Raw genomic sequence first — 129,552 nt, forward strand, 5'->3', positions numbered from 1 at the left:
ATAGTGAAAGGTTAAGTATCCCTAGTTAACTATAGGATGCTTGTTATTCAATGGAAATGAAAAGTTCAGTTTCTTGGGATTGTATGTTCAGCAAAGTTTTTAACATTGAAACTTTAGTCTAGAATGAGAAAGTCTGAACTTGTAACTGTCAATACTTGTTTGCTAAATATTGATATATGAGCTCCATGTTACTCTTTAGCAACATGGGAATATTACCACCCAATTTAATACCTAAATAGGTTATGCTGGTGTTTTCTTTAAGACGGAGGAGCGTACTTCATTTACGGAGTACACATATAATGTATATTAGTTACATCATTGTGCTGAAATGCCAGAAAATTAAGCAAGCCAATAACTTTGAGTAGGCTGTTTCCTGTACTAGAATTCTAGACTATAAGATATTCATCTTCAAACTAGTCTAGCAGTTAGTATTACTGGATTTGAATCTTTTCTTGAATAAAATTAACCTATGTATAGTGCTTAATGATACACCTACACAGGCTCGCCCTTTCAAACTACCTAGTACATTTAACCCACTTCTTCACCATTCCCTTGCTGTTTTTCACAGAATGTGTAAAATACATTTGAGAAAAATATTGGAAGGACATGTCCACCATGGTAAACTGAATGTTACTAAGGGCAAGTTGGATTTAATTCATTTCCTTACTAAGCAGAACATAAGAATTATGACCACGGATAAGGGAGGGGGAATGGTGTTAATGGATACATTTGATTACAATAGAGTGTATAATATGTTGCAAGGCCGGGCCTATAAAATGGTCAGTAGGAATGAACTTAATATTGCCTACCACAGGATCTACATACATATTTGGGAATTTTTTATTGAAGGACTGGTGGATATCACTGTATATAATTTTTTGAAAAATTTTTCCCCTCAAATCCCTCAAATTTTTGGTATACCTAAAATACACAAGTATTTAAAAAACACTCCAATGCAGCCCATTATTGATGATAGGAATTCTATTACCAGTGATTGTGCACAGTTTCTGGATTGGAAGATAAAATATTTATTACAGGAGGAGACATCTTTATATAGGGATTCTTGGCACTTTTATAGAAAATCAATGAATGTGTATTTAATAAGAATGACATATTTGTCACAGTTGATGTAAGGGTTTTATGCAAAGTTATCCCCCATGATGTAGGCTTGGCCTGGTTTGTGAATTACTTGAGAAGAAAAGGGGTTGCTCAAGCTGAAATAAATTTGTATGAAGAGATTATGGAAATTATCCTGAAGAATAATTAATATATTTTGATAATAATCTCTATTTACAGAAGGAGGGTGTAGAAATGAGATCACCTTGCAGCTTCCGGTTTGCAAATATTGTGATGTTGGAATGGGAATATTTATTTATCCATAATTCTGGATTTAGTAACACTTTTGGTTGATATATGTGTTACCTGGATGATATTTTTATTGTATGGAGAGAGAAAAGAGAAGGAATTGTTGAATTTATTGAGTATATTAATAGTTCTACTAACTTTCTTTCTTTTACATATGAGAGAAATGAGACAAGCTTGGTTTACCTGGATGTTTTGCTATTAAAAGACAGGACTAATGGGGGTATACCTCCCATATTTTCAGGAAGCTTAAGTATTCTAACACTCTCCTGCACTTTTCTAGCTCTCACCCACTCACACAGAAACAGTAAGTTGTCAAAAAACAATTTCTAATGGCAGCAAGGATGACCATGTTAACGGGGCAATTTGATGAGGAATGTAATTTATTAAAATCCATGTTTCTTAACAGAGGTTACCCAGAAGAGCTGATAAATGAGGTGATACTCAAAGTTAAGCATAAAAGATCTAAATGATCCTTTACACATATTCTTAACAATTTGAGTAGTTTTAATTGGAGATAGGGGGATCACAAGAGAATATAAGGGGAATATTGAAAAAGTAGGTAAATATAGAAATAAATATAGAAAATCTTTTATTACTTGAAAGCAGCATAATCAAGTCACTCCTTAATAAAAATTGGGAAATATTACTGGAAGATAGGGATATTAGAGATAGGGTAGGGACATATCCCATAATTGTGTATAGAAAAGGGGTATGCCTTAAGAATATTTTTGAATTTAAAAAGAAAGGTTATTTTAGCAACCCAGGGATAACCAAATGTGGTAGATGCAACTATTGGAAGCATATACTTGAAGGGCTGAGTTTCGTTATTAGGGATACATGCTTTTTTCATAAGAGGTGTAATTGTGGGGGCATAGGTGTGATTTATGCTGCTTTATTTCAAGCATGTAACTGCTTTTATCTCTGCAAAATGGAAAGAAAAGTCTGTGAGTGTATTTATGAGCATCTATATGATATCAGGAAGCATAGGAATACTAATGCTTTGTATAGGCATATCAAGGAATTTCCAAATCTCTCCTTTAAGTTTAATGTAGTGGAGAAATGTAAACATGACCCGGGGGGGGGGGGGGTTGGTGTACACTTTTGGAAACCAGGGAGATTTACTGGTGGGATTATTGTACATTGCATATTTGGCCAGGACTAAACAAACAGGCTACCATTTTACCTTTAAACTAAGAGAAAAACTGCACCAAAGCTAACACACTACACATTTATTGAAAAATAAAGAAAAAGGTTAGCGCTTTCACGACCACACTCGTCGCTTCATCAGACACACAAATAAAAATCACTACAACTTTATAGTCTGTCTGAAATAATCAGCTGACCTATAATAGTCACATGTCTACTTTAACAAACATTGCAAATCATAGGGGTCTTTCTTTAAAAACTTCTAAAACACTATAACTGGTAACCTTAAAATTAAATAGTTCTACATTTATAGATAGCATATAAAAAAACTCACAATATTTAGACTGCAAACTATTCATAATAAAATATTAGTTAATACCAAGCTAACTATACAATCAAATACTGTCTCTCTATCTACATACAAAATTATATGTATCCATCTATACATATTGTACATAGGTTATAAATAGAACGTGCTGGAGGGACAGATTCATCACCCAGAGACTCCCTATGCTGTGGAACAAAATCCCGCATGATGCAGGCAGAGCACTCTTCTTCTTCTTGTTTCAAGAGAAGACTGATGGATGAGATGGAGATTGCAGATACCAGGGATTGCTTACAAGCTTCAGCCACCACTGCTTGACAGCAAATGACAGCATGATAGTATTTATTTTTTAAAAAACTAAAGGGTGGCACTATAGGCTTATGGGCTTGGCTTTGCCCTTGGGCAGATAGCCTAGTATGAACCTATGAACCTATGAACCTATATAAGACTAAATACATAAAAACATATATACATATACTTCAACGTGTATAAAACATCTAGGGTAGATTTTTAATGTTTGATGCGATGAGATTTTAAAAAAGGTTTTAAAGAAGTAATACCATTAAGGCCGGGGTATCTCTCAGCATTAAGTGAGAGAATCCATTTCTGCTCAATACTTTCTGTTACGTTCTCAATGTCACCTCCTCATATATTTGAATGGATAACTTGAATGGCAAAAAACTTAAAAGTATGTGTAGAATCAGTCTGTTTAACATGCTTAGCCAAAGCATTAGTTTCTTTGCTATTGTTAATATCTCTAATATGTTCAAGGATCCTGTCCTTAAACATCCTATTAGTCTTACCCACATAATATACAAAGCATTTTTGACAAAATGAAAAATAAATATTTTCAGTTCTGCAGCCAACATATGTCTTACTAGTAATAGTACAATTGAGCATAGGATGTGTAAATATCCTATTACTATAGATGTATGGACATGCAGAGCATCGCCTGCAAGAAAAAGTGCCTATATACATGGGCTGAAAGGATCTGTTTGTTTCCGTTCTATTACATAAATGTTGTTTTAAAGACTTATTGTTTCTAAAGGAGAACAGTGGGGCATCACCAATTTTTTCTAACAGTCCAGGTACTTCTTGTAATATATGCCAATTCCTCTTAATGATTTGTGTGTATTCATTCACATCACTTGAATATTGAAACAAGTTTAGAAGGTTTAGATCCCTAGAGCATGTGGCTCGAGGGGATAAGGTTCTCTTTAGGTGGAGCATGTCCATCAATTATGGGTTGGACATGGCCTTATATGTCAGGCAGAGATCACCTCTGAGCAGGCGGTATGCAACCGAGTACAGCTGGAGTTTGTTCAGTTGGGCTGCATAGGGCATCTGTTTGAGGCCAGTAATCCTCTTGGTGAGGTACTTCTGTGGTCTTTCCAGCTGTTGCAGGTGTCTTGTAAGGTACATCCCAAATGGGGCATTGTACTCTATGATGGGTCTGATGAGTGATGAGTAGAGGAGTACAATAACCTTTTGTTCTAGATGCAAACTCTTTTGTGATTAGGTGGGCCACATAGAAGGATTTTCTAACCACCTTGGCAATATGATTATCAAAGGAGAGATTACTATCTACTTGGGTCCCCAGATCCCTTATTACATTTTCTGTATTTAGAGGACTACCACATATGTGGTAGTTCATGGGTACTTTGTTTTTTCCAAAGGGGATGACTATGCACTTTTTGGCATTTAGCTTGAAGTCATGATTTTGACACCAGGTATTCGTCTCAGTGAGACACTTCTGGAGGATGTCTATATCAGCCAGAGAGTCAGTTATGGCCCCCAGTTTGTAGTCGTCTGTGAACATGGTGAGCCATAGCCCTCATGTGCTTGCCTGTACCTCTGGGAAGTATATACCAAACAAGAGGGGTCCCAGGACTGAGCCATGGGGGATGCCACTTGTAACCGGTTTAGAGTTGGACCTAGAGCCTGCAACTCTCACCATGTGGGTTCGATCCATGAGCCAATTGGCAACCCATCTCATGACATAGGGGGTTATGTTCAGGCTGGTGAGCTTGTCTACAATACCAGAATGGGGAATAGTGTCAAAAGCCTTTGCGAGGTCTAGGTAGGCTGTGTGGACCTCGTTTCCCTCATCTAAAGCCTTATTAACTGTCTCAAAGATGTCCACCAGATTTAGCATGATCTGCCCTTAACAAAGCCAAACTGGGTAGGGCCCAATGTTTGGAGGTTCCCAATGTCTCTGTTAATGAGTTCCATGATGATGCACTCCATAGCCTTGCAGACCAGGCTAGTCTGGCTTATAGGGCGATAGTTCCTGGGGTCCGTTGTGGCTCCACCTTTGTGGAGCGGGAAAACTGTTGCTGTGCAACACTCTATGGGTATGTAGCCTGTAGAGAGGCTGAGTTTGAACAGTGTGTTTAGGTGAGGGGTTAGTTCATTTTGGAGTTTGTGTAAGACACAGCCTGGAACACCATTCGGTCCCATTGAAACTCTGTTTTTGGCTTTGGATAGAGCTGTTTTAACCTGTGTGTCAGTAATTGCCAAGGATCTACATTCTTCTGGTATGGTTATGGGCCCTTTAGGGGTTGTGAGGGGGGTGAAGTTTGCACTAAACCAGTCTGCCAGAATGTTGGCAATATCAGTCGGTTCAGTGTATTTTGTGCCATTCTGTACTAACTCAGAGCAGATCTGAGAGTTTCCACTTAGGTTCTTGACATAGCTAAAGAATGCTTTGTGGTTATCTTTGGAGTCCTTGGCAATTTTTCTTTTGAAACTAGCCTTGGATGATTTAATGAGGGATCATAGTTTCTTGCTGATACTGATCAGGGATGTCTTTCCTTCTTGAGATTTTACTCTTTTCTGCACTAGTTTCCTCCTTCTATTGTATAGCTTGTTTATGGCAGGGGTCCACCAGACTGGTTTCCTTTTCTTGGAGGAGTGAGTCTTGGTTTTGCGTGGTATAGCACAATCCATGCATTCTTGCAGGTGCTCATAGAGTGCCTTTGTAAGGGATTCAGCAGCTTGGGCAGCATTGTCCTTTAGCATGGGGGCTGTGAACCTTTCCACCTCAGTCTTAAGTAAATATTTAATATTTTAAAGAAAAGTTGGGACTTGATAAACATGGATACACATCTACCAAGAGGTCCTATTGACTTCCCCTAGAATAGTTTATAGAAAAGGAAAAAACTTAAAGAATCTAGTGGAAACTCGGTACTCAAACTTTGCTACATTTAACCATGCAGGTATGAACAAGTGTCTGTCATGTCCCTATTGTAAATATATGGAGCAGGGAACAACATTTATTATAAGAGGTTTTGAATACAATACTAAGTACAAATTTGATTGTAACTCCAAGGGAGTGGTATACCTGGCTAAGTGTCATACCTGTCCTGCCTTCTATATCAGCAAAACTGACAGAAGGCTTAGGGACAGGGTCTATGAACACACATACGCTATTAGGTCTAACAAATCAGAGAATGCATTGGCCAGGCACATTATGAAAGCACCCACCCATGGTTTTACTTTTAGGGCTATAGATTGTATTGCCTATGACCCTAGAGGAGGGCCTCTTTCCTTGCTCTTAGAGAAATTAGAATTGAGTTGGCAATTATGTACCTTTGCATGTTACCCTCCGGGCATTAACAAAATGTATTCAATTAAGTGCATTCTACAACTTAAAAATTTGGTTAGGAGTTGACTATTATGCTGTGTTTAAAATGGTCTATGCATACTATTTTCTTAGAGTGAATTTGACTTTCAGCTTCTCAAGTCAGGTTTTGCTGTTTTTCATTTACATGTTTTTATTTACATGCTTTTAAGGTTTATTATACTCGAACACAAAAATAAAAATATAAATACATACATACACTGTTAATTTTAATTTTAATTTTATCTGCATTAATATTTCATAATAGATAATTATTGGTTTTAGATTTTTTACACTGATTTTTTACACTATTTATCTATTATTTTAAAATATTGTTTTAAAACAATGTGTTAGATGAGACCTGTTTAAGCTATATATTTTAGGTAATGAATGAAGGTGGTTGCCACTTTAAGAGCAGCTGATTCCTGCTGATTCAGGAACCAGTTGACTTTTCACTTCCTATATAGTGTATGTCCTATGTTGTATAATTATCTGAAGAAGTTGGGCTATGTGGCCTGACGAAAAGCGCTTTATGTGATTTTTTGTTTCTTGTGATAAACAGTACGTTAATTCATTGTGCTTGCAGGATTTATTTGGGCAGTTGGATGCACTGTGGTGCTTCTTCTTTTGCTAGTATGCATGCATTTTGAGGTTTAGACTTATGGCGCTAAGTAGCATTACCCTTAGTTTTTGGTTACTTGTGCTATTTACAGTGGTGGGTTTGTCTTTTGAGCCTTGCCTAAAAAAGGCACTATGGGGCTGGCAAAAGCCTTGGCCAGAATTCAAAAGCCTAAGGGTGACAGGTGCAAGCCATCTCTTGCGAAGCAATGTGGCTTGTCGAGCATGTCATCCCAAGTGGACAGATACTGGATCCCCTTTGAATGACACCAGAAACTTAGCCAATTGTTGAAATTAATCATTTTTTCTTTATACTGTTGCATCTTTCTTGGTGAGGGCAGGATGCTACTAAGGGTCAGGGTCATACTGGCCTGGGCTACATGATCAGAGAGCTCTTCCATGTCTCTTTTCTTGTAGTCCAGGGAGGTATGTCTCAGGTCATTCACACCAACATGGACAATGACAGAATCATATTTGCCCTTGTTCTGGAGTGACCTGAGTGCTTGTGTTATGTGGCAGATACTGGCGTCCAACAGGCAGCTAACTGTAACCTTCTCCTTGTCCAGCCTAGTTAATGGGACATCAGTGTACCTGACTATAGAGTCATCTATTAATAGTGTGTTGGGTATGTTATTTTGCCTTAAGGGCTGTGATTGCATGGCACACTGATTACGTGAAGTATGTGTTTCATGGTTTGAGATGGGATGTGGAGGTTGCTTGGGTGTCTGCTTTGAAGGTCTCTGTTGCTTTTGCAGATTTTTATTTAGAGCCTCCGAGTATGTTTTCATGTATTTATGTGTGTTATTTTCCGGTGTTGGTTTAGTAGGTCTGTGTGAGACTGGTGGTGTGTTGCAAGTATTTTCCTTCTCCTCTTGACTGTCAGTTCCAGTCTTGGGTTGAGAGAGCTTTGCTTCCAGTTTGCCTGTATAATTGCATCTCTCGCATATATTAATGTTTGATGGTAGGAGGAGAAGGTTGTCTGTGTACATGATGCAGTTGTAACATTGCCTCAAAATGCCCAGATTCACCAGTTGGACTGGAGAGTACACCTGAAACTGCCCTTTGGACATGCCTGAATAGGTAAAGTGAGCTGTTTTACTAATTGACTGGTAGGGACAAATAGAGAGCCTTGTCCTTCTGGATAGTATAGGCGGGTCTAGTGCTAGGGTTAATTAGTGCTTGCTATGAGTTTTGAGCAAGTGCTTGGGCTGTGAAATTAATGGTTTGAGTGCTTAAGTTGAATGTTTGTCTAGTTCCAAGGGAAAAATTGAAGAGTAGACTTCGTGGAGCTGGGAATACTTTAACCCTAGCTAACTAGCGCTGCGAGGCATGCAAAACCACGCATATGCAGTTTTTATAGCAGGGAAATGAAAGAGATAGAAATTAGCCCAAAATGGCCAATAAACTGCTAACGTCTGGGCTGAAACCACTCCTTCAGGGACAGATATGCTGCTCGAAGCTCCCCTCTCTCACAGGTGAACAGAGAAACTTCTTTCTATCCAAGTAAGGTATGGGCAACACAAAAACTTGTAACATAGCCCTGAATTCAGCAATAACCTGAAAACTGGACTATACTAGTTCAGAAAGGTGAGAAACAAGCATATATATTTTTTTGCTTTTTTTTCAGAAAATAAAGCAGATACAATAAAAAAAACACTTTAAATGCACAGAAACGGCTATCCCACTTTAGTGTGTAGCCTACAACAGTTAAACAGATTATTTAAACACAAAATGACTTAGTTCAAGAGCAGGCAGCAAATAAGTACAATATGTAGCAGAAACAAGCTTTTTAAATCACAGAAACGCTAAAAAATTGGCATTTTAGGCAGAATTAGTTAAAGACAGCAAGAAAATGTCTCTCTGCTGCTGCTGTAGAACTCTGCAGGAAACCTGGCAGGCACTTGCTGAGCTGAATACAAATGCAAAACAATGCACAAATGCGTTTTTTATAGCAGGGAAATAGAGAGAGAAATTAGCCCAAAATGGTCAATAAACTACTAACTTCTAAGCTACAGCAAACAAGGTGCACAAATTTCAGAAAGAAACAGTTCAAATAAACAGGCACAATAAGCCTTTAACCAGAAATTCCCAGTTCAGAAGGGCAGAATCTAGCCTCTCCTCCCACAGAAGTGCAGACCACAAACCTTCTTAATGTAAAATAACTCGCCTGAAGCCCAAGTGCTTAAACCAAAACTAATACACTTTTAGAATAACAGACACTGAGCCTTCAATCAGCAATTCCCATCTTAGAAGGATGCAAGCTACCTGTCCTGCCACAACAATGCAGTCCACAACCCTTCTTAATGTAAAACAACTGGTTTGAAGCCCAAGTGCTTAAACCAAAAGGCTTAGAATAATAGTTACAACTGAATCAGGCTACTACCAAGCAGTAATAACTGCAGCAGAATAATACAATTGAGTACTTTTAATAAGAAGCACACGCAAAATAAGGTAATAAAATGAGAAGAAACACAATTACAGTAAAAGCAGATGAATAAAGTGCATTTTTTTATATAACAATAGAAAACGAACAAACTGATTTAAACAAAATACCCAATTAACCAGTAAAAAAACTCAGAACTGAGCCCTGTTCCAGCAGTATTCAATCAGACAAGTTATAACCGCAAACTCCTACTACTAGGGTGCAGGGGAACCTTCTCCAAAAAGTTGGCCTGGATTAGTGCTCAAGTTATACAAACAAAGCTAGATTCAGCAGGCCTGAATCTAGTCTATGCTACAGCAGACAAGGTGCACCAATATCAGAAAAACAGTTCAAATAAGCAGGCACAGTTCGCCTTTGGCCAGAAATTTCCAGCTCAGAAGGGCAGAATTTAGCCTCTTCTCCCACAGGAGTGCAGACCACAAACCTTCGTAATGTAAAATAACTGGCCTGAAGCCCAAATGCTTGAACCAAAATTAATACACTTTTAGAATAACAGACACTGAGCCTTCAATCAGTAATTCCCAACTTAGTAGGATGTAACCTACCTGTCCTGCCACAACAGTGCAGACGACAAACCTTCTTAAGGTAAAACAACTGGTCTGAAGCCCAAGTGCTTTTACCAAAGGACTTAGAATAACAGTTACAATTTAATCAGGCTACTACCAAGCAATACTAACTGCAGCAGAATAAATTCAATTGAGTACTTTTAAGAAGAGGCAAAAGCAAAATAAGGTAATAAAGTAGAAAGAAACACAAATCAGTAAAAGCAGATAAAGTGCAATTTTTTTTTTATATAACAATAGAAAACAAGCAAACTGATTTAAACAAATTACCCAATTAACCAGTAAAAAAACTTAGAACTGAGCCCGGTTTCAGCAGTCTTCAATCAGACAAGTTCAGGGCCTAAGTGGGTATGCCTACTCAGATGTTCTCTCTGTATTAGGCAGGATGAGCTAATGAGACTAGACTAGGATAGAGCTCTGATAGGGCTGAACAGATGGGACTGGTAGGAGTGTCTGAAATCAAAATATGACCTCACTGTACTCGGTTGAGTGAGCAAATAAGATGGGCCAGGAGGAGTGTAATAATACAAATTTACAGAAGGGGCGGTTAATTCCAAAGCCACCAAGATTAATACCACAACAAGAACAGGGTGGGTGGGGAAAACTAACTGTAGACACAGAGAGAGCTCACAATTTTCAGTGAACAAATAAATAAGCAGATAAATGCAGTACTATTTTTAACATAATATTCAATGAAACAATAAAACAGAAAAAATAAAATTCAGTACTATCTTATAACACTGCAAGTTTGTACTTATCTCAGCTTGTAATAAAGTTTATGTAGGTATGTAAAAGCTAACCAAAAGGCTCATGTATGCAACTATTCAGCAGAAATAATTTCAGAGATAAGGGATGCTAGTATTTGAAGGGTAAGTAGTCTTTTCTTAACTCTTAATCGTCAGGTAGGAACTAAGACATTCCCTTCATTCATATTGGAGACTACTCAAATGGCAAATATCTTCTGCAAGGAATATTCCAGTTGTTCAAAGTTTTTAGGTGAGTGATCATCTTACACAAACAAAGATGCTTCCAGCAGTTCAATATTAGTGACGTGCATTCTTCCAGCAGGGCATACTTGACATAACTCTCAACTGTCCAGATTTTTGCCTCATATTTTTGGTCTGTTCCTCATAAAATTTGTGGATTTCTAGCAAATCAGTGAGGACTGAAATCACTAAATAATGAAACACATTTGATTTTCAGAATTTGTATCATTCAGAAATTCATGCTAACGCAAAACTGGTGATTCTAGCAACTTTTAATATTCATAAGAGCAATATTTAAAATGTCTACCTATTTTTGGCCCTTTGTTCCCTCACAGATTATTTTAGGCTTTGTCCAGATTTCTTGTGCTAAGTGATTGAGATGTATGCTTATTGGTCAAGGGAGGTAGAGAAACTCTATGTTGCATGTATTGAAGAGGGTTATGTTTCTATACATGATATTTAACTAAAACTGAAGCTGCCAAATTCTTTTTTTCTAGAGTCCGTGTTTACAATTGCCACTGATTTTATAAAATATTACAAATAACCTGACAGATGCCCAGGCTATGAAATGTACTGCCAGAATCTAAGTTGAAAGGAGGTGACATTGTCCTAAAGTTGCCTCAGTACAGATACAAAAAGTATCCTTTAGTTTTAGAGGAAGTTACTGCAGTCCGGGAGGGGCCTTACTTAATTATCCTGCTTTTTAAAAACTGACTAATTTTTGTAAAATGTCTAGTGCATCTGCCCTTTATACATGAGATGCTATTCTGTGTTTTTCTGAACTAATTATTTTTTCTGTGAAACCCAAGAACATGTGAACATCTCTGATTATAAATTAACCAGTGATCTACCTTCTAAGGTAACCACAGAACTGAAGCTTTTCTGTTTTCTAAATCATTCAGTTTGGTTTAGAGTTTGTCTGTTTGCCACTGTTGGCGTTGCAAATCTTCCTTGTGAGTTACAGTACATAATTTATTCCTTTTGTGTCCAAGTATTGCTGCTTGACTATACCATCCATCAGTTTTCCTCAATTTACTCTCCTAAGAAGAAGACACTTTGTCAGCATAATGTCTCTTGAAAATTATAATGTTATGCTTTACTGACTGAGACCACTTTGTCTCATGTTTATTCCAAGATGACTTACTGATTGCCAAAAATTTTAGCTATTGTTTCTGTTAACATTAACATTCATGACATAGAAGAGAACATGATACAACTGCAAGGTGTCTGGTGCCTGAAATTAAATACTGCAGTAGTGAATTCATGCATGCATCCTAACAAACCAGTTTCCATTTGATGCCATCCTCTAACTTATGCGGCAGATCATTGGCTCATGCATTTTTTTCTTTTTTTTTATACAAGGGAAACCAAAAATGGATTTATAGTTCATAATTTAATTCAGTTCTTTCATATCAGTTTTCTTTATTTTATTTTATTTCTTTCTTTTTTTTTTTTGTAATACCTTTGCATTCTCTTTAGCCGGAAGAAGTACATTGTTAAATAAGGGGAAAGGTACTATATTACAATTTTAATCAGGACACGTTGCAAGGAATCAGAGTTTGTGGTAGTATACTAGTTATATTATGCACAACCAAATGCACAAGATTATTGTTATTACCATCAGCATCACCATTACTAGTTTTACTACTGTGATATATTGTGGTTGGTACTCTGACTTTACTACTGTGTGATATATTGTGGTTGGTACTCTGACTTTACTACTGTGTGATATATTGTGGTTGGTACTCTGACTTTACTACTGTGTGATATATTGTGGTTGGTACTCTGACTTTACTACTGTGTGATATATTGTGGTTGGTACTCTGACTTTACTACTGTGTGATATATTGTGGTTGGTACTCTGACTTTACTACTGTGTGATATATTGTGGTTGGTACTCTGACTTTACTACTGTGTGATATATTGTGGTTGGTACTCTGACTTTACTACTGTGTGATATATTGTGGTTGGTACTCTGACTTTACTACTGTGTGATATATTGTGGTTGGTACTCTGACTTTACTACTGTGATATATTGTGGTTGGTACTCTGACTTTACTACTGTGTGATATATTGTGGTTGGTACTCTGACTTTACTACTGTGTGATATATTGTGGTTGGTACTCTGACTTTACTACTGTGTGATATATTGTGGTTGGTACTCTGACTTTACTACTGTGTGATATATTGTGGTTGGTACTCTGACTTTACTACTTTGCTATATTTTGGTTGGTACTCTGACTTTCAGTTGCTGTTTTACAAAATACTGAATGGATATACAGTATTCACTATTTTCTTGTCAATTTTTAGAATTACACATATGCTGATACCAAAATTTAGGTTTTTGGTTAATTATTTATTTCTATTAGGTAATATTGATGTCTTGCCAACATTATTGCATTTATAAAAGGTGATTGAGTGGGTCAGCAACAAGAACAAAGTTTTTTCCTTTGCAGTCAGAATTTCTATTATTTTCTTTTCTTCCAGGAATCAAAACGTTAATGCTGTCTATTAAGAACCTAAAGATGCTCTAATTAATTTTGAATGTTTAAACAGAAAACCAAAAGTTGAGTCATCCAGCTATGAAATACAGGGAAGATAAATGTAGGCAAGAAAGAGAAATTAATCTTTAAAGATATTTTTTTCATTATGAAGTGCTGTGCAAGGTGGTATACACATCAGGATTTGTACCTCTGAAATATTTCTGTCTGAGGTTACTGACAAAAGGTAAAGAGTTTTCTTAAAAGGCATTTAATCTTCAGTGAATCAGCTAGTTCAGCAGGAGGTAAAGTTAAATTTAACATGAAGCTTAAATATGTAAATGTGATAGAGAAGAGATTTGTCTTTTTGGTGGTCCTATAACAAAATCACCCATTAGGAATGCCTTAATGTGTGTGTGTGTGTATATATATATATATATATATATATATATATATATATATATATATATTTTTTTTTTTCTGTCAGGAGATACACTTGAACACAAGCAGTTATTGCAGAAACATGTACATGAAAGAAGAAGATGCCAAGTTTGACTCAAAGAAATGGTTAAATTTATTTAACATTTTTTGACACTGGGAAACTCAAGTAAAGTCATTTGAAGGATGTCAAAGGAACACATCTTCTCAGTTTCTGAACATAATATTTCTTTGTAGTAGGTCATTTAGACTGTGAGAATGTTAATCACCAAGCTAGAAAAGAAATGACTGAGAGATTAAAATCTGATCTTCCAGGCCAAAAGGTTTGGAATCCTAAGACTGGGATACAGCCCTTTATAGGTTCATAGTTTGATATCAGGCAAGTGGTAACTAACACTATTTCAGTGGCCTAGTAAAATAAGATTAGTAAATTATTAAGTAATTCAAAGTTGCTTACCACCTTTGCCAAGAAGGGCTATGCAGGACAACCTAGAGCTCATCCATTTAACATGAGAATGGAGGAAAGGAGATTCTGCCAATATGGACGACTGCAATTATGAGTACAGAGAATAGACATGAGGGGATTTAAATTTACTGGAAGAAGCTGGTAAAGGAACCAAGGTATTTGGAACAAATAATTAGAGTAGGAAAGGCAATAAAATGGGAAGAGGCCAAGAAGACATTTGGATTGCAGGTTAGTGATTGTCTTCCCTATCAAGGATTGATATCAGAATTTAGGAAAGAGAAAAGGATAGGGGAATCCTAAATGAAAGGCCTGCACTGGTTGAGTTTTTAATTGACTTTAGAACAGAAACTGGTGTTAAAAAGAGCTAATTAATAGGGTATATAAAATATTGCACAATAACTATAGGAATCAATCAGAAGACATCAGAAAAGATTGGGAAGAGAGAATAGATATACAAAGAAAGAATGGAAGGACATATGTATGGCTCTCAAATATGCAACAAAAGTCTGGAAGGGTCAGGATTTTTTTTCTTGGAAGTGTTTACATAGATACTTTTTATATCCCAAGCAGAAAGAGATAACAGGGAACATATGTTTTGGGAGCATAATGAGTGGGCAGATTTTAAAAATTCCCTGCATAATACTCTGTCAGGAATACTGTGAGAGCAAATGAGTGTAACTAAGGAAATTATTTTTTTGAGCTGGGATACAGGAGCTGAATTGCCTAGACACAGTAAGGCCTTGCTTTTTGCCAGACAACTTATGTTGAAATTGATAGAAAAAAATTGAAGCAAGTGATTTTAATACTATGACTTTTAAACATCTTAGCACTTTTACACCTACAAACCACCCAGTTTTAGATGTGTTTTTGAAGTTATACGAAAAAGATTTCTCAGACTTATTTCTTGATAATAATAGAAGGTATGGGTTTAACAATTTAACCTCTGCGAGCATTAGGCACTGAATCAGTTGATGAGTGATGATTCAATAGCTATTAGGTCAGCAGATAAAGGTTGCTTAATTGTTGTCATGAATTTTGACTATTATTTCAAAGTGATGGCAGATATGCTGAATGATACTAGTACATATATCAACATTTCTCAAACTGATGTTGAAAGTATGATATCCAATTTTAGGACCTCATTGTACAATACTTGGATTGAGGTGGCAATAACTGAAGATTTGTATTGGATTGAGGGGGAAATGACTGAAGATTTGTGTAAGTATTGCTATAGAAACACCATTGGTTCCATATTTTCAAGGATTACCTAAGATTCATAAGAATCCTAGGGTGGCTCACTGAGCCACTCTATTTATGTTGAAAGGTTGTTACCTCTCATATTGGATGGGTATGATTATGCACTGAGGGCCACAGAGCATTTTTGAATGATCTATATATGTTTAGCAAGAGTGGTTTACATGTTGAGTGATGTTAGTAACCTTAGATGTGATATCACTTTTCACACTAATTCCAAATGAACAAAGAATTATGATGTTAAAAAACTTTTTATCACACTGTAGTAGTTACAACCATGCTCATACTGAAACTGATTAGTTATTTACTTGAGATGATTCTGGAAGACAACATTTTTATTTTTAATGAACATTTTTTTCTACAGTGTTCTGGCATAGCTATGGGCACTCCTTGTGCCGATAGCTACATCAATGCAGTTCTAGCAAGGTGGGAGATGCAATTTGTTATGAGATCAGAATGGTGGGGGGTATATGTATTCCCTTCTTTAGAAGGTTTGTAGATGACCTCTTTCTGATATGGTGTGGTACTGAGCAGGGCTTGCATGAATTCCTGGAATAACTACATAATACAACCTCATTTTTAGAGTTTACTATAAAGTCATCTCTATGTGAGATTGATTTTCTTGATGTAAAGGTATTTAAGACTCAGGACAATAAGCTTTAAACTAGTCTGTTTAGAAAGGAATGTTACTGTTCTGCCTATGTACATTGGAATAGCATGCACCCATCACATATATTTCTAAATGTTATTAAGAGGCAAGCCATGAGGGCATCATGACTCCACACTGATGAAATTGATTTTGAAAATATTATGTGTGTTCTATGCACTGATTTATGAAGAGGGGGTACACAATTGAATAAATAGAGAAGGGTATTAAGGAAGCCATTACGTTAAGATATGATATGGCTAAGCCTTTCTTTGCTACACCAATAAAAGATAAAGTCAGGAGTACTAGGGTCTGCAGCATAGTGAGAGTACCTTCACTTTCAGTAGTGATACAAATGCACTTAGGAACATCATTTCTAAAAATTGGCATATCTTATTTACAGAGCCCTCTATATCTCAGATGGTTGGAGGGTGCCCTAGGTTCTATTTATAAGAATAAGAAGAATTTGAAAAGGCTACTTTGTCACCTGAAAAGGCACCAAAATAGGTGTGTTAGTGCAGGTACTCAGATCTGGAAAGTGCAATTTTTGTTATTTTTTAAGCATTGATGGAACATTTTTTTCATCCTGATATGGGGTGGGAGTTTCATTTTTCTGCTTCAGCTGATTGTAATACAATCAATGTGATGTGCCTTGCTTTTTGTGAGGCATGCTCATCATTCTATGTTGGTAAAACAAACTGCAAGTTTAAAGAAAGGATCAGAGACCACCTTTATAGTATATGTAAGGAGAATGTAGTTAATGCTCTAGCAAAGCATGTTAACACATTTGGAGTCAACCAGTTTTTAAGTTTATAGCTATCGATGTGGTGGAGACTGGCATTAGAATGGGGGATGCATAAAATCAAACAGAATTAAGGGGAATTAGATGGATAATCTCAATGCAGTCCCATAAGGTTCATGGATTAAATGAATATATCCCTCTAAGCCAGGTTTTAAAATCTAGGGGTTTGAGGAAGAAACAACTTCTGCATACTTTATATGATGTTTTTATTTTTGAGATGTTCTGTTTTTACACATTTTTAATAACCATGTTCTTTCGTTTCATGTTTTATAGACATCTGGTACCTATACCTTTAAATGTGATTTCTTTGATTGGTTAGTTGTCTAACAGGTAGTGATGTAATTCTATTTAAATGTGGATGTTGTATGTTCTCACCTTTGGTCTGAAGAAGCTATTTTATATAGCAAAAGCGCTTACCAGTTCTATTATTATAAACATTTATTTTTACATGGTGGTTGTTTTATTCAGTTGTGTGTGCTCACTCGTTTATTGCTTACTTTGGATTTATTTCACACCACACAGTTAATTCTTTAGGCTTTGTTGTTTGCTTTGTTATAATCAAGGAATAGTGTTTAAGTACCTCACTTTAGGCACCCATGCATCCTTTTAACTGTCTGTCCTGCTACCATTACTACATATACCTTCTTGTAACCTGCTACCATTACTACATATACCTTCTTGTAATGCCACCTGCAGCTTTACCCATTTTGACAAAATACCAGTGGCATACTATTTCTTGACTGGCCTTCTCAAAGTCTGATGGTTACTACCATACAATTAAATATTGCAATCAAGTAAACCTAATGGATTAAAAAGTGGCTTCCTCAGTTAGGATCTGACCACCTCCAAATTAAAAATTATATATTTTTACAGGCAGTATAAGATTAATTTAGTCTCCTTAGGATAATATGAAGATGGAAGCTACAGAGGTGCTGACCTGTCTTTACTTGTGTAGATTTGCTTCACAATAGCAAACTGCACAGTGTACAGGTATATTTGCTTGCTCAATCTTAGAAATAAAAATCTGGACAACAGTTTGTGTGATTATATGTATATAGTAAAGGACATGAGGAGCTACAATAATAATGAATAATGCATGATTAATACAAAGTAGCTGACTGGTTTGGTATCATGTGCATATAAGAGATGATATAAGTTCTGGTGAAGACAAAATCCCTCTACATCATCATCTTCACCATCAGCCTTCACAATATATAAATTAGGACAGTATGTATTGGTGACATATGGCAGGATGGCTCTGAATGTGCTGGTTACTACTGAGCATTCTTTGCTGACAGACACGTCTGTGTTTCTGCCAGTTGCTATAGTCCCAGCAGCACTAAAACTCTGTCTGAATATGTCCTTGCAGATAGGAAGCTCTAGGACAGCAAATTGTTATATTTAGTGAGTTACAGAGTTTATCCCAACTAATCATGGACTACTTTTGCTGCAGTAATATGCAATACTAGACACATCTGCTGTGTATATTCAGTTATAACCTTAAATGTATCATCATGTTATGTTGTGTTTTGTCATGGAGATCATTACAGTATTCTTTCCAGTGGTACATTGTTCCTTCACCAATAAACAAATGTTAATGCTTGTGCTCACTAGAGTTGACATGTTATTGGATTTTTACTGACCTACCTATAGTTAAGGATTTCTTGTAGTGAGGTGGCTAACCTAACATCTTGTTCACATACCTTAAGCAGTGAAAGAAAGAAGTTATGTCTTACCATAATGCTTCATCTGTGTTGTTGATCTTCTTTCATTCATCACTGATGGGTTTGGTTCCATGCCCTCGGAACCGAGTCGGCCTAATACCAAGCTCGCACCAGCCAAAAACTCGCGACCTAAGCTTCTACCCATAGTGCCCTTCTCCCTGTTACCTCAGATCGAGTTTGCCCATTTACTATTAGTAAAGCAGAGGCCATTTTTGCGCAAATGCCCTAACTCACCACTTGGACCCAAGGAGGGTGGGAAGTGATGAATGAAAGAAGATCAACAATACAGATGGAATGTTAAGGTAAGACATAACTTCTTTATCTGATGATGTTAATCTTCTTTCCATTCATCACTGATGCGACAGAATCCCCAGCTATCTTGTGTTCCTTGGGCAGCCCTTATGGAAGAATGTTCCTGAGCACCATTGAGCCGAAGGCAGCTCTCCCTCTGGAGACCACATCCAATTTGTAATGATTAATAAAAGTGTCGGGATTAGCCCATGTGGCTGCTACACAGATATCATCCATAGAGGCTCTAGAATGGAACGCTACAGATGTTGCCATAGATCTGGTAGAGTGGGCTTTAACATCCTGTGGTATAGGTTGCTTTGCAAGTGAACAGATGTAGCATATGCAGTCCCTTAACCATTTTGATGAAGTGACCCTGGAGACAGAATTTCCCATTCTAGGCCCAGAGAAGGAAATGAACAGTTGGTCAGTTTTATGTATAGCTTTTGGTCTGTCTAAATAAAACCTCAGTTGTCTGTCTACATCCAAAGAATGTAGACAGTATTCCCCTCTGTTAGTAAAATTTGGGAAAAATACTGGCAAATCAATGGTCTGATGGAAAAATCTGAAACAACTTTGGGGAGAAAAGATGGGTTTGTCCAGAGTGATACTCTGTCCTTGTGGAAGATTAAATAGAGCCTTTTAATGCATAATGCCTGAAGCTCAGCAATTCATCTGGCTGATGTTATGGCTATCAGGAAAAGGGACTTCCAAGATAACAATTTGAGGTCACACTTCACTGCAGGTTCAAAAGGGGGTTGAGTTAAGGACTGAAGAACTAACATAAGGTTCCATGGTTCTATAGGTTATCTGATTGGAGGCCTAATGTGAGAGACCCCATTAATAAACGTTTTGCATAACTAAAGCGAGATGAGGGGAGAATCATCCAACCCATTATGATAGTTAGAGATAGCCGCTAGATGTACTCGCATGGTAGAAGCTGCAGCTTCATCTTCGAAGAATTTTGACAGGTATTGTAAAACTGCTGTGACTGGAGCAGAGTATGGGTCTAGCCTCCTTTTCTAAGATCATTTGTCTAGATATAGTCTTCTAGTGGATGGTTTGTGAGAGGCCAGGGTAATGTAAGGGAAGGTTATCCTGCCTAGCGATTAACGGATGTGGAGAAACCAAGCTGTCAGCTTGAGACTGGACAGATTCGGGTGACTCAACCCTTGAGGTGAGAAATCATGTCTGGAAAAGGGTCCAGAATCCATGGCTGACATAACAGATGAGGCCGAAGGAAGGGGAACCAAGTTTGCCGAGGCCAAAAGGGGGATATGAGGATCACTTTGCATTTCAACCGAGTAGCTTTCTTTATGAATTGGGGAATCAGAGGGATGGGGGGATAGGCATATAACAGTTCTGTGGGCCAATCGTGAATCAGAGCATCCCTTGAGGACTCACTCTGTGGGGGAATAGGGCAAAATAGCTGCTGCATTTGTTGTTTGATGGGGAGGCAAATAGGTCACAGTAAGGCTGGCACCAATGGCTGAAAATTTCTGCCGCTAGGTCAGGATTGAGGGACCACTCATGAGGCAGGAGAATACATCTGCTCAACTTGTCTGCAATCACGTTGAAATTCTCAGGGATATGTGTTGCTATCAGAAAGCAGTTGGAAGCTATAGCCCACTGTCAAATTCTCATGGCCTCTCAACACAGGAGATATGACTTGGTTCCCCCTTGCTTGTTGATATACCAGACTACTGACATGTTGCCTGACTGAATTGTGATTGTTCCAGAAGGGAGGACAGATTGGAATGCTTGAAATACCAACAGCACCGCCCTCAGTTCTAGAATGTTGATATGCAGGTTGAGCTCCAAAGTGGACCATGTGCCTTGGACTATCTTTTCCTCGAAATGCCCCCCGCCCTCCCCCCCCCACACACACACTGTCAGGGAAGCATCTGTGGTCACAATGGCTTTGGGTTGGAATAGGCAGCTTAAAAGGTCTGTGTCTGGCCTCATCCACCAAAGAAGGTCCTGTTTGCAACAATTGTTATCTGAATTTGAAAGCATAGAGGGTGGTAATTCGGAGACCACTGAGATAGCAGAAGCCATTGAAGTATTGGTATATGCAGTTTTGCCAGAGGCACTATTGGTATGTAAACTGCCATGGATCCTAAAACCTGAAGAACCTCCCTCGCTGAGGCTTTGTTTTGACAGAGTATCACCCAGAGCTGGAACCTCAATCTCTGAAGTCTGTGAACTGAGAGTGACACCAAACAAGAACAGGTGCTGAAGACTGCTCCAATGAATTCTATGTCCTGACCTGGAGCAAGGTTTGATTTCTCCCAGTTTATCATTATTCCCAAAAGTCTCACCAGAGAAAGTGTGTATTGCAGAGCTGTTACCAGAAGATGCTTGGTGGGGTGGTAAGGAGCCAATTGTCCAAATACGGAAACACCCAGAATCATTGCAGTCTCAAGTGAGCTGTAACCACTGCCATGCACTTTGTGAACACTCTGGGGGCTGTAGAGAGTCCCAATGGCAGGGCACGGAACTGGTACTGATTGACTCCTAACCAGAAGTGAAGTAGACTCCTGGAGCATTTGTCCATTTTGATCTGGTAATACGTGTTCTGGAGATCTATCAAGCACTTCCGATGTCTTCCCTCAGAAAAGGGAGAATGGACTGAAATGTGACCATCCAGAATTTTGTTTGGGCAACAGACTATCAAATTGTGATCCAGAATTGGTCTCCAGTCCCCTGTCTTTTTTGGCACCAAAAAGAATCTTGAGTAGAATCCGGATCCGCATTGCTCTGGTGGGACTAATTAGATGACTGTTTTTGATACAGCTTGTTTATGCTTGTTTATTTCTGCAGCTGCGTCTTCCCTTTGACTAGGTGGAATGTCAGGATTTTTGTTTGAAGTTTTGGATAAGTGATGAGGGGAATGGTGTAGCCTCTGGTCATAATCTTCTGCACCCAATGGTCAGACGTTATTGAATGCCAGGCAGCCTGGTGCAGAGAGAAACATCCCCTGACTGCTTCCACAGGAAAGCAATTGGGCCACTCTTCAGGAGCGCTGATAAGGCTGCCCAGAGAAGGAATCCCTGTGTTCCTTGTTATGCGAACCCCCTCTGCCTTGGTAGTGGCATCTTCCAGAATTGTTACCCCCTCTGCTCCTAGGGGTATCATCGCCATGTGGGCATGGAAAGGATCCTGAGATCTTTTGTGCCACATCTTTCCGCTCCTCTGGCTCCTGGAAAGGGAATGTTGAGGATTGTAAAAACATAGACCTATGGCAGATAAGATCTTACCATCCTGCTCACACCTGGCTAGGGTGTCTTTCACCTTGGGGCCAAAAAGGGAAGATGCTTCGATAGGAGCATTCAGGAAGGAAGACTTGAAAGGATCGGTGAAGTCACAGAGGCACATCCAGGCATGGTGTCATAACTATGCCTGTACCCGCTGGTCACCCCTTCGGTTACATGTGAGAGCAACCTCATGGATGAATTGTAGCTAGATTCCAGGGTTATGAGCTGCAAGGCAACTTTGCCCCTTATCTTGTCAGACACTTGTCCTGCAAGTGTTTGAGAGAGTTCAGAAACCAAGTCTCTTTGGAGTCTCGTAAAATGTGCCAAGTAGTTCAGAGACCATATGGCAAAAGTCACTGAAGCAAAACTCACTTCCCCAATCTGTCCATGGCCCGGGACTCTCTGTTGGGTGCATGAACAGTATGACTCTCTTTGGCAAGTTCTTTCTTTGTGGCCGCTGCCACCACCATAGCATTGACTGGTAAATCTCTTGACCAATGTGGGTTTTCCTCGGGGGGGGGGTATCTTGTCAGGTCTCCGAGGGATTGACTCAACAGAATCAGGGTTCTTCCAGGCACACTGCACCATGGGTTGTACCAGCTTGTCTGCAGGTGAGTTCACCCAAGAGGTAGATGGCTGGGCATGGAAAGCCTGCAGAAACATGGACTCCTTGAAAGAAGGGTTAGTGGGCTTCCAATCACCCCTCTATTTCAATAGTTCAAGGATGCCCCCAAAGGAGACATCATCAGGGGGATGACCGTGGGGACCCTTCTCTCACATCAAAATCCGTATCCTCTGTCAGAGACTCTTCAGGGTAGTCTACGTGCTTCCTCTTGCACAATCTCTTCTGTGGGGGCTCCTCACCGGGGGCTTCTGAGGAGGACTCAGAAAGAGGGGGCACCCTGTAACGGGTTCTCCTGCAGCTTTAATGCCCAGTGTCCCAAGGAGGTGGCTTGTGTCAGCTGTAGCTCATGGTTCAGAGGATCATAGGTAGGTACTAGGCTATCAGCCAGAGGGCCTACGTAAGCCTAGCCAACAAGGTTCCCTGGCTTATGCCACCCAAGAAAATTATTTTCCTGTACCACTGTCGAGCAGAGACACAAAAGTGATCCCCCCGGGGTGTATTTCCTATTTCCCGTCCATTCATCCATGGGGAAAGGAGGTCTGGGGTTCCATCGGTGGAATGCTTCCAGAAGCAAGTGCCCTCTCCATAGCTTGCAAAGCAGGTTCTCTGAAAGAGGGATGGGAGCCCAGAACTGCGAACTACAACCTCGGAACTGGGGTCACACCCCACTCCATTGAACCCGCTCCCAAGGATGGAGCAAACAGAACTCCTGGCACCGTGGACGGAACAGTCGACACACTGGGAACCGTGCCACGAACTGAAGACCCTGCAGCCAAATCACGGGGTTGAGGAAGGCCTAGTTTAGCAGGGACCGAAGGCCAAAGGGACAGTCCTGGAGCCCCAGTGAGGTCCACCACAGGCACTGGGACAGGGGGGGTTCCAAAAAGGATGTCGAAGCTGGAGACAGTGGAACCGGTATGGTCAGAGGAGGAGAGTAGGATGGAGTCTGTGGAGATGCCAACCCAAGTCCTGCAGGAGGATGGGTCCTAGACGGAGTGGGTATCCCCCTGGCTGTCAACAGCTGGTCCACAAGATGCACCACGTCAAGTTCTGAAAGGCTCCTGATGGATCTAGTGGATACTCCCGATGGGGAGTCAGGTCATTCTAGCAATAGACTCTAAACTTGTCCTAGAAATTGGTCTGCAGATGGAGAGTATCAGGTCCATGGTGTGGAAGATACCAATACCAATGTCTCAAGTTTGAAGACCTGAAGAAATGGTGTCAGAACTGTCATTACTGGGACAGTGAAAGGTCTTGGTGCCAAAGTCAGACATGGAAGGATCAAGTAGCAAGCATAATTGCAGAGAGAGGCATTGAAGGTGTGCACTATGCTGAAGTGGCAGTTCGTGCCAAAGTCATAGTAGTCTTTGTAAAGTCAATAGTCTGTGCTGGAGACAGTATCAGAGCTGAAGGTGGCACCAATATAGGACCAGTAGTAGCCAGAGCGGAAGAGGTCGGTGCCGATGAGGTGGACTTATGCTCCAAAGATAACTTAGGTACCTAGGCTTTACAGGTTTGCCCTGGTCACCAGATGGTGAAGAGGGGGACAGAGTGGGACATTTCTTATCCTTGGTTGGAGGGGATGAGATCTCCATCGCAGAAAGGGCCTCTGAAAAGGGCGACTTAAGAAGGCCCTTCAGAATCAGCTTGTTCAAGGTGCACTGACTAAAACTCTGACAAATCACACAAGGGAGTTGCACCGAAAGATGGGGCACCCCCAAATAATAAACGCAGTCATCATGGGAATCACTGTTAGGCAGTTTACCCTTACATAAAGTGCAATGCTTAAACCCCGATGTGCCTTATTTATCGGTCATCATAAAAAAATACACACACAGCAAGTTAGATAGAAAACTAAAGTATAGTGTTCTAACTCTACTATATCTATGTCTAATATGTCTATATAACCACTATATCTATATCTAAATATATATCAAAAGCACACACAACCAGTTAGCTGAAAAAGGGAAGAAGAGAAATACTAACGATGGTATTCAAAAAATACCACAAGGGTAGAAAGAAAGGCCGTACCAACAATGGTACTTAAAAGTTACCAAACGGGTAGAAACAGAAAAGTAAAAGGTCTAAATATAAACTTATAGAAATATCAATATGAACAATAAGAAATAACAGAAATACAAAATATCCTCAAAAGTTATCAAAAGTTTTCACTTAGTTGAGAGCTCGGCTGAAACGCGGCTACATGGCAAATGAGATCTGTGGTAACAGGGAGATGGGCACTATGGGTAGAAGCTTAGCTTGAAAGTTTTTGGCTGGTGTGAGATTGGTATTAGGCTGACTTGGTTCCTGAAAACTCGGAACCGAAACCATCAGTGATAAATGGAAAGAAGATTAACATCAGATCGTTGTTTTTACTTGCTTTGTTCACTATCTTATTGCTAGAGCTTAGCAATGTTTGACACAAACTCTTGTATGTTTTCATATTGCACTTGGCTTGTCGCACTACCTGATCACATCTAGAACCCTTCCTGATCTAATTCAGCTTCACTTCCCAACTGTTGCACCCAGCCCTTATGTCAGATATAAGCTACAGTTTTGCAGTTCTATAAGTAGATTATTTATATGCACATACAGACACACACATATATATTATACACACACACACACACACACACACACATATGCAGCTGGCCTTGAGTGCTTGTCCTCATTCATAGGCTCGACCAATCTTAACAAGCCTCCCCTGGAGATTTTCCGACCATCTTTAGGGCCAGTCAAGAGAATTCAGTGCCTTGGGAGAGGGTAATATAAGCTAAGGAGGATTTTTGTTCTTACCATACGTTCCATCTACACTCGCATACAAACTGTTTCAGGGACAGATATGCAATAAGCATGCTGGCATATTGTCTGCCCTCAGCCAATGCCCTGCTCCCTGAAGAAAACAATCCCCTGCACATCCTCATCATTAGCCGGAGATTAACCATGATTGCACCTGTGTGCACAACCTCTTCCCTGGGATGCACATGCCCATCTTCTTTTACCAGGGCTTCAAATGCCAAGGCCGCTAATTAAATCTGGGTTGCCTGGGATGTATATATGACTTATCACTCTATTCCATGATGCTGGACTGATTGTTTTATATATTTATTGCAAGCCTGATTCTACTTAGCATTAAAATTCAACAGGACTACTCTATTAGTACACTACAGATTGGTATAATTATTGTTTATATCTTAGAGGTTTTTACAGTTAAATTAAAGCCTTATTAAAGGGTGCATCTATGTGAGGTAATTCATGCTCTCCATCAACCTATTTGTGCATCTTTGGATTCCATAAGTAGTGTAAAAATGACATTAACTAGCGCTCCTTTAGAAATAAATGAAGAGGGTGAGGCATAGGCAGTTCTCATTGTGCTATCTCAAAGTACAGGAATTCCAGTTAGGAAGATCTTGAGCAGCCCTAGATTGAAACCACACATTAGTCATTGCAAATGTTGCCTATATGTGGTTCTCAGGGAATGTAACCACAAAGGCCAATAGGTCAAAACTGTAGTCTGTTGTACCATAAATGGAATTCTATTCAAAGCATATCTGTCCACAATAAGACCAACATTATGCTATTTTCTTGCATGGCAGTGACATATTTTTCTTACTGAGATCTGTCCAGATTCTGTCTCTGGTTCATAACTGGTAATATTAGTAAAGAACTCTCAATAATTCAGTGTCCCAGATGACAAACCATATAGGTTAGTAATTTGCTTTAAATTTGAGTTGAATGTGGTCTAGGTGTACTTGTTGCAGCTAGTTGTTTGATTTGTTTCTGGTGCTTTTTCACTTTTGGCCAACTAAAGTATGTTTTTACATTAAGAAGACTGGGACTGCAATTCTAGTGGTAGTAGAAAGGTAGCCTGGTCTGTCTGAGTTGGTAAACACACAGGGAGGCTAAATTAAGATTGCTTCATTGGCCATAGGCCTTTTAGTTGACTTAGTCATTTTTACTTAAGTCTATACATTCTGATGTCATCAAGCAGTGGTGTTTAACAGTGCCTTATATGGACACAGAGACTTAGAAAATGAATTTTTTCCTTTAAAACTACCCATGTGACTTCACCCAGTACACAGTTGTGCATAGAGCAACTTGTCTGCATGCTGAAGAATATTGCGCACGGCTTCAGTCATACATAAGCTAGCTGTAGTTTTTACCCTCACAGTGCCCAAGTTAGCTTGCTCTACCACCCCTTTGTAGTTCATCTAAAAAAGACCTGACACCATGGATTGGAACTTTCCCAATATCTCAGCCTGCAGCTTGCTATATATGGGAATCTTGACACAATGCAGGAATGGTCTCATGTTCACTGACCATGAGATAATCCTTAGAGAAATGGATGCAGTATGTGACAGATGATTTATACAATGTTACTGGAGGCAAGACTCTCATACAGAAGCACTCAAAACAACAATCAAGTTGTCAGCAGTGTAAGCATTATGCCTACCACACATTGTACTGACTCAACGCATAGACCAACATATGCTAAGGCATTTAAAAGCACCCTTCCTAAACTCAAGGACCTCATAGAATTCCATCCTACAAAAAGAATTCTCAGCAACTGCAAAAGCACTCCATGAAAACAACAAACCACACCCATTGAAGCCTCAGCAACAAAGCCCATAGAGCAATCCAACACACTATCCAAACTTTTAATCATAGGAGATTCCATTGATTGACATACAGATGTCCCACTCAACAGCTTGAATAAGGAGAAAATCATGGTCAGTTGCAGGAGAAAATCATGGTCAGTTGCATATCATGGGAAGGATCCAGCAAATTACCCACACAATCAAGTCATTAGACCCACAAGTGCCAGTATGACTTGGTCATATTACATGTGGGTGTAAATGATCAAAGACATACCTCCCTGGACTATATGAAGAAACATATTATGAGGCTCTCTGACTATGTGTTGTCCAAGGCAGGTATGTGCTTAGCACTGAGGAGCATTCTACCTTCACCAAGGATGATGCCACAAGAAGAACAAGGACAACTGACTCCACTAATTGGCTTAGTTCTGGTGTCATTTTAACAGGTTGCAATATTTGTTAGCATTGGGGGATATGGTCGTCAACAGACCTCACACTCCTTTGCCAAGAAGGGCCTGCACCTGTCCTCTCTAGGTTTTTGAATACTGGCTAAAACATTCTTCTCCCTCATAGTGACTTTTTTAGGCAATGCCAAACTGACAAACCATCCAATGTAGCAAAAGCAGCCCAAGGAAATCTAAAGATGTTATTGCTCAATGCCAGGAGGCTAAACAAGAAACTCCACTCCATCCAAGCTCTCCTCACAGTGGAGAATGAGGACAATGGAGACATGGCTTAAAGCCATGGAAAGCACCCTGGCAGTGCACTGCTACATCTTCCACTCATTCATTCTGCACAGGCAGGGACCAAAGGTGGAGATGCCTCAATCTATGTCAACAACAAACTCACCTTAAGACTAGTCAAACAGGATAATGCACTTGAGCTTCTCTATGTCCAGATTTTCATAGGCAAAGCCCCATATTAGACCCTTGCAAGCTATAGGTCACCCTGTAAGACCCAAGAAACTGATAACTCGTACTTGGACTTTCTGGAGGCCCTTAACATTAAATCTAATACATATTAATGGGTGAATTCAACTAAACCCATTATAAACAGGGATACCTACATAATCCCAAACTTAAGGGCCCAGAGATTCCAGGACTTTGTAAACAACAGCTTGGACCAGATAATCCATATGCCCAGTAGGGGTACAAACATAACCAGCCTGTTACACACAAACATGGAAGGATTGAATATCTCTCCCCTGCGCAGTGTCCTTCTGGTAGGCTCAGACCACAGTGTTGTCTCTCATAACATAAATTAATTCTGTAACTCCAGCTAACCCATAACATTTAGGAATATTCCAAGGCAAGCTTCCTACTAGTAAGTGATAGCTTATCAAAATTTCAAGCCCACCAATCCCTGAGAACACAGCTGCCTGAGCAGGATTGTTCACCAAAATCATGTACAATGATATCAATAAATACATAGAGACAGCTGTGCCTACCAAAAATAAGCCCAGAACTACCACAAGAAACAACCACCCTGGTGGAATCGAAACATAAACAGTTTTGTACTACAAAAGATAAATGGTCACAGCCATGATTAGGAAGTGCTATACCCAGCATGATAGAACACTCTCTTCAATCTAAACAAAGTGGGCAAAGTTTACTAAACCCCAATTTGAGGTAAAGATACCCTCCCAAGAAAATGGCAACTAGAAAGCTTTCTTTAGTTATGTCCAAAACTTCAAAGGTAGCATATGCAGCAGTATGCAGAACTGATTATAAATGGAGCCACCTACATTGTGCCGGAAGACAAAGAAAATTTTCGGGCTGACAAAATCAGCTCAAGTTTTACTCTTTCTCCCCCTGTCTGCACCACAAGAAATACCATCAAACAATCACCCCAACTATCACTAGGGGAGTGGTTCCTAGATGTGCTCTCTAAGGCCATAAACACTGCATTGATGGGGCCCTGATAATATTCCAGGATGCCTCCTAAACAGCCTGAAACATGATCTGCCAGGACTACTCGAGTCTTTGTTTAACCATAGCCTCCAGAGAGAATTTGTGCCACACAAATGGAGAACTGCAATAGTCATCTCTCTGCACATGGGAGGGCTGTCAATGGAGGTCGGGGAACTACACAACCATAAGTCTGACTAGTCTCATATGCAAACCCATTACATGAATTATCATGGAAATGATTAAAAAGGACATAGAAAAACTTCAAACACTGGATCCAACCCAGTTTGGTTTCAAGGGTAGATTATGCCTATTCAACCTGGTGGAATTCTTTGAGAAGGTCACCCAGGCAAAGGATTAAGGCATAACTGTGCATACTGACAACCTTGACCTGGCTAAGGCATCTGATACAATACCACACTCAGGCACTGTAAACAAACTCATGGATACAGGCATACACTCCTATGTTTTACCTGGACATACAACTGGCTTTCAGACAGGACCCAGTAAGTTAGGATAGGGGAGAATACTTCCACTAAGAGGACAGTCACTAGCAGAGTCCCTCAGGGCTTTGTGCTGGGTCTGCTCCTTTATGGTATCTACTTCTTGGAAGTCAAGACCAATGTCACAGGCTACTGGCTGACCAAGTTTGCAGATGATTGCAAACTCTGAGCACTAACAGAATCCCCCGAGAAACTAATATCCTACAGGAAAGACTAAAAAGACAAATGACTGGAGCTAAAGCTATGTCTTAAAATTCAATGTCAAGAAATGTAAAATTGCAACCTTTGGGAAGTCAGCCATACCAAGACATTACCTCAACAATAACGCACCCCTAAGAGTAGGACCAGTAGTTGGGGATTTGGGTACGTATGTAGTCGCCTATGTTGCTTAACTTATAAACAACAGCATGGCATCTAGGTCTAAGGAAGTCACTGCTCCACAGTATTTGGCCCTCATCAGGCCCATCATTGAATACAACGCCCCCTTCAGTATGTACCTGACCAGACACATGCTACAACTGGAATGTCCAGGGTTTTCCTCACAAAAGAGTTCAGGGTTTAAACAGGATGTCGTATGCAGAGTGTCTCAAACACCTACCTCTGTACTTTATTTTGTAAAAACTGCTGAGAGCCAATCTATACCTTATTTCCTACAGACTGTTGAGAGGCAATCTATGCCTGGCATACAAGGCATCCTTAGATCCCAATCTGATTGACCTTTTGTATATGTGCAAAATTAATTGCATCAGAATTATTTGATCTAGGGATTTAAATTTTGCTTGTGACACAAACAGTACACACTGGAGAGACAGGTATGCGTCTCAGAGATTTTACTTTCTCTGGAACAGGCTTTCCACACATGTGAAGCACAGCTCTTCCATAACCCTATTGAAGAGAAAACTGGACAAGTGAATGGAAAATCAGAAATACACCCAGAGTCTAGCACATGTCTCTAATGGAGAGATGCAGTCTGTAAATCTTGCCCTAGCTTACATCTACCCCTTAAAATTCCCTTTAAAGCACATAAACTTGCAGGGAACAATTTGCATGCTTGGCTAGGATTATAAAGGTCCCAAACATCACTAGCCTGTTATACACCTATGAAACTTGAAGAATCACTGAAAGTGTCAAGAAAGCAAGAACAAATTCTACATTCCTTATTATGGTCCGACAGGGACAGAATCACATTTAAAGTGAATGCAATGGTATTTAAAGCCCTGAATAACCAGTCCCATCTATTTAAGGAAGTTCCTTGTGATGCACTACCACTTGGAGGGATCTCTTTGAACACAGGGCATATTTACTATATGCAACAAAATACATGAGCCCTTAAAATGAATGAATGAATTGAGACTTAAGCTGTTATTTGCTGGTTAGTGAATTGCTTCACTGCATTTAGTGGCTGTAGCTCTAGGTTATGATTATAGTTAGATATGCAAATGGCTAAAGTTTCTATTTGCTCATAATTGCAAGTAGTGAAGTAGCTCATGTATTCCTTCTTTTTTCTGCAGTCATCCTTTCTGTTTTAGATTTCTCTGGCATCATAAATCTTCATATGGAGTAATAAAAGACTGACTCTTAAAGTATTATGTCCTAATGAGGCCAAAGGCAAATATTCCCTTTTGTGAGACAATCTATTATTAGGTTTCTTGATGATCACATTAAGGCTTAATAAAGTGGTTTTAAAATGATAACGTAATATTTTCCAATATGTTTTATTCTTTATTCCATTTATATATTTTGTCACTGTAACTTTTCACAGTTTTGTTTTTCTTCTTAGCTTTCATTCCATTTTTCCTTCCATCACTTCCTGTTACACAATATACTAAAAACAATGGTTATACCAGCAAAATATGTGAACTTTCTGAAACATGACAGTCAGAAAATCATCACATGTGAATAGCAAACATGCACTCCATAATAAGCAGCAAACAAATGGCATAAAATCTGTGAGTAATATGCTTTAAATGCATCTGTAGTACAATGAGCAAATTACACTGTTTACCTTCTATACATTCAAAGCTGCTGAAGGCTGCAGGAAAACATCTCAGCTAACATCTCCTGAATGCATCCAAGTAGAGTCTTGACCTTCAAAGAGGAACATGAAACCTGCTTATATATTACCTGTTAAAGTACCATCTCTCAAAATTACAAAACCCTCCTAGAAACATGTGGAGGAAATGTAATATGTTTCTGTAATTATGTGTCAAACAGTTTTAATGCCTGCTGTCAAATGTTTCCTTGGCTCTGATGCAACAATGCCGACTGCCCTTTCCAACTCAGCAAGGCATAATGAGCTTGTGTGTGTCAGTCATCACAGGGCAGAAAGATCACATAACCTACCCCCACCCAAAGCTGCTGTAATGTGCATCACATGATAGCTGGCTGGCTTAGAAACAATGTGCAGCACATTTCATTGAGAAGCTTAATGCTGAAGCCAAGTATGACACGCAAGTCATTTTAATTCCTTTGACTGGTGTCTCTTAACTGCATCACACAACATTCTGGTATAGATTTTACCTTTTTCTGTAAAGAAATAACATTTTTACCAGAGAACAGTTTGTTTCTTTTTATAGCTGATGAAAACAGACAGAATTTAGTTATTTCCAGAGAAAATGGTCAAGTAAATGAAAACTGTTATTTATCCATCTGAAAATGTTATTGTCACTTCCTGGTGGTTAGGATTTGGGGCTCTCACTGTCCCAGCCAAAATTTGATTCCTGGCTAGGGATATCTGTATAATGGACTGGGATTTTTTTATAATGGTTAAGGTGTTTTCCTCAGATACACAAGTTAAAGGGTTTGAGTCTCACATTTGGACTACCTGGTTATTAGCTAGGCATGTAATAGTCTGCAGAATGACTGCCTAGCATGTACCTATAAATCCACCTATCAACCTTACCTATCAATAAACAAAACAATGAGAAAAGAATGATAAAATATAATGTTTATGTAGTCTGGACTTGGAGACGTTGGAATTAATATTCACTAATGACATTTACTGCTACAATTATGTATTTGGAGTAAAGGAATAAACAAAAGACAGTATCTGAGAACATGACGGAAAACAGGAGGATTTTGTCAAAATGTCAGTAGCAATAATAATGTTCTTGCATATAAATATTAATTTATTCTTGATTATTATACATTTTGTAAAATGTGATACAAGTAATGTACTTAATATGCTTTCATAACGCTACTTCTTCCTTAAAATTGCCCTGATGTATAGAAAATTAAAGTAACAGTTAAATGTAGAACAATTCTCTTGCAGGAATTTTAATACTCCAGTATGATTTTTTCCCACTTAATGCTTAAACAAAATAACTTTATAGCAAGAAACTGCAAATTAATACATTATATACCACATTTTTAAAACAATGTCTTTAAAGAACAGAAGACAGAACGTGTTGCATTAATTCATTTTATTATAATTAAAATTAACATTCTGGAAAAAAGTGTAAATAGAAACACTAAATACAATATTGCACAGAAGGATTTTTTTAACACACCAGTACTTCTCTGTGATACATTATTTTACATTACTGTAGGTTATGGGAAGGTTACAAAACAAAGCTAACATGCTATTTTACACTGACGTGAAAAATAAATGATATCTTTCTTTACACGGAACTGCCTAAGCCCTCCACCAAAATCTCAGGACAGTGCAGTTCTTCAATTAAAAGCAATTAAGACTAGTTTACATAAATACAAATAATATACATATATAAACAGATAACTAATAAAATATATGTTTATTTCAGCTGACAAAGTCACATAACTGAAAGACCATTTGCTTTCATGTTTTTCTTTTTGTCTTGCTTTCACTTAGATGTGAACACTGGGTTAGTATACCGCTGAGTGAGTAAATTTAAACATAATCCCACTGCAGTTTTGTATGAAAAACGGTGCAGTGCATGTGCTTGGGATACATTTTTCTTTTACAGCTTATCCCATCGCCCACTCGTATTTAAAAGGGTGCATTCCACGCTTCAGCCAAATCCTCTTTTGGAGAATCCTCCTGTGCACAGTTTCTAAAATATGCTATGCATGCCTGAATATTTATGGATAGTATGCCAGATTTTAACAAAACAGAAAGGATAAAAGCAAATAACATAGTTACAGGAAATCAATATGTAAAAAGACAAAACTATGCTTAATATTGTTTTAACATGGGATTATCCCAAGAGTTTTGATCTAAGAGAACAAAAATAATATAAAAATAATGACCTTGGAGAGACTTTCATTAATCTCACAGTGTTTATTTCCGCTCATTCCTTCTGTTATTAACACTTACTTTCAATAAAATTAGTATAATCCTCATCTAAATCTCTGGAAATATAATGGTGCGTTCTACTTTCTCCTCCAGCACTGACAGGTGAGAGAATGAAGCTTAGAAATGTACATAAACAAAAAGAACCCAATGACCAGTTGCATACTGCCATGAACTGAGTATTGAAGAGCTACAGACATAACAGTACGTATACAATTAACTAATGTTCGTTAAGTACGTGACGTGAGCATTAGTTCTTAAAGTATTCTCTGTTACACTGCATGAAACTTGCATACACTCTAACTAAACAAAGTGGTTATTCTATGGCATCATACACTAGGTTTCAATTTTTGTTTCCATTAACTTGCAACATAGATATAATCAAGCTTTCAAACAAAAGACTGTAACTGTATGATACTGGCAAGAAGTGCAGTTTTACAGAAATCTGCATACATACTGTACAGGACTCAGAAAACAGACACTTCACATTGAAACTGACTCCGCTACACCACAGTGTTCTGTCAAAGCAAAAAATAACATGTTGGCAATTCAGACATACATTATCAGAGTAAACTGTGTCATGAAAATTCTGCACTACCATTTGGGCTCCAGATGACAGGCAAATTCTGGAACTAGCAGCAAGTAAGAGTCCTGCTGTTGTGATTTTCTTCTCTGTAATCCTCCATTAATTTCCAAAGTTGTTTAGGTAGACCCCTTTCACCAATGTCACACCAATTCATCCTCTGCAGCACAGTTTAACTACTGATTAGAAGCTTAAGTCCACAGCAATATAAAACATTGTTAATTGCCAAGGCAACATTTTTCCAGTTATGAACTTACTTGACTTATTTTTACTTGTGATACAACTGTGTATTATCAAACAAACACAGAGATTACAATTTCAGTTGTGAAGAAGTAGAACTAGTCGGATTTCCATATGTGTGCAAAGTATAATTTAAAAGTCAGACGTTCAAGACCGCCATCCATACTATATATGCACATGGCGCCACAAAGAACTATAATTTTGACCATGACAATATTTTAATGTTCTGTTGCAGAATTAAAATCATGGAGAACATTCTAGAGCGGCAGTAGAGGCAGAGAGATCTGGAAGCGTTGTGGCAATTTCTCGTGGACCATTCAAGTGTCAGATTTTCAAACTAAGCTTCGCTTTCTGAAGTGAAGAAAAATAAACACAAAAGAAATCAAATTAATATTTCTTATAACATCTACGTACACAAATAAAACTAAACAACTGCTTTCTGATTATATAACTGAGACTCAAAGTTTATTACATATGCTTTGAAAAAAATACGTTTCTGTCAAACTATAGCAATAAAATAAGTTAATTATATTCTGCAATGTTCTATAAAGTCAGTCAGGATTCCCTTATTTGAACCATACTGTAAAAGAAACTATTCAAAGAATGGAACATGTCTGAAAATTCTGTCAAGTATCTGTTTAACTTCTCAAGATCTGGAATAAATCCCTAACAGTGAAATCTCTTAAACGCAAATAACTGACATTTACTAGCCATGACATCTGTATAGTTACAAAAAGAAGTAAAACAAATCATGAGAATTTTACTTATTTTACTCCGTTATTTTAATGAACGCTGGTGGCACTGGTTATGGTCTCTGTAGTATACAATTGCTTAATGCATTGCTTGGCTATAACCAGGTAAGGAAAAATGCATGTTTATCTGAACAGTTCTTTACATTCCAACTCAGAATTATTTTTATTCTGCAAGGATACTTTTTTTTCCAGCACTGCTTGCCATCACAGAAAAGCTACAAAGTAAAACAAATGAGCAAATACAATCACTATGCTGTTCTAAGCCAAAAAGTAATGTTAGTCATTGATTTAGAACAAAATATGCACTTTTAATGAATTATATGCCCGGTATTCTTTAAATTATATTTGTCCCACACTAACGATAAGATAAATGTGTTAGGTAAATAGATTATGTCCACAGGAGCAGTAAAGAAAAAAGTGGAATTGTTTTCATAGTTTTAGATGCACCGTGTTTTTTACTTTGTAAAATATACTTCTAGACTAACTTTCTCCTAACAGTCATACAATACTTTTTAGCATTTTGTAACTGAAATGCACATCTCTTCTTAATATGCTTAGCCATATATTGCAAAAGTACTGTACATAGTTTGTGCACTGTCTGCAACCTAAAACCATAAGACTGCCCTGTACAATGCAGAGTGATTAATGACTCTTATATGCTACATAATCTTAATCAAGAGAAGAAACAATAGTCTAAGAAAACAGAGATTAGTAAATAATTAAAGAGGATATACCACAAGCTGCAAGTACGTCCCAATCATTTTTAAATTAATAATTTTCCACTTCTTCATGTATGCATAACTACAGTATGTGTGTGTGAAGGTATGTATGTGTGAAATTAAATGCTAACCTCTATTGTTAAATTCACAAATTACAGACTGTAATCTTTGTTTACCACTTTGTACATTTTGCATTTCTGTATGACTTGATTCCATACTACCCAGGCTGGGCCTGAAATTGGTCCTTGTTGATCAGTGTCATAGTCCAGTAAAAACATGAATGATCTCTGCCAATATAACTGAATTTTCTTGGCAAACATTATCTTCAACAGTTTAAGAGGTAGCTTTACACATGGATATCACCAGTGGTAAATACCAAACTTAGAATGACCACAGACTTTGCAGTCTAGATGGAAGAGCTGACACAGTCAGCAAATACAAGGCCAGGAGTTAACTGTAGCTTAAACCGTCAACTTCTTATTGTAGATTTTAGGATTAAATTTAACAAAAAAGTACCAAGGCCAACTAGATAGAAGTTCAACAATATTCTCAGTGAATATGTGGTGAACTTGAAGAAATATAAGAAATTAAACCTGGTGGCTAGAGCACCTGAGGAACTATGAAGAGAAGTTTGTGGTATTTTATTGGAGGTGGCAACAAAAATATTCAATACAGAAAGGTGATTAAGAATGCAAAATGGATGTCTGTAGAGGTTTTAGAAATGGCAAATGAAAGGAGCAGATCAAAAGACAATGGAGACAAGAACATGTGAATCAAAATGCAGAGTTTCAGAGAATAACAATACCAGAAAGGGAGGCATATTTAAATGAGCAATGTAAAGAAGTGGAAGAAAACAACAAAATGGGAAAAACAAGAAATTTCTTCCAAATGGTCTCTGATATTAAGGGACATTTCCAGATAAAAATGAGCATGTTAAAAGACAACTGTGGAGAGACCTTACAGAAGGACAATGTGTTAGGAATGTACAGAATAACTATATAGAAGGACCCTGGCATTACAGATACACATCTGTTCTCTGGGTGTGTGTGTGTGTGTGTGTGTGTGTGTGTGTGTGTGTGTGTGTGTGTGTGGGGTCTATGTCAAATAATGGAACAGTCACATTGTCGAACTTCATCTAGCTGACAATGCAGGCCATCAAATCCCCCATGTGGGGGTGCCCGCTAATTACGGGAAAATGGCAAATTTCCTGATCCCTACCATAAGGCGATCTCAGAATGGTTTGACGCCCTGCACTGTCGACAAGATGATACGTTTGACAATTTGGCCATTCGATTATGTGACACAGACTTGTTCTCTGACCCTAGAATGAGATATCCTGAAGAATGAAGTTAATAGGGACTAGAACATCCTGTAAATAAACAAGGCTGCAGGAACTGACAGAATTCCAGATGAATTACTTAAAATCCTGCAATTTGATGAGGTTACAAAGGTGTTTAAAACTTGCCAGAAATTTCTGGAAAGTACAACAGTGGCCATTGAGTTGGAAAATGTCAATTTATATTCCAGCCTCAAAAACACCATGCTAAAGAGTGCTCATCTTATTGAACAACTGCATTTGTCTCACATGCAAGCAAGGTAGTGTTCAAGATTCTGCAAGCTAGAACACCAGCATTACTGGGACTAATCACATCTAGACATGCAAACGGATTTTAAAAGGGGTAGAAGTATCACAGATCACACTGCTAACATCTGATCGATAACAGGGAAAGCAAAGGAGTTCCACAAAAACATTTATACCTGCTTTACTGACTATTCTAAAGACTTTGACTTGGGGAGTGGACCATAACAAATTGTGCTGTGGCAAGTTATTTGGGAAATTAGGTTACTGGGGCACCTTGTTTTCCTCCTGAAGAATCTGCATACAGGATAAGAGGTAACAGAAACCCATACATTGACTACTGCAAGATGTCAGTCTGTAGCGAATTTGTATGAGCATTATGTAGAACCAACCTAAGATATATGTGTCTCCTTACAATACCATTCCAAAAGTCATAAAGATATTTTATTAAAATCAGTTTATGGACTTTTTGCAACACCTATGAATGATTCATCAATTCTACCATATATGTATATATTTTATTATACTAGATATTGTACTCAAAGGCACCATATAGCATAACACAATTGCTTGCCATGTATATACACACACACACACACACATATATATATATATATATATATATATATATATATATATATATATATATATATATATATATATAAAACGTGTGTGAGAGAGAGAGAGATTGCATCATCAAATGTCAAAAACAACAAAAAGTGAAAAGACGTTGCACAACATCAGTTGCATAAATATCCCACAAAAAATTTCTGCTGGGGCGGCAAGCACTCCCGCATACCCTTTGAATAAATAGATCAACTCCATAATTGCACAAACATGAATCAATAAGAAATCTTCCTGACAACTGGAAATTAATGCAACTGCACACACAGAACAGCACTAGGAAAGATTCCCAAAAAGAAATGCTCATTACAAAACCAAAAATCCACATAACAATACAACCCCATAAACAATCAAATCCCTCCCAACACCACTAAATATACACTAAACACCAATAAAAATTCATATTCTACAACTAAACTTCTGAACATAATTATACCAATTACAAATACCACCATTCAAATTATGTATTTATATATATATATATATATATATATATATATATATATATATATATATATATATTTAATGTATACACACACACACGAAACACACATACAAACCTAGAATTGCTCATAAAGCTTATTAAAAAACCATAGGTAGCTTAATGCATTTATTCTTAAAAGAAGTTATTGTCCCACTAAACCCGACATTTCTTCCAAGGTTCAGAAGAGCTCCTACTGCACCTCTAATATGGAAACCTGCTATGTCAACAGGAGACTGATTTGTGAAGATTATTTTGAGGTGGTGTAACAGGTAGCATACACACTTTTGATGTAGAAGATTGTGGGTTCTATTCTCATTCCAGGCAGATTGATTGCTGACACTGCAGTACAACACAAAGGGAATGTTGCACTCCTGTGTGTGTTATCCTTTGGATGAGACATTAAACCAAGGCCCTAGTGCTTGAGTTGGTGGTAGCTCAGGTGGATGTAAAAGACCTCACGACACCAACTGAAAAGTGCAGGGGATGCTTCCCAATGCCTTGCCCAAATTTCTCCTAGTAGTATAAATACCACCTCAGATCTCCCTGAAAAGCGGTCACTAGCCTAATGAGACTAACCTGGTCAATAAAAGGATAAATAAGTAAATTATTAAAGTACAAGTGTTCATAATAGAAGTACTCTTAACAAGTATACAATGCATGTTTCTACAGAGCTAACCATAAATATTTACCTTTGATACAAGGACTAGGCGAGTGAAGACTATGACGAGAAAACTAAGGAAATTAACTGAAAGGTCTGACAAAATGAAAACATATTTGGCATAATGGTTAAGGTGTTTACCTTGCAGACACAAGGTGCAGTGTTTAATTCTCAAATGGGGTAATGGGCTAGGTTTAAAATGGCCCTCAAGGGCAGTTAACCTAGTACTAAAACCAGAAGATTTTGCTCAGGAAGGCAGTACCAATAAAACACACCACGCACTTGGCAGAAAATAATAAAATTTAATTAATGCTCTTTCGTCAAAAGACTTCTTCAGAATAACAGGATACCCAGAAACTTTTCATTTTAAAACCACATTCAATATATCATTGGTTAGAAAACCACCACAAATATCGACATCATTTCCTCCTCACTAAATACATTACAAAAATCTAACCACCTAACATAAATACCATAATACCAAATATCTCTCCAAAAATAATGAATAAAATATCTACAAGTATATATATGTGAATATATGAAATATAAATACATGTACAAATAATCGTATACTGATGAACATAAACAAAAATAAACAGTGTTAAAAATAATACATGGATTTTAGTCTTAACAGGGGGCCAAGGGACAACCTATCATTGAGCCCAGGTGCAATACACACTAGTTTTGATCTGCCACTTGAGTTCCAAAAACTCAAGATATGTATCAGAAGGTCCCCCTCTAGGGCTCAGGTCCACGTGATCAATAGCCCCAAATTTAAAAGAATGTGCGGGGAACTTCTTGATGTGCTTATAAAGGGTGTTACCCTCATTGTGCTGTTTTATGTCATAAATATGTTGGTAAATTCTTTGTTAAAAAGTTCTTTTAGTTTCTCTTATGTAGAAACTATTGCATGAATCACATACTGCAATATAAACCAAATCTTTGGAATAACAGTAATATTTTTTCTTCGGCAAAATAGTGCCAAAACCTCTCCCTACTAATTTAACTTCCTCAATAATGTAATGTTGTCAAAATTAAAAATACACCATCATTTTTTAATAAGAATGAATGTGACAACGAAAACAGATTCAGTAGCACATTGATTCTCACTTACACTGTGAATTTTTTTGACATCAAACAAATTATTAAAAAATGATGGTGTATTTTTAATTTTGACAACAAAGTCTCTTGCAAAGTTGGTACACAACCCTTAATTGTTTATGAGAGAGACATGTCTTTAAAGAGACTAGTTGAGAGAAAAATGTACAACCCAGTTACAACTGGTAACACCAAATGTTGTAGATGTGCACAGTGTCCTTACATTATTGAGGAAGTTAAATTAGTAGGAAGAGATTTTGGCACTATTTTGCCCAAGAAAAAATATTACTGTTATTCCAAAGATTTGGTTTATATTGCAGTATGTGATTCCAACAACATGGAAGGCATGGAATTTGATGTTTGACATTGTGATATTTGTCATTTGATGTTTGATACTTAATATTTGTTTTTTGTCTTATAGAATACTGAAAGTAGGTTATTATACGTTTTTTATTTTGTTTATTTAATCGTTTATTTATTTTTATTCTATTCTTGCATTTTGTCTTGAGTTGCTCTTGATTCACGTTATGGTCATGCGAATATATAAATGTTGAAGTTGTCTGTTGCGTCTCACAGATTTAGTATGCTATTCAGCTTTTTACATTCAATACTCACACTAGCTTTAGCCAGTTGATAGAATAATTTTACACGTTTCCTTGTTGTTTGTTTTCATACTTTCTAGAAACAGAGATTGAGCATTAATTTGTGTTTTATTTGCCTTACTTGTCTTAGCATTAGAACGATGTTAGGCCTTCATTACAGCCTTAAATTTCTGTCTTTCAGTGTGATAGTCGAGTCCGTTTTATCGGGATGTTACCTTAAAAGAGACAGGTTTCATATTTGTTTCACTCAGTCTATTTCATCTGTCTTGACAACAGTTTGCGTTTAAAGAATCAAAATGAACAGTAATCAAATATATACGTTAGAGATTTTAGCGACTTTTAGCAAGGCTGGCATGCTTTTACTTACTTATATATGTTTTCACTTAGTTTAAATGATTTCGACAAGTTTTTCAGCTTGCCATATGCAAACTGAATGATAGGAGTAGCCAGTAATTAATATAATGTTCTTATGAGATGGTTTGTCGTACTGTTTGTATTTTTCATTCAATCTGTACTAGAGAAAGATAGGTGGCTTACGTGGTAGTTCTTGTGTTTGTCTGTCAGTTCCCATTTTATATTTTTATATTTTACATTGTTTAATGTTCATATTTTCACATTTTTAGGTCTGTGAATTTTCATGTTATGACATTTGGATGCATGCACAGTTATATGATGAGTAATGTATTAAGTAGATGCATATTTACATCTGGTGATATTAGGCAGGTCAGCGTGTTTCAATAGGAATTTGTAGATGCTGCACCTGATCTTCCAATTAATGAAGATGAGTTTTTATTGGTCTGTTTTTATTGGTCTGTTTTGTGTTCAATTAGATGTTTTCTTACTATATAAGAGAAGAATAAAATGCATTTTAGTAGATCTGAAGAAGCGTGCGTGAAGCACGCGAAAGCGCTCATCTTCTATCATTATCTGTTATTGCCATTGGAATAAAGAAGTTTTTTTACAAGTTGGATTCTCGTGGTGTATCCTGATAGTTGTTTTATTAAGTATGTGATTCCTGCAATAGTTTCTACACAGGAAAAACTAAAAGAACTTTTAAACAAAGAATTTACCAACATCTTTATGACATAAAACAGCACAATGAGGGTCACACCCTTTATAAGCACATCAAGAAGTTCCCCGCACATTCTTTTAAATTTGGGGCTATTGATCACGTGGTCCTGAGCCCTAGAGGCGGACCTTCTGATACATATCTTGAGTTTTTGGAACTCAAGTGGCAGATCAAAACTAATGCGTGTATTGCACCTGGACTCAATGATAGGTTGTCCCTTGGCCCCCTGTTATGACTAAAATTCATGTATTATTTTTAACACTGTTTATTTTTGTGTATGTTCATCAATATACGATTTGTACATGTATTTATGTATTTATATTTCATATGTTTACATATATATATATATATATATATATATATATATACACACTTAGATATTGTATTCATTATTTTTGGAGAGATATTTGGTGTTATGGTATTTATGTTAGGTGGTTAGGTTTTTGCAATGTATTTAGTGAGGAGGAAATGATGTCAATATTTGTGGTAGTTTTCTAACCAATGATATGCTGAATGTGGTTTTAAAATGAAAATTTTCTGGGTATCCTGTTATTCTGTAGAAGTCTTTTGGCGAAAGTGCGCTCAATTAAATTTTATTATTTTCTACCAAGTGTGTGGTATTGGTACTGCCTTTCTGTGCAAAAACAAGAAGTTATGTACTCACCATAATGTTCGATGCATGTAGTCCAGCTCGCCTCACATTCTTACCTGTGGGTTCGGAGCTGAACCTCGGCTCTGACTCGGCCACGCTCTAGCTCGAAGTCTTTCAATTGGCTGGGCTAAGAGGTATCCCATGCTGCACTGCTTCCTTTCCCCAGATCTTGTTTGCCGCAAGCTCAATCACTCACCTTCCATACACATAACACACAGAGAAGGAAAAACATTCCAATAATAAAAGGAGTACTGAAACCAGAACTAACCTCTAGGCCCTCCAGGGTGGGGGAAGGCGGGGGGGTAAGTAAGAATGTGAGGCGAGTTGGACTACATACATTGAACGTTATGGTGAGTACATAACTTCTTGATGTTATGTAGTCCAATCTCACCTACATTCTTACCCATGGGACAGCGTCCCCAGCACCTGAACCCTGGGAGGCTCAGTGGAAAATACTCCTGAGCACTGTGGAACCAGAGGAAGATCTGCCTCTGGATACCAAATCCAATTTGTAGTGAGTAATAAAGGTGTGAGGAGATGCCCATGTAGCCACAGCACAAATATCATCCATAGACATCCTGGCCTGAAATGCTGTAGAGGTAGAATGAGCCTTCACTCTAAATGGTAACTCCTTACCACCTGAGGTGTAAATGAAGGAAATACAACTAGAGATCCATCTAGAGAAGGTCACTTTGGAAACAGGAGACCCAATCCTATTTTCTGAAAATGAGACAAATAACTGAGCTGATTTTCTAAGATCCTTCGTTCTATGCAAATAAAAACGCAACTGTCTATGAACATCCAGCTGGTGAAATTTAAATTCTGCCTTATTAGAAAACTCTGGAAAAAATACAGGCAGTTCAATGGACTGGTTGAGATTACTAACCGAAGCCACTTTCAGCATAAAGGAAGGGTTTGGTCTGAGGGAAACCTTGTCCTCGTGAAATATCAAGTAAGGCGGTCTGATTGACAAGGCTTGGAGCTCTGAGACACGTCTAGCTGAAGTGATGGCTACCAAAAAGATTGTCTTCTAAGTCAAATATTTCAATTCACAAGTAGCTGCAGGCTCAAAGGGGGATGAAGTGAGACATTGTAGCACAAAATTTAGGTCCCAAGGCATGACCGGGTCAAAGACTGGAGGGCGAAGCAATATAGTGCCCTTCAAGAATGCCTTACAAAGTCTATGCGCCATTAGAATGGGTTCATTAGTGAAAAGTGGAAATAGCCGCCAACTGGACTTTAATGGTTGCAGCTGCTGACCCCTGATTGAAAAGCATGGAGAGAAATTCAAGAACTGAAGAAATTGGAGCTGTATAAGGATCAATTTGTCTTGCATGAGCCCAGATGGAGAATCTTTAACATTTACTGGAATAAATCTTTCTGGTCGAAGGCTTATGGGAAGAAGACAGAATATGAACCACTTCCGGAGAAAAATAATGAAGCCTGACTAGTGATAGAACTGGAGTAGCCAGGCTGTCAACCGGAGGGTCTGAAGAGAGGGATGGAACTGCCCTGACATACGAGTCAGTAGATCTGGCTGTGGGTCCAGAATCCAGGGGTCGTCCATGAGATAGGGATGGAGAAAGGGGAACCAAATTTGACGAGGCCAGTGTGGAGCAATCAGAATCATTCTGCTTCCCAAGGATTGCGCTTTCTGAATAATCTTTGTCAGCAGAGGAACAGGCGGGAAGGCATAAAGTAGACCGGAGGGTCAATCGTGAACTAGAGCGTCCCCGGGTGACTCCCCCTGAGGGGGGATAAGGGTGAAGTAGCTGCTGAACTTGGTATTGAGGGGACTGGCAAATAGGTCGCAGCAAGGCTGACCCCATCTATGGAAAATCTGCTCCGCAGCCTGACTGTTCAGGGACCACTCATGAGGCATCAGAATAGCTCTGCTCAACCTGTCGGCGATCACGCTGGACTTCCCCGGAATGTGCATTGCTACAAGAAAATGTTGGGAAGACACTGCACACTGCCACACTCGAATGGCCTCTCTGCAAAGGGGGTACGACTTGGTTCCTCCCTGTTTGTTCAGATACCATACCACCGACATATTGTCTGAGTGGATCGCAAATGTCCCGAGAGGAAGAAAGCTCTGAAGTGCTTGCAACGCTAGTAGCACTGCTCTCATCTCCAAGATATTGATATGCAGATGTGTCACGTGTTCCTGCCATGTGCCTTGGACTGTCCTGCCAAGATAATGCTCCCCCCCACCTAATCTGGGAGGCACCCGTGGTCACTGTGGCAACAGGAGGGGATGGGACGAAGGGCTTTCCCGCATTGAGATTGCTGGTGTGAAGCCACCAGCATAGATCTTGCTTGCACTTGTCTGTGATCATTATAAGATGAGAAAGCGGAAGATGTTGTAGAGACCACTGGGCGAAGAGCAGCCACTGAAGGAGCCTCATGTGTAGCCTCGCAAGAGGAACCAGCATAATTGTTGCAGCCATTGTCCCTAACAATGAGAACCATTTTTGCCTTTACTTTTTTCAGAGGGAGCAACGCGTATACCTGTTGTTGCAAACCCTGAATCCTTTCTTGTGGTAAAAACGCCCTCATGAGCACGGTGTCTAACTCGGCGCCTATAAAGGTGACACACTGCGAGGGCAACAAGGCAGACTTTTCCCAGTTTAGAGTGATACCCAGTTATTGACACAGCTTGATAGAGGCGTCTCTGGTCTGTAGTAGCAGATGCCTGGTGGTAGCAGAAAGGAGCCAGTCATCCAGGTACGGAAACACTTGGAATCCCTGATGTCTCAAGTGAGCCGTCACCACTGCCATAATTTGGTGAACACCCCGGGGGCTGTGGTGAGACCAAAGGGCAGGGCATGAAATTGAAAATGACTGTCTCCCAGCCGGAAGTGTAGATGACTTCTGGATGCCCTGTCCATCTTTATATGGTAGTAAGCATCCTTGAGGTCGATGGAGCACATCCACAATTCTTTTCCCAACAATGGGAGAATAGATTGCAATGTGACCACTCTGAACTTGGACTTCTTCACGTGGAGGTTCAAGTGGCTGAGATCCAAGATGAGTCTCAGGTCCCCTGTTCTTTTCGGCACCAAAAAGTATCTGGAGTAAGTCCCTAATCCGATCTGGTCTGAGGGGACATGCTGGATGGCTCCTTTTTCTATCAGCTTTATAACCTCTGAAGCTGTGGAATCCCTTTGATTGGGTGGAACATCTGGGATTCTTTTGATCGGCGGGGAAGGAGAAGAGAAGGGAATGTGATATCCTCCGGAAACTATTTTTAATACCCACTGGTCCTGGACGATGCTTTGCCAGGCTTCTGGGTATAGTGAAATGCGACCCCCGACTGGCTCCAGAGATGCGCAGTTGGGCCTCCCATCAGGAGCGCTGGTAGGGGATCAACAAAAGGAGTCACAGTCTCCCTGGTTATGCGGGCCTCTTCTGCCTCTAGGGCAGCGTCTACCTGAGTTACCACCCCCTCCCCTGCCTCTGGAGGGGGAATCACTTTGTACGTCATGAAAAAACCTCTGCGATTTCTTGAGCCACATTTCTTCACTCTTCTGGACCTTTGGATAAGGTCTAGAAGGCATGGAAAAACAGACTCCCACAGCAGAGTTTTTCCCTCTTGCTCGCACCTAGTGAGAGTGTCCTTCACCTTGGTTCCGAACAACGAGGAACCATCAAATGGGGCGTTGGTGAATGTAGACATGAAGGCCTCTGCGAAATTACAGAGGCGCATCCAGGAGTGCCTCCCGAGAGAAACTCCAGATCTCGCTGCCCTACTCACTCCTTCGGCTGCGTAAGAGATCAGCCTCATGGAGGAGTTAGCAATAGAATTTAGGGTAGACATCTGAGCGTTGACTTTCTGAGCCACTGCGTCAGAAACCTTACCCTGCAGAGAATCTCCAAGCTCTTTCAGGAGATCTCTTTGGACCCATGTAAAATGTGACAAGTAATTCAGCGACCGCAGAGTAAAGGTCGCTGAAGAAAACATATGCTTCCCATACCGGTCCATGGTCCTAGACTCCTTGTTAAGGGGGTGGACGGTAAATGAAGTCTCAGCCAGTTCCTTCTTGGTGGCCGGTGCCACCACCATGGCATCTACTGGAACGCCCTTCGTGAGAAACTCTTTCTCAGCGGGGGCAGACAGAAATTTATTGGGTCTCTTAGGGACTGGTTCCACAGTGTCAGGGGTTTCCCACACCCTTCGACAAACCAGATCCAGGAGTTCATCAAAGGGTGGATAAACCCAGGAAGCAGAGGAGTGAGCCCCAGTGGCCTTCAGGAACACAAACTCCTTCTCAGAGGTGGGTTTAGAGGGCCAGTCGCCTCTCTGCCTCTAGGATATCAGCAAAAGAGATATCCTCAGAGGACGACTTGAGGGACCCCTCTGATTCCTCGAGGTCAGTGTCTGACCTGAGAGACTCTTCCTGGGAGTTGATGTGCTTCCTCATTGCACGTTCTTTTTCTGGGTGGCTCCTCAGGCAAAAACTCTGGGGGCCTCAGAAAATTGGGGACCACTCATGGAAGTATCCTGAGGTCTTGGGTCTCCGCTGTCCAAGGATAGGGGGCGATCAGAGACTGATACTGGAGCTGAAGGGGGTAGAGTGTCAGTGCTGTATGATGCAGCTGAGGACCTGGCCAGCACACTCCGCATGACCTCGAAAGCTGGTCCCCCCGGCTCCGAAGATCGACCAACCGTGGAAGCACTCAGAGCAGATGGGACAAGGACTGAAGTTAAAGCAAGGGTCAGGCTCACCCGAGCCGAAGCACCAAGAGGGAGGCTAGGAGCCGAAAAGCATCCCAAGACTCCCCCCCTCGGGTCTGACCGACGAACCATGAGTCCTGGACCCCGTGGATGGAGCAGACAGGGTCGGAGCTGAGATTGGAGCCGATAAGCCAGGATGGGCTATCGGAGCCGACCTAGAAGCATCAGATGGCGCCGACCACTCTGGCTCCAAAGGCTGAGATTTGCTCGAAGGATCTTTCGATGATGGATGGGTGATAGGCTCTGGAGGTGACTGGGCTGGAGCCGAAAGCAACTTAGCCAGCACCGGTGATTGGAGCAGTCTCTGCGCCACTCTATCCACATCAGAGAGAGTCCTGGAGGACCTAGAGGACAAGGTAGGAGATCTAGACCTCCTCTCAGAAGGAGACCTGCGAGGAAGAGAAACCGGTCTAAAAACTGGAGACCGGCTCCGAGCTAGTATCTCCATCACTTGCTCCGTGAGGCTGGGAGCCGATGTAGGTTCCGTCAATTCACCAACTTCCTTCAGCACCGAAGACAGTGGAGCCGAGGATGCCACAGTAGACTTAGTAACTTTCTCCGGAGGCTCCGATAAGACTGACGGTGCCGGAGATAGTTTTTTTGCTTTGGAGGTTTTGTCTCTTTTAGAGGGAGAGGACTTAGCACTAGAAGACCTCTCTAAATCTTCCTCGAGGGAGGGTTTCAGTAATCACTTCAGAATTAGTTTGTTCTTCCTTTCTTGAAGAACACGAGGGCTGAATGCATGACAGAATGCACAAGACTCCTGAAGGTGGAAAGCCCCCAAACAATAAACACACACAGAGTGCCCATCAGTAATCAACATCTTATACCCACATTTACAACATTTCTTGAAGCCCGAAGGCTTATGTTCTTTTGTATCCTTGGACATGATCGGCAGGACACTAGACACAACACAACGGACAAACCCAACAACAGCAACAATGCACGGGAACTAGATTCTAAACTGCAGACACCACACAAGGACCTATAACTCAAACGGCCCTGACAGGAAACAAGGGAAGGACTAGGTCCTCTAACTTAAACGGCCCTAGCCCAGAGGGATAGGGTACCTAAAAAACAAAACGAACACAGAAGGGAAACAGATAACAAATGGAGGACTAGGTCCTCCAACTGAAATGGGCCTAGCCCATTGGGAGATAGCTAATGGGATACCAAGACAAATACTAAGACAAAGGCCACGAAAGGCCACACAAGAAAGCTTCCACAAATCAACAACACACACACCTAGCTATGAAAATAGTTTTTAGAGCAACAATTTTAGTCAAAGAAGATGAAAAGTTATACTTAGCTACAGCCAAGAGCTAGACCATGTCTGAGCTTTACGAGCGGCAAACAAGATCTGGGGAAAGGGAGCAGTGCAGCGTGGGATACCTCTTAGCCCATCCAATTGAAAGACTTCGAGCTAGAGTATGGCCGAGTTGGAGCCGAGGTTCGGCTCCGAACCCATGGGTAAGAATGTAGGCGAGATTGGACTACATAACATCTTCTAGTTTTTGTCTTAACCTAGTACTAATCTAGGGACTCTATGGACTATACTACTTCTAGATGGCACAAAAATGATTGCATAAGTTGAACACTTAAAAATACTAAAAAACAAGTGATACATTTACTTGTATAAATGTACATCACAAATGGATTCCCATGGTACAAATTCAAGTTAAGTTATAACAGTAGCATGCACTAGTTTCTGCACTTGGACTACAGACCAGGGTATTAACTGCATGTTATCAGCCTGGGTAATGGAAGGCCTTTTTTCTTCCAAAGTCATCTTCCTGTGCTTTGATTTTAAATATTGGGGAAGTAAAGTAGTCTCACTGTGTTAGATTCTCATACCAATCAGTCAATGTGCTCTCTCCATACGTAGTTTATGCCTCAATCAACAGAGATTTAACACTAGGCATGGCACAAGAAAAAAAGAGAATAGGAGACATGGTGAGACAGATCATGAGTTGGCCTCAAGGATACTAGAAAACAAATAAAAACAGCTTTTCCACAAGATGAAACAATGACTTTTAATGTTTTGTAATCACAGATGATAAATATTTTAATCAAAAAAAAGAAAAGCAAATCAAGCTCATAAAAGCATTTGACCATCCCTCCCCCACAAAAAAAATGAACATTAATGATACATACACTGATCTCTATGCATTCAGATGATAACTGAATAGGCAAGGAAACAAGAAACTAATGAAACAACTGTATTCATTTAAAATCATATACACACACACACACACAAGCGCGTGCGCATGCCCTACTATTTGTGGTTATGAAACTGTAATAAGATTAATGCAGATGAACACTGCTCAGAAACAAAGAAGATACTGTATTAACATCTACTGCACACATGAAGCAAATCGGGACCTGAGGAACTTCCAGACAACCATGAGATTTAAAAACGTACTGCAAAACAAAGGGGGCTCTATCATGACTGTGAACTCTGGGCATTATTTTGAAATATGAATGCCCCCTTGAATTACTACAGTTGCTAAGCTGAGATTCACAATTTAAACACCTTGACATGGTTTAGACAACTTCTCAATTACTGTTATCCTAGAAATTATGTTACAGAATTCCTTTTGGTGTATTACCAAGTCAGTCAGCTTTTAAATGGATTATGAAAGTTTATAAATCTTTCATTGATTAGTCAATGACAAGAACAATATGGAGCCATTTTCTATACATGTAGATAGAGTTATTTTAGTGTATTAAAAGAACCATGTGCATTGTTTTAAGAAATTCAAGATTTGGCTGAAAATCTGCTTATGGCTAAGGACGGACAATCATTTTTTAACTGACCACACATAAAACAGTCAGCCCTGAATACACTCACCATTTGCTCAGCATACAAACTACGCTGAACTAATCAGTGTACATGTTAACACACTGCCTATTTTCAGTGAACAAATGTATATAAACAAGTAACGATTATAGCACAGCAATGCTGTTAAGTACAATTCTTATTTGTATAAAATATTTCTGTAGTTGAATAAAAGAATAATGTACATGACCATAACCTATACAATATTACTACAGAAAAACAGCTCGACTAATGACATCACATGCAGTCCAGATATGACTAACTCTAGATAAAACTTCTGAACTGAATGGAGAAGAACAAAACGAGTTTTTATTAATGATGTTTAAAGTTTCTCATTAATACAAACTAAGCTTGGAAACCGTTTTAGTCTTCACTAGCAAAAATACTAATAGTGACAATTTTCACATTGACAAAGAATGCTGTCAAATTACAGTTACTGAGTCTAAAATATTTAGTCTATTGGAAAATTTCACAAATAAAACAATGACTATAATTAGTTAACAGTCCTTCTAAAATAGTTCATAAAAGTTCATTCATTAATTTTCTGGTTACTCATTCAGTCCACTTCGCAGTCATAGGTTCATAGGTATATACTAGGCTAATGACCACTGTGGTGTTTTAAAGCTTAGCCATGAATTCCTAGGGATGTCATAGGGAGGACAGAGCCTAACCCAGCACTCAATGTGTGCAAGGCATCGAAATGAATCGTTAGTGGGCCACCAATACATTGCAAGATGTGAAAGCACGCGTGTTCGCACACCCACACACATATATGGATATTTAGAAAGTGAGAGGGAACTAGAGCAGAATTAGGAAGCTCACATGGATATAGGGAGGATTTGCAGACCCTACACACAGACCACCACGGATGAGAACCCAACTAGAGAATCAGACACTGTGAGGCAGTGATTCTGAGTACTGTGCTACTGTAATGTCCTTAGACGCTACAAAAACATGTATATTTATTCAAAGGACCACAAGAAAGCAGTCATCATAACCACATACATGTAAAACATGATTCTTTTATATGCAGGATTTGTAATACGCAAAGATGGAACCTCATCTGAGAAAATACTTAAAAACACTCCTGCAGCTTAATAGCTGCATCAGCAGCACATTATTCTAGTTAAATAGGTTTGAGTGTGCAGTGGGCCAAATAAAATAGTTTGTTTCATAAACAAGTGTACTCTGTTATCATTTGATTGTTTTTGCTATAAGCAGTTTAGTAACAGCTATCTATCATCCTTGCACATGTTAGCCAAAAATGCTGAAATGATGGCCATGCTCAGAATGTCATAAAGCATTATGGTTTATAAAAGAGCATATACATTAACACTGGAAAACATCTTGCCTAGAGAACAGTTACTTCTGTGAAGAAAACAAACACCTATTATTTCCCTACTTAAATTAAGGGTATGCACTGCAAATGAAAAATAGCAGAAACTGTATAAACAGAATAATGAAAAATGATATATTTGTTTCTATAAAAGTTCTCCCTTAGGATCAATTAGATAATTCTCCTCAAAGTTTGTTTTCATCTGCACAGTAGTGCAGTCTAGTCAGGCTCAAGCTGCTTGCCAGAAGCCCAGACTGCAAGGCAAAGCAAGATTACAAATTATCGGCTTTTGTATAAACCATAATGCAGTAGGCCTGTCAGGGATTTTATGTACCAGAAAAATATTAAGGAATATTTAAAGTTAAGTAAATCCAACAACTGTCTTACTTAAGAAACAATACACGTTCTATTTAAACCCATGCTAAAATGTGTATACCATTCTAGCATAGAAAAAAATAATTTGAATACCATTATGAAGAATCTCGACACAGGATTTACAGCTCACGTTTCATCCTACAAATCATGCAGCCTGAGTACTGCACTCCTTGTAATGCAGTACTTTGTCTGAAAAAACATGGCTCTTTCAATGTGTAAATTTAGGGACATGATGGTATTCTGCTACTGACATATAGGGATATGCCCTTTTAAAGGAATATTATATGACTACCCAGCTATTTAAGACAGGCTATCAGTGAAAACTGTCCTTCTTCAGACAAATAGCTCTATTATTATTAATGGGGTGGACAGATTCACTGGCTGGTAAAACAGCAGCATTAGCAAAAATAAGAAGTTTTTGCTAAGTGGTTAACAAAGGTACACTGCGGTGCTCAGACATAATATATACCAGGAATAGGGCTGCTTATGAACAAGTCGCTTTGGGATAAGGTTTTTATCCTCACTATCAGCTTTAAGACCTTCTTCACCAATCCCCCCATAACCCTATTTGTCCTCCATCTGGGGTGACAGCTTATTTATTCTCCTGTCAAGGGAAGATTCCTAAAATCCATTTCTTACTTGCAAGGGTGAAGGGTAGTCAGGCCACTCTGCCCCATTTGGAGGTGGGATTTGGGACCCAGGAGACCTTCATTTATGTGCAAGCCCATTCTCTCCTTATCACCCTCCTAGTGGCTATCATGGAAGTATTGCTTTGGAGGTTCCTTGAGTTCCTCAGCATGAATCTGGGAATATCACCTGGCTTAACCTGTGTCACGTACCACAAGACCTGTCAGATGTTACCAGCAATATTGTAACAGTCCTACGGTTTCAGTAGTACAGTAATTCATACCACGTCCCTCCCTTTGGAATGAATGAGCCAGTATTGTCTGTTCACTCATATGCTCCCTGGATGCTACATGAATCTGGGTTACAGTCAAGTCTTCATCCCTCTCCATCACAGGGCCAAAATGATAAGGCTCCAGCCTTGCATGATATGTACAAATGCCTGAAGCTTGGAACTAAGTGGAAGGACAGGTGTCTTTATTTGCTGCCATCAGAAATGTATTATTTTGATTAATGTGTGTTTAGCTGACTGAACAGTAATAAAGGCAAAAGTGACCAACCAGTAGTAATAACACATTCAATAGCCTGAAGTCCTGAGGGGGTGGTTTGATTCCTAATTGGGCACACCATGACAACTGCTGTAGTCTTAAGTGAGACTGTTTTAATTTCTTTCAAGAACTCCTTTTATACATGTTTAACCTGATCTGCTAAGCATGGGGCCATGGCACTTAAAAGTAAAATGGGCAAGATATGCTTTCCTTGTGTTTTTTTTTTTTCTTTTTTTGTACCACTGTTAAACTGAAAAATGGGCAAGATACAACTGCATGCTTATGCACAGAGGGCTGTGCTTCTGACAGCTTTGATTAAATTCTGGAACGTAAACTGGAGATTTTGAAACCATGAGCTCATCTATATTTAGCTATGTCCTGCCATAACATTAGGTTATTATCTTTATTAAATGAATGCAAAGTCATTAAACATGGTGATCTCCCTCATTTCTGGTCATAGTTTTGAGTATATCTAAAATAAAAGAAATTAGTTTTTCAACCAATGTCTGAATTACAACTTCCAGCTTCAGCCTTGTTTTCAGTCAGATTGCATCTCATTCCTTAGAAGTATTTCTTCCAAATAAATGGTTTACACGTGTTGCTACTTGTTCAAGGTTTTATAAAGCATTATTACAAATATTTCATAAAAGCTCAAAAGCCACCATTTTAACAAATACACTATGAATATATGGACATTTGTGATGAAATCATCCTAAGCTTGGGCTAAATATGAGGAGAGAAGCTGTCTTCCACAGTAGGTGGATAAAACTGAAATTCACATGTGACAATAAAAATGTACATTTTATAAAGATAGCAAGTGTCAAACGTGGGAACATAAATTTTAGAAAAAGAGTACCAATGGTATGACTAAAATTCTGAAAACAATGGCTAAAACAGAGCCTACAAATATTCTTAGGGACATGTAAAGTAGTTTAAAATTACATGCCAAGATATTCAGAATTAACATAAACATAAAATAAACTACACCATAGCCAGTGTGGCAGTGATCAGAATTAATGTTAGGTAAGAAAGCTATGATAAAGATATCAAACAGTGCTAAGCTATCAAACTCACAGACAGACCTTTCTCAATAAAAGCAGTGAGTACTACAAACTGCCTATCTGCACGTCTAAATCAGGAAAACCATGGGTTAATGCAAAATGATGAAACAATGTACCAGAAAATATAAGATCAAATAATAATAATAATTTGTTTAAATGAAATGATTGCTACAAAGTATATACTTTGGATGGTAAAAAGCAATAGCTGGTTTTGAAGACTAATAGTTAAAACATTACATTCATCAGCTACATGGTTACAAAAAACAACCATTCCAAAAATATCTAGCAGTCAGATAAAACAGTACCTGCAACAGCTGGCCAGATAAAAAAGTGCAGAATTTAAGCATCTAAACCTATGGCTGAGGCTTTTAAGTAAATCCAAAACACAGTCATGTGAAATAAGAAATGAATTGCTGCAAAGTCTTACCTACTTTGAAGGATCCACTACAGGAGATAAATAAATGTAGGCAGTTCAAGGATAAACACACACAATTACACATGCATGCATATCAGCACTAAAAAGAAAGACAACTACTTCTTCTTTCGGCTTTTCCCAGTTAGGGGTCGCCACAGCAGATCACTGTCCGCTCATGATTGGCAATGGAGTTTTACAGTGTCGAGTTGCCAGCCCAGCGCCCAACCTTCTACAGAAGGCACACACACACACACACCTAGGGCCAATTTAGAGTATCCAATCTACCTACAGCATGTCTTTGGGATGTGGGAGGAAACCGGAGCACCTGGAGGAAACCCACGCGATCACAGGGAGGACATGCAGACTCCGCACAGAAGGAACCCCAGCCGAGGATCGAACCAGAGAACCTCTTGCTGTGAGGTGGCAACGCTAACCGCTGCACCACCATGGCTGCCCACTAAAAAGAGAAACAACTGCTAAAGAAAATTCTGATGCAGTGCATTCAATACAAATGGTAGAGTTGGATCAGTATTTGTTAAGATTTGATGCCATGGGATACAGTATGGTATGGCAAGTGTGCCACAGAATGGCAAACAAAATCTTGTTGCAAGTCTTAAAACACATTGTACAATGCAGTACATCCCAGCATGAGGTCTTGCTTCACTGTGCCACAGTAGGACCCCACTTATTTATGCAAACCCCTCCCCTGGGCTCTCTGAGTTCACAAATAATTAAACAGCGTTGTATGCACTGGTTCCAAAAGAGTAAATTACACGAGGTCAAGAAGCAATAAATGGCCGTTGCACCATTTGTGGTCACAACAAAAGTAGGCAGCACTGCAAACACGTTAGTGCTGGCAAAAAAAATAAAACCGCCAAGCATCTCCAATAAATGTCAAGAAAACCACTAGCAGTAACAGTGTTCTCTGTGGTACATGCAAACCTGGTACCACAAACTACATTACCATACTTCCATGGTATAATCATAGTGAGCTCCTAAAAATAGGAGTTCAAACACCACCATTGCATCCCATAATTATCACTATCATTATATGGTAATGAACTCTTATCTAAAGTCATGCTTAATGACTGTGATCCCTTAATGAATCACAGTTGGCTTTGACAGCTTGAGAATGCATACTATGCCTTAAGGTGTTGCTATGTGATACAGCATACTGTACCTGCACAGGCTGTCTTATATTGCTGAGCTTTGTGGCACTGTCATGTTATACAGTACTAATAACTTTATTCACAAGTATACCAGCACCTATTATGTAGCATTGTACTATGTGCTCCTGTTCGCCATTCATAACGATGAGACTGGAATTCTACCTGTACACTGCTGAAGACTATAGTGATTCTATTCTATGAATCACCACAGTCTACAGTGGTGTACTGAGCATTTTATTATTTATTTATACTTTGTTGACCGGGTTAGTTCTACAAGGCTAGTGGCTTTTGGCTAGGGTATCAGGGTACTTCCCCTACTCTTTGTGCAAGGGGACTAAATTTACTGTTATGCTTACTGTCTTCTGGTATGGACATGTAGGCAGCTTGGAGAAGCAGGCGGCCAAACTTAAACATGGAGGAGGAGGAAGATGGTATTTTTCAGGTTTTGGATATGAGTGGGGCTGTTAACTGAATATGTCAAATAACGACTCAGAGGTTAAACAGAGTGAAGAGAGTGGAGAAGGGAGAAAAGAAAGAGAAGGAGAGTTGGTTAAAAGGCAAAAAGGATGAAGTAGGCATTATGGATTCGGCGTAGTTATTTCAACAAAATTTGTTTGCAATAGATTATACAATACCTGACTATGTTGTTACAACCCTCCAGTTGGGGGAGGGGGGGGTTGCAGGATGTTTATTTGAAAGAACTAATTGTAGACTGAACCGGAAGTGAAAAGGCAGTGTCAAAGGGTGAAATAATGGACAGAATACAAGAAGGAGGAGGAGTTCAGGAACTAAGGAAGGAAGAAAATAAACTGTATGCAGAAATGTTAAGAGAAGGTGAAAGAAGAGAAAAAACAGAAGTAAGAAGAAAGCATCACGTAAGGATAAGTAGCAAAACACATAGGAAGTGGTTCTGGCCCAGAATTTGTAGTTATTGGCCGGTGTTCCATCTCTCTCAACTTTCTAATTTGAAGGCCTGCATTTGCACTTGTTTCTGTCCTGTAACTCCTGGGCCCATCTCATTTGCTCACTCGAAAAAAAAAAAAAAAAATGATCTGCTTTTACTGTATTTGTGTTTCTTCCTACTTTATTTTGCTTTTGCATCATCTTAAAAGTACTCAATTGTATTTATTACTGCTTGGTGTAACTCATTCTAAGCCTTGTAGTTTAAGCACTTGGGCTTCAGACCAGTTATTTTACATTAAGAAGGTTTGTGGTCTGCACTGTAGTGGCAGAACAGGTAGCTTACCATCCTTCTAAGTTGAGAACTGCTGATTGAGGGCTCAGTGTCTGTTATTCTAAAAGTGTATTAATTCTGGTTTAAGCACTTGGGCTTCAGGCCAGTTATTTTACATTAAGAGGGTCCGTGGTCTGCACTCTTGTGGGAGGAGAGGCTGGACTCTGCCCTTCTGAGCTGGGAATTTCTGGTTAAAGGCTTATAGTGCCTGCATATTTGAACTGCTTCTTACTGAAATTGGTACACCTTGTTTGCTGTAGCATAGACTAGATCCAGGCCTGCTGAATCTAGCCTTGTTTGTATAACTTGAGCACTAATCCAGGCATTCTTTAAAGTATTCAATTGTATTTATTACTGCTTGGTAGTAACTTGATTAAAGTGTAGCTATCATCTAAGTCTTTTGGATTAAGCACTTGGGCTTCAGACTAGTTATTTTACATTAGGAAGGTTTGTGGCCTGCACTGTGGTGGCAGGACAGGTAGCTTGCATCCTTCTAAGTTGGGAACTGCTGATTGAGGGCTCAGTGTCTGTTATTCTAAATGTGTATTAGTTCTGGTTTAAGCACTTGGGCTTCAGGCCAGTTATTTTACATTAAGAAGGTTCGTGGTCTGCACTCTTGTTGGAGGAGAGGCTGGACTTTGCCCTTCTGAGCTGGGAATTTCTGGTTAGAGGCTTATAGTGCCTGCATATTTGATCTGTTTCTTACTGAAATTGGTACACCGTGTTTGCTGTAGCATAGACTAGATCCAGGCCTGCTGAATCTAGCTTTGTTTGTATGCTTGTTATTTCCCTGAAACGCTAATTCCACCTAAAACGCGGCTTTTCAGCGCTTCTGTGGATCCCTAGTGATATCCGCATTGCTTACTGTACTTATTTCCTTGTTTCACTTGAAAGAAAGTTACTGTTTGTCGTTTTTGCATTTAAGTTACCTGTAACACATTGCATTTAAGTTACCTGGCACTTGCTCACTAAAGCAATTATATAAGTCAGCACTAAAAAATTAAAAGCACTACACCCTCACAAACTCCCCTTGAGTACCTTGTTCCCCATTGGCCCTTTTTTCAATTATAAAGGAATTCCCAATACTATTCTAGCATGTCCAAAGGTCAGTTGTCAATCTCCTCTCGGTCCAGCTGGTGAATCTGGGAATCTTGAGGCAATGTTACAACTGCCTCATGTACACAGACAACCCTCTCCTCCTCCCAACAAATTCCAACACATGTGAGAGATGCAACCATATAGCCAAACTGGAGGCTAAGCTCTCTCAACTCAGTACTGGCGTAACCAGTCAGGAGGAGAAGGAAACCACACTCACTACAATTCGAGTCTCACATAGACCTACCACGACAGCAAACCAAACACATAAACACACAAAAACATACTCGGAGGCTCTAAATAAAAATCTGCCTAAGCAGCAGAGACCTCCAAAGCAGACACCCAAGCAACCGCTACCCCAAAACAAAACACGTGCAACACATAGCTCACAACGCCAGTGTGCCGAACAGTCACAGCCCTTAAAGCTAAACAACACACCTGATACACTTATAATAGGTGACTCTATCGTCAGGCACACTGACATCCCGCTCACCAGGCTGAACAAGGAGAAGGTCACGGTGAGCTGCCTGTCGGGCGCTAGGATCCGCAACATAACACAAGTACTCAGGTCACTCCAAGGCAAGCACAAATATGACTCAGTCATTGTCCATGCTGGTGTGAATGACCTGAGATGTACCTCCCTAGACTACATGAAAAGAGACATAGAAAAGCTCTCTGAGCATGTAGCCCAGGCCGGTATGACCCTGACCTTGAGTAGAATCTTACCCTCACCAAGAATGATGCCACAATATGAAGACAAGATGATCAATTTCAACAACTGGCTTAAGTATTGGTATCATTCAAAGGGGATCCAATGCCTGTCAGCCTGGGATGACATGCTCGACAAGCCACAATGCTTTGCTAGGGACAGCTTGCACCTGTCACCCCTGGGCTTTTGGATATTGGCAAAGGCTCTTGCTACCCTCATAGTGCCTTTTTTAGGCAAGGCTCAAAAGACAAACCCACCTCCATAGGTATCACAAGGGATAAGAAACTAAGAGTAATGCTACTCAATGCCAGAAGTCTAAACCTCAAGATGCACGCACTCGAAACATCGATATCTGTGCAGTAACAGAAACCTGGTTCAAGGCTCACGAGAGCACCCCAGCACTACCAGGGTGTATACCTCATACCATGCTTCTCGGCACCAAAACTTGGACCGAACCACAAAAGGAGGGGGAGTATCAATATTCGTCAAAGATACCCACACCTCCAGGGTGGCACAGCACGAAGCATCAGAGAATATCCATGTGCAACTAACAGTGGATAAAACCGCCTTCCAGTTTATAGCCTGCTACAGACCACCCTCCCAAACCCAGGAACCCCACTCGGCCTTCCTGAGAACACTGGAAAATATGAAGGTCTCTCCAAACACCATTATATTGGGTGACTTCAACTACCCAAACATAGACTGGGAGCATTACTCTAGCTCCAACACCCTAGCACAAAGGTTCCTAGAATTTATAAACTCAAATGCTATGGAACTTGTTACCACTCCCACAAGAGGGGAAAACATACTGGACCTGATCATCACCAACATGGGGACTCTATGCTCCAGACCAGAAGTGTATCCCTCACTGGTAAGATCAGACCATAAACTAATCTCACTGGATATTCACATCCCGACCCCACCCCCTGTCCAGAAAACCACAGTGAAAAACTTCTCTAAAGCAAATTTCACACTCCTCAAAACCGAGGTGAAATCCTTCAAAGGCCCCAGGCCTGTGGAAAATATGGCCCAGACCGCAGAATCCTTTATAAACGCATTCTATGAACACCTTCAGGAATGCATGGATCATGCAATCCCAAATAAAACCAAGACCCAATCCTCCAAGGGCAGACGTCCTGTCTGGTGGACCCCAGCCATAAACAAACTATACAATTGAAGGAGGAAGCTACTACATGATACAGCAAAATCCCAAAAAAGGAAGGCATCTCTGATCAGTATTAGCAAAAAACTACGGGCACTCATAAAATCGTCTAAGGCCAGTTTCGAGAGAAAAATTGCACAGGACACTAAGGATAATCAGAAGGCTTTCTTTAGTTATGTTAGGAACCTGGGTGGGAATTCCCAGATATGCTCAGAATTAGTCCAAAATGACAAAAAATACACTGAACCCACAGACATTGCCAACATCCTAGCTGACAGGTTCAGTGCAAACTTCTCCCCCCCCCTCCCCACCAAAAGGGCTAATATCTATCCCAGCAGAGTGCTGCCTCCCTGACATCTCAGATGCTCAGGTAAGAGCTGCCCTCTCCAAAGCAAGAAACACAGCATCAATGGGACCAGAAGGTGTCCCGGGCTGCGTTCTTCATGAACTCCAAGAAGAGCTAAACCCAAACCTAAAACTACTGTTCAATCTTAGCCTTACTACAGGATATGTACCCAAAGAGTGGCGTACAGCAACAGTGGTCCCTCTCCACAAAGGTGGTGCCTCAACGGATCCTGGAAACTATTGCTCCATAAGTCTCACTAGCTTGGTCTGCAAAGCTATGGAAAGGATCATCATGGACCTTATAAATAAAGCTATTGGGGACCTACAGACACTGGATCCTACCCAGTTCGGCTTTGTTAAGGGAAGATCCTGCCTCTTAAACCTGGTTGATTTCTTTGAAACAGTTACCAAGGCCATTGACAAGGGGATGATGGTCCACACAGCCTACCTGGACCTCGCAAAAGCCTTCGATACAATACCCCACTCGGGCATTATAGATAGGCTCACCAGCTTAAATATAAACCCCTATGTCACTAGATGGGTTGCAAACTGGCTCAAGGACAGAACCCACATGGTTAGAATAGCTGGAGCCATGTCAGACTCCAAACCAGTTACAAGTGGCGTCCCACAAGGCTCAGTCCTGGGACCTCTCTTGTTCGGTATATATTTCTCGGAGGTACAGGCCAACATGGAAAGACTGTGGCTGACCAAGTTCGCTGATGACTGCAAACTGGGCGCCATAATAGACTCTCCAGCCGACACAAGCATCCTCCAAAAGGGCCTCATAGAAACAGACAACTGGTGCCAGAGCCATGGCCTCAAGCTAAACGCCAAAAGGTGTATAGTCATCCCCTTTGGCAAAAACAAAGTGCCCACAAATTACCACATAGGTGGTAATCCATTAAGTACAGAAGAAGTAATTAGGGACCTGGGGAACCAAGTTGATAGCAATCTCTCATTTGACAACCACATGGCCAAAGTGGTTAGAAAAACATTTTATATAGCCCACTTAATCATGAAGGGATTCACATCTAGATCAGGGGAGGTCATTGTGCCTCTTTACTCATCCCTCATCAGGCCCATAATTGAGTACAATGCCCCTTTTGGGATGTACCTTACCAGACACCTGCAGCAACTGGAAAGACCCCAAAAGTACCTCACCAAGAGGATCAAGGGGCTCAAACAGATGCCGTATGCTGCCCGGTTAAAGAAACTCCAGCTCTACTCAGTGGCATACCGCCTGCTCAGAGGCGATCTGTGCCTGACGTATAAAGCCATGTCCAACCCGGAATTAATGGACATGCTGCACCTCAGAAAATCCAAATCCCATCGAGCTACGCTAGAGGACTTGAACCTCAGCACTGAAATAAATAGGACATGCTGGAGGGACAGATTCATAACCCAGAGGCTCCCTTCACTCTGGAATAAAATCCCAGTCCAGGTTAGGCAGAGTCCCTCATTGACTCTCTTCAAGAGGACTCTTGATGTGTGGATGGGAGATCGTAGGTTTACCCCGGGTATCACTTCTGTGTCACTGTTAGACAGAGGCACAGTATACTAACCTCAAAAAGGGCATAGCAAAATTAATTTAAAATGGGTGGTGAAAGCCATACACACTCTGGCTAGGCTTATAAATGCCCTAGGGCAGATAGCCTAGTATGAACCTATGAACCTAAGTGCGGGAAAAACGGCATATATAAGCCCCATAGGCGGGAATACACAGCATAACTGATTGTGAAACCGATTTGCAGTCAGGATGGCAGGTGTAGGAGAGGGTAGTTGCTTCCGAGCACAGAAGTGGGGCATTGAGGAGTCCAAATATATGGTTTGGCTCCTCGTCCATGATCATCAGGCCCAACTCATGCAGGGCCAGGTCCTGTGGGCAGCATACAAGGCTGAGGCATGGGACCGGTTGGCACATGATCTCACCAGTGCCACAGGAATACCAAAGACTGGTGAACAGGTCCGTCACCACCATGCGGACCTGAAGAGATGGAAGCAGGACCAACTGAACCGTTGGATCCAGGAGGCCCGGCAAATGCCCAACGCCCCACTACTGAGTAAGTTACATGTAATTATTTATGTAAGAAATTAACATAGCTGATATTATGGAGATGTGTATTCCAATATTACTTCATTTATATTACAGCTGCAGGTGTCCGTTCTGCGAATCGTCGATATGCCGATAGGCTTGTGCGGTTGTGCCACCAGGCAGATTAGTAATTCTCTCCCTGTAACTGGTAAAAATATAAGTATGACAGCTTGCAAAAGAGTGCAGTGTAGTCACTTATTAATAAAAAGTTCAAGTAACAGTGCAAGAGAGATTCTGCTAGTACTGTGTGATTACATAAGTGTGATGCAGCCTGTAATCCAAAAATAAAAATGAAACAAGTCTGAAATAAAGATGTTCCACCTGTAATGTAATAGTACATAACCTGCAGCAGGCTGTAAATTACAGCTACACAAGCTGAGTACAACACGTGTGTGAAATATATCCCCGTTTAAAATCTGAAACATGACACAAGTGAGACTGTTGGAAAGGATTGTTGTAACCAAGTAAAACATGTCAATAAAGCCTAGAATTAAGTACCATCCTGAATTGTAAAAATAAAACAAGTGAGAGTGTGAGAAAGAGGTATGAATCCACCAAGAAAGTTGTAATAACTCCTGAATAAAGTATACTGCAGTCAGTACAGAATGAAATGAATGTGACAGGCACAAGCAAAGAGTGAAATGTGTGCAATAAAGTACTGAAGCTGGAATGTCTGTCCCACAATTTGGATATGTTGCTGTACCTTTGCAATATGCAGATAGTATGGTTGGTATGAAATACCAAACATCCACAGTTGTCTAGAGCCATATAAATCAAATGTAGCAGGATGCTGTAGCTGAACAGAGCCAGATATGAACGTGTATGAATAAAAATGCAATGTATATTAATGTAGCAGTAACATTCCCATCACCAACATGCCTAAGTTTACATATAGGAAACTGTAGTCAGACCTGTAGGGTGTATATATCTGCAGCTAGTAGAAATGTACAGCATATGTATAGGTATTTCAAGTTGTTAATGAAATATTTCTTCACCCTACCCTATAACCACAAATAATCCATTCCACATGAAATGGGTATGTGTATTCACAATTAATTCCCCTGGACATTTGTCCTGTTGGTTCATACATATTTGCATGTACGTTGATGCATGTGTCCTGTTCATACATCCAAACCTGATGGCCTGTTGCCATCAATCAACCCTGCATGCTGTTGGATTGTGTACTGTTCAAATTATGCATGTGTTATGCTTGCTGTTAAATGTCTTGAATTTATGGGTGTTTGGTTAATGGGAATACTAATGCATGCTGTTACAACTAATTTTGAATGGTATTGTTTGTTACTAACCCAAACGGTCATAAAATATTGCAAAACATAGGACGACAGGGAAGGCGGGTTCCAGCGGACCCACCTCTCCCACCTCAGCTGGCGAGTGCACCTGGCACTAGTGCCCAGGCCGGACCCTCCTCCGGTGGCCCTGTGCCACCTTTGGGTGGAAGCGCTGCAGGGGATGGGACTCGTCCCCCCTCTGCAAGCGTGGCCAGAGGAGACCATCCACTCACCTTCCGTAGTGTCCGGACTGTGGCGTGTAGGGAGATCAGGCATTCTGTGCTTGAGCCCCTACGCCAGCTTGAGGCACGGTTGGCACAACTCACGGGTGTGCCTGATGCCCGTCCTACACAGCCCCCAGCACAGCCCCATCCTGGGCAGTGAAGGCACAGTGGCAACTGCCCATGGGTGGGGATCTCAGTTCCACTGTTGCCATCTGTGGGCTCATGGGCTCGAGATATCCAAACATCCGTCCCCGTCAATTGTGTTTCCCCCCATGTCATACACCACCCTTGTATGCATCTTGTTTGTCTTGTCTGTTAACCTCTCCTACCTACCTCCCCAACTATACCTACTTCCCGTACCTAACATTCCACTCTCACCTGAAAAAAAAAAAAGGGCACTCTGTTCCCGCAAAAAAATTACACCCCATACATAGCTGCCCATTTCGCAGACATGTCTGCTGGACATGTGAACTGGCAATTACAATTGGCTGTACAACAAATATTGTTGTCCTCACCCCTCTCTCAGGGGTGGAAGGTTTCAAATTTCACACCAAATTAAACATGTATGCACAGCTGTTGCTGATAAAGAAATGTGCAGCTATGGGCCTTTCCTACACCCTTACTGCAAATCCTGAGCTTGTTTCCCTACTGTCCTACCCTCTTTGTGACCCCTTTTTCACCACTTTCCTGTCTCCCCATTTTCATTTCTTTCAAAGAAATTAGCGTGGGTGTGCGCAAGAGTAAGCACTTATAAGCAGTTGTAAGCGGGTATGCGCTTGTGTGCGCTTAGCTACGTGCGTGTGCGCGAAGCTAAACGCCAGTGTGTATGCGTGAGTTCCGCGCAAACCAGCGCTACCCCACTTACAACTGCTTAAAAGTGCCTTAGTCACTCTGAATGACAAGGCCTGTAGTCTGCTCAGAAGCAAAATAAAATCCCACTGTCAGTCCCGAACCCAGGACCTTAGAAAATGTAGTCTGCATGACTTACCACTAAGCCATGACTGCTATACAAGAACATTGTGCTGAAAGAAATAAATCATGAAATAGTAGGAATGAATGTAAAGGGAATATAGGAAGTCTAGTACACAAAGCATGTCATGTATATTTACTGTCAAATCTAGTGGATTTGTAAAATATTAGTGTGTGAAGAGAAACATTCATGCTAGTTGGTAGCTAGTAGGTAATAATGTCACAGTAGCATCTTGCAAGCCACACACATACTCAGAGCAGGATAAACACTGCCATATTTGAATAGTTAAGGGCCCAGACATAGAAACTGTGACTGAGTTACAGGGATGTCCCTGATTTGAAAACAAATGTTAACTGTGCCCCACTGACTCCCTGTGAAATGTACTAACAGTAGGCAGAAAGGTGTTACAAAATATGCAATGGTAACTATGAATTACTGAAAGTATGCACCACTTGCACGTCACAAATGGTGTAGTAATACATATGCTCAAAATAACCCACAGTCACAACTGCAGAATATCAGAAAATTTCATGGGTGTATCCCACTGATATGTACCATTCCATGAGGCTGATAAAAGATGCACCTGAGAGTATCTGAGGCCTGCTCAGCAGCATAATCAAATACCCTTCTAGGTGTCAAGGCCCACACCATGGCCAGACCACACTGCATGCAGTACCACCCTACCACAACAAACACATAGGGAATTGCTGCTCAAACAGATATAGCAAGCATTACAAGGTGTGAATGTAAATGGAAAATAGGAAATCCATACCAACACATTACAGTAAAGACACCTAGCAGGCATACAAGGAGTGAATGCAAAGGGCAAATATTGAAGCCATAGCAACAAATTGCAAGAGCCACTGCTATATACCAGTTACACCACAAGTCCCACAGGAAAGCACACACACCCATATACACAGAATTACTAGTCTTAGGTGTCAGTTTACATACACACTGAGAAGAGGAAACTGGAGGAAGGAATACTCAGGTTACAGTACAACATGCATTGCAGTGTCTACAACACAGCCTGAAATATGAGAGACATACCAACCGTTACACTCATAGAACAGTGTCCACAGCATACCAGCATGGTCCCCACCCTGATAATCTGAAAGGGCTATGCCTACCTAACATACCTTTTCATAGTACTGTCCTGAAATCACAGTGAGAACTGCAATCACTACAAAACAGGCTGCATGCAATTAGTAAATGCTGGCTAACAATTGGTGCAGAGGCCGTCACATGGACATGTGCAGATACCTACAAAAGCATCCTGTACTCCCAGTCCACACTTGCAATACTTTCATTGCACCCTCTGGAGGTAGAGACAGAGAGAGAGAGAGAAGAAAAAAAATTTAAAACAACAAAACAAACAAGTTGTCATCACAACCTGACACTGCCAAGCCAAACTGAAGCTGGCAAGAGAAGCAGCAGCAGGCCAACCATCACAAAGCCAACGCAAACAGCTGTAACAAACACAGGTAATGTAAAGTAATAATATAATAGTCTACATACTGTGAACCCTCCATATGTGTTATTGGTCTGTATCTATGTATATGAAGATGTGCATAGGGCAGGGGACATACTGCAACTGTCACTGAAGGCTGTACATACATATGTATGTGAAGGTAACTATGTGCACATATCAATGTAGGTTGTAGTGCGATGTACAATGTAGGTTGTACAGTAATTTATGTTTATCAGTACGTTAGTGTGTGTATGCATATGTGTAAATAAAAAGGTTTATATATATATCTATCATATGTATATATATATATATATATATATATATATATATATATATATATATAATATGCATATATGTATACATAGAGAGGGATGTAGACATACATAGACATATATAGATAGATAGAATATGTACATACATATATATGTAATACACACATACATATATAGATGTATGTAGATACATATACAGACAGATATGTCTGTATATGACTCTCTCTCTCTCTGTCCCACCCCCCCTCTCTCCCCCACTCTCTCCATATCTATATCTATATATATATATATATATATATATATATATATATATATATATACATATATATATATATATATATATATATACATATATATATATATATATATATATATATATATATATATATATATATATATATACATATATATATATATATATATATATATATATATATATATATACTGAGTGAGGCACATTTGTGCAGATGTATTGCAACAGGTGCCTGGTGACGACAAAGGCATGGAGTAAACACCAGTGTGGATACTGGAGTACCATACCCCATTCCAAAACACTTACACCAGTAACCACCACATATGTGCTTGCCTGCCCACCACTGCATGTGTCAGGGGGGAACAGGGGCAACAAGTGTACAATAGGCTCCCCATTGATATTCACAGTGGCACACTAGTCCTGTAATACCTGTACATGGTATGTGTCAGCAGACATGGTGTGTCAGCTATGGACATGTAGGTCAATGTACTCCTCTATACCCCACAATGTCCTACAAGGTATGTACCTCCCATGACGGCTACAGATATGGAGAAGGACACAGTCATACGCAAGAAACTGTGACAATGCACTCAAACACATTACCTATGCAGAGTGACTGACAAGACCACAGAGCGCACCCATACTACCTACATAGAGGTTACCACTGCTGGATATACATAGTTAAGTCACACCCATGACAGTTGTCCAACAACCATGGTAACACCTCACAACATCCACAACCTAAATGACCTATGTCTGTCATCCTTGTCACCATAGTAAAGAGCACATGGTGGAGGTACATGTTCCTACCCACAGATGAGACATACCCTGGAGTAAACCACACAGCATTAAGAAGCAAGGCTCCCCATGAGTAGATGTCAGACATACCCCTGCTGAATGTTATGCAGATAGGTAATATGCCATATGAGTCACCCTGTGTAACTGTTTGACAGGAGCAGGTATGATCACATCACATGTGTCACAAGGGGCAGGATAGCATAACAGTATGCTGCTGTAGGCCCAGGGCCAATAGCATACTACCTACCTAAGACACAATGCACACCCACGAACCCATTGCAAACCAACTATGTGAGGTGGAATGAGTGTGCCAGTGACTGGGTGCATGTTATGCAATGGTGTGATTGCTCACCATGACTGACTGTCTGTCATGGTAGTGTGTGTCCTTGGTGTGAGGGCAGAGACAGATGTGTGAGGTATTGCGATCCAAACATACTACATTGCCATATGTTGTGCTGTATTACCCTGTATGTGACTGCGGTGTAGGTAGGGTTATGGCAAGTAAGAGTAGTGTGCATTTCCAGTGAAATATGTAATGTGCATTGCATGCAGTGCATGGGTTGATAATGTTCCCCATACAGTACCTTGATACAAACCCCCAGTGTGAGGTTGTGCATTGGACCTGAATCAGTGTGCTGACAGCTGGAGTATACTAGTCTGTCGTATGGAGTGTGCCAGGTACTGTTGCACAGTTGTCGGCTGAGCACTGATATCTGGTCATTTACATGTGTATCCCCCAATAGACAGACAGATGCTATATATGGGAGTTAAGTTATATCACTACAGTCGAGTATTGTGTGTGCCATATTTTGCTGACATATATTGCTGACATATTTTTCTTTTCCTTTTCAGGGCTATGGTTCACCAGCGAAAACCCTACCTACTCCGCTGCGGAGGATGAGGAGATACACCAGAGCCTGGTGCGGGATTTCACAATACTCTTTTCCTGCACCAGCCAGAACCAGCAGGAGAGGGCTGCACTGTGGCAAGACCTGGTCCGTCGGGTAAATGACATAGGCACGCATAACTGGACATATGAGCAGGTACTTCATCACTGCAGTGATTTAATTAGAAATGTCCGTCAGCGTGCGTCGGATATCCACAAGCAACAGCTTGCCACAGGTGGTGGGGCGGCTATACATCCCCCCCTCACCAGACTGGAGGGACTACTCCTAAGTGTTGTGGCTCCAGCCCAACAACAACAGCAGCAGCAGCATACATGCATAATGATGGAGGCTGGAGACACCCAGCAGCAGGACTCGGAGCATGCAGGTAACATGCCATATGTATAGTTGACTGTTCTGTACACTGGTAGTTTATGCATGTGTAAGGTGTGTCCTCAGTTTGTAGCTGTTATCTTGGTAATTATTGTGCAAGAGTGATATTCTCAATATCAGTAGTAGACCTGTGAAAGCCAACTGTTGTACTACTGAACTGTATCATACTCACAGTATCAATGGCACAGTTGTGCCCACTGACAATAAATGTCTCATTTCTGCAGGTCCCTCTGGTGTAACAGCAAGGCAGCCTATCCATGCTGGTGAGTGTGTAATAACAATACCTTCAATACTCTTGATACTAATAGTAATAATAGGCTCAAACAGTAGTGCTATGTGTTTGATTGCAGGTGTGTTTGTGTCTGTGTGTTGATATCTCATATACTGAGGAGTGTGCATGTGTGCATGTGTGCCTGTGTGAATCAGTGATAACATTGTGTACACATTGTAAACTGTGTTTCCTGTCTTACTCCCACAGGTTCTGGTGCTGCTCTGGTGTTGTGCAGCAGGGAACCTGAATCAGCTGCCGTGGATAGTGATAATGATGATACCTGTGTAATGGCACAGGGAGGTGTGCCAGGGTCCGTCGTTGGTCAGCCAATTGACAGTACACAACTGTCGACCCCATCAATGCGCACAGTCATCCTGCCAATACATCCTTTGTCACCAATGTCCCTAGGTGATGGACAGGATACAGTGGGCATTGACCAGGGTAATGTGGTATTGGTGGCACATGCATCCCCACACAGCAGCCATGGCCAGGGTCCTGACATGGTACCACACAGGCAGATGTCCAGGGGTTCTTGTGGGAGCATACGTGGGCATACTGCCCCTGTCAGACGTGCCCACAGAGGTCTTTCAACCTCAGCTACGTTTCGGGCTGTAATGCAGGCACAGTCACGTATGGAATGGTACACCAGACAGGGTCTGAGGGAGCTGAGAGCATGTCGCACAGCTATGAATGACAGTATGCGTGATGTTGCAGCTGCCATCCATAATTTCACCGAGGTCATTGACAGACACTGGGGGACACATTAGATCTGTTCCACAACTACATGTCCATGAGCCAGGGTAATGGTGGATGGTTATGGCGTCGACGTGGGCGTATGCCAGCAACAGCAGCAGCTGGCAGTCGTCACGGACGACAACAGGCCCGCGGCCGCTCCCATAGTGCCAGCAGCAGCCCCAGCAATGTTGGGTCTGTGCTGTCATCAGACCGCCCCAGGAGACCACGTGCACGTGGCTCTGGACAGTCCCAACAGGGACCTGTCTCCAGTCACCAACCACCTGCTTCTGATGACAGTACCCAGTCTGGCTTAGTACCTGATACGGTCCGTAGCACCCCTGCCAGGCACAGGTACCGTGTCCGTGGCCAGAGACAGTGATCTCTATGACCTGGCAAGTACAGTCTGTGGCTGTCCACAAACACCTGTATATGGCAGCCATGAGGTGGAACTGTGTGCATGCATACACACATGCGAATTGATAACACCTAGGGCTACCGCATACACGCACACACTGCATCAACATTGCCCCATCTTGTACTGCTGTCCCTCACCAACACACACACACACACACACATACATGTCAATTGGTTGTATCAGTGGCAGACTCAGGCATACCAAGTACACACCCTGCGCATATGATGAAATTGTGCCACCTCCTGCAATCTGTAACATCGGTGCAGGAACAGGTTAACATGGTGCTGATGCACAGGGTGACTACATAGAAGTGTAGTAATAGTATCATGTTGTCAACAGTACAGTGTAATGATATCATTGTGGGTATATCCCAGCATGCCTGATGCAGTAACAGTATGATTGTCATTGTATTGTTTTGTACACCCATATTAATTACCATAGTGTAATGTCTGCACATCTTTGCATACTGGTGGTAAGGCTGTCAACAGAAGGCCACCTACATAGGTAGCACAGGGGATAAGAAAATGTAAGTATTGATACTCAATGATGGACATGTAAACTGCAAGTTGCATGCTGTCCACACTCGACTCTGCAATGGTCAGAGGATGTTGATATCTGTGCAGTAATACACAACAGGTTCAAGACTCACAAGAGCACCCTAGCACTACAAGGTCACACCTCATACCATGCTTGACAGCCCCAAAACACAGAACTAACTATGACAGGAGGGAGAGTCTCCATAAATGTCAAGGATACTGTGGTGCCAGGACAGGTAGCATACATCCTACTAAGTTTGGAACTACTGAGTGAGGGCTCAGTGTCTGTTATTCGAAATGTGTATTAGTTCAGGTATGAGCACTTGGGTTTCAGGCCAGTTATTCTACATTACGAAGGTACATGGTCTGTACACTTGTGGGAGGTGAGGCTGGACCCTGCCCATCTGACCTGTGAATTTCTGGGTACAGGCTTATAGTGCCTGCATATCTGCACTGTTACCTACTGGAAGTGGTACACCTTGTTTGTTGTAGCACAGACTAGATCCAGGCCTGCTGACTGTAGCTTTGTTTGTATGCATGTTTGCTTGTTATTTCCCTGAAACACTGATTCCACCTGCAATGCAGATTTACAGCGCCTCTGTGGATCCCTAGTAAAATCTGTATTGCTTACTGTACTGATGTCCATGTCTCACTTGACAGAACATCACAGTTTGTCCTGTTTGCATGTAAGTTGCCTGTAACACATTGCATATGACTTACCTGGCATTTGCTCACAAAAGCATTTATATATGCCAGCACTAACAAATCAGAAGCACTTCACCCTCACATACTCAACTTGAGTACCTTGTTCCCATTGGCCCTATGTGTTGTTAATTATTATGGAATTCACAATACTATGGTAGCATGTGCAAAGGTCACTTGTCAATCTCCTCTCTGGTCCAGTTGGTGAATCTGTGAGTCATGTGGCAATGTTACAGCTGCCTCATGTACACAGACAACCCTCTCCCCTTCCCATAAACTTACAACACATGTGAGAGGTGCAACCACATAGCCAAACTGGGAGCTAAGCTCTCTTAACTCAGTACTGGCATAACCTGTCAGGTGGAGTGGGATACTACAGTGAATACAATACCAGTCTCACATAGACCTACCACTACAGCAATCCAAACACATAAACACACAGGAACATTCTTGGAATCTCAGAATAGCATCCTGCCTGAGCAGCAGACACCTCCGAAGCAGAAACACAAGCAAACGTTACGCCAGAACAGAGCACGTGCAACACATAGCTCACAAAGCCTGTGTGCCGAACAGTCACAGCCCGTAAGGCTAAACAACACACCTGCTACAGTTGTAATAGGTACCTCTATCATCAAGTACACTGAGGTCCCGCTCACCAGGCTGAACAAGGAGAAGGTCACGGTGAGATGCCCATCGGGCACTACGATCCACCACATAACACAAGCATACAGGTCACTCCAAGGCATGTACAAATATGACTCAGTCATTGTCCGTGCCAGTGTGAATGACCTGTGACATACCTCCCTGGACTACATGATAGGAGACATAGAGGGGCTCTCTGAGCATGTGGCACAGGCTGGTATGACCCTAACCTTGAGTAGCATCTTACCCTCACCAAGAATGCTGCCACAATATGTAGACAGGATGATCAATTTCTACAATTGGCTTATGTTTCGGTGTCATTCAAAGGGGATCCAATGCCTGTCAGCGTGGGATTACATGCTAGACAAGCCACGATGCTTTGCTAGGGACAGCTTGCACCTGTCACCCATGGGCCGTTGTATATTGGCAAAGGCTCTTGCTACACACATAGTGCCTTTTTATGCAAGGCTCAAATTACATAGCCACCTCCACAGGTATCACATGGGATAGGACACTAATAGTAATGCTACTCAACGCCAGCAGTGTAAACCTCAAGATGCATGCACTGGAAACTGTCCTTAGCATGGAGAACAGCAATATTTGTGCAGTAACAGAATCCTGGGTCAAGGCTCCCAGGTGCACCCCATCACTGCCAGGTTATACCTCATATCATGCTTGCCGTCCCCTAAACATGCACCAAACCAGAACAGGGGGGGAAGTATCCAAAGGCACCACAGATACACACACCTCCATGTTGGTGGCAAAGCACAAAGCATCAGAGCCTATCCATGTGCAACTAACAGTGGGTTAGACTGCCTTCAGGTTCATAGCCTGGCACACACCACCCTCCCATACCCAGGAAACCCACTTGGCCTTCCTGACAACACTGGGAATATGACGGTCTCTACAAACACCATTATATGGGTAGACTGCAACTACCCAAACATAGAGTGTGAGCATTACTTTAGCTCCAAGACCCTAGCTGAAAGGTTCCTAGCATTTATTCACTGAATTGCTATGGAACAACTTGTTACCACTCCCACAAGAGGTGAAAACATGCTGCACCTGTTCATCGACAACATGTGGACTATATGCTCCAGACCAGACGTGTATCCCTCGCTGGTAGGATGACACCATATACAACTCGCACTGTATATTCACATACCACATGCAGCCCCTGCACAGAAAACCACAGTCATAAAGTTGTCTAATGCAAATTCCATGTATTCACATGAGGCAGGCTTCAGACATGGGAACTATTGAAGGTCACAGGTACATATGTGTATGTGGCACACACATATATCATATGTGCATTGACATTACTGATATAATCTATGTCGTGCAATATTGGGAACAATGCCCCACACACATGGACAAACTGTGTGACAAAAACACACATGGCGTTTGTAGGATTCAAACCCCTACCTAACTGTGTTATGACACTTGTGAGAGACGCAGTAGCAGAGCGCGCTATTTGCATTACTGGGAGGCTTGCTTTCTCCTGCTGTACTTATAGGGTGCTGACATCATCAGTGTTTAGACAGTGGAATATGCAGCATGTGGTGTGGTATGTTGTACTAGTTGCCAAAAGGGACATTTCTCTTACACATAGAATTGCACACACCCTACTCCCCCCCCCACATTCACACATACACACACACACTGAGCATTTGCAGGATTCAAACCCCTACGTAACTATGTTATGACACTTGTGGGAGACGCAGTAGCTGAGCGCGCTATTCAAATTACTGGGTATCGTTTGTGCTCCTGACATATGTATAATGTGCTGACATCATTATTTATGAAGAGGTATGTACATCTGTTACTATCCATCAGTAAGGGGGAGAGCATATATATGCATTAACTTTGCAGAGGCACAGTGGCCTACTTTACTGCGGAGGCAGACGTCAAATACACTGTGGATAGCCTTCTGTATTCCCTAGGGACAACAGCCTAGTATTGAACTCTACGGCCATATGTTTACCTGTCAGATGCAAGTATCTGTTGCTCATAAACTGTTTGTGGGTCTTTATTGCCATAGCTTTCCCTATCTCTATGAACAACTTGTGTACTGTGGCAGATGTTTGCATATGAGTGGGATCCACTACTTTACTTATGTCTCTGTTGTAATTTCACTGTGTGCACTGGGCAGATTTCTGTATTGTGGCAGGTTCCTGTATTAACACATACAAATGCCAGATATGTGTGTGCAACTGCTGAACTGTGACATGGCCTAAGTGTGTGAGCATGCCCAGTTCACAGTTTATATGGCTTCTTGACTGACATGTCTCATTTATCTAAGTGTGTGAGCATGCCCAGTGTGAACTTTCCATATGTTGAGATCTGTGGTTCACCACATTTGTGTTTGTGTGTGGACTTGATCTATATTTCACATGTACAGTTGAGTGTTGGACGTCAGGTTGTGTTCTTACTGCCCAACTGCTTTGTGTCTGAACCTAACAGGCATTATGCTGTGCCTGCAGGGTTGCCATGGGATAGTTTGCATACAGTTGTCAACATCCTTTCATACTGACCAAACAGTGTATTGTCGTATAGTGTACTGGTTCAGTACTTTCACTGTGGTGGACAGTATCATCGGTTTCAGTCCTATCACTGCTTGTAATATTTATAGTGAGCACACCAGACTGGTTGAGGGCTAGTTGTGCAGATATGACCATGTTGCTTTTTGTTCAGATATGGACAACACAGAACAAGATTGTCCAACATTGTTAATGTATTCCACAACTTGTGTGGACAGTGACAAACGATGGCCATGTTTATGTCAGTGCTGGGATTCAGGCCTGTCATGTGCATAGGTCACCAGCATTCAGATTTTACATGGTGCCAAATGTCCATTGATTCCAGCTTGGTCACGGCTTTATACATCAGGCACAGATCACCTCTAGCCAGGCGGTATGGCACTGTGTGGAGCTGCAGTTTGTTTAATCAGGCAACACATGGCATCTGTTACAGCTTTGAGATCCTCCTGGTGGGGTATTTGTGGGGTCTTTCCAGTTGATACAGGTGTCTGCTAAGGTACATCCCACAAGGGCCATTGTACGCAATTGTGAGGCTGCTGATGGATGACTGGAGAGGCACAATGACCTACCCTGACCTAGCTGTGCTTACCTTCATGATTAGGTGGGTATATGGTATGTTTCTGTAACCACTACAGACACATGGTTGTCACATGCAGGATATCTATCACCTTGTGTCCCCAGGTCTCTTATTGCTCCTGATGTACTTAATGGGTTAACACCTATGTGGTAATTTGTGGCCACGTACTGTGTTTCCACTGGGTATGACTATACATTATTCTGCATTTTTCTTGTTGACATGGCTGTGGCACCACTTGTCTGTTTCTATGTGTGCCTTTTGCAGGATGCTTGTGTCAGCTGGAGGATCCGATATGGTGGGCAGTTTGTAGTCATCTGCGAACCTGTTCAGACACAGTCCTTCCATGTTGGCCTGTACCTATGTGACATATATACCATACAAGAGAGGTCCCAGGACCGTGCCTTGTGGGATGCCAGTTGTACCTGGTTTGTAGTCTGACATGGCTGCAGCATTTCTGACCAGGTCAGTTCTGTCCTTGAGCTGGTTTGCAACCCATCTACTTGGATAGGGGTTTATAGTTAGGCTGGTGAGCTTATCTGTACTGAACAACTAGGGTATTGTATGGAAGGGTTTAGCAAGGTCCAGATAGGCTGTGTGAATCACATTCCCCTCATCAATGGCCTTGGTGCGTGTTTCACATGAGTCAGACATGTTTAAGGGGCAGGATCTGCCCTATGAAAGCCACACTGGGTAGGGTCCAATGTCTGTAGGTACCCAATCTCATTATTCCTGGGGTCCATGATCATCCTCTCCATTACTTTGCCGACCAAGATAGTCAGGGTTGAGGGGTGATAGTTTGCAGTATCCATTCAGGCACCACCTTTGTGGTGAGGGACCACTGTTGCTGTACACTGCTCTTTGGGTACATATTCTGTGGTAAGACTGAGAGTGAGCAGTAGTGCTATTTGGTGTTCCATTCTTCTTACAGTTCTTATTGGACACAACCCAGGACACCATCTGGTACAATTGATGCTGTGTGGTTTGCTTTGTAGATGCTGGCTGTTATCTCAGCATCTGCAATGTCAGGGGGCCAGCACTCTGCTGGGATAGATATTTGGCAGTTTGGTGCTGGTGGGGAGTTTGCAAAGAATCTGTTAGGTTGGATGTTGGCAATGTGTGTGGGTTTGGTGTATTGTTTGTGATATTTGAGTAATACACAGCATATCTATGGATTATCACCATGGTTCCTACCATCAGTTAGGACAGCTGTGTGATTATCCTTTGTGTCCTGCACAATTTGTATCGTCATAGGTTCATAGGTTCATACTAGGCTATCTGCCCTGGCCATGTTTGAGCCTAGACAGACTGTGTGTGGCTTTCAACACCCCTTGCAATGTGCATATTATGCCCATTTAGGGTTTTCTTTACTAGATGTGACACAGAGATGGCCCCCAGTGTACACCTACCATCTCCCATGCACTTGACCGGATTTCTCTTGTAGATTATGAGTGTGGAGCTCAGCCTATCATGGACTGGGATTCTGTTCCAGAGTGTAAGGAGCCTCTGGGTTATGAATCTGTCCCTCCAGCACATCCTATTTATCCATGTGTTGAGGTTCAGATATCTCACTGTGGTGTCTGCTGGATTTGGAGTTTCTGCAGTGGAGCATGTCCATTCATTCTGGATTGGACATGGCCTTGTACATCAGGCATACATCGCCTCTGACTGGGCAGTATGCATGTGAATTGGGCTGGGGTTTCTTCAGCCAGGCAGCAGATGACAAATGTTTGGACCCTTTATCCTCTTGGTGAGGTACGTTTGGGGTCTTTCTAACTGCTGCAGGTGTCAGGTAAGGTACATCCAAAATGGGGCATTGTTCTCAAGTATGGGCCTGATAAGAGAAGAGTATGGGGGCACAGTTGACCTCTCTTGATCTACATGTGCATCCTTTCATGTTAAGGTGGGCAATATAGCAGGTCTTCCTGGCCACCTTGGCAATGTGAGTGTCACATGACGGGTTACTGTCCACTTGTGTCCCTAGGTCCCTGATTACTTCTTCCTTACATAATGGATTACCACCTATGTCATAATTTGTGTGTGCCTTGTTTGGTATTTGGTGAGACATTTATACTCGGCAGTGTCTTCAGGAAGGCTGACTGGGGTTCCTGGGTTTGGGAGGGTGGTCTGTAGCAGGCTGCAAACTGGGACGCAGTTTGAGCCACTGTTACTTGCCCGTGCATAGTCCATGCTGCTTCTTGCTGTGGTACCAACCTGGGGGTGTGGTTATCCTTGACAATTATTGATAGACACACTCCTATTGTAGTTTGTTCCATGTTTTGGGGCTGTAAAGCATGGTATAAGGCATAACCTGGTAGTATTAGGGTGCTCTTCTGAGCCTTGACCCAGGTTTCTGTTACAGAACAGATATTACCATTCTCCATGCTGAGGTGGGTTTGGTCTGCATGCATCTTGCAGTTTAGACTTCTGGCATTGGGTAGCATTGCGTCCAGGTTGTTATCCCTTGTGCTACCTATGGTGGTGGGTTTGTGTTTCCAGCCTTACCTATTTAAGGCACAGTGGGTGGTGACAACAGCCTTTGCCAGTATCCACACAGCCAGGTGTGCTGGGTGCGTGCCATCCCTATCAGGTGGAGCATCATGTCTTGCTCGGCATGTCATCCCAGGCTGTCAGCCATTTGTTCCCCTTTGACTAACAGCAATACTTCAGCCAATTATTGTACTTGATCTTGTTGTCTTCATAGTGTGGCATCATGCTTGGTGAGGGTGAGATGTTAGGCAGGGTCATCATGTTTGCATATACTAGATGGTGTTACATTGCTTAACACATGGCAATCATGCCTCAGGTGGTGCTGCAGGGCTGCCTATGTCGGATGCACATACTACACTCCCTGTACATGTTTGAAAGCAGGTTGTGTCATGTTAGGTGTCTCTTTTACTATATGAGTGAGTCAGAGAGGGGTATCATTCCCAGGGTTCCTACTGAGCCAGTGTATGTGCTATGCATTGCCTCTTTGCCAAGGCCAGGACATACTGGGCACGCCTCCTTCTGCCTACTGGGGCAGGCTCAGGTTGTTCCTCCTCCAAGTCACGCTCTGCCTGTGATGGCCTTGGCAATGGTGGGGGGTTGTTTGTCCCGGTCCTATGCTGGTCCTGCTGCAGCTGTTTTCGCAGAATCATATTATGTAGCATAGCACATACCATGACAATTTGGGTACATGTAGTTGATGAGTACTGCAAGGCTCCACCAGATGTGTCCAGGCACCGGAACCATGACTTGAGCAGCCCAAACACACGCTCTATTACATTTCATGTTTGTGCGTGTGCCTCATTATGGCGTTCTTGTTCAGGTGTGTGTGCGTTTCTGATGGGTGTCATCAGTCACGGCTCCAGTGCATATCCAGCATCCCCCACTAAGTGACCATGTGGGATGTCCCCATTGGCAAATGTCTGGTACAGCTGTGTCAGATGCCAGATATGGGAATCATGGTAGCTTCCAGGGCAGCCAGCGCACACATTCGTTATTATGCCCTGGGCATCACACACGACCTGGCAGTTGATGGAGGGGAAGCCCTTGCAGTTAATGTAGGCCCTATCCCGCTCACCAGCTGGTGCCTTGATGCGTATATGCATGCAGTCTATTGCACCCACTACCTCAGGGTATTCCGCTATTTGCTGGAAGAGTCGCATATTGCTGGCCAATGCCTCATGGGAATTGGGGAAATATACAAGATCTCCGACATGTGCCGACATGGCATCCAGGAACTGGTGCAGTACCCTGGATGCTGATGCCTGTGAGATCCCCATCATATCACCAGTTGGTCTCTGGAAGTTACCTGTTGCTAGTATTCTTAGGCCAACACATAACTTGGTTTCCACTGGGATGGGTTCCCCTCTGTTGGTTCTATGTGTGAGGCGTGGCCTGCACAGCTCAACAATTTGCTGCAGGAGGTCTCTGTCCACTCTATAGCGCTCCACTATCTCCAGCTCATGTAACCCCTGGTAGGTGACCCTGGGCCTGTACACTCTTCTCCATCTCCTCACTGTGGGTTGTCTGGCAGCATTTGCATTGTCACCACCCTCAGCAAGTCTCCTATGTCTCCTTATAACAGCTATGGCAGCCCCTAGCATGTTTGGTCTGAGTGCAGCTTTTTCAGTTTTCACTTCTAATAGCTTCCTCCTGTCTTGCAGTGTCTCTTGAGAGAAACATACTGCAATGCTGTTTGCAGTGTTTTAAGTGCTGGGCTGGACTAGTATTCTGCCTGTGTAATTGCCTGCTTCTAATTGTTTTCACCTGCTAGCTCTACCAGTATTCCCTGCTAGCTTCCTACTATTTCTTCTGCTTCCTTTTTCCTCTCTGTTTCCTCAGGGGGGAGCAGCGCGCATACCAGTGAAAACACGCTCACAGTGGCTACCACGCATGCACACATGCTTACACGGACTAGAATCTGCTTATTCGGGTTAAAACACGCACACACCAGCGCAAACAGGTTCACAGATCTTTAAACAGGCTCCTACATGCTTACTCTGCCTTACACGCGCGCACTCACGCTTACACGCGTGCACTCTGTCTTACTCGCGCCTCCCAGCGCGCACACGCGCACAGCAAGAAACTTTGGTGTTAGCCACAGTGTACACCTTCCATTTCTTGACTTTCCCATGCTTATCTGTTGACACTCCTCTTTCTATGCTGTATGACTGACATCTTTCACATACCACTTTGCTCCAGTGAGCTTGATTTCTTTCTGACATTCCCCCCTGTGATGTCACCTATCTCCTACTCTGTTACTCCCCCTTATCTAACTCTTACACTACACAGAATGTGCTCATTTGCTATGTGACAGTGAGATTCACTATCCTACCATTCATTTACATAGGATTGCCTACTACTGCTTAGTTACGTGTCTTACACTCAGCTTCCCCCCTTAGCAACCACTAAACGGTGGCCATGTTGTTTTCGGTCTGCTAGTCCCTGCATTGTAAATCCATGCATTGCATAAAACCCACATTTGTGGGTTTAAAGCCTTTATTTTTGTGTTTTATATAGTGCAGCCCATTTGCGCGGGGCTGCGCTGCGTTTAAACATCGCCAATAAAAAAAATTTTTTTTCATGTTTGCATCGGGTAACCGTGCCAATGGCCACATATTTGGCCATTGGCATGCTGCCTGACACATATGCACATTTTATTTGGAGCTGACATGGCTCCATTGTGTTATTTACTGAAACGTACTCAGTTGTCAACTGAGTACATTTCTGCACCTAACTTGACTCTTACACGGGCTGGTTTCAGCTTCATGGATCGCTAATCTACCTCATTTGCATGCCTTTCGGCTGCAAGTGAGGTAATTAGCATATCCACACCCTGCCCGTGTAAGAGACGTTTTAGCTGGTCTCTTATATGGTATTTCGGGCTGTTCCTGGATCGCTATTGCTGCATGGAGTCTTACACGACTCTTAGACTCCGTGCAAGCCATCGTGAATCATGCCCTATAAGTAATAAAATAGTCAACATTTTGAAATCAGTGTATAACAAAAATAAAGTGAAATTAGTGGTTAGTGGCTGGTTAAGTGAGACAAAAGAAATAAAAAATGCTATCAAACAAGGATGTCCAGCAAGAAGTATTCTATTTGCATCAATTATGAATGTGGTCATTACAAAGAGAAAGTTAGTACTGGAGGAAGCTAAATAAGGCACACCAGAGGAAAATCAGATTCCAACAATGTTTTCTTACGTAGACAATTTATTAATAGTTGGTAAAAATAAAGAATGGATGACTATAGCTATTAAGACGCTTTACAAATAATTAAGAGTATTAGGTTTGAGTATTAATGAGGAAAAGAATAAAAGACTGAGATTCTCAGAAAAAACAAAAGCTATTCAATTTAATAAAGAAGAAAGAAATTTTGGGAATAAGGTTTGGTAACGAGCAAAAGAGTGACACAATGGAAGGACATGACACATAAGATAAGTAATGTTTGTAGATTTTGAAGAACATTTAAACTTATGTATAAGAAAAAAGGATGTTTAAATAATTCAGTAATATTAGGAAAGATGACACATTTAGTAAGTGCATTTATGATACCACTGGAATGTGGGAATTAACTGACTGTGTTACTTACATTTACATGGGGATCTAAATTAAACCCTATTAAAAGAGAAATCCTTTATGTTACAAAAAAGAAAGGAGGTTTGGGTTTAATAAATCCAATTGTATATATAGCTTCACTGAATTTATATAAAATATTAATAGGAATAAAGGAAAATGAAAAATTATTAATAAAAATAACAGCAGAAAAATATAAACCGATATGGAGAAAAGTTAAATGATTAAAAAGAAGTTGTGACAATAGGAGGTACTGCCAGCCATGACAAGCAGAAGTAAGGGAGTGTGACATGTGCCAGCGAAGCTGGTTGGAATTTTGTAAATAATTATATGTAATTTGTATATCAAACTGATGATTGTGCTGAAAATGTATTTGTGAGCTTTGCTGGTGTTAATTGTCTTAAAATGTATCAACAGTGCACCCTGCTGAAATGAAGAGAAATGTATATGTATTATGGTATGTGAATTAAATGTATATGTTTTAATAGAGGACACTGGCACAGCAATTGTTAACCAGCTGGGTTATTTTAAGAAAACTAAGGGAAATGTAAATGAGCTGTTAAATCATTGAATATCACCCCACAGTGCTGAGTAGGCTGAGAGATGGTAGGCCTGGGAGCAGCCATTATCTGTTAGCTTTTGTAAAGTGTTGTAAATGTTTCTGACTACTAGGCATTGCCATAAAAACTCTAAATATGTATTACAGCAGTTTGCTAAAGTCCTGTCTCAAACTTCAAAAGGAGATATTGTGGGAACCAAGAGTCAGGTGACCAGATGAGGTCATTCTGCAAGTCATCTTGGATATTATATTTTACAGGGAGTAATCTCTAAAGCATAGACTATTCTGTTTGGGAGCCTGACTAGAAAGACTGCTCACATATTTTACCTTGCCTTGCCCAAACATATTACTAGGGAACAGAAAAAAATTCTCTTAGATTCATTCAGGAATATAGTGATGCTTAGTTTAGGTATGAATTTTCCTTTATTTGTATGAGGTTGTCCATCAATGGTGTTTTCAATATTTTCTGTGGCTTGAACTTTATGGTTTACTGTAAATATATATATTCAATATTTCCATGCTCTTTTATTATTTATTATTAAATATATTTAAACTTTTCATTGTGGCTGATTCTTTTTTAGAAAGTATTAACCTTTGAAAGTATTTATGTTTATTTGGTGACACTGTGTGGGCCACTCCATAAGGCCTAGCCATCTTGGTGAACTACTACCATTTGTATTAGTATTAATACTGCATTTTATAATTGGACACCCTTTGTTAAGGGCCTTAGAGTAGCTGATTGTGAAGTGTATGGTTGCAGTGATAGCTACCTTGTACTTTGAGCAGAAGGGGTCATGACAGGTAGACCTGTGCTGGACTTTCCCAGGTGTGTGTGTGTGTGTGTGTGTGTGTCAGCTACTTGGGGCAGGGACATGAAGCACTAGATTGACAGAGAGGGTGCTGGAGGACTTGGCTTGTACACTTAGCTGAGGATCTAACCTTACAGCTGTACCTGTGGGGAGTCTTATTGGGGATCTGAAGGTAGAAAGATATAGAGACATCCAGACCCTGGGCTGAGTGTGCTCCCTGTCTGCTCCCAAGGGAAATTGTACTTGATGCAGAAAAGTCTGCATCTGGAAATACTGAGTGTATCCATCTGCACTCCAAGCACACGGGGCTTTCCAGTGTCAGTGGCGAGGATTCAGGTTCCTTGATTACTGGCCCAGCATGGGGACAACACATAGTGGTTCCCATTTCATACTGGCAGCAGTGGTGGCATCACATTTTTTATTGGTGGCAGGATCATCACATGCTCACATATTGTTGAGCAGTAGTGTGGATATTTAATTCTTGCACCCTGTAAACGGTGTCCGAAAAGAAGATGCACTCCCTGCTGCCACAATGTACACATTCAAAGTTTCATATCACAGAAGTTTTATTTACTTTTTGTTAGCTAAGTTAGTCAGGGACAGCAGTCAAGGATGTCTGCAGAGGATTATGACAAGCTGACAAGGAACTAACTGGCTAAGATGTGCCAAGCCAATGGACTGGGGATACCAACCTGACAAAAGAAGAAATGATTGCAGACTTAATCACAGCTACATCACAGACCAGCAACCAGAAAGATAACCAGACTGGCATTGGGTTTGTAAATCTCTAAGAAACAGGTCAGTTCAACTTTTCTTCAGAGGATTTAAAACTCCGTCTGGAGCTAAAGAAATGTGCACGAGAGTCCAAAAGTTTGGAATTAGAATCAGCAGGGAAACTGCGGTATTTGGAGGTTGAATTAGAATCAGCAGGGAGTCTGAGGTGTTTGGAAGCTGAAGAAAATGAGAGGCAGGGGCAACAAGAAAAGGAAATGCTGACTCTTTGCCAGGGTCATGGAGGTAATGGGGAAGGGAGTAACCATAGTCCAGAAGCAATAAAGGTCAGTAAATTTCTTCCTCAGTACCAAAAAGGTGATAATTTTGATAGTTTTATTCATGTATTTGAAAGCATATGCAAAGAGTATAATATTGACCAAGGGCTCTGGGTACAGTTCCTGACCCCTTTACTCCATGGTAAAGCTGTAAACTGCTGTTTCTAAATTGTCTGATACTGATAGCTTAAATTATAATACAGTTAAAATTGTTTATTGAATGCTTTAAGGTAACACCTGAAGCTTACAGAAAAAAGTTTCGTAGCATAGATACAAGACAGATGAAAGTATATGTGATTATATTGCTGAACTAAGCACTTATTTTCGTAGGTGTCAGGCCACCACTTTTGAAAAGCTGGGAAACAAGCCCTTAGCACTTTAACTAAGGACATGAGAATCTGGTTAGCAGACAGGGAATGCAACTCTGCAGATGAGTTGGAGAAAAACGGAGACCTATACAAGGAGAAAGTTACTGTCAGCTGCCTATTGGGTGCCAGAATCCACCACATAATGCACGCACTCAGTTCACGCCACAACAAGTATGAATATGACTCTGTCATTGTCCATGTTGGTGTAAATGACCTCAGACATACTTCCCTGGACTACATGAAAAGAGACATGGAGGAGCTCTCTGATCTTGTAGCCCAGGCAGGTATGACCCTAGCCCTGAGTAGCATCCTGCCATCACCCAGAATGATACCACAGTACAAGGACAAAATGATTGACCTCAACAATTGGCTAAGCTTCTGGTGTCATTCTATGGGGATCCAGTATCTGTCTGCCTGGGATAACATGATCGACAGATCACGATGCTTTGTCAGAGATGGCCTGCACCTGTCACCCTTGGGATTCCAGATACTGGCTAAGGCTCTTCACACCCCTATAGTGCCTTTTTTAGGCAAGGTTCCAATGACAAATTCACCACTGTGACAGGTAAAAGCAAGCAAAATCTGAAGGTAATGCTACTCAATGCTAGAAGTCTAAACCTCAAAATGCACTCACTCGAGGCACTCCTTAAAATGGAGAACATCGACATCTGTGCAGTGACAGAGACCTGGTTCAAGTCTAAAGAGAGCACCCCTGCATTACCAGGCTATAATTCATACCACACCTTTCGGCCACCTAACCTGGACCAAAACACTAAAGGTGGAGGCGTGTCCATATTCATTAAGGATATCCACACCTTCAGGCTAGTTGCTCAGCATAATGAATCCGAGCTTATCCAAGTGCAACTAACTCTGGGCAAGACCGCAATCCAAATTGTAGCTTGATACAGATCCCCCACCATGCCCCAGGATTCCCACTCCTCATTTCTTGATACACTAGAAAATATTAGGGTACAACCCAACACCTTAATGGACGATTTCAACTACCCCACCATTAACTGGGAAAACTACTCATGTACCAACTCTTTTACTCAATGTTTTCTGGAATTCATAAATTTCAAAGCCTTGGATCAACTTATCCACATCCCCACCAGGGGCAGCAATATCCTAGACCTGGTCACTACCAACATGGGCAACCAGTGTTCCATGCCAGAGGTCAATTCCTCGTTGGTCAGATCTGACCACAAGCTAATCACCCTAGACATCCACATCCCGTCCCCATCCCCATTAAGGAAAACACTGTAAAAGATTTCTCCAAAGGCAACTTCACACTTCTTAAGACAGAAGTGGCAAACTTTATGACACCCATGCAGACGGACAATAGAGGTACGATTGTTGAATCCTACACAAATTAACTTTATAAGCACTTACACGAGTGCATGGATCATGCTATCCCTAACATTACCAAGATGCTATCCTCCAAAAAAAGGAAGCCAATCTGGTGGTCCCCTGCCATAAACAAACTACAACAGAAGAAAGAAACTGTTGCAAAAAGAGTAAAATCCCACAATTGGAGGAACTCCCTGGTCAGCCTCAGTAAGAAGCTGAGATCCTTCATAAAATCCTCCAAAGCTAGTTATGAAAACAAAATCGCCACTGATTCTAAAGACATTCACAAAGCATTCTGTAGCTATGTCAAGAATCTCAATGGCAACACTCAGATCTGCTCTGAGTTACAGCACAATGACACTAAATATGCAGAACCAACTGATATTGTCATCATCCTGGCAGATAGGTTCAATGCTAACATTATCCCCCTTTACCCCCTAAAGGGCCCATCTCTATACTGGAAGAATGCAAAGTTCCTGTAATCACGGCTGCACAGGTAAAAACCACACTCTCCAATGCCAAGAACACAGCATCCATGGGACCTGACATCATCCCAGGCTGCGTTCTACATGAACTACAGTATGAACTGACACCCCACCTAAGTACCATGTTCAATCATAGCCTCACCTCAGGCTTTGTGCCCACTGAATGGTGCACAGCAATGGTTATCCCACTCCACAAAGGGGGAGCCACCATGGAGCCCGGAAACTACTGCCCCATTAGCCTGATGAACCTGGTTTGCAAGGCCATGGAATGTATCATCATGGAACTTATAAACAAAGACATTGGTAATCTTCAAACTCTGGAACCCACCCAGTTTGGGTTTGTAAAAGGCAAATCATGTCTCCTAAACCTGATAGACTTCTTTGAAGCAGTCACCAAAGCCGTAGAAGAGGGTAAGGTGGTTCACACAGCCTATATAGATCTCGCCAAGGCTTTCAACACCATCCCCCACTCTGGAATGATAGATAAACTCACTAAACCAGGTATAAATCCTTATGTCACAAGATGGGTTGCCAGCTGGCTCACTGACTGAACCCACACTGTGAAAGTAGCAGACTCCAAATCCAACTTCAGACCAGTGTCACAAAAGGTTTCTCATCCAGGAAAAAAGAGGTCATTGTTCTCCTCTACTCATCACTCATTAGACCCATTAAAAAGTACAATGGCCCTTTTGGTATGTACGTCACAAGACATATACAACTGGGAAGGCCACAATAATACCTCACAAAGAGGATTACCAGCCTCAAACAGATGCCCTGTGCAGACAGTCTCAAAAAACTCCAGCTTTACTCCATTGCATATCGCGTAGTCAGAGGTGATCTCTGCCTAACATACAAAGCTATGTCAAACCCAGAGCTGTTGGACATGCTCCACTTAAAGAAATCCCAGTCCCTCCGAGCTACATGCTCTAGGGACCCAAAACCTTGTCATCACAATAAATAGAACATGCTGGAGGGATAGATTCTTGTCCCAGAGACTTCCCATACTCTGGAACAAACTACCTATCTATATCAAACAAAGCTCCTCATTAGCACTCAAGAAAAATCTTGATGACTGGATGGGAAATAGGAAATTCACCCCGGGGATCACTTTTGTGGCTCTGCTCGACAGGGGCACAGGAAAATAATTTTCTTGGGTGGCGAAAGCCAGGGCACCTTTTTGGCTATGCTTATATAGGCCCTAGGGCAAATAGCCTAGTACCTACCTATGAACCTATACCTAGGAAGTAGGGCATAACTGTACAGGAAAGAGATACCCAGTGTTGCACATGGATATAAGGGAACCCATGGTGGGCAGTCTAAACTGCCCCAACATAGTCTGCCAGTAACAGGGGAAGCCACTAGCTCAGGTACATGGCCAGGATCAATGGTTAAATGTTTTAAATGTAACCAGTGGGGCCATGTAGCATATAGATTTTCACAGAGGCAAGGTGGGGAACAAAAGGAGGCAGCCAGCAAGTGGGAATAACAGAATGGCAGTGGTAGTCTGGAGACAACAGGGGTACCAAACAAGGAGCAAAACTTATATCTAATCTTGGTGTATGGACAACATAGACACAGACTCTGATATAACCATTGTGAAACCTGCAGTGATTAAAAGCCTTAGAGTAGCTGATTGCGAAGTATCTGGTAGCAGTGATAGCTACCTTATACTTTGGGGAGAAGGGGTCACTGCAGGTAAACCAGTGCTGGCCTTTCCCAGGTGTGTGTGTGTGTGTGTGTGTGTGTGTGTGTGTGGAAATTAAATCTCTCACTGTGTATGTGTGTCTGTCAGCTACTTGGGGCAGGGACAGGAAGCACTGGGTTTACAGAGAGGGTACTGGAAGACTTGGCTTGGACACTGTGCTGAGGACCTAACACTACAGCTGTACCAGTGGGGAGTCTCACTGGGGATTTGGGGCGAGACAGATATAGAGACATCCAGACCTCAGGCTGAGTGTGTTCCCTGTGTGTCCTAAGGGAAACTGTACTTGATGCAGAGAGGTCTGCATCTGGAAATACTGGGTGAATCCATCTGTATTCCAAGTGCACATCTCTCTCCAGTGTCAGTGGTGAGAATTCAGGCTCCCTGATTACTGGCCCAGCGTGGGGACAGCACATAGTGCCCATCATATGTTGGCAGCAGTGACTGGTGTCACAGAAGTAACGGAACTACATTTATGGAAATTAAATTAAATCAAGAGAAAATATTATTATGGAAGATTGATTTAAGTAATATAGAAAAGAATAGTATGAAAATATAATGGGAACGTTCTATTATATTTACCCTTGGAGGCTCTTATGAGAAAAAAAGGAAAAGCTGTAAAAGCAAATGTGAAAAATATGTGGAATGTATAGATTTTTTTGTGGAGATTGTCTATAAATAGGCTTCCAGTAATGGCAAATATTCCATATAAAACTAAACGATAGAGTCTGTATATATTGTGGGGAATCAGAGACACTGAACATGTTTTTTGAAATGTAAAAGAGGAACTCAATTGTGAGAAGAAATATGTGGTAAAGAATGTTTAAAAGGATTGAAAAGTGTTAAATATATAAATGTGGACATGACAGAATACGGATACTATGAAAATATGAAACAAAATGATGTAGATAGATTATAAGAAAAATGTTTTGTATAATATGGATTGTGTAGAATGAAAGAATGAGTGCGATAAAATTTAATGGGAATTGAAGAAAATAAGATTGTTGGTTGTGGGAAAAGAGTGGGGGGAATTGAAAGTTTAAAAAAAATTGAAAATATGTAAACAATTTTAAATGAGCTGTAACATTTGTATATAGAATTTATATATTGTATATTGTGAATTTTAATAAATGACCCCTACTCATCATTGTTGTGAGTGGGAACCATTTTGGAAGATTACTTCCTGTTTCTGTTCAAGGAGCAGAGGCAGCCCAGAATAACATGGAAGCAGATGGAAAGAGGAGGAGATGATGCAGTACTGAAAGAAATTAAGAAGAAAATAAATACTGAGACCAGAGAATGTGTGCAGCATTGTGAGGAAATGTTTCAAACAAACCTGTTTGATGGACGAGTGAGCAAATGATAGATTTATAATTACAGCTCTCCAGTTGCAAGGGTTGTGGGGTGATTCAGTGAGCCAGAAAATGAAGACTAGAGACAATCCTAAAGAACAATGGTGAGAAGGAAAAGAAATCATATCCAGAGAAAATAAAAGAAGGCAAACATGGAGTAGCAAAAAAAAAGCAGAAGAAAATTAAAAATGAAGTACATGGTAAGGATTGAAAGTAAAAAACACAAAGAAATGGAAACGTATGAAGTGTGGGACAGTTTAAGTTCCTTTGGGTGTAAAAGCACATAGGGTTAGAGCATTTACTCTTATCAGCAAAAATATATTTTGTGACATTATATTTGAGACTGTCTTTTCTTGGAGATTATGAAAAAAAAAGAAAGACTATAACCCATGAAGTCTTTATGTGATAAAAGCATTTAACAGGGAAACAAAAAAGAAGAATATGTACAATTCAAACAGAGGTATAGAGCGAGAGAGAGAGACTTTAAAATGACATTTGAAAGCTTTATGTAAAGTAGTACTGGACATTGCAAACGTTTATGACAAAAGGGATTTATGGACCGGTGCCTGGGATTGTAATATTATGTTAAAAATAGAAAGAGAAAAAATATACATATACCAACCATGATAAATGTGGAAGGGTGTAGTATAACATGTGCAAGTTGTTGTATCTTTCGGCTTTTCCCGGTTAGGGGTCACCACAGCAGAACTCCAGTCCGCTAATGATTGGCAGTAGATTTTTACGTACCGAGTTGCCGGCCCTGGCGCACAACCTTCAACACACAGAAGACATTCTAGCTGAGAATCAAACAGGACAACGTCTTACTGTGAGGCGACAACACTACCGCAGCACCACCACATTTAAATATAAAAGAATGTAGTGAAAAAACATGGAAAGTAAAAAAGTTAACAGAAAAAGAGAATAAAGAATTAGAAAAAGGAGATTTCTTTAAATGAGCTAGATAAAGTATTAGGACAAGTAAATACATATTCGACGGTAGGCCCAGGTAGAATAGGGTATGAAATGTATAAAAATTTAAGGGAATGGCAAAAATAATTAAGATTATGAATGAATGGTTTAATGAAGATTTCATGTATAAATAATTATGAAGTGGAATACTTAAATGGAAGAAGGAAGATAGAAGAGATTTACAAAAAACTGGAGACCAACAGTATTGAATAATAATGATTATAAAACTGGTGGTGCTGCGGTAGCACTGTCGCCTCACAGCAAGACGTCCTGTTCGATTCTCAGCTAAAGCGTCTTCTGTGTGGAGACATGCGTGAATAGGCATACCTTCGTTGACCCCTAACCGGGAAAAGCCGAAAGACACAACAACATAAAATCTTTATGAAAATAATGCAAACGAGATTTGAAACCAAAATGGAAAATATTATAGAGGATAGCATATATACTATATAGAGAAAGGGTTGTTAAGCACTATTAATGATAGCGAAATTTTGGATAATTTTATGAACAGAAAAGAAGTGAAAATCATGACAGGAGATCTTAATAAGGTATTTGACACAACTGGATGTGAAATCTTATTGATAATAATGAAATAACATAAGTGAAAAAGTTAGGAATTTGTGCATGTCAGCATATAGCAATAATAAAGCAAAAATACATGTAAATGGCTGGTTAAGCCAAGAGGTACATATGAAGAGTGGTTTAAGACAGGGATGTCCAATGAGGTGTATACTCTTTGAATTAGTTATGAATATGATACTACGTGAAATAAATTACAAAATGAAGGAGATGGGGTAGATAACACCTGAAGGGTTAAAAATTCCAGTTCTGTTAACATATGCAGATGACATTATAATAAGTGCAAAAAAACTAAATTTGGGTAAAGGAAGTAATAATTTACACAAATGAGTGTCTAGAGATGATAGAGGTGGCTTTAAACAAAAATAAAAGTAAAGGTTTAGGTGATACAGTAAAGACTGGGGATATATATTTTACAATGAATAACATTTCTGTGTTAGGTATAAAATTTGGGAATAAGGAAGGAAGTAGAACTTATTTGAAAAAAAAAAACAATAGAAAGAATAAAGCAACCATTTTTTCTAAAGAACATATACATTATCACTCAGAAAAACGTCTTATTTGATAAATTCAGTACTGATGGGAAAAGAACACACTTAGCAAGTATATTTATGTTGCCACCAGCATTTGAAAAGTAATTACTGAAGATAATTTTCATTTATACGGGGTTCTGGATTATGCCCAGTAGCTTTGTATGTGAATGAAATGGAGGTTTAGGGTTAATTAACCCAGTGGTATACACTGCATTATTAAATTTGGCTAAAGTGAATAAATGAAAAAGATGAGAGATTAGTAATAAAACTGTATAAATATAAGTATGATAAATTTTAGTGTATCTTAAAAAGAGAGTGTCTAAACAAAGAGAGTGTCTAAACAAAGAAATAAAATGTTACAAAGAAAAAATACTTTTGTGGAAAATAAAAGTTGATGATATAGAAAAAGATAGAAAAGTATGGTATACGAATGTAATGATAAAACATTACTATGTAAAACCCTGGGAAAATCTAACAGATGAAAACATTAAATCTATAAAAATAAAAAGCAAATGGTGCAATCAGAAAGTGGAATGTCAAGATTTATTTGTGGAAACTAGTAATAGATAAACTGCCAGTAAATGGAAATATAACATATAAAAACAAAAGTGAAAGAATATGTTTACACTGCCAAGAAGAAACAACTAAGCAGCATGTGTTTTTGAAATGTAAAAGAGTAAAAAATTATGAGGAAAACTATGTAAAGAAGATTTTTTAAAAATATAAAAGAAGTGGATAAAATAAACATGGCTATGATTAAATATGGACATTATAAGAAAAGAGTAGATAAGAAGTTATTTTATGTTACATGGAATGAAAAAATAAATGAAATTATGTTTAATGGTGTAAAAGTAAAATCAGTACATCAATGAACTATGTGATAATTCTATGGTTGAGACTAAATGAATTGCTTCTTGACCAGACTGCCATGGTGGTTACGGAAAAAGGAGTGGGGGTCTAATAGGTATGAAACCTTTGCATTATTGTAAAGGAAACTATGAATATGTGTAAACAGATTTGTATATTTATATATTTGTATATATGTAAATATTTTATAAATAAGAGTTACTTTTGCATACAAATAAAGGACCCCTACTCCTTTTGATAAGTGTAGTGGGATATTTTGCATTCACCTAAGCTACCACCAGCTCAAACAAATGGGACCATAGTTTAATGTTTCATCCAAAAGACAAAAGACAACACACTCAGGAGTGTGCCCCCCCCCCCTTTTGCTGCACTGCACTGCCAGCAATGTAGCTACTTGACGTGGGAAAATAACCCATATCGTTCTGCACCAAAGGCGACTGTGCTACCTGTTGTGCCTGACACTGTGACATAACACAAAAGATGCAGTTACACATCTGCAGACTATTTTCATGAAGAGCAAGGAAAGTCGAAAGACAAGCTAAGGAAATAGATTCAAGACAAGATTCTACTAACCTTATGTATTGTTAGTTTGTTTTGTCTGTATAAATTATAATAAAGCATTTAGATCAATGAGGAAAAAGACGTCACTCTACATGCAATAATGAGCCAGTAACGTTTAGACAATTTATTAAGGAAATTAAGGATTTAGCAAAATGATGTCCAATAAAAGTAAGCAATAGTAAAACAAGGGCTCAGAATGAAAGGCAACAAAATGAAATAGCTGAATGTGGGAAAGAAGTTATGACAATTGATTAAAAAAAATAGTGCAGTTAGCACGTAACTGATAGTTATAGTCATTAAAGTAAAAAAAAGATGTAGAAATAGACTGTACATTGATGTAGTCAGTGAAGGAGTTCCTAAAAATTCTGCATGCTTTCATGAAGTTTTAATGCACACTAGGGGAAAGATTAACAGGTGTTAAGAACAGGAACATTATTATTCTGTCAAGGAAAAAAACGTTGCTCATAAATAACATTTACTACAGCAATTTTTCACTACTAAACAAATATGCACAAATACCTTATTAGTCATTTTATATGTTTACAAGCCCATGAACAGCACAAAAAACTGAATTGCCATGGCTGTGTCTGATGGAAAACAGCACTTGGAACAGAGAAAAGGCTAACTATTTCAGACCTCTGGTTACAACCTGAGCTTTTTATTAGCATTCATTTGTTAGTCTGTTAACTCCCTAAAATAGAGAGAAGATTATCAGCAAAAATGAAAACAAAGTAAATATGAAAGCAACGTGTTGCAGAATGAATTATCCCTTAAACAAAAGCTTCATTCAGAACAGGACAGATGCTTCTGTGACTGGATTAGTAAAATGCTGTGTGATACATACACATTTCACTCAAACACCATGTGAATTACAGGTGTGAGTCATCAAGAGTGATAATGGAAAAATGAACCATAAATGAAAAAATGTAAAATTTACTTTTGGAAAAAAGGACCCCACTGTCTTAAAGCACTTTTTTGGTATGGTAATGATAATTTAATCGGAATGAGAATATACTGAATAAGTTGGTTTGGCCACATGAACTGATGACTGGGAGACAGCTGTTGAATATCTGCTGTACTGTCTTGAATTCTGGAAGTGGCAGAAAGAGGTGTGTATTTACTAACATTAAGAATGCAGCTCTTTACCCTATGGACTAAAGATTCATCCAAATTGCCTTTGCTCCTGTAGCAGTTAGAAGGGACGCAGATCATGTAATTACTGCTTAACTTGAAAGCCTGTTTGTCGAGTTCCCCTGAATTACTGTCGCATTACTGAAAATGAGAAGCAAAAATCGTAGACTGAGTAGAACAGTTCGATATACAGAGTTCAGACTATTTCCCTTTCTCTATAACAGTGCATTCTCAGAGTTGACATATGTAAGTAAATGAGGGTGTGGGGGATACCACTCCTGTTTTTGGGGTGCAAGGAAGTCAGTCCCTGCAAAGCTCCATCCATCCATAATCCTTCTTTTCCCATTTTTGCAGATGACATCAGAGCGTCACATCAACAGTGACACTCATCTAGAGCCATTTTTTTTTTAAATGGCATTTGCTAGCTGTTGGTGAGTGTACATCTGTTAAAGAGATGGACACTGAATGAGCTATATGAGAATTCTATGGATGAAACTCAATGAATTGCTTCTTGACCAGAGTGGTATCAGGAAGAAGGACTTAATCTATCATAAGCATTCAGATAACATACCAAATTAATGGAATACAGGGACTGTCATGATCAAAATGTTATAAAACTTGACCATATAAAAACTGGACACAGTGTTTCTTTTCTTCTGTTCATAATGTCTATCAGCAGCTTTCACTGGTTACAAAGTTGATTTGTACATGGTTAAGAAAAGCTTTACCTACTGATGTGCATTTCAGCTTGATTACACTGAAAATTAGTTGTCTTTTGCATGCATTAATATTTCATATGGAAACACTGTGAAACTCTGCCCAATGCAAAATGTATGCATTGTCCACAGCGGTTTTCCTTTTCAGTCTGTATAGTTTTATCTACTGGAGTTTAGTTTGAATGCCTATCATTACAAAAGATCAGAATAAGATGAGAAACTGTAATGAATGGCCATGAAGCATGCAATGTATAGGGCCAGATAGCAAGCAAGTTGTAAGTGTAAATGACATAGTCCAGTGTAAGCCTGCCTCAAGAACAGAAGAAAGAAACTGTTGCAAAAAAAAGAGTAAAATCCCATGATTGGAGGAACTCCTTGGTCAGCCTCAGTAAGAAGCTGAGATCCCTCATAAAATCCTCCAAAGCTAGTTACGAAAACAAAATTGCCACTGACTCTAAAGACAACCACAAAGCATTCTACAGCTATGTGAAGAATCTCAATGGCAACACTCACATCTGCTCTGAGTTGCAGCATAATGGCACTAAATATCCAGAACCAACTGATATTGCCAACATCCTGGCAGATAGGTTCAGTGCTAACTTTTCCCCCCTCTCAACCCCTAAAGGGCCCATCTCTATACCGGAAGAATGCAAAGTTCCTGTAATCATGGCTGCACAGGTAAAAAAAAACACTCTCCAAAGCCAAGAACACAGCATCCATGGGACCTGACAACATCCCAAGCTGCATTCTACATGAACCTCAGAACGAACTGGCACCCCACCTAAGTACCATGTTCAACCATAGCCTCACCTCAGGCTATGTGCCCACTGAATGGCGCACAGCGAAGGTTATTCCTCTCCACAGAGGGGGAGCCACCACGGACCCCAGAAACTACCACCCCATTAGCCTGGTCTGCAAGTCTATGGAACGCATCATCATGGAACTTATAAACAATGACATTGGTAATCTTCAAACTCAGGACCCCACCCAGTTCGGGTTTGTAAAAGGCAGATCATGTCTCCTAAACCTGACAGACTTCTTTGAAGCAGTCACCAAAGCCGTAGATGAGGGTAAGGTGGTTCGCACAGCCTATCTAGATCTCGTCAAGGCTTTCGACACCATCCCCCACTCTGGAATGATAGATAAACTTACTAAACTAGGTATAAATCCCTATGTCACAAGATGGGTTGCCAACTGGCTCACTGACAGAACCCACACTGTGAAAGTAGCAGACTCCAAATCCAACTTCAGACCAGTGACAAGTGGAGTACCACAGGGTTCAGTACTGGGTCCTCTTCTGTTTGGCATCTACTTCTCTGAAGTACAGGCTAATACAGAAGGTCTTTGGCTAACAAAGTTTGCAGATGACTGCAAACTAGGAACCATAATCAAAACTCCAAAAGATGTGGACAGCCTACAAAAGGGCCTTGCTGAGACAGATGTCTGGTGTCAAAGCCATGGCCTCAAGCTCAATGCCAAAAAGTGCATTGTCATCCCTTTTGGTAAAAACTCTGTACCCATGAACTACCACATAGGTGGTAGTCTACTTAACACCGAAAGTGTGATAAGAGACCTTGGGACACAGGTGGACAGTAGCCTCTCCTTTGATAATCACATCACCACAGTAGTCAGGAAATCCTTCTACATGGCACACCTCATCACAAAAGGTTTCTCATCCAGGAAAAAAGAGGTCATTATTCCCTCTACTCATCACTCATTAGACCCATTATAGAGTACAACGCCCCTTTTGGTATGTACCTCACAAGACATCTACAACAACTGGAAAGGCCGCAGAAATACAGCACAAAGAGGATTACTGGCCTCAAACAGATGCCCTACGCAGACCGTCTCAAAAAACTGCAGCTTTACTCCATCCCATATCACCTACTCAGAGGCGATCTCTGCCTAACACACAAAGCTATGTCAAACCCAGAGCTTTTGGACATGCTCCACTTAAAGAAATCCCAATCCCTCTGAGCTACATGCTCTAGGGACTTAACCTTGTCACCACAATAAACAGAACATGCTGGAGGGATAGATTCCTGTCCCAGAGACTTCCCATACTCTGGAACAAACTACATATCTATATCAAACAAAGCTCCTCATTAGCACTCTTCAAGAAAAATCTTGATGATTGGATGGGAGATAGGAAATTCACCCCGGGGATCGCTTCTGTGGCTCTGTTCGACAGTGGCACAGGAAAATAATTTTCTTGGGTGGTGAAAGCTAGGGTACCTTTTGGCTAGGCTTATATAGGCCCTAGGGTGAATAGCCTAGTATGTACCTATGAATTCCAAAAGACTTGTTCTTGGTGTAAGTGATTTACTACTGTGTAAGGCCTATCTATAAACAGGCTTACACCAGGGACCAGATTCCAAAAGACCTGCTCTCAGTATAAGTGACTTACTCCAGTATAATACACCAGAGTAACTCACTCACACTGAGAGCAAGTGTTTTAGAACTGGGACTTTAGTGTCTGAAACTAAAAGGTGCTATTTTACATATTGTCAGAAACAGTTTAGTAAAAAGTACAATAAAAACCTAGCCAATCTAGAATATTCACTGTATGATATCTTAAACCTCCTGTAAAATTGGCCTATGGGATATATTCACATGTCCATGACTCTTTTTTTAAGTCTCCATGGATACACTCAGGCCAACAAAACCAAAATCCACCAATTGTGGACATGCATGCCATGGTCTTCTTATGATCTTGACAGCACAACATAAGTGGACTGTTTGGCTATACTTGAGAAACATAGGGTCTTTAAATCCAGTTGATGTCCATAACCATTAAGGCATCTGCAAAATATTCCAACTAACATCCAAACCAAAGAGTAAAAACATCACACAGACAAACCAATTAGTTAAATCTACAAGAAAAAACTAGCAAAGCTAGAGTATTCACTGTGTGATACCATAAACCTCCTGTAATAGAGGCCCATGGAATATATGCAAATGACCTCTTAAGGACATCAAGTGTTCAGCCACACAGCCTTCGATCATCCATGACTCTTTACTTTTTCTTTTTAAGTCTCCATGGATATACTCAGGCCAATAAAGCCAAACCCCAACAGCTGTGGACAACCATGTCCTTACCTTCTGGACCTCTTCAGCACAGCACATTTTTGGCTATATTTTAGAAATATTGTACAGGGTCTTTAAACCCAGTTAATATATCCCATGGGCCTCTATTACCACACAGTGAATACTCTAGAAGAGGGACAGAGAGTAAAAGTAATGCATCAGAGTAGGGTATATGTCATGCTGGCGTTTAGTCATGGTGTTGTCCTGGTAGTGGTACAAGGGTTCTAGTGTATGTCACAAGTTCTGTCATGAAAGACGCAGCTTCACTAACATAACAGCAAGAGCACATTACTAAAACGTAGTATTCATATCCTACAATATGCTTATGTGGAGCATTGACTTAGCTGAGCATTTCCATTCCTTTTTTCCCCACTTCACAAATTCATATGAAAAGCGTTCTCATATTGGGCTCAGAATCTGCCTGATATCTCATTACACATTTTTGACATTGCTGCTAGTTCTTTGGAACTTTACCGTTTTTCAGAATGTTTGTAGTGCAACTGTAACAAAGTTTATGCACTTCAATCTCTTGAGACACAGATACATAAGTTAGATCTCGCTTATTCTTGGTTTCTTAGCTTTGAATGATTGAGAATGTTGCAATATGCACTTGTCCCAAACCATTCAAGGTTTTAGGGGAGATGAAATCGGAGTACTTAGCAGCAGTTTATTCTAAAGTCACTGGATCACTTCAGTAATAAATTTACTCCTCCGTGTGGTAATAGTGTGTACTGAACTGAGACTTTATGATACAGTTCTGTTCTTGCATGATGACATATACAGTTCAATGATTCTAATATTAATTCATCCTGAAAAGCTTTATAGGTCAATATCATTCTGCCACGGGTAATCAACAGCATGCACTGTTAGCAGCAGCTGGTTAAGAGTATGGTAACAAAAACAATGGAATTCTTTGTGTATATCTCCTTACTACTCACACAAATTGTCTTGTGTCTGTTTTTGAGTAGAAACAGGAAGCTGCATTAAAGTATACTCAATGGCAGGATGCATTAACATAGTCAGCAAGTGATATATGACCAGAAGAAACAAAAGTGATACAGACTTCTGCAAACAGATCTAAGAAATTACTATTTTAGACTAAAAATGAATTGGCAGATTACAGCGTTTTTAAGTCTTTTAGTTATTTAAAGCTCACATAGGAAAAAAATCTGTCAATAAAAATGTAATTGTTTCAAAAAGACAGTCAAAACAACCAACATGCCTCAGAATTAAATTTTAAATCCACATTTTGCATCATATAATTTATCTGACCAAGGTGGTTATAAAATAAGTGTAATGCTAAACATTATCGTACCAAGGCACCCTTAATAATAATGGCATTTGATCACAGATCCCATGCATTATCAAATCATACTGAACATTATGATGATGAAAAGTACTCTAGAAAACTAACATTTGTTCATGTGACAGTGTGATTGTACCAACAACACACATGAAATACTGCCAACTTTTAGTACTTTATTACAACTCCGGGTGTACTGCCATGCACACACTAATAAAATGTCTTGTGATTTAGTACGTATAAAAGCAGCTCTCTCATACGTCCAAGGCAGACCAGAAGTGTTGCTGGAAACTTGTTTCATTTTGCTGGAGCTTTGATTTGGTATAGGAAATAATTAAACTGGGCAAGGGAAATGGGAGTATTACCCCCTCCCCCCAGCCATGCAGTTTTAATTGCTCTGTGGTGCATTTTAGAACTTTTTATTCCCAAACTTTTGATCTAATATTCTTCTCATCAGTAGATGTCTGACTATTTCAGTTTTATAGACCTATTTTATATTACTTATGACCCAAATCTCGGGGTATTTACAAATAAAGAAAAAAGATCTAACCCAGTCAAAAAAGTTATTAAAACAAAACAGACACATACACACAATGCTTACACAAAACACACATAAGCTTGTTAATGCATATACTCCTACTAACTGCAAAAAAATGTAAACTGGAACTTCATTGTGCTTTGTTTTCTTTCAGTTACTTCTTAAAGATTATGAACACAAGGAACTTTCCCTCAAACAGTTACACAGTTTATGGCAACTTTTCCTGTTTTAACCAGTACGCCTACCCTATCTGGAATGCAATATTTCAGGTAGCAATAGTCTTGTAGCACTAAAAGCAAAACTCCCAGTATCTATGAACATGGCAAGTGTACCCCTGAAATGAGTGCATATCGCTTCTCATGGGAATAGTCACTGCAAACTTGTAATTTATCCCTGAATGGAGTGTCCACAATCAAGTTTTAAAAGAATGAGATATGTAATTTAAAATCATTTAAAACAGATCATCTTTAGACAACATGTAGGTGCTAGAATTTCATTTTTTAATGCATGCGTTTATTTCTATTTTATTCTCACCATGTAATTTACCCATTTCTCAGCATGTTTAAGCACAAGAACACATCAGTTATCTGCTCCTTTACTTCTGCTTCTGCATATTTGATAGGAAAGATGTCTTTTTGTAACATGTTCTCAACCAAGACTGAGGGGTGCACCTTCTTCTGGATGTCTAATAACTGCATTACCCACCAAAAGAAACCTGGAAGTAATCCGTATCTTCCTACAGTAGTATGTCCAACTTTAGAGTTTTTTCATGCTAGACACAAGAACTGATGGTGTTAATGCAGAATGAAAATGGGGTGCTCTCACAAGTTGAGGCTGAGTATGACCTTGAGACTTAAGGTCAAACGTGCATACTAACATATTGCAGAATCAGACAGCATGGTCATTATCCATACTTTAGATGTTACATAGCCAAACAGCAACAAAAAATAAAAAAAAAAAATAAATTACTTTCATTTTCAGTTTATTTCACTGTTATATACTTGAAATAGTACTATAACCCCCAGGTTAGGAATCAGTGGCCAATAGTGATTAAATGATGCGGTCTAAAGTGACTACTGTAACCAATTGGCAATTGACAGCAAATTTACTAAAGCAAATATTTTCATTAATTGGTGGAAAGAGAACAAAAAGTTAAAAATAAAGCATTCCCAAACCATATCCTGGAGTGAAATGTGACCCAATAAGATGTGAGTTTCATACTGCAACATTCTTCCCTAATCAGTATGGCAACCACTGAGTAATGTATGTATTAACATTTAGATCAGTAACACGCACACACACTAGTGTCAAGGCGGGAAATGGAGTAGACTGTCGTGGTTAAGTCCAGCCAAATAAAATAACACACTCATATGCAAGGCAGTACTTGCTCATGAAGGTCATTCAAAATTGTCAGAATCTGACAGAGAAAAATGTCATGCCAGACAGGATTTAATAATGTTGTATATGAATGCAAACTCTTAAGTACATCAACAGTTTACCTTCAAAGCATTTCCCTAGCATGTCTGTGAGATTAGTTGGTCTATAGATATTAAGCTGTTGTTACATGTATTGCTTTTGAAAAGGCTAGTTAGGAAATGGATACTAGTGATTTTCCAGTTTCTCCATTAGGTCACCACTAAAAAGTACATTCGACCCTGATACATATCTGCTTAACCTCACTGATGCAGATGAATACCATTTTTTTCCAGTAATGGTATAAAGGATTTTAGTGGAAACCTCCAGGATATTATTACAACATGACTGTATCGCAGCAGTACACACACTGAATTCATAAGTGAAGATCTTGCATTGCAAGTTAGGATTATCTTCAAGACTGCCATTGAACAGAATGGAACTGACCCAAGTGGAAGATTTTCTTCTGCTTTCTTAACTGTAAAATGTTATTTTTTGTCTTTTACATCATGTTTTATGAGTGGTTTATTCACATTTCCATGTGGCAGATAGCACAGCTCTTTAAAATTATTTGTAATGGAATTTGACTAACTTATTTTGTAGAAATGACCTACACTAGCTATGTTCTGGAGGACAACAATTATCTTTCCAAAGCTAGACAGAAATTCACACAATCTGCAATTACTCAATGAATATAAATAATAAAACTTACTAAACACAGTTACAAAAACGAGAAATACACTACGATGGCCTATTACTTGACTGAATGCTCACTATAACAACATTGCTTCCTGTTCTGTACAACCTTATTACACCTGCATGGTGCCAGAAATTCCGTGAAGGTCCCAAATTATCTTGTTCTTATTAGAGTAAGAAATTCACTTCAACCCACCTTCCAAGGATTTGGAAATTTCAAATAATTCCATAAGCAGTAGGCAGCTCTTTAACATTGTAGAATAAAGCCCTGACGTCACTATAAACGGATAAAGATTGAATAGTAGATTGAGTGCCTGTAGGACCTGGCAGGGGAAGATGGGAGTTAACAGTCACTGCCTGCCTGCTCACACATCCTGACAGGAGGGAAGAGGCTCTGGCTTGCCACAAGGATAACAGCTAGCAAGACTCCTTGCTATGTGCTACCTGGTAAAGTCCAAGTCTGCTGAACCAATGCTGCCACACTATATATTGCAATGGCCATTAATGGGGATCTTCTTCCTAGGACACTGCAATGGCAGAGGCCAAAGGAGCTGCTGGGGGGAGACCAGAAATGTTGGTCAATTTTCCTTCACCTGACTTTTGCTGGGTAGCAGAGATCTAACTGGGATTTTTAGGCATGAAAACATTAGGGCTCTTCCATAAGCCAGGAATGTGCTCTTGGAATAAATCATTGGTGAAATGGATGGTGAAGCAAAAAAAAATATATATATATATATATATAGGCAATTCCATAAGTAGCTGCAACATCTAAATAGACCAGTTCAAATGCTGGGGTACACACCATTCCTTTACTTCGTTATTCTCACTTCAACCCTCATAATAACTGTGCTGTAAGTGAACCCTGAAAGATACTACTGCTAAAGACATGATTCTACTGCTGCTAGCTCTTCCTTCATAACAAACGTATGTACTGTTCCATTGTTTCTGCAGTGGATTTTGTCTCTTCAGTAAATATACCTGCACATTTTTTCTATTAAATATTTATAGATTGTTTAACCACGTAAAACCACCACGTGGGCTGTATGTGAAATAGGTTTTGTTGTTTGGATCAGTTAATTTCACCAATTAACAAATAAACAATAAATGAATAAAGATACCCAGCAGATACGGTAAAATCAAGGCACTTTAAGGATCGATGCAGTTCACAACTCACATCTATTATTGCTGCTACTGAGTAAAACAACCCATCACTGCTTTTTAACCTGTATGGACAATACAAAGTGCTGCCAACATTCAACTGTTACAATACATATTTATGCCTAACCTAACATAAAAGTGATGCCGTATTACCTAAAATCTTGTTTCACATGGGAACATTTTGGTAATAACTTCCTAAACTCATATATCAAGGCTTGTAGGTTTCCACTGTTAGTACCTTCTAAAATAAGCAAGCATCAGTTTTCAGACACCCTTATTTACTGTCTTTTCTACTGTAACTGTTTTGTCTGAAGAAAATGCAGAACTGATGCAAGTCCAGTGTGGATTTGGGCAATGTGCACTGCATTTGTTTAGTTCATACATCTCCCCTTCATTTACTTAGAAGTACTGTGTGTGTGAATATGAAAACATTTGGATATTGTGTTGATAATGTACTCTGCACTAACAGTGCAGAGCTTCTGAAATTCTAGTAAACATAGCAGCAACCCAGAAAACCACTTAAAACAACACAGTGTCTACCTCAAAGCTCATGATCCAAAGAAAACAGAGAATGGTTTGAGGTTTCTCATTAACCAGGTGGTCCACTACTCTGCCTTTCCTAAGGGTTTCTGTCAGTTTGCCTGGCACTAAAAATGGCAGGCAGACCTAAGTGTCTGAATAATGCTCATTCATCCATACATACATCCATTAGTTCATTTTGTTCCAGTCTCCAAATACAAAACAGGTACACAACTGCTTCTTTTCAGGAGCCACCAAGGAGAGGTGTTTATTTGTTTGACTTGAAACAAGTTCAGCTGCAAAAATGTTTGCTAAGTCACAAATAAGACTCAGGGGGGGCTTTGGCATACTGTATTTACAAAGGTATTGACTGAGCTGTCAAAGTTTTGTTTGAGATGCAATACATTTTTTCTAGTAAATTCATCATTTATTTTATTAAGTTTGCTTCCATTTAATGATTGCAATTTCACTTTAATGCTGTCAGCATGCAAGAAAGAGAGACAGTGATTCCAACTTACTTGGGCCTCTATGGATGTTACACAGATTGAACAAGCGATACATGTCTAGGCAAAGAGTTAAAACATAATGGCAACTGTCACTACTCAGCTGCCCACTACACTTCTCACTTTCTCCTCAGTGGATTCAATTACAGATGGATACACTATTTCACTTGGTTCTTGTTAAGTAGCTAGGCAGGTGGGGTGAATCCAGGCTAGTGTCAGTCATTTTCTAATGTTGTCAGATGAATGTAATGACCTCCCATCATCACTAAGCCTCTTAATTTACACCAAAGTGAAGTATTTGTAAGCATCCTAATAAACTATCACAGTGTCTCTCAGTAATCTTTGGTCTTCCCATTTCTGCTCTTACAGCATCCCTCACTAAACTCCGCTGTTCTCATTTTCAGAAAAATGCCCTTATTTAACAGCTCTCTACATTAATCATATTCCCAGGATACTTCATGCTGTACACAAATTCACACACCACTTTGGTTTGCAGCTCTGACATGGTCTGCCTCATCCTACCCTTGCAAAGCCTCTGTCCTATACTGTATGTCTCTTTGGTGTCATAGAATCCTGGCTTCTTGTATTGGGCTTGTAATTATCAGACTATTAACTGAGACATACAAGAAGAAAAAAATATGTACTTACTATTCCAGCATCATGTTTTGGTTTCACTGAATAGGGTGATTTTTCCTTTTTCTGTCGGAAACTCTCTTCAGCTTCTTTTATTCTTAAAAAAAGGGAGAAAAACTGTTACCTGAATCATTAGCATCATTGTTAATGAACTTCTGAAATATATTCTACCATCAGGACAAAGTAAAATTGGAAATAATACAAAGTACGAGCTTCTCATTAAAAGTGGGATTTTGCTACATCTCCATATCATTCATAACATTTTTGTTTTCATCACATAACTGTCCTTACAGATGGGGTGAATTCTGAGAGATGTGAGGCTTCTTCACACAGCAAACACAGCTCCACACTGTTGAAATTTTAATTTTTCCAATTTGTTGCTACAAATTCTATCAACAGAGTTTGTATCACCATCGCAAGGAACACTCTAAGCATTTAATGCATCTATCACAACAAAGAGCTGTATGCATCAAATGCTCTCACTGTGCTGTCCAAAGTGCATGCAACTGCTATATTATTACTTTCTTTTTAGTTAGTTCTACATTTTGACAAACCTAACAAAGCACAGTGCAGTACTCTCAAAAGCTGTGTGATTTGCTGACAAATGTGCTCTGCCTTCTCATGCATTGGATTATTCATAACAGAAAGAATATGTAATGGATCCTTAACCTTCATATGCTGATTAGAAGTCTTTTTCTTTTGCATCTGCCAGCATTAAAATAGTCACTGTATTTCTTTATTTCTTATATTCATGTTGAGACTAAGACACTCACACCAAGGGGTGTATTACAATAACTCAAAGCCTTAATTCTCTATAATACACTGCCATAATTATTTATCATCATCTTCTTTTGGCTGTTCCCATTAGGGGTCGCCACAGCGGATCACCTGTTTCCATTTCTTCCTGTCCTCTGCATCTTGCTCTGTCACACTAACCAACTGCATGTCCTCTCTCACCACATCCATAAACCTTATCTTAGGCCTTCCTCTTTTCCTGTTACCTAGTAGCTTCACCCTTAGCATCTTTTTCCAAATATACTCAGCATCTCTCTTCAGCACATGTCCAAACCATCGTAATCTTGCCTCTCTGGCTTTGTCTCCAAACCTTCCAACCTGACCCTCTAATACACTTATTCTTAATCCTGTCCAACCTCATCACACCCAGTGCAAATCATAACATCTTTAACTCTGCCACATCCAGCTCAAACTCCTGCCTTTTATGTCAATGCCACTGTCTCCAACCCATATAACATAGCTGGTCTCACTACCCTCTTGAAGACCTTCCCTTTCACTCTTACAGGTACTCGTCTGTCAAAAATCACTCCTGACGCTCTTCTCCACCCACTCCATCCTGCCTGTACTCTCTTCCACACTCACCGTTACTCTAAACTATTGACCCCAAGTATTTAAACTCATCCACCTTCACCACTTCTACTCCTTGCATCCTCACCATTCCTCTATCCTCCCTCTCATTCACACACATATATTCTGTCTTAGTCCTGCTGACCTTCACTACTCTTCTCTCTAAAGCATATCTCCACCTCTCCAGGGTCATCTCCACCTGTTCCCTACTCTCAGTACAGATCACAATGTCATCTGCAAGCTTCATAGTCCACGGGGATTCCTGTCCGATCTCGTATGTCAACCTATCCATCACCATTGCAAATAAGAAAGGGCTCAGAGCTGATCCTTGATGTAACCCTAACTCCACCTTAAACGCATCTGTCACTCCCACCACAGACCTCACCGCTGTCACACTACCCTCGTACATATCCTGTACCACTCTTGCATACTTCTCTGACACTCCTAACTTCCTCATACAGTACCACAACTCCTCTCTAGGCACCCTGTCATATGCTGTCTCTAAATCTACAAAAACACAATGCAACTCCTCCTGACATTCTCTGTACTTCTCCATCAACACTCTCATAGCAAACATTGCATCTGTAGTGCTCTTTCCCGGCATGAAACCATACTGCTGATCACTAATCATCATTGTCCCTACTTAACCTAGCTTCCACTACTCTTTCCCATAACTTCATGCTCTGTAGTTACTACAGCTCTGCACATCACCCTTGTTCTTAAAAATCTCTTCCAAAACACTTTTTCTCCATTCCTCAGGCATCCTCTCACTTTCCAAGATTTCATTAAACAATCTGGTTAAAAACTCCACTGCCATTTCAACTAAACACCTCCATGCTTCCACAGGTATGTCATCTGGGCCAGCAACCTTTCCATTCTTCATCCTCTTCATAGCTATCCTTACTTCCTCCTTGCTAATCCACTGCACTTCATGATTCACTATGTCTACATCATCCAACCTTCTCTTCCTCTCATTCTCTTCATTCATCAACCCCTCAAAGTACTTAATCTCCTCAACACACTCTCCTTGGTTGTAAGTATGTTTCCTTCATTATCCTTTATCACCTTTACCTGCTGCACATCTTTCCTAGCTCGGTCCCTCTGTCTAGCCAATCGGTACAGGTCCTTTTCTCCCTCCTTAGTGTCCAACCTTTTATACAACTCTTCATATGCCTTATCCTTAGCCTTCTCCACCTCTCTCTTTGCCATGCGTCTCGCCTCCTTATACTCCTACTTTCTTCATCTCTCTGCCATAATTATTTATATATATATATATATATATATATATATATATATATATATATATATATATATATATATGACATTTGTTAACCGGGTTTGTCCAACTGGGCTTGTGGCCCATTTTCAGTGGAGACCCGAGGAGAAAAGCTCCAGTAGTACATTTTTAAACAAGTACAATTTTAAACACTATTGGTACAATAGCAGTTATAGCAAAAAAATTCACATATGTTGGGTTACATGCATAAAGTTAAAGTTGCATTAAAAAGAAGCTAAGTAACAATTTTACATTGATATAGTTCAATAGGTTAACAATAAAATGTTTTTGTTTGTATAAAATTATGCAAATGCATAGTAGACACATTGGAGAGAGAGAAGTATGGTCCTTTTGAGGGTACATAAAGGAAAGGAAGACTAGGTAGGGTCATGGCAAGGGCAGGTTCTGGAATTGAGAAAATAAGCTTTTAGTTCATTTTTAAAGTGTGAGGTGTGGGAGATTGAACGTAAGTCAAGTTTGTTCCAAGCATGGGCAAGGGAGTGTTTGTAGAGTAGTTTGCCTACTGACCTTTTCGGGTGGTAGACATCAAGTAATTGTTGGTTAGAAGTACGGAAGGTCAGGGATGGGATGTAGATGGAGACTAAGGAAGATAGAAATGGACAGAAGGAGGTTTTATAAAGAGTAGAGTGTAGTATGTGAAATTGATAAGATAGCAGAAATTGGGGAAGTTCAAGCCATTGAAGAGATTTTAAAGAAATGCAGTGGTGTGAGTTGTACGGGGAGTTAGTAACGAATCTGGCTATTTTATGGTGAGTTTGTTTAGAGTGGAGGCCTGGATATTGGTAAGAACTGGGGCGACGTAAAAGACGGAGGGGAGGAGGAGTGCCTGGCCCAGGGTAAGTCTAGATTCAGGGGTTATATTTATATATATATATATATATATATATATATATATATATATATATATATATATATATATATATATATATATTTAAAGATGTTTTCATAGATGAAGCATTCTTGACAAGATTTATTGAGCTTATTGCCAGGAAATTATGTCAGAGATGGGGCAAAGGAAATTAATAATTTGGACTAATGTGGCTAAACTCAGAAATGATGTTGGAAGCACTTTATACTATTAAAGCGTCACCAAAATGCCAGCCTTAATTGTTTTAAAGATCAGTGAGCTGGACTAGAAGAATTGTACAAAACAATTGCTTCCTTATACGGTAAAAAATACTGTGGTAATTTGCCAAGATGGAGGAAACTATGGTATGTATTCTTAAGGCCAGTCTTCAGTGCAGTAATTAGATTTCTGAAATCAAAGAGTGTATCTCTGGTCTACAAATAATTAAGAGGACTGGTATGCGAGGAAAAAAGTTCTTAATAAATCATCTTTTTTTTCCTTTGGGGTGGGTTAATGGTTGACTCACCCATGTGTCAGTTAGAATTCCGTGATCTGGCACATCATCCACACATTTTATTTAATTTATATATTTTATTTACAATCTGTTGAATGGGATAGTACCAGTAGTCTAGTGTCCTTTTTTAGGGGGAGACCTGAGGTAATATTTATACTGATGAGGGGAAATTTGTCCAAGGTACTGGAGAAATTACTATGCTCATTTTGAGTCATTTCTGGTACAAAGGCATGCTGAATAAAGGTGGGGTAATAGCAGAGACACCTGGCATCATCTTGCATTAAAATGTTGTTTCAGAGTATTAAAAAACTTCAATTGTAGCAGATGGGATGTTTCAAATGACTAATATGGCTGATGCTGGACTAACAGATGATGTTTTGGAGAAAGCAATCAAATGCCCAATGATGGACTACATTTCTTTTTTTTTTTTACTTCAGAACTGTGCTCCGCCTATTTTGACTACTTCCAGGGTTGTAGAAGGGGGAGAAATCTGATCCTGTGATGGTGGATGAACACAATGTGAGTAAGCTAGCACAGAAAAAGATGTAGTGGTGATGGCTACATCTACTGCAAATGGAAATAATCACTCTCTTGGAGCACCATGGCAACTCCTAATTAGGATATCCTCTAAAGGATACAAACCTATTTTATTTTATTTATTTATTTTTTTTGTGGGATGCTGTCGCAGATTAGGGCTAAATATAACAAACATAGAGCACTTATAAATATGGATGCTCTGAGTTTTGCTATCTTGATTTTAAGAGAATATAAGAGAGCACATCATTTTCTTTCAGTCATGGAACAAAAGTAACACGAACATATGTGGAATAGGTTTCATTTTCAATCAAGGAACTTTCGCACTAAAATAACTGTGCACTTAGGGACTTCAGAGATGGAACAAAATGACATTTTATTGTTTTTTTCCACTAATCTTTGTGAGAAACCATGTGATTAACACCCTGTTTTGGATGAGTGGAATTATTTGGACTGGGAGGACTAGATTTTTGGGCCATTTTAAAAATGAATAACAGAAGATTAAACATTTGCCTACTGTTCTAAATACTGCTGCCCACAAGTGTCCCCAGAGATATTCTGTTCAGTCTACTAAACCACGTTATTTTTGTGGCACTGTTGATCATTTACTTCATGTCCGTCTTAAAAATGATGTGGTATTTGTGCAGAACTGGGGAGAAGTGATGCATTTTGTAAAAATAATCCATTAAATGGAAGGATAAAGGATGTGTGGATGGATTGTTCTCAGTCAAAAGATTCAAATGGTCCTATTATTCTAACTGATAAATGGTTGGATGAGTCTTCTTTAAATATGTACAACTTAGACATTCAAAAGGAAACATCTGAAGGTCCTGAGGTTATAAATCCTGATGACAGTTAAGAAGTTGAGACATTTAATGTAACTCCTAGTAATTATGAGGCATTATCAGTAGAGGAAGATGAGGGGGGTCATTGATGACGAAGTTGGTAATGAAGAACTACAGAGAATGCATTAAATAAATGCACATGTAAAAGAAAAGAAAGTTATAGCCAAAAGGTTTGAAAAATGTTCCTTCCCTTAAAAAAGGGTAAAGGCTAAGTGAATGTTTCCCTTCATGTGAATAGTTTACTGAATGATAGTAGAGAGTTAGCAGTTTTTCAGTGGTGTAAACAAGCTTCATGGAACATTATATGTCTTATAAATGTTACACATTTATCAGTCTATCAGAAATTTCAGTTTGAAATGTTATGGAGTAATGCATTTATTTTGTCCTAGGTACAGACGCATGTACTGGTTTGGCTGTTTTAATTAAAAACTCAGCAATTAGTGTGTTAGATGTGATAGTGGGGAAAGATGGGAGCTCTCTTTCATTGGCTTTATGTTATCTGAAGAATTATTACAGCCTGATTCTTCTTTATGCTCCTACTACCCCCATTATGCAATGTAATTTATTTTCTGCTTTACATCCTTTATTAATTTGAGACATTAACTGTCATTTAATGCAAAGCAAGGGGAAGTGCTCTTCAGATGATAAAACTATATTTAAAGCCTTAAATATGGGACAATTCTAGGTAGGATGAAAGAAAGATTTTACTTATAAAAGAGGGTCAATTACAACTGAGATTTACCATTTCCTATTTTCTAAAGGTATTCTTAAAATAACTAGTGGAATTCCAATTTTTTGGACCATTTAGGGATAAGGGTTACTACTGGAGGTGTCTACAAAAGATCTGCATTTGTAATGGAATCATACATCTAGCTGGCCCATGTACTACTGATATAGAGTTTGGTATAAACAAGATAATTGTTCCTTACAAAATATTTTCCAAACTGGGAAGAGTGCTGAGTTTCTTTTAAAGAAAAGTTTAGAAAAGATGATATATTATGGGAGAAGAGTCTTCATGTTTCACTGTTTAATAAATATAAAAGCTTATTAAATGCAAACAGAAAAAAGTATGAATGTTGAACTTTATATAATATTACACACACATGTGTATATATATATATATATATATATATATACACACACACACATATATATATATATATATATATATATATATATATAGGTCTACTTTGATTCACTGAAAACTCATTTCACTGAATTTCAATTCACCCTTAAAAATTGCTGAACGCTCAAATCACTGAAAACTCATTTCAACTGAATCACATTTCACTGAATGTAAGTGCTGTTGGGCAAATAAAATTAATATGCTCTTTTCCCCACTGTAGAGCGATCCTGGAGTTAGTATATATAGTTGGGCGTGTCGGGGGTATAGCCCCCCACCTACTTAACTTTTATATTTATGAATCTCATTTCACTGAAAACTAACAATATAAAACCACAAGTAGGTGGGTATATGGGTCTACTTCACATTACAGAGTTTTCAGAAACTCAAAATACATATTATTGGGACCATATATAAGTTTCCAGAAAGTCAAAAAAAAAAAAAAAAAGAAATCAGCTATGACAACTACAAACAAATACAAAAATATGAATAATAAGTGACACATTGATTAATTTCTCTACAGCAGGACATCCAAGATTAACAATCCTAGTGCCATTTTGTTAATAACTCTTTGCACTTTCTAATATCGCCTATTATTAGCTGATAAGTCAGTTGGTTAAAGAAGCCTGGACCAGAAAAGGTCTGGATGACATAAGGAGCAAAAATGGAGTTATAGGCTTGAGTGAGTTAAACAATAAACAAATTGATTAAATTCTGTTTTCTGAGATACTTGTCACTACAGTGTTCAGCAATGGACTTTATTTATGAACTTAACTAAACTTTGCAATTTTTTTTGTCTTATCTTTCAAAACGTCTTTTTGAAACAAACGATTTGTGGAAGATTACTCTAGTTTTGATGTATATACACATACTACCATCAGCTATGGAAATGCAATTGATAAGCCTAATGTTTAAATTTGGTGAGGCTCCTGAATGTACCCAATAAGAAGTAAAATTTACAATATAAAAAAACGAAGGCACTACTATGTATGGCCCCATATAAATATGTTTCCATTATGTATGACTGAATTTACTTAATGTCAAAAGTAAAATAGCATCATTGAGAAGTCCAAACATACATAATATATTGAATGCTCTAAATACCAAACCTGCAAAAGACTGCGAAAGAAAAACTACTTCTTTTCATGAGCTTCACACTACCACCCCCCCCAAATAACACTAGCCACAAATTTGTCTGAAAGATTTTTTTTTAAAGGTAAGGTATAGGGTTAGTGTTGGGGATAGGGGCAGGGTTAGGGTTAGCACACATTACTATGGTAGGGCAGGGTGGCCTTCCCCCAACACTAACCCTACACTTTATGCAAAAAAAAAAAAAAAAGAACATTCTTGTAACACTAGTACTACTACACAAGACATACTCGGACACTCAAACACAGAATACCATAACTATATATATCCTCTTACCTAACTGTGAAATACATACACTCACACAAAAGCATGCAACTATGCCCTTAAGAAAACACCCAAATACATGCAGAAACCGTGAATAGCTCTCAACCAATCAGGGACAAATCCAGAAATAAAAAGGGACAATCAGAGACACTTTTAAAATAGAAGTACTATTAACTGAGACCGACAGAATAAGAGAAGGTGAATTAATATGCATTTTCTAAAGCAGAAGTCTATAACTCTAATTATTGGCATTACGTATTAAGTTTCATTTGCTACCTTTTCCCAGTTTTAGGTGGGATTAAGAGTGACAGAGGTAAAATCTGTATCAAAATCATGGACATCCCTGAAAATCAGGGACAGTTGAGAGAGCTATATTACCTGTTTCAATGAAACAAACCTTCAAGGTGGCCAATGTTCAATGACCTGAACGTTGAAAATCTCTACCACCCTGAGTATTTTTCAAACAAACTTAAGATCAACAAAATGCTTGTGAAGCAAAAAGACACTTCTAGAGACAGTGTACTCATTATCTTGTTTATACAGTAGTATAGTATGGCTGCCTCCATTATAAATGTCATTTTACTGAGTAAATGCATGAAAAATAATTATTCCAGAGTGGCAGTGATAGCAACGTGCTTTTTCAAACTGTGTACGCTGAAAAGCAGTCTGACTGATCAGTAAATAGACAGACAGATGCTTCCTTTTGGAGGCTTACACTCTTCTGTGGAACAGTGGATGCAGAAACAATGGCTAAGAGTGCAAACGTAAATCTGAATTGTCTTAGGAAGCGGAGCAAAGGTTGAGACAGAAGGCAAAGTGTGAATGACTGCAGCCCCTCTTTGTAATTATACTTTGTAATTATACAAAAGGGGAAAAATACATTTTTCTTAAGATCATGACCCCTTTTTTTCAACTTTTTATGCAGAAATGAGATGTAGTGGTATTTGGTGTATCCCTTGGATAACAATACATTTTTTCTCCTCTATCGCTAGTAGTCATACTGTTTTGCATTGTTGGCTGAAACCCTGAAACTGTAACAGCCAGTTAACATGCTGCAGAAATCTGCTCTCTGACTAAACAATTGTTAGATGGCTATTTTGTTAACATTTTACTTTGAACTGTGTGACTAGTGAGATATTTCACAGACCAAAAAATACTGCTTTTGAAACCACACCCATCCTTAATTCTCTATGATTAGCAACACCACACAAAAGCTTTAATGCTAACATAAACTAATGTCAATGTAACACGATGTGCAGACAAAATATGGTCTGAGCAAAAACGATGATTAATAGAAACAAAAATTCTCAGTGTCATATTTTGCAGCATCCAGAGCTGTTGGTGGTAAGCCAGAACACACAAAACAAGCACAGAATTCCCTGATTACATGTAGAGCTAAGGAGGTACTCTCTGAATGCCATTTAATAAGATAAAAAGATGCTGCATATATGAGTCAAGTATTGGGAAATAACTGTATGTCTATATACATGATGTGTACATTATAAACATTTTTGAGTCAAAGAACGAGGGAGCTTATGGCCTTAAAATAGTTAAAGAGAATGGAAGCAAATTTAAAGTGTATGAAATGTTACTTTTCTGCAATCAGAAAACAGTATTTTAATTAGGTATCTGTCAACAAACTAATAAATGCTGGCACCACTAAATGTCTCCATACATACTTGTGGCTGGGGTATGATGAAGTCCACCCTTTCTCTAAAGAGGTCTCTGCTATTTGAATATATTGGCAGTATTTCCTCAACAGTCAATTGAAATCATGTTTTAGTTACTCGTATGACTGATTATTGAAAAGGATGTGCTCTGTCTGGACTGAGACACGACTGTCTCCTGTGGCTTAGGCGAGGCAGAGGCACTGTTATGAGCAAACGAAGGCAAGGCTAGGATAAATACTGCAAGCAGAGTTGAGCTAGAGCAAAACATTTCCATAGCAGGCACTGCTGATAAAAGAAACTTTCCATCAGGCCCGAATATGATTTCTTTTCACATTTTATTTATTTCTATTACACTATCCTAAAGCAGCAACAGTTACATTTCATGAACAAATAGTGAACAGAAACATATTTTGTGTGGTATTACATTGGATCAGACTGATGAACAGTAAAGTCAACTGTACAGGAGTCAGAAACATGTAAAGAGGAGTATGAAAAAATGTATGCATATCCAAGGAGTTAATATACACACGGTACTATGACTGAACAGCTAGGCAAGGCAGAAATATTTAGGTGTAGAGAGGTAACAAATGTTATCAGAAGTAAGAGGTTAAGAGTTTTTTTTCACTTCAGAATCATAACTGTTTATTGTCAGCAATCAGGATTTTTATAAATAAGAATCTTCTCAAGGGTAATAAACACAGATGCCTTGTTGTTGCAAATATTTATCATCCAATACACAACAAACAAATGTGTAATTAATTACATTTTTCACAATATATGCAGATTTAGTTGATGCAACATGGTTGCGACATTCTCATGCAGGTTGTGCTGTTATTGACCATGGCTGGCGAGTCAAGGGGGCAAACAGACCTGAAGAGAGTAGTGATACTAAGACAATTAACGTCCACACGTACAGCGTGATAGTCAACTGCATGCACATGGACAGGCCGCGGTGTAAATTAAATTCACTAAAGAATTCACTGCATGTGAGATGACACAACATCCAGTGGTTAATACAGTGACAATGAGGAATGTTTTACACAAGTCCTAAAAAAAACAGATGAAAACTGGATATGGCAACTGGTAACTCTTAAGACCTCACCTGACTGAACAAACATACCCAGTTCAGCTGCTACTGAAACAGGAGACATTACAAATAGCTTTTAAGCACATATAACGTGTTTAGTAAACAAATATTCAAAGATAAAATATTACTGAAATGTTTGCAGTCTTACAAAAAGAATCAGCAGGGAACAGAAAAAGGAAGGCAGAAAATTAAATTGTTTTCAGTGTTCCATTCTTAACTAAAGCTTTACTGCAAAGTGTATTATGCTATCTTTATTTCTCAAAGAATAACTATGGAAAGACCTCTGCCTGTTATATCGAAATAAATTTTAGCAGGGTAGAATTAACCATGCAAGACAATAATGTTCATTCTTTTTTTCCAAGAAAGAATTAACATATGCTGTAATGAAAAGATAGGGACAGTACCTTGTAAGCAAGGACAGTAGTAACGACTACTTAATGTACAACGTGGTTGATTAAAAGGCAGCTAGGGTTAAACTGTTCCACACATCAGTATTTGGAAAACAGAAAGGTGACACATGCAAATGTTCTGAATAAGAACTGTATGTCTGAGAGGTGTATACTTAATAAAGGAGATGTATCCACTGGAATGGGTTTGTTTTTCTCTATACTCTTAGCTATGTGATAATGTATCATTAGAAAGACTAGAGCCTAGTTCAGTAGCTGTCCACATTTTTTCTTCAAAACTATATTTGAGCTTCACTGCAGCACTTGTATTAGTGTTTTGGAGAGATATTGCTTTATCATGGTTTGTTAGACCACTGTGATTTGTATTGTGTAAGTCAGTGGCACGTGCCAGTGGGATTTTGCACTTTTACTCTCAATATTGTCAATGTGGAGCTGCTATATATAAGTTATGAGGTGTGCAAGTCCAAGCCTCCCACAAAGGTGGTGCAGTTAGGCCTATCCCTTAAAAAAGTTTTTTTTTTTTTTCTTCTGCTTTTTGAGTTAAGCTTCTTAATGGTGAAAAATCAATGAAGCATGACTCTCTATTAGATGTCTCAATGAAATGTAGGCAAACTGTTTCCATCAAGTGCCTGGTTTACCACAAAACCCATGATTACTGCAGCTAGTTCCACTGTTCCTAGATCTCTACAAGGCTGAGGTAAATCCTGGCTCAGTTGAGTGCACAGAAGTGGAGCATTCCATGTTCATCCAGGCATGGAAGTGGAGCATTCCACGTTTATCCCAATGCAGTTTCAACATTCCTTTCAATTGATTTAACTCCTTTGTCCTGGGTAGATGCAAAATGTTACCATGCCACTGTGCATATTCTTACCCTCTTGTACAGTTGGAGTATGACTGATTTAAGGTGCTTGATTATAGTCTGTAACAAACACAGCAGACAAACTTTACCCTACTTTCCTTTCTATGCCAGACAGCATTCATCTCATACTGTTTCAGCACTGGCATGCTAACACTACAAACAGTGACATTCCAAGTGCAAGGACCAAACCCTAAGCCCTACTCATTTAACTTTAAAATCAACGTTCCTTAAATGTTCCCATCTTTCCCTTATCATACATTCTGCACACTACAAAGCAGATGCAACCTCAAACAAGGGTAACAAAGGAAGCAGCTACACAGCTTTCAGCATTTGGTAAAACTGTTAAAATATAGTCTCATTTTAAGTTACATGCAACAGATTAGGCAGCATTTTAGAAGGGGATTTGGTATTCAGTTATGCAATACATTGTCAAAAGTGCGAGAAAAATATTTTGGCAGAAGAGGTCAAATGTGTAAAACAATATGTTCATTCATGTACAAATGAGTTTTCTGGTTAGATATTTCTACACACACGGACATATTAAGAACATGTGGGAAATTATATTTGCTGGAAGATATTAGTGTCATTTTTACAACTTCTATACATTTGTTAAATCTGTGCAGAATTTAATGTTTACTTTATAAAATGTATCCTTGTGATGTCTGCTTTTACAGGAACTCTTGCAAAAGACATAAACCTTTCATCATCCTTAACAAGTCAGAAAAGACATTCGTAAATGTCAAGTTTATAAAACATCCAGAAATATTAGCAAAATCACAGCACTAATACAACACTTTTTATTTTTAGAGACAAGATACCGTAAAACATAAAATAATAAAAGTAACTGCTAGATTTAGAAATGCTGCATTGCCTCTTGGCACATGCAGTTGCCAAGGTACAGTCATTACTATAGGTAATTCACAAGCGGCTATTCCTAATCATGTCTCCAAACTGAGACTTTCCGTAAAGGATATGATGTGTTTGCACAGCCCTCCATCACTGAATGAAGCAGTGCACTCACTAGCCGATTCTGAGCTCATTCTATGGCCAGGTAAGCTGCTAAAAAATCAGCCTCCAAAACTTACTGCAAACAGCAGCACAAGAAGGGCATGTTATGTGTACAGAAAGTACCCACTACACTAGATATCTCGGCATATAATACGCTAACACTAGATATCTCAGTATATAATATGATAGCACTAGATATCTCGGCAATATGCTAACACTAGATATCTCAGTATATAATATGATAGCACTAGATATCTCGGCATATAATATGCTAACACTAGATATCTCAGTATATAATATGATAGCACTAGATATCTCAGCATATAATATGCTAACACTAGATATCTCAGTATATAATATGATAGCACCAGATATCTCGGCATATAATATGCTAACATTAGATATCTCAGTATATAATATGATAGCACTAGATATCTCGGCATATAATATGCTAACATTAGATATCTCAGTATATAATATGATAGCACTAGATATCTCGGCAATATGCTAACACTAGATATCTCAGTATATAATATGACAGCACTAGATATCTCGGCATATAATATGCTAACACTAGATATCTCAGTATATAATATGATAGCACTAGATATCTCAGCATATAATATGCTAACACTAGATATCTCAGTATATAATATGATAGCACTAGATATCTCGGCATATAATATGCTAACATTAGATATCTCAGTATATAATATGATAGCACTAGATATCTTGGCATATAATATGCTCTAGCTATCTCAGTATATAATATGATGGCACTAGATATCTCGGCATATAATATGCTAATACTAGATATCTTGGCATATAATATGCTCTAGCTATCTCAGTATATAATATGATGGCGATAGGTTTCCCCAAAAAGGGTTTATAGAAGGAAACAAACAATTGATCAGATTTATGTCAAGTTTTTGTCCTGTGTAAACAGAATCATAACTGTCTATGAACATCCAACATGTGGAGTTTATATTCCATCTTGTTCATAAAATTAGGAAAAAAACAAAAGCAAATTGATAGCCTGACTGATATTAACTGGTGATGCCACCTTAGGAAGAAAGGATGGATTGGTTTGAAGAGAAACTCTGTCTTTGTGAAAAATCATGTACGGAATTTTGATGGACAAGACCTGTAATTCTGAAACCCTTCTTGCAGAGGTAAATGCCACCAGAAAAGCAGTTTTCCAAGATAAAAATTTCAGATCTGCAGATGCGGCAGGCTCGAAAGGCGGAGCGACCAAAGCTTGAAGAACCATAGTAAGGTCCCATAGGGGAATGGGATCTTTGACCGGGGGGGACGTAACAAAAAGGTGCCTTTGATAAAGGCTTTACACAATCTGGAAGAGGCTAAGGAGGCAGAATTCTCGCCCACATGAAAATGAGAAATGGTAGCCAACTGAACTTTGATAGTAGAAGAACTAGCTCCGTGCTGGAAAATATCAGCTAAAAAAATCAAGAATGGTAGAAATAGGAGTCGTGAAAGGGTCTAAAGTCCATTGAGAGGACCAGAAAGTAAAACGTTTTAACTTACTGCAATAAACCTTCCTGTTCAAAGACTTATGAGCAGCTACCAAAATAGAACTAACTGAGGAGCATAGTCCAGGAGTCCTAGCAATCACGGGAACTGGATCAGCCAAGCCGTGAGCTTCAGGTTATCCAGACTCAGATGAAGCACTCCCAAAGGGTGTGAAATTAAATCCTGAATGGGATCTAGGATCCAAGATGGAGCCAGAAGGTGAGACCAAAGGAAGGGAAACCATACCTGGTGAGGCCAGAATGGGGCAATGAGGATCACTTTGCTCCCCAGTCGATAGGTTTTCTGCAGAAACCTCAGAATTAGAGGAAGAGGCGAGTAAGCATACAGAAGACCTGGAGGCCAAGCATGAACTAGAGCGTCTCTTGGGGACTCCCCAGGTAGGGGGGGTTCAGAGCAAAAGCTTGCTGCACTTCATTTTGGAAGGAGATGGGAAGAGATCGCAACAAGGTTGACCCCACTCACTTAAGATCTGTTCCACTATTGACAGATTCAGAGACCACTCATAAGGCATCCGAATGGTCTGACTTAGCCTGTCCGCTAGGATGTTGGACCGTCCCGGAATGTGCGTTGCAATGAGAAAGCAACCGGTGGAGATCGCCAGTTCCCACACTCTCATGGCCTCGCGACAAAGGGGGTAAGATCTGGTCCCTCCCTGTTTGTTGATATACCAGACCACTGACGTTGTCAGACTGAATAGCAATTGTCCCCAGAGGAAGAAATGCATGAAGGGCCTGCAACGCTAGGAGGACCATCCTGATCTCTAGGACATTTATATGTAAGTTGGTCTCTATGGGGGACCACAAGCCTTGGACTGTCCTGCCCGAACAATGCCCCCTCATGCAAGTTGGGTGGCATCCAATGTCACTGTGGTTTGGGCCAGGGTTATAACAAAGGGCCATCCCTCCAAAATGTCCAAGGAGCTCATCCACCATATAAGGGATGACCGACACAGTCGACTGAGTTGAATAGGAAAAGTCAATGGCAGTTCCAACAGGGACAATTGAACCGCTAGATTCCACTGTAGAATCCTCATGTGTAACAGAGCACATGGGAGAGGAGTTATGGTTGCCGCCATCGTGTCTAAGGCCCTCAACACGGATTCCGCCAATGGAAGATAACGGTAGATCAGGGAGACATGCATCCTCAGGTTTTGAACCCTTTCCGAGGTCAGGGATATTTTGCACTGAAGAGTATCTATCCTGGCAACAATGTAGTCTATCACCTGTACAGGATCTAGGAGAGATTTGGATGTGTTGATTGTGATCCCCAAATGCAGGGCAAGTGTCAGGAAATAATCCCTAGTTTGGGAAAGTAGATGCCTAGTGGGAGCATTGAGGAGCCAATTGGGGGCAAACCAACCTCCCCGTTGGTGCAGGATTTTCATGAGGTCTCCAAAGGAGACATCCTTGGGAGGTGACCTTAGGGAACCCTCTCCATCATCTAAATTCATGTACTCGGTGAGGGACTCAGTGGAGTCCAAGTGCCTCCTCTTCCACGTATGCTTGTGAGGCACATCTCCGATGGGGCTCTCCGGGGGAGGGGCTTGCAAGCCATTTGTTCCTCGGGGGGAACCGTCTGAGGCTCTTTGAGCATGGGCTGTCCCTCTGGTAGGACAATGGGGACCATAGACAGAGCCGAGGGGGTCTGGGAGGAGTCAGAGGGAGCGGTCAGGGGTCTCGATCCGACCGAGAGAAATCTACCACATCGAATGCCAAAGGAGAGCAAACCTGCTGAGTTCTTTGTCTTTGACTCTCTCTCCCTTTCTCTACCTCTCTTCTGCTCCGCTACCAAAGGCTTTGGCACAGGAGGTTGAGTCCCAGCCTGGGAGGGAGGAGAAGCCGGAGGGAGAGGTGGCCACAGCAGCCGCTGTGACCGAAGCCGAAGACGAGGAAAGAGAGTCGGAAGGAGGAAGAAGACCTTTGAAGGCCAATTTGGCCTTCCTAGCCTTTAGGGCGCAGGGGCTGACGCCTGCACAAATATTACACTCCACACTCAGGTGGACCACACCCAAACACAAAACACACAGTGTGTGGCCATCCGCTGGGGAGAGCTTATGGTCACACTCTGTGCAGCACTTGAAAACAATCTTTTCAGCCATCCTAAAAAAACAAAGATAGCTTTGGAAAAAAAACAAAAAAAGACAGGCAATATCTTTCTAAATAACAAACACACATACACACACACTCACCATACTCGCTACAGGGGGAGGGGAAGCTACTACCTACACCACAGAACAAACTACTCTACCTAAAAACCACTAACATTCGAAGCACCAAGTGGGGGGAGGAGAAAGGGGACCTATACTAACACTAATCTGAAGAAAATTAGAAAATTTAACTGCTCACAGAAAGTTTTAAACCCACTGCTAGTTGGAGCTCAGAAGACACAATGTGAAGCAAATCACGGCAAATGAAATTGAGGTTGGAAGACAGTGGAGATGTATTATGGGTAAGGGGAGGAGTTTGGAGCTCAGAGCTGTTGCTGGCAAAAGTTGCCAGCTCCGATCCGATATGAATCCGTAGCCCACAGGTTATAGACTAAATTAAGTAAACTACTTCAGATTGGCTGCTTTCTGGTATAACTTCAGGGCAATTTACACACATTGTATGCAAATGAGATCATTATAGATTCAGGTCTATGAACTGAACTCATGTGTGTACATGTAAACCCCAGCTGTCCCCTTATCATTATGCATAAATCACAGTACTCACTTCTGATAGGGGATCATGTTCAGAAAAAAAGTTGACCATATTTCCATAGTCATCTTAACAGTCCAGGATTTGTATAACCTCTTAGTGCCACTCTTTGTGGATCACCACTATGAATATATGAAGCCCCAGACTATAATCAAGGTATATCCTTCCCATGGTCCCCACCATGTCGCCTAGCCACCCTATTCCAAATAATGAATCTACTTAACCCTCACAGCATAAATTAGCCCTTTGTTTAGTTAAACCACCACAACAGCAGAACTATCATGTAAATACATAACCACTCAAAGTCAAACAAATGCTTTTAGAAGGAAGCAAGCCCTTTTGCTTCCTTCATGTGGGGGCTTCACTCCCACACCCCATCACATTAGTCTTCTCACTCAAAAGTCACTGTACCTTGGAGAAAGCACAACAAGCAGAATAAACTGCAAAAAAAAAAAAAATATATATATATATATATATATATATATATATATATATTCACTCTGCCTCAGTCATGCTATAATATCATACAAAGAAAAATATACTAACCAGAGATCCTGCACCATTGTCAAATTATGTAGTGAGTTACAGGCGGAAGTTGGAGCAATGGGTTAAGGCTGTGAGCTGTAGTTCCTGTGGTACATGGTTTGAATCACTCAGCCCTCATTTGCCTACTGTGTGACCTTGAGCAAGTCACTTAACCATACTCTGCTTCTGGGTTGCCTGTGAAAAGGGTCTGTAGGATCAGTGGGTCTACATGGTTAAACTGCTATTATTATAATTCTCATCATCGTTATTAATAACAAACACAAGTGTTGTAGCTCAAGATAAAACCAGGGATCTTGCAACACTTTCAAACTACTGTACATTAGCCAACGGACACACGGAAACACATTGAGTTCCCTAAATGAAGACAATAAAATCTAAGCAAAATAATTTCAAGTAACTGAAGGAAGACAACTTTTTCAAACACTGCCCAGAGGAGATGGGTGGGTTTTGAAACAGCATAGTTTCTTCCATGCTAAATGATATATAATTAATTGATTTTAAACGAACATTTTCCCCAGGAAAGACTAGTTCAAGTTCATGTAAATGGAAATAATAAAAATGAAAGAGCAAAAGCAGCATTTTTATTCACCACATTATTATTATTATTATTATTATTATTATTATTATTATTATTAAGTTCACATTGAACAGTAGCTGGTAAGTCAGGCGACACCCAGACAAACAAATAACTAGCATGGGGAATGGGGATCATTCAGGGCATGTCTGTGCAGAACTGAAAAATAAAAATGCTAAAAGGTAGGGACCAAGGAAAAAGCTTTAATGTCCAGCATGTGACTATTTCTGGTCCTGAAAGAAATCTTCCAATTTTTACCTGTGCAACACTAATTCCACCACATACTCCAAGAAAGAGAAGCAAACATCTGTGGTTCTACCAACTACTTTCAGAGAAAGAAAGAGTAGTGTGCACTGATAAAAACTGGTAGGAAGTCTACAAGGGCAACACCATTCAGCTGCACTTTGTACTGGGTCCGAATACGTTCAAGAAACAGGCAAAGTGCAGATATTGGGGTGCAACCAAGCTGGAGACCATGTTGGTTTTGGATGAGCAGATCAAGCTTTATTAAGTGCTTCACTAACTGCTTAAATGCTAGTTTTCTAGTGCCTTGAGAAGACAATCGCAAAAATATAGTCCACTACTGGGAATAAAAGACTAAATGGTGCACAGCAACAGTTATCCCACTCCACAAAGGGGGAGCCACCATTGATCCTGGGAACTATCGACCTATTAGCCTGACGAGCCTGGTCTGCAAGGCAATGGAACGCATCATCATGGAACTCATAAACAAAGACATTGGTAACCTCCAAACTCTGGATCCCATCCAGTTCGGGTTTGTGAAAGGCAGATTATGCCTCCTAAACCTGATCGACTTTTTTGAGGCAGTCACCAAAGCCGTGGATGAGGGTAAGTTGGTTCACACAGCCTATCTTGACCTTGCCAAGGCTTTCGACACCATCCCCCATTCTGGAATTATAGCTAAACTCACTAAACTAGGTAAAATCCCTACGTCACAAGATGGGTTGCCAACTGGCTCACTGACAGAACCCACACTGTAAAAGTTGCAAACTCCAAATCTGGCCTCAAAGCAGTGACAAGTGGAGCACCACAGGGTTCCGTCCTGGGACCTCTCCTGTTTGGTATCTACTTCTCTGAAGTACAGGCTAACACAGAAGGCCTCTGGCTAACAAAGTTTGCAGATGACTGCAAACTAGGAGCCATAGTCAAGTCCCCAAATGATGTGGACATCCTACAGAAGGGCCTCCCTGGGACAGATGACTGGTGTCAGAGCCATGGCCTCAAGCTCAATGCCAAAAAGTGCAGTGTCATCCCCTTTGGTAAAAACTCTGTACCCATGAACTACCACATAGGTAGCAATCTACTTAACACCAAATGTGTGATAAGAGACCTTGGGACCCAGGTGGACAGTAGTCTCTCCTTTGATAGTCACATAGCCACAGTAATCAGGAAGTACTTCTACGTGGCACACCTCATCATAAAAGGGTTCTCATCCAGGAAAAAAAGGTAATTTTCCCCCTCTACTCATCACTCATTAGTCCCATTATAGAGTACAACGCCCCTTTTGGAATGTACCTCACAAGACATCTGCAGCAGCTGGAAAGGCCACAGAAGTACCTCACAAAGAGGATTACTGGCCTCAAACAAATGCCCTACGCTGACCGTCTCAAAAAACTCCAGCTTTACTCCATAGCATATCGCCTACTCCGAGGTGAGCTCTGCCTAACATATAAAGCTATGTCAAACCCAGAGCTGTTGGACATGCTACACCTAAAGAAATCCCAATCCCTCCGAGCTACACGATCTAGGGACCTAAACCTTGTCACCACAATAAACAGGACATGCTGGAGGGATAGATTCCTGTCCCAGAGACTTCCCATACTCTGGAACAAGCTACCCATCTATGTCAAGCAAAGTTCTTCATTAGCACTCTAAGAAAAATCTTGATGAGTGGATGGGAAATAGGAAATACACCCCGGGGATCACTTCTTTGTCTCTGTTGGACAGTGGCTATGGAACCTTGCTGGCTAGGCTTACGTAGGCCCTTGGGCCAATAGCCTAGTACCTACCTATGAAACATGTATATTTTCAAACGGCCTAGGTAACCACCTTTTATAAATGCAAGGCACAACTGCTGAACACCAGGACACACTTCTTGATGGATGCCTTAATAGCAACTCCTCAGGCCACACAGAAATTATTTGTTAGAAGTGCAAGGAGGGAGGATCTCTGGAATTAATTGTATTGGTAGGATAAGAGAATGGGGATGTTGTGAGACATTGAAACATTTGAACTTGTACAGAAGCCAAGTTCTTTTCTACAATTATTTGAGTTTATATTTTAACAGACTTTGGTTACAATGGTTAAGATACAGAAATACTTCATTTCTTATTACTATAATTTGCTAACTAGGAATACCCAGCTGTCAGTCCTATTTTCAGTGTAGTCCTGAGGGGAAGGGGGGAACCATCAAGACATAAACATAGAGAGCAAGATATATTACTGTAATTATATAAAGATAAAAAGAAGCAGCAATACAGTAACTGAATAAATTCCAAGACCAGAAGACAAAAACGTATTAATACAGATGTTATATAATCATCTAATGGCGTAACTGGTACAACATCCCATCACAACAAGCAGTGACAGAGTTACAGAAGTACATGAAAGTCATATATTTAGAGAATGACTGTATGATGACACATGACCACAGGGGATGAAACATACCACAGTCGTCATACAGACAGCAAACATGGAATTATGTAAGGTTATTAGCATAACAATGGTGCAAAGACTACAACTCAGCCTTGCAAAGGAAGTCAGATGCAACAAGGTGTCCAAATATACAAAAATACAAAAAATTATAAAATCATAGATGAGCAATTTACTAGTAGCAATAATACCAATTAAGCAATTTAACAAATGAGTATCAGTTTGTATAGAAATGTTCCTTTAGTCATGGTCATTAAGTATTTGGTTATACAGAATACATCTGAGGGTATGAGGACTACTGATTTGCAGTTTATGAACAGTAGTGGGGAAATTGCAGACATCAATACTGACTTGGATTCAGAGTTCACAGGGGGTTGTACTTGGATTGATTTTACAATACTGACTTAGAACCATGTCTAAGTGATGGCCCAACATAAACAGGGAAAAAAGTACAGTTGTGTAAGAGCTTACCATAACAGATGTTCAACTATTACTGACAAGTGGGATATCCTACCAGAAAGACCTCAACATCTGTCCAAGATACCAAAGCATAGGTGCCTTCCATTCATGTCAATACATCCGACATATAACCCCTAAGCATACCAAGGTTATGAGGGACATACTGGGACAAATTGTGTCAAGATTTCCTTTCCCCATACCCAAAATCCAGCAAGGACAAAAAAGAGAGGCTACAAAAAAGAATATGTCACTAGCAAGGGGAGGGGGAGAAGTAAATCCCACCATAGTCGGTAATAAAGAAAACAGTGAGGGAAGCAGAGTGGGTTGTAATGCTGTAACAGTGATCAATCAGACATTTGCTGTTATGGTTAAGTACTTCCACAAATGCACTAGGTCCTTTCCCTGTTGCAGTATCACTGAGAAATAGAAAGATTCCCAAAGCTTTACAAACCAAAAGGGAGGAGGACTGAGGAGATGAATTGGATTCTAACATTCTTTAGAGGACAGGTCTAATAAATCCATCTTCATCCCTATAAAAAACATTTATCTTGTAATTCTTGGTAAAGTGTAGACCATGTACCTGGCTCTAAAACTGATCTAGAATCTAGATCTTTGAGAAAGGCACCAGAAGAGGTTACAGCTCTGGTGGAGTGGGCCCTCACAAAGCATGGATGCTCCTTACCATGGAAGAAATAACAAAAGGAAAGAACAGAGGAAATACATTTGGAAAATATATGCTACGAGACTAGTAGACTCAACTTCTTGTCTTGAAAGGAAATGAAAAGTTGTTCTGATTTCCTGATAGACTTAGTCTAGTTAAGATAAAATAAGAGCAGCATGTAAACATCAAAGACACGTAAAATTCCCTCCAACCCCTGTTTTGGGGGAAGGAAAAATATAGAAAGGTTAATAGTCAAACAAAGATGCTCACTGGCCATCTTAGGTATAAAGGAGGGTAACCATATCCTTATGAAATATCAAAAAATGAGAAGACATAAGTGTTGGCAATTCAGAGACTTTTGGCATAAGTAATAGCCACAAGCACGACAGTCAAGTACAAAACTTATGAGACCAAGAGGAAGCAGGCTTAAAAGATGAAAGGGTTAACTTTTCCAAGACAAAATTCAGCTCAGATGGAAGAGTAATAGATTTCCTAGGTGGCCTGATGTGAGGAATGCATTTTAAAAACTGTTTGACCTCAAAACACAAAGACAAAAAAGGATGCAGGGGCAGACAGCAACAAATTGCTGAAAGATGTGCTTTAACAGAAGAAAACGCTAGACCTGAACTGAGAAGTTCAGACAAGGAAGAAAGAATGCCAGGAATATCTGTTTGATACAGGTTGTATTTCCTCTTATGGCAAAAAAATTAAAACGTTTTCCATTTGCAAATATACGATTTTCAAGCCTCCTGTAAGAGTTGTAGCATGTCCTCATAGAAAGGATGCTTAAAAGGAGTTAAAATCTGATAATCCAAAGTGTTAGGTTCTGAGTCTGTAGGTTTGGATGAATGAGAGCCCTTTTATTGTGCGAGTAAGTCCTTCCTGTGAGGTAACTTATGAGGATTGCTCTGAGCCAGATGGAACAGAAAGACAGACCACTGCTGCATGGGTCAAAAGGGAGTCATCAACAAGATTTTTGGTTTGTCCTTCTTGATTTTGAGGATGATGCTGGAAATTAGAGGCAGGAGAAAGAAGACATACAGGAATCTCCCTTTCCAAGAAGGATACATGGTGTTCATTTTCCAAGCCTATGAGGATGGAGCTCTCTAACAGACAGTCTGCCTGTTCTGATTGGAGGTAACAAGATGTACTTGAGAAAGAAATGCCTGATTGATGGACTGTCTATAGGAAGACCTCTCTATTTAGCATCCATTTGTGAGGATCTACCTGAGACCTGCTAAAGTAGTCTTCCACAGTGTTGCTCTATGATGTAATACAAACTGCTAACAAGACAGGACATGAATGGCTATTTCCTAAGCAGTCAGGGCAAGGCTGCACAGGCAAAATGATCTTGTCCTATCGTCTTTGGTTATGTACCACATGACAGTGGAAATGTCTCTGAGTACTCACAGAGGACTTGGAGACCATTGGTAATATAAGGATTACAGAACCAGAATCAGCACCTTCACCTCTCTGATATTTATGTGATCATTCCCGCCCTGTTTGGACCAAACACCTTGGCGCTTTATGTTCATAGAATATACTCTCAAACACCAGGTCCGAAACAACCCCGTGTTTAGTGATATCTGGTTGACCTACTACAAACACTCATCTAAGAAGGGCAAGGACGGGATTAGGAAATTCAGACTGTGGCAATGTTGTGTCCAGATAGATATGAGATACCACTGAATTCTTCTCTTATGGAGTTTGGCTCGACAAATTACTTGAATAGTGGAAGCCATATATCCCCACTATTCTCAGAAACCTCTCTTGCTGATCTTACATCTAAGAGAAGAAGAAGAGACTACAGGAGTACCTTCAGGGGACATAAATTTCTCTTCATGGCAAAAGCCAGTCACTGACACAGTGTAGAGCCTGTAACCCAGAAACTCCAGATCCTGGGAACAGACAACAGTGGACTTCTTGAAGTTCAAGATGAATCCAGGCAGACAAGCAGGTTTATTTTAAAGTCCACAAGAATAAGTTTTTCTCTCATAATGGTCTGAAGAAGCGTGTCATCTAAATATAGAAAAATCTGGATACCTGAAGTCTGCAAAAGGCAATGACAGGACCAAAGGCAGGAGCTAGGCACTGTATGAGTATCCTTGGGCAGGACAAAGGGCAAAGGAGAATATTCAAAATGATATTGTAAGGCAAACACCTTAAGAATTTCCTGTGACCGTGACAGACTGAGATATAAAGGTAAGAAGGTAAGCATCCTTTATATTCAAAGTCACCATGAATGCTTGAGGGAGAATCAGGGCAGGATCAGACTGAAGGCTTAACACTTTGAATTTTGAAAATGTTAAGAATGAGTTGGTAACAGGTGAGTCAAGAATGGATTACGATTTCTGCTTTTTCTAGTAAAAAGGAAAAGCCTTGAGTAA

General features: G+C 40.0%; 1 long non-coding RNA gene across 1 annotated transcript; it reads right to left on the reverse strand.

Moving 5' to 3' along the window:
* Positions 1–33,461: 33,461 nt before the first annotated feature.
* On the reverse strand, positions 33,462–105,139 carry LOC122791494. Its single transcript, XR_006363163.1, has 2 exons — positions 105,055–105,139; positions 33,462–35,500 (listed from the first exon to the last, which is right to left on the reverse strand). It is a non-coding gene; the product is annotated as an uncharacterized LOC122791494 (long non-coding RNA).
* Positions 105,140–129,552: the final 24,413 nt, after the last annotated feature.

Source organism: Protopterus annectens, chromosome 1.part2 (assembly GCF_019279795.1).
Source record: "Protopterus annectens isolate FY-2018-M chromosome 1.part2, PAN1.0, whole genome shotgun sequence".
Classification (NCBI taxonomy): domain Eukaryota; kingdom Metazoa; phylum Chordata; order Ceratodontiformes; family Protopteridae; genus Protopterus; species Protopterus annectens.